The sequence below is a fragment of the Natator depressus genome, chromosome 6 (assembly GCF_965152275.1).
Source record: "Natator depressus isolate rNatDep1 chromosome 6, rNatDep2.hap1, whole genome shotgun sequence".
Lineage (NCBI taxonomy): Eukaryota > Metazoa > Chordata > Testudines > Cheloniidae > Natator > Natator depressus.
The window spans coordinates 5360633-5504811 of record NC_134239.1 but is presented as its reverse complement, the minus strand read 5'-3'; the positions used below and the strand labels follow the sequence as shown (position 1 = coordinate 5504811).

General features: G+C 44.3%; 6 protein-coding genes and 4 pseudogenes across 7 annotated transcripts; all 10 read left to right on the top strand.

The window, feature by feature from the left end:
* Positions 1 to 6576: 6576 nt before the first annotated feature.
* LOC141988510 (olfactory receptor 5AR1-like) lies at positions 6577 to 7521 on the top strand. The gene has a single exon (XM_074954307.1). The coding sequence runs from the start codon at positions 6583 to 6585 to the stop codon at positions 7519 to 7521; it is 939 nt and encodes a 312-aa protein (XP_074810408.1). The 5' UTR covers positions 6577 to 6582.
* Positions 7522 to 22124: 14603 nt separating this feature from the next.
* Positions 22125 to 23063, top strand: LOC141989883 (olfactory receptor 5G9-like; annotated as a pseudogene).
* A 21280-nt stretch (positions 23064 to 44343) lies between these two features.
* LOC141989165 (olfactory receptor 5W2-like) lies at positions 44344 to 48509 on the top strand. The gene is made up of 2 exons (XM_074955556.1): positions 44344 to 44352; positions 47562 to 48509. The coding sequence occupies exon 2, from the start codon at positions 47562 to 47564 to the stop codon at positions 48507 to 48509; it is 948 nt and encodes a 315-aa protein (XP_074811657.1). The 5' UTR covers positions 44344 to 44352.
* Positions 48510 to 69781: 21272 nt separating this feature from the next.
* LOC141989161 (olfactory receptor 5W2-like) lies at positions 69782 to 70720 on the top strand (annotated as a pseudogene).
* Positions 70721 to 77287: 6567 nt separating this feature from the next.
* On the top strand, positions 77288 to 78235 carry LOC141989156 (olfactory receptor 5W2-like; annotated as a pseudogene).
* Positions 78236 to 84975: 6740 nt separating this feature from the next.
* On the top strand, positions 84976 to 85914 carry LOC141989882 (olfactory receptor 5W2-like). The gene has a single exon (XM_074956806.1). The coding sequence runs from the start codon at positions 84976 to 84978 to the stop codon at positions 85912 to 85914; it is 939 nt and encodes a 312-aa protein (XP_074812907.1).
* Positions 85915 to 95888: 9974 nt separating this feature from the next.
* On the top strand, positions 95889 to 96827 carry LOC141989153 (olfactory receptor 5AR1-like; annotated as a pseudogene).
* A 9881-nt stretch (positions 96828 to 106708) lies between these two features.
* On the top strand, positions 106709 to 107647 carry LOC141989881 (olfactory receptor 5W2-like). The gene has a single exon (XM_074956805.1). The coding sequence runs from the start codon at positions 106709 to 106711 to the stop codon at positions 107645 to 107647; it is 939 nt and encodes a 312-aa protein (XP_074812906.1).
* Positions 107648 to 112126: 4479 nt separating this feature from the next.
* Positions 112127 to 114709, top strand: LOC141989880 (olfactory receptor 5W2-like). 2 transcript variants are annotated; one of them, XM_074956804.1, is made up of 2 exons: positions 112127 to 112144; positions 113771 to 114709. In XM_074956804.1, exon 2 carries the CDS (start codon positions 113771 to 113773, stop codon positions 114707 to 114709), a length of 939 nt encoding a protein of 312 aa, XP_074812905.1. In that variant the 5' UTR covers positions 112127 to 112144. The 2 variants fall into 2 exon arrangements, with proteins under 2 accessions (XP_074812905.1, XP_074812904.1); XM_074956803.1 differs by lacking the exon at positions 112127 to 112144.
* Positions 114710 to 131930: 17221 nt separating this feature from the next.
* On the top strand, positions 131931 to 132872 carry LOC141989879 (olfactory receptor 8U3-like). Its single transcript, XM_074956801.1, has one exon. The coding sequence runs from the start codon at positions 131934 to 131936 to the stop codon at positions 132870 to 132872; it is 939 nt and encodes a 312-aa protein (XP_074812902.1). The 5' UTR covers positions 131931 to 131933.
* Positions 132873 to 144179: the final 11307 nt, after the last annotated feature.

Sequence of the window (144179 nt, the reverse complement as noted above, 5' to 3'; positions counted from 1 at the left end):
CCGCCACTTCCTACTGTGGCTGCATTGCGACCGGCACCTAAATATTCCCCCTGTATACAAGGATTGTTTTGGGACAAAGTTATTAGGAGTAATTGTAACACATTTCTGAATAGTCTCAGGTCAGTCCAAATGGTATTGGTTTTGACAATAAATTAGTAGTCCAGAAGAAATTCACCCATTTCTAGACACCTTTGTGTCCCAACGCTGGGAAATTATTTGTTGGTCACCTCTCCAAATGTCTCTTTAAGTAAAGTGGAATACAAAACTGAGTTGACTGCATCATATAAAAAAGACCTCACAGGAGAGACAGCAATCCAGACCAGCTGATGCTCTGGCCCTCTGTTTTCCATTTCCACAAGGAAAGACACAGCAACAACTTTCATTGCATGTGCTGTGCACACCTGTTGTCCTGGGAGCAAAGATCGTCCAGGGAGTAAATCTCAACATCATCACAGCCAAATTTAACCTCTGCCACCCAAGGAAGCAGTTCCAGAGGTGTAAAGGGTAATGTTGGTGTGGTTATCAAAGAGGGAAAGATTCAACTCTATGTCTAATTTTAGGGTTCTGAGCAAGTACTGCTTCTGTCCTTCTCAACTCATTGTAAGTGAAGGGAAGAAAAACAAAAAGGTACCACCAAGTCAAGGGCAAACAAGTGAGTTTCAGAGCATTTCAGCCTTTAACTGAAATGACAATGAGCCATTCATGGGCGAGGAAGGAAGGAATTATCCTGAGAGGAGAAATGTCAACTTTTCTGAACATATTTACTTATCAGGAGAAGGAAAGAGCTTTACCAAGGGAGGGAGAAGAGTGACAGGAAAAGGAGAAAAAATGTCTTTAATAGGAAGGGGGAAAACTCCCCCATCGATTCAGGAAATGTCTATACTAAGGCCATTACATTGATTCAGCTATTGTGTGCATCAGTGTCATAGTGTAGATGCTTTCCACATTGATGGAAGGGTTTTTCCATCGAGGTAGTTAATCCAGGTCTCCGAGAGGCAGTAGCTAAGTCAATGGAAGAATTATACTGAGGGTTGGTACAAGCTAACTGCCTCGCACAGGGTGTGAAAAGTTTCCCCGCCCTGTGTGACGGAGCTCTGTTGATCTAATTTTTAAGTATAAACCAGGGCTCAGAGAAGCTAAAGATGGAAAAGACCAGTTGGGAAATCTAGTCCTGCCTCCTTGCCAGGCAGCAGAATCCCCTTTGGTTCTTTTTGGTCAGGCTTGCTGAAAATATTGCAGCTGTCCCAGCTTCCCAGTAGAGATTATTCTGCATTTTGATTGAGCTCAGTGTCAGGCTCTGTGTATGTAGTGGGCACTGTGTGTCTGTGTGTTTTGTGTGTAGTGGGTACTGTGTGTGTTTGGTGTGCAGTGGGCACTATGTGTGTGTATGTGTTTGGTGTGCATTGGGCACTATGTGTGTGCATGTGGTGGGGGGCACAGTGGAGCTGAATGTCAAGTGGAGGCAGGTGTGTGTCCCTTGGCATGCCAGTGCTCAGGCTGATGTCTGCCCTCCTCCCAGTGCAGGGCTCTTTGTGAGATCATAGAATAATAGGACTGGAAGGGACCTCGAGAGGTCATCCAGCCCCCTCCCCTGCACTCATGGCATTTCTAAGTATTATCTAGACCATCCATGACAGGTGTTTGTCTAAAATGGTCTTAAAAGTCTCCAGTGATGGAGATTCCACAACCTTCCTGGGCACATGATTCCAGTACTCCAGTATTCCACCCTCACTGCTGGGTTTTCTTTTCTATTGTCCTCCCTAAACCACCCTTGCTGGAAGTGAAATCCATCGTTTCTTGTTCTATCCTTCCCATCCTCCCCCATTGTTTTGCAGTTTTATTCCGAAACTCTGTGTGACGGGTTAGATGAGAGAAACCCCTTTAGAACTGCCTCCACAGATGCCGAGACTACCCCGATCCTGTTTTCCCTGCCAGCTTAGAACTTAAGTACCTTATCTTGTTTGAGCCACACATGCTTTCCTGTTGCAAACACAGAGCCACGTCTGAACCACATCCCCCACAAGCTGCAGGCTTCACTGAAACCAGCTTAAGAAGTGTTCCTGTCTCTAACACTCAGATACCCAACTCCCAATGGGGTCCAAGCCCAAAGAAATATATTTTACTCTCTATAAAGCTTATACAGTGTAAACTCACAAATTGTTTGCCCTCTATTACACTGATAAAGAGATATGCACAACAGTATGCCCCCCCCCCAGGTATTAATACGTACTCTGGGTTAATTAATGAGTAAAAGGTGATTTTATTAAATACAGAAAGTAGAATTTAAGTGGTTCCAAGTAATAACAGACAGAACAAAGTGAATTACCAAACAAAACAAAATAAAACACGCAAGTCTTAGCCTAATACACTAAAAACTAAATGCAGGTAAATCTCACCCTCAGAGATGTTCCAATAAGTCTCTTTTACAGAGTAGACTTCCTCCTAGTCTGGGTCCAGTAATCACTCACACCCTTGTAGTTACTGTCCTTTGCTCCAGTTTCTTTCAGGCATCTCCTTGGGGTGGAGGGGCTATCTTTTGTGCCAGATGAAGAAAAAATGGAGGGGTTTCCCCAGGGGGTTATATACTCTCTCTCTTGTGGGTGGAAACCCCATCCCCTCTCCTATGCAGAATCCAGCTCCAAGATGGAGTTTTGGAGTCACATGGGAAAGTCACATGTCCATGCATGACTCAGTTCCTTACAGGCCGATGCCACGTTCCCAGAAAAACTCAGATGTGGATTGGTGTCTCTCAAAGTTCATTTTTAACATAAGTGTTTCTTGATTGTGCACTTACAGAGAATACTCTTTTCTCAAGAAGCTGACCAACTGCTTCACTGAGGCTACTTAAAATCAAATAAGTACACAACCAATATTCATAACTTTGAATACAAAATTGATACATGCATGGAAATAGGGTGAATATATCCAGTAGATCATAACCTTTGAAGAGATATGTTACATGGCATATCTCGCATAAAACATATTCCAGTTATGTCATATTTACATTCATGAGCATATTTCTATAAAGCATTATGGGATACATCTTCACACTCTGTTGCACGGACTATAACTTATGGGAAATAAATAAAACTAACAAAAGAATTCGGAGGGAACTGCCCTGCTTGGAGATATTTTTTAGCAGGATCTGCAGAGATGGTGCAGAGATCTGTGTTAAACACTAGTTTGGGGAAAATCCTCCTTCTTGAAGCCTGCCCTGACATTGACATTTTCAGTGAGGACTGCCTCAGGCACCTCCGGGTCACAGGAGGCAGAGAAGCCAGGAGGAGGAGTTATGAGTTCCTAGAGGAAGTAGGGCATAGTGTTTCCTGGGCACCGACCTGGAGTGACAGACTTGGGAGTTTCTGAACTCAGAGATTGCTGGCTGTTGGTTGTTTCTACAAGTGTTCAGGGAAACAGGACTTTGTGTCCATTCTTTATAACCCCTCCCCCACCGATTATACCAAAGAATTTAGCTGACTTGTATCATCAATCTTTCCTCCTAATATAATGAACCCTGCAATACCTCACAGGTTGACACCTCTTAGGAGAAGGGGGCACCAACATGCCCTGGAGCACTGATAATACCAGCCAAGCCTGCACACCCATGGGGGATAATTTCTGCTTCCATAGTAAAGAAGGGAAGAGTCAACACTGGGTCTGCCAGGGATCTCCTTGAGGGGAGGTGATGACCATAATGGCCTTGTGCATCTGCAGCTATGGATGGGCCCATCCCTTGGGGGACCTCACCCTTTCATGTCAATTGAATACTATTGTCAGTCAGCACCACACCTCTAGTGTTACTTTCATATTTTCTAGGTTGGTGGCTGTGACATACCAGGGTCCAACTCCTACTAATCAGCAGCTGTGTCAGAGCTGCCTGCAACCTTGCAATGCCTTGCCGAAGTGGCTTCCACCTGGGATACTCACAAACAACCATCTCACATGCAAATCGCACCCTGAGCATGTGTGTGTAACTGCAGCCGGCCCAGGAAGCGTTGGGTTACACTCAGGCTCTCACCACCCTTAGTTATACTGCAGGGAGACCCCAACACACTCCCCACTCTTCGATTTCCCTCCAGATATGTACGTCCTGTGCTGCCCAGTCCTCTCCTGGACAATACAAGTTACATTGTCCATTATTTCTTTGATAGCACTAACATGCCTGCAACTTAGCTTCTCAGACACTTCTGTTTAAACACACTGAGATAGATAAAATGATGAAACAAAGTTTATTGATTACAAAGATTTTCAATGAGTGGAAATAAGGAGGCATAGAAGTCAGAGATGGTTTCAAGAAAAATAAAGCTAGAATGCAACTTGTGCCTAAATTAATAAATGATGTGAAATTCAAAGCAAAAGTTTCCTAACCACATGCTTCCAGCAGTCTTACTGACCCAACATCTTAGGTCAGGACCCATCCCCCAGTCCAATGGCTGCTTCCTTTATCCCTTCAGATGTAGTGAATCAATGGGCAGAGAGAGAGTGAGAGACAGTGAGAGAGAGCACAGTGTTTTGGGACGTCTGCCCCTTCTTTTTAGAGTACTAGTCCCCCTTTGAGAAACATTTCCACCTGGTTACTAGAAGACAAAATGTCTATGTAGAAGGATGTTCCCTGCTGCCTTTCCCTCACCTCTTTAGATACAAAATTAGGTAGAACACACATTTCTTTGTTTAAGATAGAGCAGTTTGCCAGCCTCAGTTTGGAACATGTATTAATAACACAATACAGTGTAATCTTATAACTTCACATACATTATCAACAATATTGTACTAATATTTACGATGACAGCATGACTATTTCTAGTTGACTCATTTATTTATTTATCACATTACAACTGAGCTCTGTGTGCAGATAATTTACTTGCAAGAGGGATAATTTTGTGAACTGCAGAAGTCCACAGCATGCTGTGTCCTCCCCTGATCTCCTCTGGTCATGATGTTGTCTCCATCAAGCAAAATGAGTGAACCTACCTTTTCTACTTTGGGGAGTAAACTAGCAAGGGAAGGACATAGGATACCATGGTGATTGGCATCCTATAAACAGCTAGATAATCTGGAGTGCTCTTAAACATTTTACAGGTTTTACACTCCACCTACTGGGGCCAGGAAAAGGTTACTCTGAAACCAGGAATGGCTCTGAAGATATCAGGTATGGCAGCAAAGAATTAGTATGTTCCACCTGTATCAAACTTTCTGGTCCTTTGATTCCAAATTTCTTGCTAAGGCTAGTTGAAATTTTTTCTTGAAAAGTGTTTTTGATGGGAAATTGGATTTTCCATTCAACTCTTTTTTCCATTAAATTATCTTTTCCCTGGAAATGATCAGCTTTCCATCAAAAAAGCAAAACTGCTCTCCTCCCTAAACCATGGCTGTGGAACTCTGGTGATGTTCTAGGGCAGTTCAGCAAGAGGAGAGGCCATCATGCATCATGGGAGATGTAGTCCAGCCTTGGGATCCTGGCCCATGGAAGAGATTGATGGTGTGTGGTATCTGAGGCACCCACGTCGTATTTCCGAGCTGAAATATTATGTTTTTAGAGAAAAGATTTTGGTCTCCCCGCACCCCCCCCCAAAAAAAAACCACAACGCTTTGTGCATCAGCTCTACGCAGTACCCAGCTTGCACTGAAAACAGCAGGATGAAATATACCCCAAACCTCATACTCTGTGACTCTGGTAGAAATTGCATCATTGAATTACACAGTAAGAAAGAGTAGGTCAAATTAATCCCCAGGGCACCAATTACACCGAGGGTGGCTTTGGTTCACTGAATGCATTAATTAGGTGTTGTGTCTCTCTGAGCTCAGGTATTCCCAGGGGCTTCAGGAATCATATCCCATAGATCACACATCTCAGTATAAAACTTCCTGAATGCTCCAAACTGGCAGTTTCTATCAATGGGGAAACACCACCATCTCTCTCTCTCTCTCTTCTCAGCAGGTACGTGCTATTGTCCTGAATTACAGTCACACGCACGCACGCAGACACCACGGGGATCAACAGGTATTGAATTCCAGACCTCCAGCACTTAAAGCCTCAGCTCCAACTCCTACCCCTTCAGCTAAAGGAGCGACCTCCTGGGTTGGAAAAAATAGGCACTTACCTAGTCACTGAAGCCAGGGCTTCCCATGATGTCTCTGGGTTTTCATACAGGCTCCAGTAAATGCCAAACAGCTTAATCAGCACAGTGAGCAACTTTACCACAGAGTGTGGAAAGATTGACATTCCTTTACTCTCACCCCTTCTTTAGTTAAGGAATAATCCCTTCAGACTGATTCTCGCACAGCACAGTCACAAGTTACTCTTTTCTGTTTGGATTAGTGAACAGGAGTGTTTGTGTGTGGGGCATGATTAACCTCCCTGTCATTGTATTTGCACAGCATGTGCATTTTATCGAACACCTGGAATGACCAGCTGTGAACATCTGGCTCTGTGGACTAAGCCCTTCCCGGAGTGGGTACTGATGTAAATTAAGAAACTGATCTCCATTTATCTTCTCTTACCTCATTACAGAGAAGGGACAGGTTTTCTGCGCCATCCACCTGCCCACATCTCTGTAGCTGCCTGATCTCTGTGCAGAGGAGATGGAAGAGGGAAATCACTCGGAGGTGACTGAATTCATTCTCTCAGGACTCACAGATTGTTCAGAGCTGCAGGTCCCCCTGTTTGTGGTGTTCCTACTGATTTATGGTATCACCCTGCTGGGGAATGGGGGGATGATCTTGTTAATTACAATTGACCCCCGACTCCACACCCCCATGTACTTTTTCCTCAGGAATTTGTCTTTCTGTGACCTCTGCTATTCCTCGATAATTTCCCCTAAGATGCTGCTTAATTTCTTAGCCGAGAGGAAAAGTATTTCTTACACTGCCTGCGCTGTGCAAATGTATTTCTCTGTTGTTTTTGGAGATGTTGAGTGCCTCCTGCTGGCTGTGATGGCATATGACCGTTATGTGGCCATCTGTAATCCGCTGCTCTATACGGTCACCATGTCCAGGAAGCTTTGTAAACAGCTTGTGGCTGGTGTGTACACTGTGGGGTTGGTGGATTCAATGATACACACATGTTGTACATTTAAGCTGTCATTCTGCAGCTCCAACATCATCAATCATTTCTTCTGTGACATCCCCCCGCTGTTAGTGCTCTCCTGCTCTGACACCCGCATCAATGAGATTGTGACGTTTGCCTTCATATGCTGTATTGTGGTGAGTAGCCTTGTGACAATCGTCCTCTCTTATGTCTATATCACTTCCACCATCCTGCAGATCCACTCTGCTAAGGGCCGGCACAAAGCCTTCTCCACCTGCACTTTCCACTTAACCGCTGTTGCCCTTTATTTTGGCACCCTCCTCTTCATGCACTTACGTCCCACCTCCAGCTATTCCATGGACACAGACAAAATGGCCTCAGTGTTTTACACGCTGGTGATCCCCATGTTGAACCCCCTCATCTACAGCCTGAGGAACACAGAGGTAAAGGATGCCTTGAGGAAAGCAATGAATAAATTCCTAACAAATTCTTGAATCTGATTAACTCTGTATTGGTTTAATTGTGGGGAGTGGAAACAGGTGAATTCAATTCCCAACCCATTGCAATGTAATTCGCAAAGCCCGTGGTAGTATTGTTCATTATTGTAGTGTTATTACTATTAATTTGTTTGTATTTCAAGAAGGTCTGCAGGCCCCAACGGAGATCAGTGGACAAAACACGGGAAGAATCACAGGTCCAGAAAGAGAGAATGATTCTGTAGGTTGGTGGCTTAGGGGCATTCACCTAGAGGGTGAGATGCTCAACTTTATGTCTCTGTTCCAATGGTTATTTAATTAGTTATGCACAGTAGAACAACTTTGAAAGGTTTGGTCATAGAGACCCTCATTGGGACTGTCACCTTATGTGCTGAATTTACCTCTGATCCTGTTTTCCCGCCAGCCTGGGCCTACACAACCCTGCCTTATTGAGCCAGACATGCTAGCCTGCTGCAACACAGACCAAGGTCTGGGCCACACCCCCAAATCTGCAGATCTAGACTGAAACTAGCTCAGCGGGTTACCCGTTTCCGGCATGGAGACGCCTAGTTCCCATGGTATCTAATCCCCAAACAAATCCGTTTTACTCTGTATAAAGCTTATACAGGGTAAAATGATAAATGTTTGCCCTCTATATCACTGCAAGAGAGATATGCACCGCTGTTTGCCCCCTCCCCGGTAACAAATACTTACACTGAGTTTATAAATAAACAAAAGTGATTTTATTAAGTATAAAAAGTCGGATTAAAGTGGGTTTAAGTCATAACAGATAGAATAAAAGAAATCACAAAGTAAAATAAGCAAGGCTACTCTTAATAAACTCAGAAATCAGTTACAAATGTTAACTTCTCACCCAAGTTGTTACTTCAGGTAAAATCCTTCTCAGGTCAGATGCCTTTTCTGACGAGGGTCTCGCCTATTCTCACCCACCCCTGTGGTTACAGTCCTTTTGTTTCCAGGTGCTTGCAGGTATCTCTGTGGGGTCGGGAGGCCGTCTCTTAAGCCAGCTGAAGACACTCATTGTTTGCCTTCCACACTTAGATAGAACATCCCTAAGGCAGAAAACCTTTGTTTCAAATTCTAACCCACTCAGGAAAAGTACCAGCTTCAAGATGGATTTCAGTATCAGGTGACATGGTGACATGATGTTGCACCGCATAAAGCTTTATGGAAATATGCTTATGAATGTAAATATGACATGACTGGAATATATTTTATGCTACATCTGCCATGTAACATATCTCTGCAAAGGTTCTGAATACGGAATACATTCCTCCTATTTGTATGCATGTATCATTTTTGTATTCAAAGTTATGAATATTGGCTATGTACTTTTCTAATTTGAAATAGCCTTAGTGAAGCAGTTGGTCAGCTTCCTGGGAAAAGATTATTCTCAGTAAGTGCCCAGTCAAGAAACACTTAAACCAACAATGAACATGGAGACACCAATCCACATCTGAACTTTCCCAGGAATATGGTTTGGCTGGTAAGGAACTGAAACATGCATGGACATGTGACTTGCCCACGTGACTCCAAAACTCCATCTTGGAGCTGAAATTCTACACAGAGTGGGGGAGGTGTGTCCACCCACAAGAGAAAGTCTATTTAAACCCTTGGGGGACCCTCCATTTTGTCTTCAGCTGGCTCAAGACATATCCTGTGGGGGTGAAGAGGCTACCTGAAAGAAACTAGGACAAAGGTCAGTAACTACAGGGGGTGTGAGTGATTGCTGAGCCCAGACTAGAAGGAGACTAGTCCGTAAAAGAAAGCTTACTGGAATACCTCTGAGGGTGAGGTTTTATCTGTATTCAGTTTTCTTACTGTATTAGGCAAAGACTTGCATGTTCTATTTTATTTTGTTTGGTAATTCACTTTGTCCTGTCTGTTACTGCTTGGAACCACTTAAATCCTACTTTCTGTATTGAATAAATTCACTTTTTACTTATTATTTAACCCAGAGTATGTATTAATACCGGGGGGGGTGTGTGGAAAACAGCTGTGCATATCTCTCAATCAGTGTTTTTGAGGGCAAACAATTTATGAGTTTACCCTGTATAAGCTTTATACAGGGTAAAATGGATTTACTTGGGGTTTAGACCCCACTGGGATTTGGGCAACTGAGTGTTAGAGACAAGAAAACTTCTTAAGCTGCTTTCAGTTAAGCCTGCAGTTTGGGGGACATGGTTCAGACCTGGGTCTGTGTTTGTATCCAGCAAGTGTGTCTGAAACAACCAGGCAGGGTTCTGGAGTCCGAAACTTGCAGGGAAGACAGGGGCAGAAGTAGACTTGGCACATCAGTTGGCAGCCCCAAGGGGTTTCTGTTATCCAACCCATCAAATTCTTCCTGGTTTGACCCACACATACACAGGAAGACTTGCAGGTAAACAGAGCCATCCACAGTCTATTGATTCTCAAGCACCTTTAATGACTTCCACTTAATGTGTCTAAATCAGTAATACAAGTTTATATCTTATTCTCTAAACTCAGAAATAGAAATAATCCACGTAAACAAATAGGATGAACACACTTAGTAGATTATAAGCTTTATAATGATATGTTACATGGAGCACTTAGCATAAAGCATATTCCTGTGATGTCACATTAATAAGCATATTTTCATAAAGCATATGCAGTGCAATGTCACACAGAGCTTTGCCCAGCCCTGGACAGAAGGGGGAATTGAACCTGGATCTCCCACCTCAGAGATGAACACCCCAGCTATTGGGCTAAAAATTACAAAGGGAAGGACCACCACTGCCTCTTACAGTGGCTGTCTTGCATCCGGCACCTAAACCGTCCCCCCGCACACAAGCATTGTTTTTGGCAAAGCTATTAGGAGTATTTGTGACACATTTGTGAAGAGTTTCAGGTCAATCCAAACAGTATTGTTTTTGACAATAAATGATTAGTCCAGAAGAAATTCACCCATTTCTACACACATTTGTGTCCCAATGCTGGGAAATTACTGAAAGAGACATTTGGAGAGGTGACCACCAAATAAAGTGGAATACATTTACCTCAGTTTTGTATCATATTAAAAAGATCTCACGGGAGAGACAGCGATCCAGGCCAGCTGATGTTCTGTCCCTCTGTGTTCCATTTCAAGAAGGAAAGACATTGCAACAACATTAATTCCATTTGCTGTGCACACCTGTTGTCCTGGGAGCAAAGATGCTCCAGGGGGTAAATCTCAAAGTCATCAAATCCAAATTTAACCTCTGCCACCCAAGGAAGCAGCGACAGATGTATTAAGGGTAATATTGGTGTGGATAGCAAGCAGGGAAAGATTCATCTCTAAATATGATTTCTGGGTTCTGAGCAGGTACTGCTTCCGTCCTTCTCAACTCATTGAAAGTGAAGTGAGGAAAAACAAAGAGGTACCACCAAGTCATGGGCAAACAAGTCAGTTTCAGAGCACTTCAGCCTTTAATTGAAATGACAGTGAGCCATTCATAGAATCATAGAATATCAGGGTTAGAAGGGACCTCAGGAGGTCATCTAGTAGAACCCCCTGCTCAAAGTAGTACCAATCCCCAACTAAATCATCCCAGCCAGGGCTTTGTCAAGCCTGACCTTAAAAACTTCTAAGGAAGGAGATTCCACCACCTCCCTAGGTAACACATTCCAGTGTTTCACCACCCTCCTAGTGAAAACATTTTCCCTAATATCCAACCTAAACCTCCCCCACTGCAACTTGAGACCATTACTCCTTGTTCTGTCATCTGCTACCACTGAGAACAGTGTAGAGCCATCCTCTTTGGAACCCCCTTTCAGGTAGTTGAAAGCAGCTATCAAATCCCCCCTCATTCTTCTCTTCCGCAGACTAAACAATCCCAGTTCCCTCAGCCTATCCTCATAAGTCATGTGTTCCAGACCCCTAATCATTTTTGTTGCCCTCCGCTGGATGCTTTCCAATTTTTCCACATCCTTCTTGTAGTGTGGCGCCCAAAACTGGACACAGTACTCCAGATGAGGCCTCACCAATGTCAAATAGAGGGGAACAATCACGTCCCTCGATTGCTGGCAATGCCCCTACTTATACATCCCAAAATGCCATTGGCCTTCTTGGCAACAAGGGCACACTGTTGACTCATATCCAGCTTCTCGTCCACTGTAATCCCTAGGTCCTTTTCTGCAGAACTGCTGCCTAGCCACTCGGTCCCTAGTCTGTAGCAGTGCATGGGATTCTTCAGTCCTAAGTGCAGGACTCTGCACTTGTCCTTGTTGAACCTCATCAGATTTATTTTGGCCCAATCCTCCAATTTGTCTAGGGCCCTCTGTATCCTATCCCTACCCTCCAGCATATCTACCTCTCCTCCCACTTTAGTGTCATCTGCAAACTTGCTGAGGGTGCAATCCACACCACCCTCCAGATCATTTATGAAGATATTGAACAAAACCGGCCCCAGGACTGACTCTTGGGGCACTCCACTTGATACCGGCTGCCAGCTAGACATGGAGCCATTGATCACTACCCGTTGAGCCCGACAATCTAGCCAACTTTCTATCCACCTTATAGTCCATTCATCCAGCCCATACTTCTTTAACTTGCTGGCAAGAATACTGTGGGAGACTGTGTCAAAAGCTTTGCTAAAGTCAAGGAACAACACATCCACCACTTTCCCCTCATCCACAGAGCCAGTTATCTCATCATAGAGGGCAATTAGATTAGTCAGGCATGATTTGTCCTTGGTGAATCCATGCTGACTGTTCCTGATCACTTTCCTCTCCTCTAAGTGTTTCAGAATTGATTCCTTGAGGACCTGCTCCATGGTTTTTCCAGGGACTGAGGTGAGGCTGACTGGCCTGTAGTTCCCTGGATCCTCCTTCTTCCCTTTTTAAAAGATAGGCGCTACTTTAGCTTCTTTTAATCTTCAATCTTACTTAGGGTATGTCTCCACTATGGAATTAGGTCGAATTTATAGAAGTCGTTCTTTTAGAAATCGGTTTTATATATTCAAGTGTGTGTGTCCCCACAGAAAATGCTCTAAGTGCCTTAAGTGCATTAACTCAGCAGAGTGCTTCCACAGTACCGAGGCTAGAGTCGACTTCCAGAGCGTTGCACTGTGGGTGGCTATCCCACAGTTCCCGCAGTCTCCGCTGCCCATTGGAATTCTGGGTTGAGATCCCAATGCCTGATGGGGCTAAAACATTGTTGCGGGTGGTTCTGGGTACATATCGGCAGGCCCCCGTTCCCTCCCTCCCTCCGTGAAAGCAAGGGCAGACAATCGTTTCGTGCCTTTTTTCCTGAGTTACCTGTGCAGACACCATACCACAGCAAGCATGGAGCCCGCTCAGGTAACCGTCACCCTATGTCTCCTGGGTGCTGGCAGACGTGCATTGCTACACAGCAGCATCAACCCCTTGCCTTGTGGCAGCAGACGGTACAGTACGACTGGTAGCCGTCATCGTCATGTCCGAGGTGCTCCTGGCCACGTCGGCCAGGAGCGCCTGGGCAGACATGGGCGCAGGGACTAAATTTGGAGTGACTTGACCAGGTCATTCTCTTTAGTCCTGCAGTCAGTCCTATTGCACCGTCTTATGGTGAGCAGGCAGGCAATACGGATTGCTAGCAGTCCTATTGCATCATCTTCTGCCGGGCAGCCATGAGATGTGGATGGCATGCAGTCCTTCTGCACCGTCTGCTGCCAGCTAAAGGTGTAAAAGATAGATGGAGTGGATCAAAACAAGAAATAGACCAGATTTGTTTTATACTCATTTGCTTCCCCTCCCCGCCCCGTCTAGGGGACTCATTCCTCTAGGTCACACTGCAGTCACTCATAGAGAAGGTGCAGTGAGGTAAATCTAGCCATGTATCAATCAGAGGCCAGACTAACCTCCTTGTTCCAATAAGAACAATAACTTAGGTGCACCATTTGTTATTGGAACCCTCCGTGAAGTCCTGCCTGAAATACTCCTTGATGTAAAGCCACCTCCTTTGTTTATTTTAGCTCCCTGAAGCCAAACCTGTAAGCCGTGTCGTCAGTCGCCCCTCCCTCCATCAGAGCAACGGCAGACAATCGTTCCGTGCCTTTTTTCTGGGCGGACGCCATACCAAGGCAAGCATGGAGGCCGCTCAGATCACTTTGGCAATTAGGAGCACATTAAACACCACACACATTATCCAGCAGTATATGCAGCACCAGAACCTGGCAGAGCGATACCGGGCGAGGAGGCGACGTCAGCGCAGTCACGTGAGTGATCAGGACATGGACACAGATTTCTCTGAAAGCATGGGGCCTCCCAATGCATGCATCATGGTGCTAATGAGGCAGGTTCATGCTGTGGAACGCCGATTCTGGGCTCGGGAAACAAGCACAGACTGGTGGGACCGCATAGTGTTGCAGGTCTGGGACGATTCCCAGTGGCTGTGAAATTTTCGCATGCATAAGGGCACTTTGTGACTTGCTTTCCCCTGCCCTGAAGCGCATGAATACCAAGATGAGAGCAGCCCTCACAGTTGAGAAGCGAGTGGCGATAGCCCTGTGGAAGCTTGCAATGCCAGACAGCTACCGGTCAGTTGGGAATCAATTTGGAGTGGACAAATCTACTGTGGGGGTTGCTGTGATGCAAGTAGCCCATGCAATCAAAGATCTGCTGATATCAAGGGTAGTGACCCTGGGAAATGTGCAGGTCATAGTGGATGGCTTTGCTGCAAGGGGATTCCCTAACTGTGGTGGGGCCATAGACGGAACCCATATCCCTATCTTGGCACCGGAGCACCAAGCCGGCGAGTACATAAACCGCAAGGGGGTACTTTTCAATAGTGCTGCAAGCTCTGGTGGATCACAAGGGACATTTCACCAACATCAACGTGGGATGGCCGGGAAAGGTACATGACGCTCGCATCTTCAGGAACTCTGGTCTGTTTCAAAAGCTGCAGGAAGGGACTTTATTCCCAGACCAGAAAATAACTGTTGGGGATGTTGAAATGCCTATATGTATCCTTGGGGACCCAGCCTACCCCTTAATGCCATGGCTCATGAAGCCGTACACAGGCAGCCCGGACAGTAGTCAGGAGCTGTTCAACTACAGGCTGAGCAAGTGCAGAATGGTGGTAGAATGTGCATTTGGACGTTTAAAGGCGCGCTGGCGCAGTTTACTGACTCGCTTAGACCTCAGCGAAACCAATATTCCCACTGTTATTACTGCTTGCTGTGTGCGCCACAATATCTGTGAGAGTAAGGGGGAGATGTTTATGGCGGGGTGGGAGTTTGATGCAAATCGCCTGGCTGCTGATTACGCGCAGCCAGACACCAGGGTGGTTAGAAGAGCACAGGAGGGCGCGGTATGCATCAGAGAAGCTTTGAAAACCAGTTTCATGACTGGCCAGGCTACGGTGTGAAAGTTCTGTTTGTTTCTCCTTGATGAAACCCCCCGCCCCTTGGTTCACTCTACTTCCCTGTAAGATAACCACCCTCCCCTCCTCCCTTCGATCATTGCTTGCAGAGGCAATAAAGTCATTGTTGCTTCACATTCATGCATTCTTTATTCATTCATCACTCAAATAGGGGGATAACTACCAAGGTAGCCCAGGAGGGGTGGTGGAGGAGGGAAGGAAAATGCCACACAGCACTTTAAAAGTTTACAACTTTAAAATTTATTTAATGCCAGCCTTCTTTTTTGGGGGCAATCCTCTGTGGCGGAGTGGCTGGTTGGCCGGTGGCCCCCCCCACCGCGTTCTTGGGCATCTGGGTGTGGAGGCTATGGAACTTGGGGAGGAGGGCGGTTGGTTACACAGGGGCTGTAGTGGCAGTCTGTGCTCCAGCTGCCTTTGCTGCAGCTCAACCATACACTGGAGCATACTGGCTTGGTCCTCCAGCAGCCTCAGCATTGAATCCTGCCTCCTCTCATCACACTGCCGCCACATTGGAGCTTCAGCCCTGTCTTCAGCCCGCCACTTACTCTCTTCAGCCCACCACCTCTCCTCCCAGTCATTTTGTGCTTTCCTTCACTCTGACATTATTTGCCTCCACGCATTCGTCTGTGCTCTGTCAGTGTGGGAGGACAGCAAGAGCTCTGAGAACATTTCATCACGAGTGCGCTGTTTTTTTTCTTTCTAATCTTCACTAGCCTCTGGGAAGGAGAAGATCCTGTGATCATTGAAACACATGCAGCTGGTGAAGAAAAAAAAAGGGACAACGGTATTTAAAAAGACACATTTTATAAAACAGTGGCTACACTCTTTCAGGGTAAACCTTGCTGTTAACATTACAAACATAGCACATGTGCTTTCGTTACAAGGTCGCATTTTGCCTCCCCCCACCGCGTGGCTACCCCCTCAATCTTCCCCCCTCCCCGTGGCTAACAGTGGGGAACATTTCTGTTCAGCCACAGGCAAACAGCCCAGCAGGAACGGGCTCCTCTGAGTGTCCCCTGAAGAAAAGCACCCTATTTCAACCAGGTGACCATGAATGATATCTCACTCTCCTGAGGATAACACAGAGAGATAAAGAACGGATGTTGTTTGAACGCCAGCAAACATACACTGCAATGCTTTGTTCTACAATGATTCCCGAGTACGTGTTACTGGCCTGGAGTGGTAAAGTGTCCTACCATGAAGGACGCAATAAGGCTGCCCTCCCCAGAAACCTTTTGCAAAGGCTTTGGGAGTACATCCAGGAGAGCCATGAATGCCAGGGCAAAGTAATCCTTTCACATGGTTGCTTTTAAACCATGTATAGTATTTTAAAAGGTACACTCACCGGAGGTCCCTTCTCCGCCTGCTGGGTCCAGGAGGCAGCCTTGGGTGGGTTCGGGGGGTACTGGCTCCAGGTCCAGGGTGAGAAACAGTTCCTGGCTGTTGGGAAAAGAGGTTACTCTGCTTGCTTGCTGTGAGCTATCTACAACCTCCTCATCATCATCATCTTCTTCGTCCCCAAAACCTGCTTCCGTGTTGCCTCCATCTCCATTGAAGGAGTCAAACAACATGGCTGGGGTAGTGGTGGCTGAACCCCCTAAAATGACATGCAGCTTATCATAGAAGCGGCATGTTTGGGGCTCTGACCTGGAGCGGCCATTTGCCTCTCTGGTTTTCTGGTAGGCTTGCCTCAGCTCCTCAAGTTTCACGTGGCACTGCTTCGGGTCCCTGTTATGGCCTCTGTCCTTCATGCCCTGGGAGATTTTGACAAAGGTTTTGGCATTTCGAAAACTGGAACGGAGTTCTGATAGCACGGATTCCTCTCCCCATACAGCGATCAGATCCCATACCTCCCGTTCGGTCCATGCTGGAGCTCTTTTGCGATTCTGGGACTCCATCATGGTCACCTCTGCTGATGAGCTCGGCATGGTCACCTGCAGCTTGCCACGCTGGCTAAACAGGAAATGAGATTCAAAAGTTCGCAGTTCTGTTCCTGTCTACCTGGCCAGTGCATCTGAGTTGAGAGTGCTGTCCAGAGCGGTCACAATGGAGCACTCTGGGATAGCTCCCGGAGGCCAATACCATCGAATTGTGTCCACAGTACCCCAAATTCGACAAGACAAGGCCGATTTAAGAGCTAATCCACTTGTCAGGGGTGGAGTAAGGAAATCGATTTTAAGAGCCCTTTAAGTCGAAATAAAGGGCTTCATCGTGTGGACGGGTGCAGGTTTACATCGATTTAACGCTGCTAAATTCGACCTAAAGTCCTAGTGTAGACCAGGGCTTATTTTTCTGTCCCTATTTCCCTTACCCGAAATAAGCAATTCGAAAATACCGAACTAGTAACCTCTTTGTCTGTTCTCCACCCACCACACCCAAACCTCACATAAAATCACTACCATTGTCTCAAAGCAATCAGCTGTGCACAGACCCTGCTCAACTACACCACTGTGACAGATTGGGTCACAGAAAACCCTTTGGGACTGCCACCCGATGTGCTGAGTCTCCCTCTGAACCTGTTTTCCCTGCAAGCTTGGGACTTCAGTATCTTACCTTGTTGAAGCCAGATACACTTGCCAGCTGCAAACACAGATCCAAGTCTGAACCACATCCCCCACAAGCTGTATGCTTAAGTGAAAACAGCTAAAGTAGTGCTTCTGTCTCCAGCACTCAGATACCCAGCTCCCAATGGTGTCCAAGCCCCAAATAGATCCATTTTACTCTGTATAAAGCTATTCAGGGTAAACTCACAAACTGTTTGCCCTTTATAACACTGATTGAGAGATACACACAGCTGTTTGTCCCCTCCCGCCCCGCCCCCCCCCCCAGCCGGAACTAATACATATTCTGGGTTAATTGATACGTAAAACTTGATTTTATTAAATACAAAAAGTACCATTTACATGGTTCAAAGTAATAACAGACAGAAGGAAATGAATTACCAAACAAAATAAAATAAAACACTAAGTCTACACCTAATACAGTAAAAAAACTAAATGCAGGTAAATCTCACACTCAAAGATGTTGCAATAAGCCTGTTTTACAGACAAGACTTCCTCCTAGTCTGAGTCCAGCAATCACTCACACCCCTGTAGTTACTGTCCTTTGTTCTAGTTTCTTTCAGGCATCTCCTTGGGGTGGAGGGGCTGTCTTTTGTGCAAGCTGAAGACAAAATGGAGGGGTTTCCCCAGGGGCTTATATAGTCTCTCTTGTGGGTGGAAACCCCTTCCCCTCTCCTATGCAGAATCCTGCTCCAAGATGGAGTTTTGGAGTCACATGGGCAAGTCACATGTCCATGCATGACTCAGTTCCTTACAGGACGACGCCACATTCCCACGAAAGCTCACATGTGGATTGGCATCTCTCAAAGATCATTGTTAGCTTAAGTGTTTCTTGATTGTGCACTTACGGAGCATAGTCTTTTCTCAGTAAGCTGACCAACTGCTTTACTGAGGCTACTTAAAATCAAAGAAGTACAAAGCCAATATTCATAACTTTGAATACAAAATGATACATGCATGCAAATAGGATGAATATATTCTGTAGATCATAACCTTTGCAGAGATATGTTACATGGCATATCTAGCATAAAACATATTCCAGTTGTGTCATGTTTACATGCAGAAGCATATTTCTATAAAGCATTATGAGGTGCAAAGTCACACTCTGTTTCACAAACTATAAATTATAAGAAATAAATAAAATTAACAAAAGAATTGGGAGGGAGCTGGCCTGCTCGAAGATATTTTGTAGGAGCATCTGCAGACATGCTGCAGAGATCTTGAATGTTAACCACCAATTTGGGGAATATCCTCCTTTTTGCATCCTGCCCTGACATTGGCATTTTCAATGAGGACTGTCCAACGGACCTCCGGGTCACAGGAGGCACAGAAATGAGGAGAAGGATTATGAGCATCACTCCTAGAGGAAGTAGGGGCATAGTGATTCCTGGGCACAGACCTAGAGCGACAGAGTTGGGAGTCTCTGAATACAGAGATTGCTGGCTGTTGGTTGTTTCTACTGGTGTTCAGAGAAGGAGGACTTTGCGTCCATTCTTTGTAACCCCTCCCCCATGGATTATACAAAAGAATATAGCTGACTTGGATCATCAATTTTTCCTCCTAATGCAATCAACCCTGCAATGCCTCACGGGTTGGCACCATTTAGGAGAAGGAGGCACCAACATGCCCCAGAGCACAGATAATACCAACCAAGCCTGCACACCCATGGGCGATAATTTCTGCTTCCAGAGTGAAGAAGGGAAGAGTCATCACTGGGCCTGACATGGATCTCCTTGGCGGGAGGTGATGACGACAATGGTCTTGTACATCTGCAGCCACGGATCAGTGCATGGGCCCATCCCTGTGGTGACTTCACCCTTTCCCGTCAATCGAACATTCCTGTCAGTCAGCACCACACTGGGATATTTACTAGGTTGGTGGCTTTGGCATACCAGGGTCCAACCCAGACTAATCAGCAGCTGTGGCACACCTGCCTGCAACCTTGCAATGACTTGCTGAATTGTCTTCTACCTGGGCCACTCACAAACAACCATCTAGCATGCAAATCACACCCTGAGCATGTGTCTGTAACTACAGCCTGGCCAGGAATAGTTGGGTTACACTCAGGCTCTCACCACCCTTGGTTATACTGCAGGGGGACCCCAACACACTCCACAGTCTTCGATTTCCCTCCAGAAATTTACATCTTGTGCTGCCCAGTCCTCTCCTGGACAATATAAGCTATACTGTATATTATTTCTTTAATAGCACTAACATGCATGCCACTTAGTTTTTCAGGCACTTCTATTTAAATACACTGGATTAGATAAAACAATAAAACAAAGTTTATTGACTACAAAGATAGATTTTAAGTGAGTACAAAGAAGGAGTAATAGAAGTCAGAGATGGTTACAAGAAAAATTAAGCTGGAATGCAACTTGTGCCTTCATTAACAAATGATGTGAAATTCAAAGCAAAAGTTTCCTCACCACATGCTTTCAGCAGTCTTACTGACCAAACTTCTTAGCTCTGGACCCCTCCCCCAATTAAATCACTGCTTCCTTTTTCCCTTCAGAAGCAGTGAATCAATGGACAGAGAGAGAGAGAGAGAGAGATTGGTGCCTTGGGATGTCTGCCCCTTCTTTTTGTAGTCCTATCCCTCCTTTGAGAAACATTTCCACCTGGTTTCCAGACGACAAAACGTCTTTGTAGAAGGATGTTCCCTGCTGCTTTTCCCTCACCTTTTTTGGGCTTTCTTTGTTTCCCTTCCTGCTTAATGACTCTGATTACTGTTAAGACACAAAATTAACCAGCACACACATTTCTTTGTTTAAGACAGAATAGTTTGTCAGCCTCCTTTTGGAACATGTATTCATACCATGATACAGTGTAATCTTATAACTTCACAAACATTATAAAATATATTAATATTTGCGATGAGAGCATGACTATTTCTGGTTGACACATAGATTTACTTAGCATCTTACAGCTGAGCTCTCTGTGCAGATAATATGCGTACAAGCGGGATAGTTTTGTAAACTGCAGAAGTCCGTAGCATGCTGTGGCATCCCCCAGAACTCCTCTGGTCATCATGTGGTCTCCATCAAGCAAAATGACTGAACCCTTCATACTTTGGGGAGTAACCTAGCAAGGGAAGGACATGGGATATCATGGTGATTAGCATGCCATTCGTAGCTCAATAATCTGGAGTACTCTTACATGTCTTACAGGTTTACATTCCAGCTACTGGGCCCAGGACAAGGAAGTTACTCTGGAACCAGGAATAACTGAGAAGATACCAGCTACAGCCGGAAACAATTAGTATGTTTCACCTGTATCTAACTTTCTGGTCCTTTGATTCCAAATTTGTTGCTAAGGCTGGTTGAAAATTTTTCTTGACAAGTTTTTTTGATGGGAAATTGGACTTTATGTTTTACTATTTTTTCCAAGAAATTATGTTTCCCCTGGAAATTATAAGCTCTCCATCAAAAGTCCTCCATTGCTGTGGGACTCTGGTGATGTTCCAGGGCACTTCAGCAAGGGGAGAGACCATCATGCATCATGGGGGATGTAGTCCAACCTGGGAGCCTTACCCGTCGAAGAGTAGTAGGGAGTGTAGTAAGGTGGTGTGTAGTATCTGAGGAACCCCCATGGTACTTCCGAGTCGAAATATCAAGTTTTTACCTAAAAGATTTTGGTCTCAAAAAAAAAATTGTGGATCAGGTCTTCGGAGTATCTAGCTTGCACTGAAAGCAGCAGGATGAAATATGCCCCTAACCTCATACTCTGTAACTCTGATAGAAATTGCATCATTTAATAACACTGTAAGAAAGAGTAGGTCAAATTAATCCCCAGGGCACCAATTACACCGAGGGTGGCTTTGCTTCACTGAATGCATTAATTAGGTGTTGTGTCTCTCTGAACTCAGGTATTCCCAGTGGCTACAGGAATCATATCCCATAGATCACACATCTCAGTATAAAACTTCCCGAAGGCTCCGAACTGGCAGTTTCTATCAATGGGGAAACAGCACCACATCTCTCTTTCTCTTCTCAGCAGGTAGGTGTTATTGTGCTGAATTACAGTCAGACACAAACGCAGACACCACAGGGATCAGCAGGTATTGAATTCCAGACCTCCAGCACCAAAAGCCTCAGCCCCAACTCCTACCCCTTCAGCTAAAGGAGCGACCTCCTGGGTTGGAAAAAATAGGCGATTACCTAGTCACTGAAGCCAGGGCTTCCCATGATGTCTCTGGGTTTTTGTACAGGTTCCAGTAAATGCCAAAAAGCTTAATTAGCACAGTGAGCAACTTTACCTCAAACAGACATGCCAAGCCACAGAGCTCCCCTTGCCCAGAGAGAGTGGAAAGATTGACACTCATTTCCTCTCACCCCTTCTTTAGCTAAGGAATAATCCCTTCAGACTGATTCTCTCCCAGCAGAGTCACAAGTCACAGTTTTCTATTTGGAGTAGTGAACTGGCGTGTTTATGTGGGGGGCATGATTAACCTGCGTGTCATTGTATTTGCACAGCATGTGCATTTTATCGAACACCTGGAATGACCAGTTGTGAACATCTGGCTCTGTGGACTAAGCCCGTCCCGGAGTGGGTACTGATGTCCATTGAGAAACTGATCTCCATTTATCTTCACTTACTTCATTGCAGAGAAGAGACAGGTTTTCCGCACCATCCACCTGCTCACATCTCTGCAGCAGCCTGATCTCTGTTCAGAGGAGATGGAAGAGGGAAATCACTCGGAGGTGACTGAATTCATTCTCTCAGGACTGACAGATCGTCCGGAGCTGCAGGTCCCCCTATTTGGGTTGTTCCTACTGATTTATGGTGTCACCCTGGTGGGGAACGGGGGGATAATCTTGTTAATCACAATTGATCCCTGACTCCACACCCCCATGTACTTTTTCCTCAGGAATTTGTCTTTCTGTGACCTCTGCTTTTCCTTGATAATTTCCCCTAAGATGCTGCTTAATTTCTTAGCCGAGAGGAAAAGTATTTCCTACACTGCCTGCGCTGTGCAAATGTATCTCTCTATCGTTTTTGGAGATGTTGAGTGCCTCTTGCTGGCTGTGATGGCGTATGACCGTTATGTGGCCATCTGTAACCCGCTGCTCTATACGGTCACCATGTCCAGGCAGCTTTGTAAACAGCTGGTGGCTGGGGTGTACGCTGTGGGGGTGGTGGATTCAATGATATACACATGTTGTACATTTCGGCTGTCATTCTGCAGCTCCAACATCATCAATCATTTCTTCTGTGACGTCCTCCCACTGTTGGCGCTCTCCTGTTCTGAAACCCGCATCAATGAGATTGTGATGTTTTCTTTCATGAGCTGCATTACAGGGAGCAGCTTTGTGACTGTCCTCCTCTCCTATGTCTATATCATCTCCGCCATCCTACAGATCCGCTCTCCCGAGGGCCGGCACAAAGCCTTCTCCACCTGCACTTTCCACTTGACCTCTGTGGTCCTGTCTTTTGGCACCCTCTTCTTCACGTATTTAAGTCCCACCTCCAGCAAGTCCATGGACAGAGACAAAGTGACCTCAGTGTTTTACACTCTGGTGATCCCTATGTTGAACCCCCTCATCTACAGCCTGAGGAACACGGAGGTGAAGGACGCCCTGAGGAAAGCAATGAATAAACTGCTAACCAATTCTTGAATCTGTTTAAGTCTGTATTGGTTTAGTGGTTGGGAGTGGAAACAGGTGAATTCAATTCCCAGCCCATTACAAAGTAATTTCGCAGAGCCCGTGGGAGTATTGTTCTCTATTGTATTGTTATTATTATTAATTTTTTTTGTATTCTGACAAGGTCTGCAGGTCCCAACTGAGATCAGTGGACAAAACATGGGAACCATCATAGGGTCAGAGAGAGAGAGAATGATTTTATGAGCTCGTGGTTATGGGCATTCACTTAGAGGGTGACATATTCAAGTTCACGTCTCAGGACATTGGGTGGCAGTTCCAAAGGGGTTTCTGTGGCCCAACCCATTACACAGAGTTCAGGAATAAAATTAGGAATAAAAAAGTATGTGTGTGGTCGGAGATAGGTAGTTTAGGTTGGACATTTTTCAAAACATCTCAACAGTGAGGGTGGCTGTGCACTGGAATAACTTGCCTAGGAAGGTTGTGGAATCTCCACCACTGGAGATTTTTAAGAGCCGGTTACACAAACACCTGCCAGGGATGGTAGATAATACTCAGTTGTGCTGTGAGTGCAGGGAAGTGGAGTAGATGACCTCTTGAGGTCCCTTACAGTCCTGTGGTTCTATGATCGCATAAGGAGCCCTGCACTGGGAGGAAGGGGGACACCAGCCTGAGCACTGGGCAGGGCAAGGGACACAGACCCACCAACACTTGATATTCAGCTCCACTGTACCCCCCAACACATGCACACACAGAGTGCCTAATGCACACCAAATGCACACACACACAGAAGGCGCAGTACACACTCACACAATGCCCACTACAACACACACAGAACCAACTGCACACGAACACACACACACAGCCCAACACTGAGCTCAATCAGTACGCAGAATAATCTCTACTGGGAGCTGGGACAGCTGCAATATTTCCAACTTGTCTGAACAAAGAGAACCGAAGGGGATTCTGCTGCCCTGGCAGGGAGATAGGACTAGATTTCCCAACTGCTCTTTTCCATCAACAGCTTTTCTGAGGCCTGGTTTAGGCTTAAAAAATAGATCAACAGAGCTCTGTCACACAAGGAGGGGAAATTTTCACACCCTGTGCAAGGTAGTTAGCTAGTGCTGACCCTTAGTATCATTCTTCCATTGACCTAGCTACTGCCTCTCGGGGAAGTGGATTAACTACATCGAAGGAAAACACTTCCATAAATGTGGAAAGCATGTGCACTATGACACTGATGCACACCATAGCTGAGTCAATGTAATGGCTTTAGTATTGGCATTCTCTGAATCAATCGGGGTTGTTTCCCACTTCCAATTAAAGCAAATTTTCTCTCCTTTTCCATCATTTCAATTATAGTTTGAAATGTTCTGAAACTGATTTGTTTGCCCATGACTTGGTGGTACCTCTTTGTTCTTCCTCCCTTCACTGACAATGAGTTAAGAGGGACGGAAGCAGTACCTGCTCAGAACCCTAAAATCAGACATAGAGTCAAATCTTTCCCTGTTTGCTAGCCACACCAGAGTAACCCTTAATACCTCTGGAGCTGCTTCCTTGGCCAGAAGAGGTTAAATTTGGCTTTTCTGACTTTGGGATTTGCTCCCTGGAGCATCTTTGCTCCCAGGACAACAGGTATGCACAGCAAATGGAATTAATGTTGTTGCCGTGTATTTCCTTGTGGAAATGGAACACAGACGGCCAGAGAATCAGCTGGTCTGTATCGCTGTCTCTCCCTTGTGGTCATTTTAGCATGATACAAAACTGAGGTGACTATATTCCACTTTATTTGTTGGTCACCTCTCCAAATGTCTCTTTAAGTAATTTCCCAGTGTTGGGAAGCAAAGGTGTCTAGAAATGAGTGAATTTCTTCTGGACTCATGATTTATTGTCAAAAACAATAAAGTTCGGATTGACATGAAACTCTTCACAAATGTGTTACAGATACACCAAATAGCTTTGTCCCAAAACAATGTGTGTGTGCTGGGGGAGGATTTAGATGCCGGTCACAACACAGCCGCTGCAGGAGGCGGTGGTGGTCCTTCCCTTTGGAATTTTTAGCCCAATAGTTGGGGGTGTTCACTTGTGAGATGGGAGATCCAGGTTCAATTCCGCCTTCTGCCCTGTGCTTGGCAAAGCTCTGTGTGACATTGCACTCCATATGCTTTCTGAAAATATCCTTCTGAATAAGACATAACCGGAATATACTTTATATTCAGTGCCCCTTGTAACATATCGTTATAAATCTTATCATCGACGAAGCGTGTTCATCCTATTTGTTTACATGGATTTTTTTTTTATGTCTGGAATTAGGAGAATAAGATATAAACTTGTATTACTGATTTAGACATATTAAGTGGAAGCCTTTAAAGGTGCTTCAGAATCAATGAACTGTGAATGGCTTTATTTACCTGCAAGCCTTCCTGTATAGGTGTGGGAGAAACCAGGAAGAATGGCGATTGGGGTCTTATAGTGACATGTGACCATGTCACCAGATACTGAGCTCCATCTTGAAGCTGGTACTTTTCCTGAAGGGAGTGGAATTCGAAGCAAAGTTTTCCCACCTTGGGGAAGTTCTATATAAAGTGGGGAAGCAAACAATGAGTGTCTTCAGATGGCTTAAGGTGTCCCCACAGTGATACCTACAAGCACCTGGAAACACAAGGACTGTAACCACAGGGCTGGGTGAGAACAGGCTGGATCCAGGTCAGAAAATGCAGCTGGTCTGAGAAGGATTTTACCTGAAATAACAACTGGGGTGAAAAGTTAACATTTGTAACTGATTTCTGAGTGTATTAAGCTTAGCCTTGCATGTTTTACTTTTTGATTTACTTTGTTCTATCTGTTACAACTTAAAATCACTTAAATCCTAACTTTATACTTAATAAAATCACTTTTGTTGATTTATAAACTCAGTGTGAGTAATTGTTACCTTGGGGGGCAAATAGCTGTGCGTATCTTTCTTGAAGTGATATAGGGGGTGAACATGTATCATTTTACCCTGCAGAAGCTTTATACAGAGTAAAATGGATTTGTTTGGGGTTTTGATCTCATTGGGAGCTCGGTATCTGCATGCTGGAGACAGGTATCCTACTGAGCTTGTTTTAATCTAGATCTGTAGCTTTGGGGGGTAACCCAGACCTGGGGTCTGTGTTGTAGCAGACTGGCTTGTCTGGCTCAAGAAGGCAGGGTTCTGGAGTCCAAGGATGGCAGGGAAAACCAGCTCACGGGTAATTTCAGCACATCAGCTGACAGTCCCAAAGGGGGTCTCTGTGACACACCATGCATTTGGGTTTCCTGCATTTCCAAAAAACATCCCAGCCCCTTGGGTGATGTGCTATTCCAGTCTGGGTTTCTCTCAATCTCTCCTTTCAAAGTTTTTCTACTGTGGATAACTAATTAAATAATCATTATACAGCTTTATACAGAGTAAAATGGATTTATTTGGGGTTTAGAACCCTTTGGAAGCTGGGTGTCTGCGTGCTAGAGACAGGTATCCTGCTGAGCTGGTTTCAGTCTAGATCTGCAGTTTTGGGGGTGTGGCCCAGATCCTTGGTCTGTGTTGCAGCAGGCTAGCATGTCTGGCTCAACAAGGCAGGGTTCTGGAGGCCCAGGCTGGCAGGGAAATCAGCACACCAGATGACAGGAGGGAGGGAGGTGGGTTGCATGCTTGGAGATACTTTGTTTCAGCAGCTGCAGAGATCTTAAGTGTTAACCACCAGTGACTAACACATGCAGTGAAATACAGTCACCTCTGTTTCGTATTATATTCAAAAGGCCTCACAGGAAGAGACAGTGATCGAGACCATCTGATTCTCTCACCCTCTGAGTTCCATTTCCACAAGGAAAGACTCAGGAACAACATTAATTGTATGTGCTGTGCACACTTGTTATCCTGGGAGCAAATCTCAAAGTCAACCCAGGAAGCAGCTCCCTAGGTACTAAGGGAAATGTTGGTGTGGTCAGCAAACAGGGAAAGATTCAACTCTGATTTTACGGTTCTGATTTTAGGGTTCTGAGCAGGTACTGCTTCTGTCCTCAACTCATTGTCCGTGAAGGAAGGGAAAACAAAGAGGTACCACCAAATCATGGGCAAACAAGTCAGTTTCAGTGCATTTCAGCCTTTAATTGAAATGACAGTGAGCCATTCATGGGAGGGAAAGGAAGGAATTATTCTGAGAGGAGAAATTTCAACTTTTGTGAACATATTTACCTATCAAAAGAAGGAAAGAGCTTTACAAGGGAGGGAGAAGAGTGATTGGAAAAGGAGAGAAAAATAGCTTTACGAGGAAAGAGGAAAACTCCCCCATCAATTCAGGTAATGTCTATACTAAGGCCATTACATTGACTCAGCTATGCTGTGCAACAGTGATGTAGTGTAGATGCTTTCCACATTCTTGAATCTGTTTAACTCAGTACTGGTTTAGTGATGGGGAGTGGAAACAGGTGAATTCAATTCCCATCCCATTATAAAGTAATTTTGCAGAGCCCGTGGGAGTATTGTTCTTTATTATATTGTTATTACTATGAATTTGTTTATATTCCAACGAGGCCTGCAGGCCCCAACTAAAATCAGGGCTTTATTCGGCTATTACCCCATCAAAATTCCAGGAGGCACCTGTTTCAGATGTGTGAATATTTGTGACGTGCTTCAAAACCATAGAGGTATTTGTACTGGGGAGGAAGAGGGGGCGTCTAATCTATCTTCTTTTGCTTTGTAGTGGGTTTGGTTTTTGTTATGCAGTTGCAAGATTGAAGTGTGTGGTTTCCATGGTGGAACCAAAGGGAGTTTTGCACACCCTCCTGATATTCTGCAGCCCCCTATGTTCTCTGTGGGGTTGTTGTAGATTGTTGCCTGGTTTGTATCCATTCATGTGGAGGAGAAAGGTGATTTCCATCAAAATGGCCTTTATTTTAAGTTAAGGGAGCAACAAAACAAGTAAGAACAAGGGTAACATATCCAAAAGAGAACACGGTGTGTGTGCATCCACTCTGAGAATCTGCACTGAACTGAATACAAAATAATGTGGAAAGGGTGAGTTTTCTCTAGTACATAAATTAAACAGAAAGAAAAAGTCATTTCAGACATTAAATGTTTATACCACATCAGCAGGTTAGCTATGAGGTCGTACTCTTCGTTCTGCGGGTAAGTCCTATGGACTCTGAAGAATAGGGATTCTGGGAATTGTACAGCTCGGGTTGCGGAGAATGAGAAATGGCTAGAGCTGGGCCAATAGCAGATTTTTGAATTCATGGGTGGTTACAAAACCATGGGTGGTTACAAAAAATGGAAAAACAAATTCAGTTCAACCTGATCCAAATCTGAAAATTCCTTAAATGTTTGGCAAATTCAAAACACTGACAGAAATGTCCTGTGGGGTCGAAGGAACTATTTAGCATGACCAGAAATGGAACATTTCCTTTCCTTCCTGGATACTTTTTTACATAAATGCAAAGACAATGTATGGCCACACTGACAAAATGAATGGAAAGGGAAGAGACAGTAATGGTGCTGCTTCTCTTGTAGACTGTAACCCAGTGATTAGATCACTCCCGTGGGAAGTGGGAGATCCCGGTCAATCCCCCCTCTGTCTGATGGGGAGAAGCAATTTGAAAGTGGGTCTCCCATATTTCTGGACAGTGTCCTGGGAATTGGGTTTTGTTCTGTCCTGCATCATTCTCAGGACAGGTCTACTCTAATGCTGTAAATTGATCTCAGTTATGCTACTTCAAGTTGACTAAGTTAGTCTGACTTACAGCGGTGTCCACACGGTGCTATGTCAACCAGAGAGTTATGTAACTGAAGTAGTGTAACACAGATCATCCAACAGCGTTAGTGTAGAACAGCCCTGAGGAAGATCCATGATGGAACATCCTCTCTGAGGGAGGTGGAATACAGACCTCATCAGGTGAGCGCTCTCCCATTGACTAAGCATGTCTTCCCCAGACCTGCTCAATCAAGACCATTTCATCTCTTGCAGTAGTCCCAATTGAGCCAGTAGTGTAGATATGGGCTCAGTCTCTCCTGTTGAAGCTGTTGCATGCTGGATAAAAAACGGGAAGAATCACAGGGCCAGAAAGAGAGAATGACTCTACAGGCAAGTGATTCTGAGCACCGACATGCTCAACTTCTTTAATTAGTTTTCCACCCTAGAACAACTTTGAAAGGAGAGATTGAGAGCAATCCATACTGGAATAGCACATCACTCAAGGGCTGGGATGCTTTCCGGAAATACAGGAAAACCAAGTGCACATCTTTGCCCAGCACTGGACAGAAGGGGGAATCTCCCACCTCACACCTGACCACCCTACCTATTGAGCTAAAAATTACAAAGAGAGGGAGCATCACCACCTCCTACCGGTGGCTGCTTTGCGACTGGCACCTAAATCCTCCTCCCCCACACACATTGTTTTGGGACAAGGCTATTACGAGACTTTGTAACACATTTGTGAATAGTTTCAGGTCAACCCCAATGGCATTGTTTTTTACAATAAATTATTAATACATTTAATAGTGAAAAGTGCAAGGTCATGCATTTAGGGAATAATAACAGGAATTTTTGTTACAAACTGGGGACACATCACCTGGAAGTAACAGAGGAGGAGAAGGATCTCTTAGTATTCGTTGATCACAGGATGACTATGAGCCGCCAATGTGATATGGCCGTGAAAAAAAGCAAATGCGGTCTTGGGATGCATCAGGCGAGGTATTTCCAGTAGAGATAAGTAGGTGTTGGTACCATTATACAAGGCACTGGTGAGACCTCCTCTGGAATACTGTGTGAAGTTTTGGTCTCCTATGTTTAAGAAAGATGAATTCAAACTTGAACAGGTACAGAAAAGGGCTACTAGGATGATCTGAGGAATGGAAAACTTGTCTTATGAAAGGAGACTCAAGGAGCTCAGCCTGTTTAGCCTAACCAAAAGAAAGCCGAGGGGAGATATGATTGCTCTCTATAACTATATCAGAGGTATAAATACCATGGAGGGAGAAGAATTATTTTAGCTCACTGCCAATGTAGACACAAGAACAAATGGATATCAACTGGCCAGCAGGAAGTTTAGACTTGAAATTAGATGGAGGTTTCTAACCATCAGAGGAGTGAAGTTCTGGAACAGCCTTCTAAGGGAAGCAGTGGGGGCAAAAGACATATCTGGCTTCAAGACTAAGCTTGATAAGTTTATGGAAGGGAAGATATGATGGGATAGCCTAACACTGGCAATCAATTGTTCTTCAACTTTTAGCGGGAGATATGCCCAATGGCCTGTGATGGGATGTTAGATGGTGTGGGATCTGAGTTTCTACAGAGAATTCTTTCCAGGGTGCCTGGCTGGTGAGTCTTGCCCACGTGCTCAGGGTTTAGCTGATCACCATATTTGGGGTCGGGAAGGAATTTTCCTCCAGGGCAGATTGTCAGAGGCTCTGGGGGTTTTTCGCCTTCCTCTGTAGCATGGGGCATGGGTCACTTGCTGAAGGATTCTCTGCACCTCGAAGTCTTTTAACCATGATATGAGGACTTCAGTAGTTCAGAGAGAGGTTAGAGGTTTCTTACAGGAGTGGGTGGGTGAGATTCTGTGGCCTGCGTTGTACAGGAGGTCAGAGTAGAGAACGATAATGGTCCCTTCTGACCTTAAAGTCTATGTTTCTATGATTAGTCCGGAAGAAATTCACCCATTTCTAGATACTTTTCTGTCCCAAAGCTGGTAAATTACTTACAGAGACTTTTGGAGAGGTGACCAACACATGAAGTGGAATACAGTCACCTCAGTTTCGTATCATATTCAAAAGACCTCATGGGAGAGAGAGCCATCCAGACCAGCTGATGCTCTGGCTCTGTGTGTTCCATTTCACAAGGAAGGCAACAGCATTAATTGCATGTGCGGTGCACACCTGTAGTCCTGGGAGCAAAGATGCTCCAGGGAGCAAATCTCAAAGTCATCCCAGTAAGCAGCTCCAGAGGTATTAAGGATAACTTTGGTGTGGTTAGCAAACAGAGAAAAGTTCGAATCTTCATCTGATTTTTACAGTTCTGAGAAGGTATAGCTTCCATCCTCAACTCATTGCAAGTGAAAGGAGGGGAAAAAAAGAGATACCACCAAGTCATGGGCAAACAAGTCAGTTTCAGAGCATTTTGGCCTTTAATTCAAATTACAGTCCACCATTTATGGGAAGGGAAGTAAGGCAATGAAATATTCGGCAAAATCACTGTACTCATCCTACTGCCAACATACTGCTTCCATTTGGGTATTTCTGGGGAAGTGGGGCAGCTCCTGGAGGGTTTTGTCTCTTCCGCTCCACAACAGCCAGTTCATGCTTCTGGGCCTCAATCTGGGCCTGTATTTCTCTGTCTCTTAACCCCAGGACTCATTGTAAGTGGCTTCCTCAGCTTCCAGAGTCCTTCTGTGCGAAGTTGCCTCAGCTTCTTTGATCTTCAATTGAAACTCCCGGTCCTTTGCCTTCTCTTCTGTTTCCAGACTGGCCAGCTCTAGTTCAGCAGCTGCCTCACTGGTCATCATTTTCCTGCTTTCTTATGCTGCGCCACACCCCTCTGCAGTTCAATGAAACTGAGATTCACTCAGATCAGGGGCTTCTTAGTCAACAGAGACTTTCCCAGTACCCAGTTTTCAGCCTTTCTGGGCACTTTGCAACTTGTGCAGTTCTCGCTTCCTCTGATTTTCGCTCATTCTTATTTTGCTTATTTTTCCTTCCCTATTTCCCTTACCTGAAATAAGGAAACAGAAAATAACAAATTTGTTACCACTTTGTCTGTTCTTCACCCACCACATCCAAAATTCACTTAAAATCACAACCAATGTCTCAAAGCAATCAGCTCTGCACAGATCCTGCTCCACAGGAGCTTAGATACTCTCTCTCTTGTGGGTGGAAACCCCTTCACCCAGAAGAGAGAAGGGGTACGTCACACTCTGTTTGCAAGATGTCCCACTCTCTCTCACTCTGCCTCCCCATTGATTTACTGCATTGGAAGGGATAAAGGAAGCACTTTGAACATGTATTAATAACATGATACAGTGCTATCTTATAACGCCACATACATGATCAAAAATATTGTATTAATATTTGTGATGAGAGGATGACTATTTCTAGTTGACTCACGGATTTATTTAACATCTTAAAGCTGAGCTCTGTGTGCAGATAGCAGGCATGCAAGAGGGATAGTTTTGTGAACTGCAGAAGTCTGGAGCATACTGAGCTCCTCTGGTCACCGTGTGGTCTCCATCAGGCAAAAAAGAGTGAATCTATCTTTCCTATTTTGGGAAGTAAGCTAACAAGGGAAGGACACAGGATACCATGGTGATTGGCATTTCATAAATAGCTCAATAATCTGGAGTACTCTTACAAGTCTTACAGGTTTTATATTCCACATGTTGGGGCCAGGACAAGGAGGTTATTCTGAAACCAGGAATGGCTGTGAAGATATCAGCTATGGCTGCGACTAATTAGTACGTTTCACCTGTATCTAACTTTCTGGTCCTTTGATTCCAAATTTGTTACTAAAGCTGGTTGAAAATTTCTATTGAGAAGTTTTTTGTATGGGAAATTGGATTTTCAATTCAACTATTTTTTCCATGAAATTATTTTTTCCCCTGGAAATTATCAGCTTCCCATCAAAAAAGCCAAAATTCCCTTCTCCCTAAACCATGGCTGTGGGACCCTGGTGATGTTCCAGGGCAGTTCAGCAAGAGGAGAGACCATTCTGCATCATGGGGGATGTAGTCCAGCCTTGGAGCCTGGCCCATGGAAGAGATTGGTGGTGTGTGGTATCTGAGGCACCCACGTGGTATTTCCGAGTCGAAATATTAAGCTTTTAGTGAAAAGATTTTGGTCTCCATAAAAAAAAACAAAACCCTTTGTGGATCAGCTCTATGCATTCCCCAGCTTGCACTGAAAACAGCAGGATGAAATATACCCTTCACCCCATATTCTGTAACTCTGGTAGAAATTGCGTCATTTAATAACACAGTAAGAAAGAGTAGGTCGAATTAATCCCCAGGGCACCAATTACACTGAGGGTGGCTTTGGTTCACTGAATGCATTAATTAGGTGTTGTGTCTCTCTGAGCTCAGGTATTCCCAGGGGCTTCAGGAATCATATCCCATAGATCACACATCTCAGTATAAAACTTCCTGAATGCTCCAAACTGGCAGTTTCTATCAATGGGGAAACAGCACCATCTCTCTCTCTCTCTCTTCTCAGCAGGTACGTGCTATTGTCCAGAATTACAGTCACACACACACACGCAGACACCATGGGGATCAGCAGGTATAGAATTCCAGACCTCCAGCACCGAAAGCCTCAGCGCCAGCTCCGACCCCTTCAACTAAAGGAGTGACCTCCTTGGTTGGAAAAAAATAGGCAATTAGCTAGTCTCTGAAGCCAGGACTTCCCATTCTGTCTCTGGGTTTTCATACAGGCTCCAGTAAATGCCAAAAACCTTAATTAACACAGTGAGCAACTTTACCCCAAAAGGAGATGCCAAGCCACAGAGCTCCCCTTGCCCAAAGAGGGTGGAAAATTTGACACTCCTTTCCTCTCACCCCTTCTTTAGATAAGGAATCATCTCTTCAGACTGATTCGCTCACAGCAGAGTCACAAATCACTGTTTTCTGTCTGGATTAGTGAACAGGAGTGTTTGTGTTGGGGGCATGATTAACTCTGAGGTAAAATGGTGATTCTGCTTTCCCCCAACCCTGTACCCCTCTGCCACTGGTTTATGTTTAATTCCAGCTTGCAATGGCTCAAAAGAGTCTGCAAACTCACCAAATCTACCCATTGCATCCACCTTTTTGTCCCACAAATACTGTTTTACATCATCACTGCACGGATTCAGGAATTGTTCCTGAGTAACCAAATCACACATTTCTTCCAAGCTTCTAATGCCTTTTCCCCTCACCCACTTATCCAACACATCTGTCATTTCATTTACATAAGCCATATTACTCAATCCAGATCCACGCTTAAGACTCCTGAATTTAACCCTGTAGGTGTCAGGTGTAAACTGGTCACTAGTTACGTGCCATTGTTCTCAGCCACCCCAGGACTGACTGAATGGGAATACCACTCCATTGACACAGGTAATGTTCATCCAATTAAAGTCCAACTTTACCGGGTGTCTCCTCAAGCTAAAACTGCTATAGAACGGGAGATCCAGGATATGTTACAGATGGGTGTAATCCGCCCCTCTGGAAGTGCATGGGCATCTCTAGTGGTTCTAGTTGCCAAACCAGATGGGGAGATACGTTTTTGCATGGATTACCGTAAGCTAAATGCTGTAACTTGCCCAGACAACGATCCAATGCCACGCACAGACGAACTATTAGAGAAACTGGGATGGGCCCAGTTCATCTCTACCTTGGACTTAACCAAGGGGTACTGGCAGGTAGTGCTAGATGAATAAGCCAAGAAAAGATCAGCCTTCATCACCCATTAAGGCTGTATGAATTTAATGTGCTCCCTCTCAGGCTGTGAAATGCACCCGCCACCTTCCAAAGACTTGTAGATGGTCTCCTAGCAGGATTGGGAGAATATACAGTCACCCACCTTGACGATGTGGCCATATTTTCAGACTCCTGGGCAGAACACCTGGAACATCTACAAAAAGACTTTGAGCGCATAAGGGAGGCAGGACTAACTGTTAAGGCTAAGAAGTGTCAAATAGGCCTAAACAGAGTGACTTACCTTGGACACCAGTTGGGTCAAGGAACTATCAACCCCCTACAGGCCAAAGTGGCTGCTATCCAAAAGTAGCCTGTCCCAAAGTCAAAGAAACAGGTCCAATCCTTCTTAGGCTTGCCCGGATATTACAAGTGATTTGTACCGCCATACAGCCAAATCACCACCCCACTGACAGACCTAACCAAAAAGAAACAGCCAAATGCCATTCAGTGGACCGAAGAGTGTCAGAAGGCCTTTAACCAGCTTAAAGCGACACTCATGTCTGACCTTGTGCTAAGGGCCCCAGACTTGACAAACCGTTCCTAGTAACCACAGATGCATCCGAGCGTGCCGTGGGAGCAGTTTTAAGGCAGGAAGGACTGGATCAAGAATTCCATCCTGCAGTGTTTCTCAGCAAGAATTTGTCTGAGAGGGAAAGCCACTGGTCAGTCAGTGAAAAAGAATGTTACGCCATTGTCTACGCCCTGGAAAATCTACGCCCATACATTTGGGGACGGCGTTTCCACCTGCAAACCCGACCATGCTGCACTACAGTGGCTTCATACCACCACGGGAAATAACAAAAACTTCTTCGGTGGAGTTTAGCTCTCCAAGACTTTGATTTCGACATTCAAGACATCTCAGGAGCTTCTAACAAAGTGGCTGATGTACTCTCCCATGAAAGTTTCCCAGAATCAACTGGTTAAAATCGTCCTTGAGATGTGGAAAATATTGTTAGTCTTTATACACTTGGTAGTATATTTAGAAGGGCATGAGTCTTCTTAATTCTGTTTTCTCCTAGAGCTCCAGGAAGAAATCACAGCCAGTGTTTCACCCTATCTTGTGATTTTGGGGGGTGTGTCATAAATATAAAGGGAAGGGTAAACACCTTCCTGTATACAGAACTATAAAATCCCTCCTGGCCAGAGGCAAAACCCCTTCACCTGTAAAAGGTTAAGAAGCTAAGATAACTTTGCTGGCACCTGACCAAAATGACCAATGAGGAGACAAGATACTTTCAAAGCTGGAGGGGTGGGGGGAACAAAGGGTCTGTCTGTCTGTGTGTTGCTTTTGCCGGGACCAGGTCAGGAATGCTCTTCAGAACTTCTGTTAAGTTAGTAAGTAATCTAGCTAGAAATGCGTTCGATTTCCTTTTGGTAAATGGCTGGTAAAATAGGTTGTGCTGAATGGAATGTATATTCCTGTCTTTATGTCGTTTTGTAACTTAAGGTTTAGCCTAGAGGGATTCTCTGTGTTTTGAATCTGATTCCCCTGTAAGGTATTTACCATCCTGATTTTACAGAGGTGATTCTTTTACTTTTTCTTTCATTAAAATTCTTCTTTTAAGAACCGGATTGCTTTTTCATTGTTCTTAAGATCCAAGGGTTTAGGTCTGTGTTCACCTATGCAAATTGGTGAGGATTTTTATCAAGCTTTCCCCAGGAAAGGGGGCGTAGGGTTTTGGGGGAAAATGTCTCCAAGTGGGCTATTTCCCTGTTCTTTGTTTAACACGCTTGGTGGTGGCAGCACAGGGTTCAAGGACAAGGCAAAGTTTGTACATTGAGGAAGTTTTTAACCTAAGCTGGTAAGAATAAGTTTAGGGGTCTTTCATGCAGGTCCCCACATCTGTACCCTAGAGTTCAGAGTGGGGAAGGAACTGTGACAGCCCCTCGACAGGATTATGTGTTTGGATCCCATGTAGGGGCCCAGGACCGTGTTTCTTTCTTTTCAAATGCCGCACAGAACAGTTCACGCATGCAGAGACCCAAGTCAAAAATGAGGACTCAGTTGTAACGATGTTTAAGCAGATGCTTAAGTCTCAACAACAGGATATCCAGAAACTCCAAGCCCATGTGAATGAACTAATAATGGAAAGCCAAGGTCCGGCACCATCAAACCATCCAGGGGTCTCCGTTAACTCCTTCCATCTCTCTGGTGGACAGCCTCCAGAGAAATAGTAGGAAAATCTGTAGATTATTTGTCTGCATACTCTAAAAATTACTCAGCATAATGCCAATCGGCCCCAAGCATTGTCATAGTTCCTTTAGGCAGGGATGCAAGCGGGAGACCCACAGTATCTACAGTGGAAGGGGGCCGCCACAGAAATTTTATTATAGATCCTGGGGCAGCAATTACTATTTTCCATGTTAAGGATCCTAGATCCTTGTCTCTGTCATCAGGATGTACAAAAACACTTGCAACTTTTGCAAGTAATCAGGTTGTTACCACACTTTCTATACCCATTGCAGTACAGATAGGTCACCTAAGAAAAGTTCATACCTTTGCATTGATGAAATTAGAACCCTATTGGAAACTGATTTCCTATACAAACAGAAATGTGTTCTTGATTTGGGTAACCAATTGTTGTGTCTTACTGTAGAACAGGCAAAGGACGACCCACCAGTAATCATATCTGAGTGTGGCATGATATCTCCAGTGGAGGACTCTGAACCTGAGGGGTATGATTTAAACAAAATAGTGGCTAACCGTGCAGACCAACGTGAGTTACAGGTATTACTTTGCAAGCATGCAGATGCCTTTGCTAAATACAAACTTGATTGTGGATGTATGGCAGTCACCACTGTTGTGGAAGGAGGAGATATATCAGCCCAAAGACAAAGTCCTTACCCAGAACAGGCAAACTCATATATAGAAAAGACCATCAAGTCTTTACTAACACAGGGAGTACTATGTAAGTGCACTTCCACTGCCAATTCCCCATTTGGCACACGAAGAAACCAAATTGGCATCTCACAATTAAATTATAGACGCCTGAACCAGGTCACACCCACTTGTGCCCCTACAGTGGCCAAGATGCAAATTTAATCAAGTCCGTTAATCCAGAAGCTAAGTGGTTTACTGTTCTTGACATCAGTAACAGCTTTGGACATTATCATTGGCCCACATTTTACAGCACCGTTTTGCATTTAGTTTCCAAGGAGTCCAATATTCCTGGACACATTTACCCCAGGGATATAAAATTCTTCAGCTTTATTCCATGAGCAATGAGGCAGGTACTGTGGCAATTTTCTAAACCAGCTGTTTTATTTCAATATGTAGATAACCTGTGTTTAGCAACACAGACCAAAAAGGAGTGTCTAGAAAGACATAACGAGCTCCTACAGATCCTATAGGAAGCAGGGCTAAACTGCAATCCGGCCAAGGCACAGCTAATGGCAATCGTGTCTCTTTCTTGGGTCTCACCCTGAGAAAATGGGGTAGAACCCCAGCACAACAGAAAGTAGATGCAATCCAGACATTGCCTTTACCACAGGACCCTTTAAAATCCTTTTTGCGTTTCACTGGGTACCACAGGGATTTGCTTCCATTGCAGGATCCTTGTAACAACTATTTAAAAAAAGGGATCCGATGGAAATGGACTGAGCAACAGCCGGAAGCAGTATCCCAGCTGCAGCAAGGCATTGTCAAGGCTCCGGTGTTGATCACTCCAAATCCTGAGATACCCTATCATCTGGAGGTAGCGGTGAGTGTTAATGCGTTAGCGACTGTGGCTTCACAAGGGAGACATGGGAAAATCAGACCTGTGGCCTATGCCTCACGTTTAATGTCATCAATTGAACTTAAGTATGACAATTGTGAAAAGTACCTATTGGCAACCAGTCGGTGCATACAACACTTTTCTTTTTCTAATTGGCTTCCGTCCAATCATATTACAGTCATCGAACACTCCCCTTCGGTTCTTACTGTCTAATGGGGTAAAAGATGGGCAAGTCTCAGATGCTCGCCTAGCCCACTGGGCATTATTGCTGCAAGAAAAAAAAATTGCAGTAAAACCTATTAGGACACCATCTTTGTTACCAACTGCCCTACTGTACCAAGGGGAGCCACTTGTGTGTCCCGATCTTGATCAATTTGATCTAAGGGGGAGGAAAAACAAAAGCTTTTCCAACCATTGATCCAGAAAACAAATTCTGTAAATAGGTATCACTTCTTTGTTAACGGTTCTAGTTAGTACCATCAAGGTAAACCTCATTACGGATTATAAAGAAATACAAAAATTGGATAAAAACATGGTGAAAGTAATCCTAAAGCTTTCCAAAACAAGAAGAAAAGGGTCACTAACAGTAGATACTTTGTACAAAAGAAATGCACCATTAAAATCTCAGGTGTACGAAGGTCCTTGGATGGCTTTGCAGATTGACTTTGTAGGTCCTTTGCAAAGGACCCAAAGAGGGAACCAATACCTATTAATGGTCGATCCTTTTTCAAAGTGGGAAGAAGCATTTCCTCTTAAGGCCAATACTGCAAAAGCCACCACCAAGTTCCCAATAATGCAAGTCTTCTCTCGATGGGAGATCCCTCCAGAGGTAGAATCAGACCAGGGATCACATTTCACTAAACAGTTCTTTAGGGACTGTCTTAAGTTAATGGAAGTCCTGCAGAGACTACACATCCCATACAGACCACAGTCATCTGGGATGGTGGAACAAAGCAATCAGACTATAAAAGTGATGTTGAGGAAACTGGTTAATGCAAATGGACTTAACTTGAACACTCTCATGCCTCTAATTTTAATGGCATTGAGAGCGACACCTGTTGCATCTTCTGACAAAACACTTTGAAGTGATGACAGGCGGAACAATGCAATTACATTTAATTTGGCAAACAAGTGGCACTCAATCAGAGGGAATAAAAATGGATACCTACCTGCAGAATCTGCAAAAACATTTAAATCAAATCCACTTGCAGGTAGCAGCTAAACTGGGAAAAGCCAAACGTAAGGCAAAGGCTTACTTTGACAAAACCAAAGAGAGACTACTAGGAAGGTTAAAAACCAAGTAATGTTGTTGTTGTATAAATCACCAGAACATGGGTTGTGTAACCGATGGATCGGACCCTTCTGAATCATCGATAAACTCAGTTCAGCGGTGTATAAGATTAGAATGACAGGAGGCAAGAGTAATAGAAACAGAATGTATCATACTAATCAGTTAAAGTTGTATAGATCATCCAGGTTGCAGGAGCAATTTCCTCCTCAGATCTTAAGTGAACAGCATCCGATGGAATCGTGACACCTGGAGTCCAGCTGATTGCAACCATAAAATGGACATTGATATTTCTGATTTACTACACCCTTATCATTGCTCTAAGGGTAAGACTGAGCCAAAATCACAAATTTGGGACTGAACTGTTACAACCCTATGAAACCAGATGACACAGTCGTGCTCAATTGCCTGAGCACGTGAAACAGGACATACCAACACAAAAGGAATGGACTATTATACTCAACCCAGGACTTATCCACAGGAAAAGCAATTTACTGTTTATAATAAGTATGACATAACCCAACTGTTTAATGAGACCCAACGTAAAAGTAATCAGCTGATCCCTTTAAAACAATGATCAGCACAGGGATCAACATTTTAAAAAGGGAGATTATATGCGCTGCATATGGGGAATACGTAGTAAATGTAATCACTGATGCATTATGATCCTTAAGATTGGGAAAGGTTCCTGACTTAATTAAAAATAAGCAACTATTCAGTTGGTACTGTCCCAAATGTTTTCAAAAGATGGAAAAGGAACAATCCACATGTTTGGATTCATGCCAGCATTTATCAGTAAGTGCTATGAGAAAAATGGGATCTGTGACACCTCACTCCAACCGAGACAGTTGTTTTCTTTCTAAAGATTGTATAATGGCACAATCTTTGTATGTCTCATTCACAGACTCATTACCAGTTTGACCCAGACAAGGATGTGTACAGGCAACTGGTTGCTGTCCATTCTATAGGTCCCCTTGAAGATGACATCTATAGGGAATGCATTAATGCACCTCCCCTGGTGGTCTATCACACTCCAACTCGTACTGAGGCTCTTTTTAGAGCAACATCTGTGGCACTTTCTAAGTCTATCTGTAGATGTAACATGTCTGAAACAGACAGTGTTCTGTGTGGACTGCAGGGAGAGAAAGTATGGAATTCATCATTGTCATGCCTGGTGAGGCTGACCAAGTGGAACATTTTGATAGAGAGGGTGATCTATGCTGGAAATAACCAATTTTGCATGGTTACCAACCAAAAGAGGTACCATTATGGACCTTTGGAGTGTCCTGTCAGAGAACCAAATTTTTGTTTCACTCCAAAGCAACCTACTTTGATAGGAAATTAAGTTATTTCCCCATTCCCACTTTTGAAAACATTACTATTATTCAATCCAACCCAGCTTACCATCTTTATGAAAATGGCGTTGAAACTGTCCCCATAAATACTTAGCCACCTACATCCTACCTGTGTGATGGGGTGCATTGGTGCAAACCACCCCGTCAAAGGGGTGTGTGTAGCCTATAGGACTAACCTGTTTGCTTGCATGTGTGTGTGTATATATATGTCTTTTCTTATAGTTTAAATATTTGCTTTATTGTAATAGGTTTATAAATTTACATTAAAGTAAGTTTGGCTGTAATGCAAGAGACCTACAGGCCATATCCTGTATGCTAAGCTAAGGTAAGTTAACACATCTATATTAAGACCTTTTACCCAGAAAAGTAAAGTGGACCTTCATCTTGTTACCTAAATAGATAAGTACCCACGCTTATGTCTATGACCTTTTATCTAGACCAATAGACAATGGAGAATGGCATAGTGGGTTTTTCAATGTTGTATCCACAAACTTAACAGGTACACCACAAGGAAACGTATGTGCGTATGTACGTGTTATCAATACGCAAAAACATACTAGCTTATGGAGTAAGCGTACCCTAAGATTTTGTGGGTGAGGAATGAACTTTGAGCATAGGAGGAAGGATTTCCAGCACTTGTTCCCTATAAAAGAGGTGACCCACTTCGCTAGAGCACACCACTCCGCTCTATCATTCTCACTTACTCTATCTTACTTTCACTCACTCTTTCTATTTTATTTTATCTATTCTATCTATCTACTATGACTACTACTATTAGAAGGCTATACTTGTTCTTCTTAAACTTTCAGTTTCAAGGGAACTAGACTAAGCTTGGTTTCCTCAAGCTTTTATTCTTAGTTTTGTTTATTAGGTTTTGATTTTAAGTTTAAGTTAGTCAAGTAAACCCTAAGTTAGCTCTTAGCATTACTTTCTTCTAAGCACTGCATCCCTCACTCAAGAATTGAGAAACCTGAACTGCAAGGCTGGTCCTGTGTCTCTTCCCATTAGGCCAAAGCTCTGTTGCATATAATACTGTATTAGCATATGTATCTTTTGAATAGCAGTAATGCAATTGTAACTTTGTAACTCTGGGTATTTTACCATTTACTTACTATTCTTGATTTTAATTAAAGGTCTTTAAGGCTATATCTGTCTGAGTGTGAGCTTCCTGTCATACCCCCAAGGGTCCTTGTAAATTCTGTGCAGCCTGATTCAGGACAAGAACTTTTATCTTCTGATCAAAAAGATTGGAGAGCCTAAACCCCATACTATTAATAATAATAATTAATTATTAATTATTATTATTATTGTTAATGAAATGAACTTAAAATTGATAAATTAAATTAATATTATGAGCTAACACCCTAAATCAGGTAACAGTCTGCAACTTGTGCAGTTCTAGCTTCTTCTCATCTTCACTCTTACTTATTTCGCTTATTTTTCTGTCACTATTTCCCTTATCCGAAATAAGCAAACAGAAGATAAGAAACCAGTAAGCACTTTGTCTGTTCCCCAGCCACCACACTGAAAACTCACTTAAAATCATTACCAGTGTCTCAAAGCAATCAGCTGTGCACAGATACTGCTCAACTACGCCAGTGTGATGTGTCAGGTCACAGAAACCCCTTTAGGTCTGCCACCCAATTTCCTGAGACTCCCTTTGAGCCTGTTTTCCCTGCCAGCTTGGGACTTCAGGACCTTACCTGGTTTGAGCCAGACACGCTTGCCTGCTGCAAACACAGATCCAAGTCTGAACCACGTCCCCCACAAGATGCAGGCTTCACTGAAAACAGCAAAGAAGTGCTCCTGTCTCCAGCACTCAGATACCCCACTCCCAGTGGGGTCCAAACCCCAAATAAATCTGTATAACCCTGTATAAAGCTTATAGAGGGTAAACTCAGAAATTGTTCGCCCTCTGTAACACTGATGGAGAGATATGCACAGCTGTTTGACCCCCGCTATTAATACATACTCTGGGTTACTTAATTAGTAAAAAGTGATTTTATTAAATACAGAAGTAGGATTTAAGTGGTTCCAGGTAATAACAGACAGAACAAAGTGAATTACCATACAAAATAAAATAAAACACGCAAGTCAAAGCGTAATACAGTAAAAACTAAATGCAGGTAAATCTCACCCTCGGAGATGTTCCAATAAGCCACTTTTACAAACTAGACTTCCTCCTAGTCTGGGTCCAGCAATCACTCACACCCCTTTTATATAGTCTCTCTCTTGTGGTTGGAAACCCCTTCCCCTCTCCTATGCAGAATCTAGCTCCAAGATGGAGTTTTGGAGTCACAAAGGCCGACACCACATTCCCAGGAAAGCTCAGATGTGGACTGGTGTCTCTCAAAGTTCATTGTCAGCTTAATGACAGGTTTCAGAGTAGCAGCCATGTTAGTCTGTATTCACAAAAAGAAAAGGAGTACTTGTGGCACCTTAGAGACGAATAAATTTATTTGAGCATAAGCTTTCATGAGCTACAGCTCACTTCATCGGAAGTCCACTGAATGCATCCGATGAAGTGACATGTAGTTCATGAAAGCTTATGCTCTAATAAATTTGTTAGTCTCTAAGGTGCCACAAGTACTCTTTTTCTTATTGTCAGCTTAAGTGTTTCTTGATTGGGCGCTTACTGAGAATAGTCTTTTCTCAAGAAGCTGACCAACTGCTTCACTGAGGCTACTTAAAATCAAACAAGTACACAGCCAATATTCAAAACTCTGAATACAAAAATGATACATGCATGCAAATAGGATGAATATATCCAGTAGAACATAACCTTTGCAGAGATATGTTACATGGCATATCTACCATAAAACTTATTCCAGTTATGTCATATTTATATTCATAAGCATATTTCGGTAAAGCATTATGGGGTGCAAGGTCATACTCTGTTTCATGGACTATAAATTATAGGAAATAAATAAAATTAACAAAAGAATTGGGAGGGAGCTGGCCTGCTCGGAGATAATTTGCAGCAGCATCTGTAGAGATGCTGCAGAGATCTTCAATATTAACCACCAGTTTGGGGAATATCCTCCTTTTTGCACCCTGCCCTGACTTTGGCATTTTCAATGAGGACTGTCCCAAGGAGTCACAGGAGGCAGAGAAGCCAGGAGGAGGAATTACGAGCATGACTCCTAGAGGAAGTAGGTGCATAGGTTTTCCTGGGCACAGACCTGGAGTGACAGACTTGGGAGTTTCTGAATACAGAGATTACTGTCTGTTGGTTATTTCTACTGGTGTTCAGGGAAGCAGGACGTCATGTACATTCTTTGAAACCCCTCCCCCACGGATTATACCAAAGAATGTAGCTGATTTGTATAATCAATTTTTCCTCCTAATACAATCAATCCTGCAATGCCTCACAGGTTGGCACCACCGAAGAGAGGGGGGCACCAATATGTCCTGGAGCACTGATAATACCAGCCAAGCCTGCACACCCGTGGGGGATAATTTCTGCTACCATAGTGAAGAAGAGAAGAGTCATCACTGGGCCTGCCTTGGATCTCCTTGGGCGGAGATGATGACCACAATGTCCTTGTGCATCTGCAGCCATGGATCCATGCATGGGCCCACCCCTGTGGTGACCTCACCCTTTCATGCCAATCCAACGCTACTGTCAGTCAGCACCACACTTTTGGTGTTACTAGGATATTTTCTAGGTTGGTGGCTGTGACATACCAGGGTCCAACCCAGACTAATCAGCAGCCGTGTCACATCTGCCCGCAACCTTGGAATGCCTTAATGAAGTGGCTTCCACCTGGGCCACTCAAAAATAATTGTCCAGAATGAAAATCACACCCTGAGCATGTGTGTGTAACTGCAGCCTGGCCAGGAATAGTTGGCTTACACTCAGGCTCTCACCACCCTTGGTTATACTGCAGGATGATTCCAAAACACTCCCCAGTCTTTGATTTCCCTCCAGAAATGTATGTCCTGTGCTGCCCAGTCCTCTCCTGGACAATACCAGCTACATTATACATCATTTCTTTAATAGCACTAATATGCCTGCAACTTAGTTTCTCAGACACTTCTATGCTTCCTAATTTGTTCTCACTTAAAATCTATCTTTGTAGTCAATAAACATTCTTTTATTGTTTTATCTAATCCAGTGTATTTAAATAGAAATCAGACATGGTTACAAGAAAAATAAAGCTAGAATGCAACTTGTGCCTAAGTTAACAAATGATGTGAAACTCAAAGCAAAAGTTTCCTTACCACATGCTTTCAGCAGTCTTACTAACCAAACTTCTTAGGTCAGGACCCCTCCCCCAGTCCCAGGGCTGCTTCCTTTATCCTGTCAGATGCATCAATGGGCAGGCAGAGAGAGAGAGAGAGAGCGCGCGCGATGGCTTGGGCTGTCTGCCCCTACTTTTTATAGTCCTATCTGCTCTTTGAGAAACTTTTCCACCTGGTTACCAAAAGAAAAAATGTCTATGTAGAAGGATGGCCCCTGCTGCTTTTTCCTCACCTCTTCCTCTTTCTTTTGTTTCCCTTCCTGCTTGATGACTCTGGTTACTGTTTAGCTACAAAATGAACCAACACACATATTTCTTTGTTTAAGACAGACCAGTTTGCCAGCCTCCGTTTGGAACATGTATTAATAACATGATACAGTGTAATCTTATAACTTCTCATACGTTATCAAAAATGTATTAATATTTGTGATGAGAGCATGACTATTTCTAGTTGACTCATAGATTTATTTAGCATCTTAAAGCTGAGCTCTGTGTGCAGATAATATGCAAGCAATAGGGATAGTTTGTGAACTGCAGAAGTCCGAAACGTCATAATTCCAGAGCTCCTCTGGTCATCATGTGGTCTCCATCAAGTAAAATGAGTGAACCTATCTTTCCTACCTTTGGGAAGTAACCTAGCAAGGGAAGGACATAGGATACCTTGGATGATTCTCACTCTATAAATAGCTAGATAATCTGGAGTACTTTTACATGTCTTACAGGTTTTACATTCCACTTATTGGGGTGAGGACAATGAGGTGATTCTGAAACCACGAATGACTGAGAAGACATTAGCTACAGCTGCCAAAAATAAGTACGTGTCACCTGTATCTAACTTTCTGTTCCTCTGATTCTGAATTTGTTGCTAAGGCTGGTTGAAAATTTTTCTTCACAAGTGATTTTGATGGGAAATTGGATTTTCCAGTCAACTATTTTTTCCATGACATTATCTTTTCCCTGGAAATTATAAGATTTCCATCAACATTCCAAACTCCCCTCCTCCCTAAACGATTGCTGTGGGACTCTGGTGATGTTCCAGGGAAGTTCAGCAAGAGGAGAGACCATCATGCATCATGAGGGATGTAGTGCAGCCTGGGAGCCCGGCCCATGTAAGATATTGGTTGTGTGTGGTACTGGATGCACACCCAGGGTATTTCCAAGCCAAAATATTTTTAGCAAAAAGATTTAGGTCTCCACAAACAAGCCCCCTTTTAGTATCAGCTCTATGAGATACCTGGTATGCACTGAAAACAACAGAATGAAATATACCCCTAACCTCATACTCTGTAACTCTGGTAGAAATTGCATCATTTAATAGCATAATAAGAAAGAGTGGGACAAATTAATCCCCAGGGCATGAATTACACAGAATGTGTCTTTGGTTCACTGAACGCTTTAATTAGGTATTATGGTTCTCTGAGCTCAGGTATTCCCAGTTGCTTCAGGAATCATGTCCCACAGATCACACATCTCAGTATAAAACTTCCCAAATGCTCCAAACTAGCAGTTTCTGTCAATGGGGAAATGCCACCACATCTCTCTCTCTCTCTCTCTCTCCTCAGCAGGTAGGTGCTATTGTCCTGAATTACAGTAACACACACACAGAGACACCATGGGGATCAGCAGGTATTAAATTCAAGACCTCCAGCACTAAAAGCCTCAGCCCCAACTCCGACCCCTTCAGCTAAAGGAGCAACCTCCTTAGTTGGAAAAAATAGGCAATTACCTAGTCACTGAAGCCAGGGCTTCCCATTCTGTCTCTGGGTTTCATACAGGCTCAAGCAAATGTCCAAAAGCTTAATTAGCACAGTAAGCAACTTTACCGCAAACGGATTTGCCAGGCAAGAGATCTCCCCTTGCCCAAAGAGGGTGGAAAGACTGACACTCCTTTACTCTCATCCCTTCTTTAGCTAAGGAATAATCCCTTCAGAGTAAAAGAAAAGGAGGACTTGTGGTACCTTAGAGATTAACACATTTATTTGAGCATAACCTTTTGTAAGCTACAGCTCACTTCATCACTTCACTGTAGCTCACGAAAACTTAAGTTCAAATAAATTTGTGAGTCTCTACGGTGCCACAAGTACTCCTTTTCTTTTTGCAGATACACACTAACATGGCTGCTACTCTGGATCCCTTCAGACTGATTCTCTCACAGCAGAATCACAAGTCACCGTTTTCTGTTCAGATTAGTGAACAGGAGTGTTTGTGTGGGGGGCATGATTAACCTGTGCGTCATTGTATTTGAACAGTGTCTGCATTTTATAGAACACCTGGAATTACAAGCTGTGAACATCTGGCTCTGTGGACTAAGCCCTTCCTGGAGCAGGTACTTATGTCCATTAAGAAGCTGATCTCCATTTATCTTCATTTATTTCATTACAGAAAGGGAGCAGGTTTTCTGCACCATACACCTGCCCTCATCTCTGTAGCTGCCTGATCTCTGTTCAGAGGAGATGGAAAAGGGAAATCTCTCGGAGGCGACTGAGTTCATTCTCTCAGGACTTACAGATCGTCCGGAGCTTCAGGTCCCCCTGTTTGGGGTGTTCCTACTGATTTATGGCATCACCCTGCTGGGGAATGGGGGAATGATTTTGTTAATCACAATGGATCCCCGACTCCACACCCCCATGTACTTTTTCCTCAGGAATTTGTCTTTCTGTGACCTCTGCTTTTCTTCGATAATTTCCCCTAAGATGTTGCTGAATTTCTTAGCTGAGAGGAGAAGCATTTCTTTCACTGCCTGCGCTCTGCAATTGTTTCTCTGTATCATTTTTGCAGATGTTCAGTGCCTCTTGCTGGCTGTGATGGCGTATGACCGTTATGTGGCCATCTGTAACCCGCTGCTCTATACAGTCACCATGTCCAGGCAGCTTTGTAAACAACTGGTGGCTGGAGCGTACACTGTGGGGGTGGTGGATTCAATGATACACACATGTTTTACATTTCGGCTGTCATTCTGCAGCTCCAACATCATCAATCATTTCTTCTGTGACATCCCCCGGCTGCTTGCGCTCTCCTGTTCTGACACCCGCATCAATGAGATTATGACATTTGCTTTCATGAGCTGCATTGTAGTGACTAGCTTTGTGACTGTCCTCCTCTCCTATGTCTACATCATCTCCACCATCCTACAGATCCATTCTTCCAAGAGCCAGAGCAAAACCTTCTCCACCTGCTCTTTCCATTTAACTTCTGTGGTCCTGTTTTATGGCACCCAACTCTTCATGTATTTACGTCCCCCCTCCAGCTATCCCATGGACAGAGACAGAGTGGCCTCAGTGTTTTACACGCTGGTGATCCCCATGTTGAACCCCCTCATCTACAGCCTGAGGAACACGGAGGTGAAGGACGCCCTGAGGAGAGCAATGAATAAACTCCTAACTCTTCTTGAATCTGTTTAACTCTATACCTGTTTAGTGGAAGCTTGGTGAATTCAATTCTCAGCCAAATGTAATTTAATTTTGCAGAGCCCATGGTAGTATTGTTCATTATTGTACTGTTATTGTTACTAATTTGTTTATATTCCAAGAAGGTCTGCAGACCCCAACTGAAATCAGTGGACAAAACAGAGGAAGACTCACAGGGCAGATCTAGACTTAAACCAGCTCAGAAGGATGCATGTCTCCAGCACGCAGACATCAAGCTCCCAATGGGCTCTAATCCCCAAACGAATCCATTTTACTCTGTATAAAGGTTATACAGGGTAAAATGATAAATGTTTGCCCTCTATATCACTGCCAGCGAGATATGTACAGCTGTTTGCCCCCCAGGTAACAATTACTTGCACTGAATTTATAAATAAACAAAAGTGATTTATTAATTATAAAAAGTAGGATTTAAGGTGTTTTAAGAAATGACAGAGATAACAAAATAAGTGACAAAGCAAAAGAAAACAGAACATGCAAGGCTAAGCTTAATTACACTCAGAAATCAGTTACAAATGTTGACTTCTTATCCCAGTTGTTACTTGAGGTAAAATCCTTCTCAGGTCAGATGCCCTTTCTGAGCTGGGTCCAGCCTGTTCTCACCCACTCCTGTGGTAACAGTCCTTTTGTTTCCAGGTGTTTGCAGTTACCTCCGTGGGGTGGGGAGGCCATGACTTAAGCCAGCTGAAGACATTCGTTGTTTGCTTCCCTTAGGCAACTTCCATAAGGCAGGAAATCTTTTTTAGAATTCCACCCCATCTGGAAACGTACCAGCTTCAAGATGGATTTCAGTATCAGGGGACATGGTCACCTGTCACTGTAAGACCCCAGTCTCAATTCTTCTTGGGTTGTCCCACAGGTACACAGGAAGGCTTGCAGGTAAACAGAGCCATTTACAGTTCATTGATTTTGAAGCACCTTTAATGGCCTGCACTTAAAATATCTACATCAGTAATACAAGTTTATACCTTATTCTCCTAACTCCGGACATAGAAATAATACATGTAAAGAAATAGGATGAACATACTTAGTAGATTATAAGCTTTATAATGACTTGTTACATGGGGCACTTAACATAAAGCATTTTCCAGTTATGTCTTATTCAGAAACATATTTTCATAAAGCATATGGACTTCAATGTTACACATGGCTTTGCCCAGCACTGGACAGAAGAGGGAATTGAACCTTAATCTCCCACCTCACAGGTGACAACCCCCACTAAGTGAGAGACAAACAAATCAGTTTCAGAGCATTTCAGCCTTTAATTGAAATGACAGTGAGCCATTCATGGGAGGGGAAGTAAAGAATTATCCTTAGAGGAGAAATTTCAATGTTTCTGAACATATTTACCTATCAAAAGAAGGAAAGAGCTTTACCAAGGGAAGGAGAAGAGTAACTGGAAGAGGAGAGAAAAATAGCTTTGATAGAAAGGGGGAAACTCCCCCATCGATTCAGAGAATGTCTATACTAAAGCCATTACTTGACTTAGAAATGGTGTGCAGCAGCGCCAGAGCGTAGATGCTTTCCACATTCATGGAAGGGTTTTCCTTCAATATAGTTAATCTTCGTCTCCGAGAGGCAGTAGCTCGGTCAATGAAAGAATTACACTGAGGGTCAGTACAAGCTAACAGCCTTGCACAGAGTGTGAAAAGTTTCCCCACCCTGAGTGACTGAGCTCTGTTGATCTAATCTTTAAGCATAAACCAGGCCTCAGAGAAGCTGCCTATGAAAAAGGCCAGTTGGGAAATCTAGTCCTATCTCCCTGCCAGAGCAGCAGAAACCCCTTTGGTTCTTTTTGTTCAGGCTAGTTGGAAATATTCCAGCTGTGCCAGCTTCTCAGTAGACATTATTCTGCAATCTGATCAAGCTCAGAGTCAGGCTGTCTGTGTGTGTGTGTTTGGTGTGCATCAGGAACTAGGTGTGTGTATTTGCTGGGGGGTACAGTGGAGCTGAATGTCAAGTGTAGAAAGGTGTGTGTCCCTTGCCCTGCCCACGGCTCAGTTTAAGAAGTGCTCCTGTCTCTAACACTCAGATGCCCAGTTCCCAATGGGGTCCAAACCCCACTTCAATGTGCTTAACTCTGTATAAAGCTTATACAGGGTAAACTCATAATTTGTTCACCCTCTATAACACTGATAGAGAGATATGCACAGCTATATGCCCCCCCTCAGATATTAATACATACTTTGGGTTAATTAATAAGTATAAAGTGTTTTTATTAAATACAGAAAGTAGGATTTGAGTGCTTCCAAGTAATAACACAGAGAACAAAGTAAATTACCAAATAAAATAAAAGACACAAGTCTAAGCCTAACACAGTAAATGGAGGTAAATCTCACCCTCTCTTGATCCAGCTGAAGACAAAATGGAGAGGTTTCCCCAGGGGCTTAGATAGTCTCTCTCTTGGGGGTGGAAACCCCTTCCCCTCGCCTATGCAGAATCCAGCTCCAAGATTGAGTTTTGGAGTCACAAGGGCAAATCACATGTCCATGCATGACTCAGTTCCTTACAGGATGACGACACATTCCCAGGAAAGCTCACATTGTTAGCTTAAGTGTTTCTCGATTGGGCACTTACTGAAAATAGTCTTTTCTCAAGAAGCTGACCAACTGCTTCACTGAGGCTACTTAAAATCAAACAAGTACTTAACCAGTATTCACAACTTCGAAAACAAACTGTTACATGCATGGAAATAGGATGAATATATCCAGTAGATCATAACCTTTGCAGAGATATGTGACATGGCACATCTAGCATAAACCACATTCCACTTATGTCATATTTACACTCAAAAGCATATTTCTAGAAAGCATTATGGGGTGCAACATCACACCTTCCTCCTGAACTTACTACCAGAGACTTGGACACTGTCCATGGTCGAGGCAGTACATGTAAAATCCCTCTTCGTTTCTGTTCACACCCCCTTTTAGTACCTTTAAACCGTATGATGTCATTAATTGGTATTCTAGCAGGGTTTGGAGTTCTTGGTCCCCGGATGACTGAAAACAAGTTGGGGTGTAGTATTGCTAATTGAAGGCAGACAGCAATATCTGTTAAAGTGGAGGTGTCTTGGCATTTAGCTACCAATGCCATGAGGCAGTGTGCCTCAGTTTCCCCTTCCACACAGCAGCGTAGGCCTGTTATGCTTTTGCTGCTATGCCAAGCTTCCAGCCTGTTTTCAGGTATAAGGCAAAAAGCAACATTCTTGTGTAACTGTCTTGTCATCATCCCTAGCATGAAAAAAAGTTTTTTCCACAAAACAGGTGTGTCTCACATCTTTTAAGTGTTTACCACGAGTATTATCTCCTTTCTCTTGACCCATAGATGAAATAGCAAAAGACACAAGATTAAAAGGAAATCTTTGACGGACAGGCTTTTTCACACAATTTAACCTGTTTAGTGTCTATTGCATTTCCCAATTGCTTTGTGTACCCTGGTAGGTGTTCTGATGCAGATTCTTCTGCCTCTTTTGATAAGGCTTTTAATTCAGGCATGTGTTTGAGGCTTTGGCAAGGAAAGGGGCACTGCAACCATGCCTGCCCTCGGCCGCTCCCTCTTGTGAAGCTTTCCAAATGCAGAGATTTTCTCCCACCAGCCTTGAAGAGAGAGTGTTATTTTTATAAGGATATCAGGAATAACATTCTTTAATGGAATGCTTTGGATCGGTAAGATCCCCTCAATTACCAAGAGGTCAGCTGGGTGGGTGCTCCCCTCCAGTAGATCTGACCCACAGTCTTCCCTTAAAACCTGATTCACAGGAGGCGGTCTGACATTTTAAATGCAGATTTTTCACCCTCCTCCTGGGAAAAAGCCTCCCGACAAAAGGTGGGCAGACCCTCCAGTCTCCCCTCACCTTCCATCTGGACATCTCTCCTCTGGGTCAGACATTCCTGTGTGCCCCAAAAGGGAAGGTGACCCTGGTCCAGCAGTGGGCTCACAGCTACCAGCTAGGACAGACCCTTCCCTGGCCAGCAAAATCCCCCTCTTTCCCTCAGGTTGAGCTTGCTTCCAGCTACAGAGTCCCTGGGGTCTGTTCCCACCACAGCGGTTACCAGGACCCCCACTTCCATCTTTGGGGTACATGTTTCTGTGCACTCCAGAACAGGGCCTGTCCCCTGATGACCTTAAATTTCCTGGCAGTCAGGAGCTGGGACGGCCTCCTTATAACAGGTGGAACATTCCCCTCAAGCAGGCAGATGATCACAGGACAGGAGCTGGCTTTTTCCAACTCCTCCCACAGGGACTTGCCTTGAGCCCCGGAGCTACAGGAACTGGTTACAGCCATTCCTGCCCTGAAGGCTGCAAGCTTCACTGCTACAGAGGAATTTAAGAGACTCTCTCCTTTTCCCCCACTAGCCCATGTGACTTCACACACACCCCCCACCCTGGGGCTTTGAGCACAAGATTCCTTCTCGCTGTTAACCAAGCCTGGGGCAGATTCTGCCACATCAAAGAAATCATTCCCCCATCGAAACGGTGCAAAATTGTGTGCCACTGTGGCAACAGTCAGCTCAGCCTGCACATCACCAGTTTCCATGTGTGCCTTAGCTGAAGGGGCAAGGACTTTGTAACCTCCCACCAGTTCTAATGCTGCCATTTCCCCTGGCAACAAATCCTTCTCCTGGATCAGGTCCCTCCTGACCACAGAAATCTCTGCACCTGTGTCCCTCAATCCCAGGAGAACTTTCCCATTCAGTTTAACAGCATGCATGTGCTCACTGCTTGGTTGTATAGAAGGCCCCTTTACAAATCCTGTGTGGAAAGAGGCAGCAGCCTGGCTCTGAGAAGCAGCAGGTTCATGTGTTACCTGCTGCCTGTTCCCACTCAGCAAAGGACATTTATTCCTCAGGTGCTCAGTGGACTTACAAACCTAGCAACTCTTGGGCTCCTCTGCGCATACAGGAGACTTGGGATGAGTAACAGGGGAATGGGGAGGTAAACGCTCAGCCTCCTCTTTCCCTGGGGTAAAATGGTGATTCTGCTTCCCCCAACCCTTGCCCCTCTGCCCCTGGTTTCTGTTTAATGGCCGCTTGCGACGGCTCAAAAGAGTCTGCAAACTCAGCCAATCCACCCACTGCATCCACCTTTTTGTCCCACAAATGCTGTTTTACAGCATCACTGCACATATTCAGGAATTGTTCCTGAGTAACCAAATCACACATTTCTTCCAAGCTTGTAATGCCTTTTCCCCTCACCCACTTATCCAACACATCTCTCATTTCATTTACATAAGCCACATTACTCTATCCAGATCCCCGCTTAAGACTCCTGAATTTAAACCTGTAGGTTTCAGGTGTAATCTGAAACTGTTTCAAAACCAGTTTCTTAAATTTACCATAGTTTGAAGCGCCATCAATAGGAATCTTACTGAATACATCCAGAGCTCTTTCAGTCAATTTTGCTACCAACGTGGTTATTTGTTGATTGTCAGGAATTGTGTACAGGGTGCACAAAGCTGATGAAATATTCAGCAATATCACTGGACTCATCATACCGCAGACATTGTTGCTCCCATTTGTGTATTTTGGGGAAGTGGGGCCAGCTGCTGGGCGCTTTTGTCTCTTCCACCCCATAACAGCCCATTCAGACTTCTGGGCCTCAATCTGGTCCTTAACTCAATCTGGCTCTTAACTCCAGGGCTCATTTGTCCCTGGCTGCCTCTGCTTCCATAGCCCTTTTGTGGGCAGCTGCTTCCCTGGCTGCCTCTGCCTCTTTGAGCTTCAATTGAAACTTCAGGTCCTTTGCCTTCTCTTCTGCTTCCAGTCTGGCCAGCTCTACTTTAGCAACTGCCTCACTGGCGGTCATTTTCCTGCTTTCTTGTACTGAGCCACACGCCCTCTGCAGTTCACTGAAGCTGAGATTCACTCAGGGGCTTCTTAGGTAACAGAGACTTTCCCAGTGCCCAGTGTTCAGCCTTTTTGGGCAGTCCACAACTTCTGCAGTTCTAGCTTCTTTTGATCTTCACTCTTACTTATTTTGCTTATTTTTCCGTCCCTATTTCCCTTACCCAAAATAAGCAATCAGAAAATAACAAACCAGTAACCACTTTGTCTGTTCTCCACCCACCACACCCAAAACTCACTTAAAATTACTCCTAGTGTCTCTAAGCAATCAGCTGTGCACAGATCCTGCTCGACTACGCCATTGTGATGGGTTGGGTCCCAGAAACCCCTTTGGGATTGCCACGCCATGTGCTGAGTCTCCCTCTGAGCCTGTTTTCCCTGCCAGCTTGGGACTTCAGTACCTTACCTTGTTTGAGCCAGACATACTTGCCTGCTGCAAACCCAGATCCAAGTCTGAACCACATCCCCCACAAGCTGCAGGCTTTAGTGAAAACAGCTAAAGAAGTGCTCCTGTCTCCAGCACTCAGATACCCAGCTCCCAATGGGGTCCAAACACCAAATAAATCCATTTTACTCTCTATAAATTTTATATAGGGTAAACTCATAAACTGTTTACTCTTTGTAACACTGATGGAGAGATACGCACAGCTGTTTGCCCCCTCCCACCCCCCCGTATTAATACATACTCTGGGTTAATTGATAAGTAAAACGTGATTTTATTAAATACAAAAAGTATCATTTAAGTGGTTCAAAGTAATAACAGACAGAACAAAATGAATTACCAAACAAAATAAAATAAAACACATAAGTCTAAACCTAATACAATAAAAAACTAAATGAAGGTAAATCTCACACTCAGAGATGTTGCAATTAGCCTTTTTTTACAGACTAGACTTCCTCCTAATCTGGGTCCAGCAATCACTCACACCCCTGTAGTTACTGTACTTTGTACCATTTTCTTTCAGGCATCTTCTTGGGGTAGAAAGACTACCTTTTGTGCCAGCTGAAGACAAAATGGAGGGGTTTCCCAGGGGCTTATATAGTCTCTCTTGTGGGTGGAAACCTCTTCCCCTCTCCTAAGCAGTATCCAGCTCCAAGATGGAATTTTGCAGTTACATGGGCAAGTCACATGTCTATGCATGACTCAGATTCTGACAGGCCGATGCCACATTCCCAGGAATGCTCAGATGTGGATTGGCATCTCTCAAAGTTCATTGTTAGCTTAAGTGTTTCTTGAATGGGCACTTACAGAGAATAGTCTTTTCTAGGGAAGCTGACGAACTACTTCACTGAGGCTACTTAAAATCAAACAAGTACATAACAGGTATTCAAAACTTTGAGTAAAAAAATGATACATGCATGCAAATAGGATGAATATATCCAGTAGACCATAGCCTTTGCAGAGATGTTAAATGGCCTATCTCGCATAAAACATATACCAGTTATGTCATATTTACAGCCATGAGCATATTTCTATAAAGAATTATGTGGTGCAACATCACATTCTGTTTCATGAAGAATAAGTTTTGGAAATAAATACAGTTAAGAAAAGAATAATCGCGACAGAGGTGGCATGCTCGGAGATGCTTTGTTGCAGCATCTGCAGAGATACTGCGGAGATCTTCAGTGTTAACCACCACTTTGGGTAATATCCTCCTTTTTGCAGAGTGCCCTGACCTTGGCATTTTCAGTGAGGACTGCCTCAGGCACCTCCGGGACACAGGAGGCACAGAAACCAGGAGGAGGAGTTATGAGTTCCTTGAGAAAGTAGGGGGATAGTGTTTCCTGGGCACAGACCTGGAACAACAGACTTGGGAGTTTCTGAATTCAGAGACTGCTGGCTGTTGGTTGTTTCTACTCACGTTCAGGGAAGCAGGACTTTGCGTCCATTCTTTGTAACCCCTCCCCCACGGATTATATCAAAGAATATAGCTGACTTGTATCATCAGTTTTTCCAACTAATATAATCAACCCTGCAATTCCTCACAGGTTGGTGTGACTTACAAGAAGGGGACACCAACATGCCCTGGACCACTGATAATACTAGAAAGCCTGCACACCCGTGCGGGATAATTTCTGCTACCATAGTGAAGAAGGGAAGAGTCATTACTGGGCCTGCCTTGGATCTCCTTGTGGAGAGGTGATGACCACAATTTCCTTGTGCATCTGCAGCCATGGATCAGTGCATGGGCACATCCCTGTGGTGACCTCATCCATTCCTGTCAATTGAACGCTACTGTCAGAAAGCAGCACACCTTTGGTGTTACTGGGATATTTTCTAGGTTGGTGGCTGTGACATACCAGGGTCCAACTCCTAATAATTAGCAGCTGTGTCAGAGCTGCCTGCAACCTTTCAATGCCTTGCCAAAGTGCCTTCCACCTGGCATACTCACAAACAACCATCTCACATGCAAATCACACCCAGAGCATGTGTGTGTAACTGCAGCCTGGCCAGGAATAGTTGGGTTACACTCAGGATCTCACTGCCCTTGGTTATACTGCAGACTGACCCCAACACACTCCCCAGTCTTTGATTTCCCTCCAGAAATGTATGTCCTGTGCTGCCCAGTCCTCTCCTGGACAAAATAAGCTACATTGTCCATTATTTCTTTAATAGCACTAACATGCCTGCAACTTAGTTTCTCAGACACTTCTATTTAAACACACTGGATTAGATAAAACAAAGTTTATTGACTACAAAGATAGATTTTAAGTGAGTGCAAATAAGGAGTCATATAAGTCAGAGATGGTTTCAGGAAGAATAAAGCCAGAATGCAACTTGTGCCTAAGTTAACAAATGATGTGAAATTCAGAGCAAAAGTTTCCTCACCACATGCTCTCAGCAGTCTTACTGACCACACATCTTACTTCGGGACCTATCCCCGAGTCCAATTGCTGCTTCCTTTCTCCCTTCCGATGCAGTGAATCAATGGGCAGAGAGAGAGAGAGAGAGAGAGAGAGAGAGAGAGAGCGGATAGTGCCTTGGGATGTCTGCACCTTCTTTTAAGAGTCCTATTCCCCCTTTGAGAAACTTTTGCACCTGGTTACCAGAAGACAAAGTGTCTATGAAGAAGGATGTTCCCTGCTGCTTTTCCCTCACCTGTTTAGGTACAAAATTAAGTAGAACACACATTTCTTTGTTTAAGACAGAGCAGTTTGCCAGCCTCAGTTTGGAACATGTATTAATAACACAATACATTGTAATCGTATAACTTCACATACATTATAAAAATATTGTTATTTGCGATGAGAGCATGACTATTTTTAGTTGACTATGAATTTATTTAGCATCTTATAGCTGAGCTCTGTGTGCAGATAATATGCATGCAAGATGAACATTTTTATGAACTGCACAAGTCCGTAGCATGCTGTGGCCTCCCCCTCAGTTCCTCTGGTCATCATGTGGTCTCCATCAAGCAAAATGAGTGAACCTATCTTTCCTACTTTGGGGAGTAACCTAGCCAGGGAAGGACATAGGATACCATGGTGATTGACATCCTATAAATAGCTAGATAATCTGGAGTACTCTTACACATCCTATAGGTATTACATTCCACCTACTGGGGCCAGGACAAGGAGGTTACTCTGGAACCAGGAATAACTGAGAAGATATCACCTACACCTGCAACCAATTAGTAGGTGTCAAGGTTCCTTCCCCACTCTGAACTCGAGGGTACAGATGTGGGGACCTGCATGAAAACCTCCTAAGCTTACTTTTACCACCTGAGATTAAAACTTCCCCAAGGTACAAACTATTTTACCTTTTGCCCTTCGACTTTCGCTGCCACAATGAAATGTCTAACTGGGTTTATTTTATTAGGAAAGAGCCCATTTGGAAACGTCTTTCCCCCCAAAATTGTCACCAAAACCTTGCATCCCCCTTCCTGGGGAAGGTTTGGTAAAAATCCTCACCAATCCAAACCTTTGGCTCCTAAGAACAATGAAAAAGCAATCAGGTTCTTAAAAGAAGAATTTTAATAGAAGAAAAAGTAAAAAGAATCACCTCTGTAAAATCAGGATGGTAAATACCTTACAGGGTAATTAGATTCAAAACATGGAGAATCCCTCTAGGCAAAACCTTAAGTTACAAAAAGACACAAAAACAGGAATATCCATTCCATTCAGCACAACTTATTTTCTCAGCCATTTAAAGAAATCAGAATCTAACGTATCTCTAGCTAGATTACTTACTAAGTTCTAAAACTCCATTCCTGTTCTGTCCCCGGCCAAAGCAGCATACAGACAGACACAGACCCTTTGTTTTTCTCCCTCCTGCCAGCTTTTGAAAGTATCTTGTCTCCTCATTGGTCATTTTGGTCAGGTGCCAGCGAGGTTATCCAGCTTCTTAACGCTTTACAGGTGAAAGGGTTTTTCCTCTGGCCAGGAGGGATTTTAAAGGTATTTACCCTTCCCTTTATATTTATGACATGCCCCCCAAATCACAGATGGGGTGAAACGCTGGCTGGGATTTCTTCCTGGAGCTCTAGGAAAAACAGAGTTAATAAGACACATGCACCTCTAAATATACTACCAAGTATATGAAGACTAACAATATTTTCCACATCTCAAGGACGATTTTAACTAGTTGGTTCTGGGAAACTTTAACGGGAGAGTGCATCAGCCACTTTTTTAGAAGCTCCTGAGATGTGTTGGATGTCGAAATCAAAATCTTGGAGAGTTAAACTCCACCGAATTCGTTTTTTGTTATTTCCCGTGGCGGTATGAAGCCACTGTAGAGCAGCATGGTCGGTTTGCAGGTGGAAATGCCATCCCGAAATGTATGGGCGTAGACAATGGCGTAACATTCTTTTTCACTGACTGACCAGTGGCTTTCCCTCTCAGACAAATTCTTGATGAGAAACATTGCAGGATGGAATTCTTGATCCGGTCCTTCCTGCCTTAAAACTGCTCCCACACCAAGCTCGGACGCATCTGTGGTTACTAGGAAAGGTTTGTCAAAGCCTGGGGCCCTTAGTACAGGGTCAGACAAGAGTGTCGCTTTAAGCTGGTTAAAGGCCTTCTGACACTCTTCGGTCCACTGAATGGCATTTGGCTGTTTCTTTTCGGTTAGGTCTGTCAGTGGGGCGGCAATTTGGCTGTATTGCGGTACAAATCGTCTGTAATAACCGGCCAAGCCTAAGAAGGATTGAATCTGTTTCTTTGACTTTGGGACAGGCCACTTTTGGATAGCATCCACTTTGGCCTGTAGGGGGCTGATAGTTCCTTGACCCACCTGGTGTGCAAGGAAGTCACTCTGTTTAGGCCTATTTGACACTTCTTAGCCTTAACAGTTAGTCCTGCCTGCCTTATGTGCTCAAAGACTTTTTGTAGATGTTCCAGGTGTTCTGCCCACAAATCCGAAAATATGGCCACATCATCAAGGAAGGTGACTGCATATTCTCCTAATCCCGCTAGGAGACCATCTACAAGTCTTTGGAAGGTGGCAGGTGCATTTCACAGCCTGAAAGGGAGTACATTAAATTCATATAGCCCGATATGGGTGGTGAAGGCTGACCTTTCCTTGGCAGATTCATCTAGCGGTACCTGCCAGTACCCCTTGGTTAAGTCCAAGGTAGAGATGAACTGGGCCCATCCCCATTTCTCTAATAGTTCATCTGTGCATGGCATTGGATAGTTGTCGGGGCAAGGTACAGCATTTATTTTACAGTAGTCCACGCAGAACCGTATCTCCCCATCTGGTTTGGGAACTAGAACCACTGGAGATGCCCATGCACTGCCAAAGGGGTGGATGCTTTTTTTGCCTCTGTTTTCACTAACAAGGTCAGCTCCCAGACTGCTGCGCTGGGCATCACAAAATGGGGAAGAGATGGCCAGCCCTCTGTGGAGATAGAGGTGGTTAGGGACTATTTAGAAAAGCTGGACGTGCACAAGTCCATGGGGCCGGACGAGTTGCATCCGAGAGTGCTGAAGGAATTGGCAGCTGTGATTGCAGAGCCCTTGGCCATTATCTTTGAAAACTCGTGGCGAATGGGGGAAGTCCCGGATGACTGGAAAAAGGCTAATGTAGTGCCAATCTTTAAAAAAGGGAAGAAGGAGGATCCTGGGAACTACAGGCCAGTCAGCCTCACCTCAGTCCCTGGAAAAATCATGGAGCAGGTCCTCAAAGAACCAATCCTGAAGCACTTACATGAGAGGAAAGTGATCAGGAACAGTCAGCATGGATTCACCAAGGGAAGGTCATGCCTGACTAATCTAATCGCCTTTTATGATGAGATTACTGGTTCTGTGGATGAAGGGAAAGCAGTGGATGTATTGTTTCTTGACTTTAGCAAAGCTTTTGACACGGTCTCCCACAGTATTCTTGTCAGCAAGTTAAGGAAGTATGGGCTGGATGAATGCACTATAAGGTGGGTAGAAAGCTGGCTAGATTGTCGGGCTCAATAGGTAGTGATCAATGGCTCCATGTCTAGTTGGCAGCCGGTGTCAAGTGGAGTGCCCCAGGGGTCGGACCTGGGGCCAGTTTTGTTCAATATCTTCATAAATGATCTGGAGGATGGTGTGGATTGCACTCTCAGCAAATTTGCGGATGATACTAAACTGGGAGGAGTGGTAGATACGCTGGAGGGGAGGGATAGGATACAGAAGGACCTAGACAAATTGGAGGATTGGGCCAAAAGAAATCTGATGAGGTTCAATAAGGATAAGTGCAGGGTCCTACACTTAGGATGGAAGAATCCAATGCACCGCTACAGACTAGGGACCGAATAGCTAGGCAGCAGTTCTGCGGAAAAGGACCTAGGGGTGACAGTGGACGAGAAGCTGGATATGAGTCAGTAGTGTGCCCTTGTTGCCAAGAAGGCCAATGGCATTTTGGGATGTATAAGTAGGGGCATAGCGAGCAGATCGAGGGACGTGATCGTTCCCCTCTATTCGACACTGGTGAGGCCTCATCTGGAGTACTGTGTCCAGTTTTGGGCCCCACACTACAAGAAGGATGTGGATAAATTGGAGAGAGTCCAGCGAAGGGCAACAAAAATGATTAGGGGTCTAGAGCACATGTCTTATGAGGAGAGGCTGAGGGAGCTGGGATTGTTTAGTCTGCAGAAGAGAAGAATGAGGGGGGGATTTGATAGCTGCTTTCAACTACCTGAAAGGGGGTTCCAAAGAGGATGGCTCTAGACTGTTCTCAATGGTAGCAGATGACAGAACGAGCAGTAATGGTCTCAAGTTGCAATGGGGGAGGTTTAGATTGGATATTAGGAAAAACTTTTTCACTAGGAGGGTGGTGAAACACTGGAATGCGTTACCTAGGGAGGTGGTATAATCTCCTTCCTTAGAGGTTTTTAAGGTCAGGCTTGACAAAGCCCTGGCCGGGATGATTTAACTGGGAATTGGTCCTGCTTCGAGCAGGGGGTTGGACTAGATGACCTTCTGGGGTCCCTTCCAACCCTGATATTCTATGATTCTATGATTCTATGATACACCCATCTGTAACATATCCAGGATCTCCCGTTCTATAGCAGTTTTAGCTTGAGGACACACCCGGTAAGGGTGGACTTTAGTTGAGTGAGCATCACCTGTGTCAATGGAGTGGTATGCCTGTTCAGTCAGTCCTGGGGTGGCTGAGAACGTCAGCGCGTAGCTAGAGCACAGCTCCTGGATCTGTTGTCGCTGCATATGCCCAAGGATAATGGAGAGGTTCACCTCTTCCACGCCACCAGCACTTTTCCCTTCATAGTAGACACCTTCAGGCCACTCAGCGTCATCTCCTCCCTGGGCTGTAAACTGACAAACCTTTAATTCTCTGGAATAAAAGGGCTTTAGAGAATTAATATGGTACACCTTAGGCTTTCGGTTGGAGGTGGGGAATGCTATGAGGTAATTAACAGCTCCCAGGAGCTCCTGGACCGTGAATGGCCCTTCCCAAGACGCTTCCATTTTATGGGCCTGGAGCGCCTTTAAGACCATGACCTGGTCCCCTACTTTGAAGGAACACTCTCTGGCATGTTTATCATACCAGGCTTTTTGCTCTTTTTGAGCATCCTGTAGGTTTTCTTTATTAAGGGCTAGAGAGGTTCGGAGGGTAATTTGTGGGTTGGTTACAAAGTCCAGAATCTTAGTTCCTGGAGAAGGTGTAAATCCCTCCCATTTCTGCTTCACCAACTGTAATGGCCCCTTAACCTCACGGCCATATACAAGTTCAAATGGGGAAAACCCTAAACTGGGATGTGGTACAGCTCTGTAGGCAAAGAGCAACTGCTGCAACACTAGGTCCCAATCATTGGAGTGCTCATGTACGAATTTACGTATCATGGCCCCCAAAGTTCCATTAAACTTCTCCACCAGGCCATTTGTTTGATGGTGGTAAGGAGTGGCAACCACGTGATTTACCCCATGAGCTTCCCAAAGGCTTTCCATAGTTCCTGCCAGGAAATCAGTTCCTGCATCTGTGAGGATGTCGGAGGGCCAACCTACCCTGGCAAAAATGTCTGTTAGTGTCTGGCACACACTTTTAGCCCTCGTGTTGCTTAGAGCTACTGCTTCCGGCCCTCGGGGAGCAAAATCCATGAAAGTCAGTATGTACTGCTTTCCTGTGGGTGTCTTTTTCGGAAAAGGACCCAGAATATCCACAGCTACTCACTGGAATGGAACTTCAATGATGGGGAATGGCTGGAGAGGGGCTTTGACCTGGTCTTGGGGTTTTCCCACTTTTTGGCATACCTCACAAGACTGGACATAGGTAGAAACATCCTTGCCCATTCCCTCCCAGTGGAATGACCCCCCCCAAATGGTCTTTGGTTCTGTTCACCCCAGCATGGCTACTACGATGATTGTTGGCTAAGCTCAAGAGCTTGGCCCGGTACTTAGTTGGAACTACCAACTGTCTCTGAGGATGCCAGTCTTCCTAGTGTCCACCAGAAAGAGTTTCCTTATATAAAAGTCCTCTTTCTACAACAAACCTGGATTGATTAGAAAAGCTGAGAGGTGGTGGGTTGCTCTGTGCTGCCGTCCAAGCTCTCTGGAGGCTTTGATCTGCTTTCTGTTTGGTCTGGAACTGTTCCCTTGATTCTGGAGACATCAGTTCCTCATTGGATTGTGGACCTATGCTTGGTCCCTCTGGAAGCGATGTAGGGGATGGGGCTCTTTCCGTTGACTATGAACTGCTCTTCGCTGGTGCACTATGTTGGGGTTCAGGCTCCAGCTGAGCCTCTTGTGTAGGGTTATGGGCTGCTGCCGGTTCAGGTTCGGTGGTGCCCTCTGGTGTTGGGGTTGCAAGTACTGGATTCAGTGCTGGCAATAGGTCTGGTGCTGGTTGTTCCGCTGGTTCTGGTTCTGGGACTGGCTTCATCTGGATCTCTGGGACTGCATCCACTACTGCTGTTACAGACATTGGCCTGGGGTCCGGGTCCATCACCTCTGACCGGGTCCAGGTAGAAGTTTCCGGAACAGAGCTAGGCCTCATGGCTTGTTTAGCCTGTCTGCGGGTGACCATTCCCACCCTCTTGGCTCGCTTCACATGATTGGCCAAGTCTTCCCCCAAGAGCATGGGGATGGGATAATCATCATAGACTGCAAAAGTCCACGCTCCTGACCAGCCCTGGTACTGGACAGGCAACTTGGTTGTAGGCAAATTGAAAGAGTTGGACTTGAAGGGTTGAATTGTCACTTGGATCTCTGGGTTGATTAAATTGGGGTCCACTAAGGAAGCATGGATAGCTGACACTTGTGCTCTGGTCTCCCTCCATGCGCTCACCGTCTTCCCTCCCATACTCACAGTTTCCCTCCGCTCCAAGGTTATATGGGAGGTATCTGGTCCTGAGGACCTCTGGTGTGATTCCAGTGCAATGAACTGTAATCTGTTGGGGTTCTTGGAGCAGTTTGCCTTTACATGCCCCAGCTCGTTACATTTAAAACATTGTCCAGCTGACAGGTCACTGGGGCGAGGTTGGTTGCTGGAGAATGGTGTGGCGGGACCATAAGGTATCTGGAGAGTTCCTTGAGGGGGTAGTTGGGGCCTTGGTTCTGCCCCTGATAGAAGGGTGTGGTCTGAGGTTGTCCCTTCTGGTATCCGCTCCAACTGTGACCAGTTTTTTTCTTCTCTGCCACCTCCACCATTTGGCTCTAATCTCCCCCACCTCGATTACAGTTTTGGGCTTCCCATCTAGGATTTATCTTTCTATTTCCTCAGGAACACCATCTTAGAACTGCTCCATTTGCATTAGGAAGGGCAAATCTTCTGGAGATTTAACACTTGCTCCTGATATCCAAGCATCCCAATGTTTCACAATGTGGTAGGCATGTCGGGTAAATGACATGTCTGGTTTCCACCTGAGGGCTCTGAACTGCCGACGGGAATGCTCGGGTGTTTGCCCCATTCTGACTCTCGCCTTGGTTTTAAAAAGTTCATACTGGTTCATGTGTTCCTTAGGCATTTCAACTGCCACCTCAGCTAAGGGTCCACTGAGCGGGGGCCTCAGCTATACCATGTATTGGTCTGTGGAGATGCTGTACCCAAGGAATCCCCGATTGAAGTTTTCTAAGAAGGCCTCGGTATCATCACCTGCCTTGTAGCTGGGGAACTTTCTGGGATGGGAAGTGGTACCTGGAGAAGGATTGCTAGGGTTTTTTGGTATATTCTGCCTAACCTTTGCCTTCTCCGTCTCCAGTGCATGCTTCCTCTCTTTTTCCTTCTCCTCCAGTTCTTTTTCCCTTGCCTCCATTTCTCTCCTGTGGGCAGCCTCCATTTCTTTTTCTTTGGCCACTTGTGCTTCCATCTCCATCTTTCTGAGTTCTACCCGTGTTTCATGTTCCTTTTGTCTTTCCTCAGCCTCAAATCTGGCTAATTCCAGCTTCTGTTGAACAGTGCAGTCTGTCATCCTAACCTCTCTGTTTTTAACTAACTTTACACCCGAGAGTTAGAAAGAAAACAACCCCCCCCCCAAACTTGGCTTGTAAAATTTTGCTGTGCTGTCCGGATACCTATGTTCTCTGATAGTGATTGTCACCCTACAGAAAAATCCTTAAAAAAATGCCTAACACCTTTGTCTCCAGGTAAATAGGCAGAATCATAGAATCATAGAATATCAGGGTTGGAAGGGACCTCAGGAGGTCATCTACTCCAACCCCTTGCTCAAAGCAGGACCGATCCCCAATTAAATCATCCCAGCCATGGCTTTGTCAAGCCTGACCTTAAAAACTTCTAAAGAAGGAGATTCCACCACCCCCCTAGGTAACCCATTCCAGTGTTTCACCACCCACCTAGTGAAAAAGTTTTTCCTAATATCCAACCTAAATCTCCCCCACTGCAACTTGAGACCATTACTCCTTGTCCTGTCATCCGCTACCACTGAGAATAGTCTAGCTCCATCCTCTCTGGAACCACCTTTCAGGTAGTTGAAAGCAGCTATCAAATCTCCCCTCATTCTTCTCTTCTGTAGACTAAACAATCTCAGTTCCCTCAGCCTCTCCTCAGAACTCATGTGTTCCAGTCCCCTCATCATTTTTGTTGCCCTCCGCGGGACTCTCTCCAATTTTTCCACATCCTTCTTGTAGTGTGGGGCCCAAAACTGGACACAGTACTCCAGATGAGGCCTCACCAATGTCAAATAGAGGGGAACGATCACGTCCCTCGATCTGCTGGCAATGCCCCTACTTATACATCCCAAAATTCCACTGGCCTTCTTGGCTACAAGGGCACACTGTTGACTCATATCCAGCTTCTCGTCCACTGTAACCCCTAGGTCCTTTTCTGCAGAACTGCTGCCTAGTCATTCGGTCCCTAGTCTGTAGCGGTGCATTGGATTCTTCCGTCCTAAGTGCAGAACTCTGCACTTGTCCTTGTTGAACCTCATCAGATTTCTTTTGGCCCAATCCTCCAATTTGTCTAGGTCCCTCTGTATCCTGTCCCTACCCTCCAGCGTATCTACCTCTCCTCCCAGTTTAGTGTCGTCTGCAAATTTGCTGAGGGTGCAATCCACACCATCCTCCAGATCATTAATGAAGATATTGAACAAAACCGGCCCCAGGACCGACCCTTGGGGCACTCCGCTTGATACTGGCTGCCAACTAGACATGGACTCATTGATCACTACCCATTGAGCCCGACAATCTAGCCAATTTTCTACCCACCTTATAGTGCAGAAAACCCCTCAAGTTGCTCTTAGGAATAAAAGAATTTCTTCAGGTCTGTGAAGAGTTATGAATTTCCCTGCAGGAGGTTAACTACCTTGCCTTTAGGTAGAGAAAACTCGAGCTCACAAAAGACAATTCCCTTTTCTCTCTGCTCTGGCCCCCAAACAGAGAAAAAAAAACACTCCAACTGCTTTCAGTTTAAAACCTGCTTTCAGCAGCCCAAAGGAAAAAAAATATTTCCTTTTAAAATCTGTGCTTCTCGTTCAAAAAAATTCTCAAATTGATCTCAAAATGATTTCAAGTTAATCCCACCATCCCTTCTTCCATGAACCTCATCACCATCCCCACAACCTACCCAAATATAGATGATACCCTATATTCAAATGAAACCCAATGTCCAAAACCTTCGCATTTCAGTGTTTTGTGGAAATTTTGCTAGGAGAAATTATTTTTTAAGGTTGAGGAACGTTCATATGAGCGAATGATTGAGTGGAGAACCAATGGGTTGGTGGAAATAAAAGTATATGATATCACTGCAACTGAGCCCCAAAAGTCAGAAATTAAAATTAATGGAGCCCATAGCTGGACAAATATGATGACTATTCCCGGAGTTTGTGGCATAATAGATAAAAAAGGCCCTTACTGTTATTTAATCACCCAACTGGTAAATAATCAAACAAATGCCCCCAAAATTTGTCCTGCTGCTGAAAAAATTATCGTTACTGAAAATGTCCCAGTAACTGATCATTTGACCTGTGCCCTATTGTAATATACTCCGTCCTAGGCCATTGATGTGATGCCTCTCAGCCTTTTTGGGAAGGTGTTTAGCCAACAGATGTGGTCTAATACTTCACAAGGGAGAGATGTGTTAGTGTGTTGGGACACCGATGGACAGTAATTCATGCTACACTAGGGACTGTACAATTTACACTACCCTTAACTACTTTTCAGATTACCTCTATATATCCTAATTGCTCAAAAGGAGCTTCCATTCAGTTGGCACAGCAACAGACCTGGGTTTCCGCTAGAAAGAAAAGGGACTTGGCTGAACACCTATGGGATGGTGCAAATCGCATAGCTGCAATCTGGAATATCCATAAAGGTCAGCAACATGAGGAAAAATTGGGACAGTTGGAAAAAGCCATGGGCCTTATTATTGGAGCACAGCTAGCCCAGGTTCAGGCTGCTGTTGGTGAATTATACCATATATCCGCCCTTAGTTCAATGACCCTAAAGCTGTTAACAGAATTGCTACTAGGTATCACCAATGCTGGAAAAGCATTTCAGTGGGATGTGGCTTGATCGGAGTTCAGAATTTTCTGAATGACCAGCTTAAGGCCATTCAGAAGGATCTTGAACATCAGACATGGCCTACTGCCCTTACAAATACCTCAGGAGTTCCATCTAATCTGTGGCCATGGAGACATACTTGGAGATTTTCTGAATGGAGGTGCAGACGTTCACAGTGCTCCTTCCAAGCATACGGGCCGGTCGGAGGGGTATGGGCTCCCACCAACCGAATCCTGCCGGGTCCATGGGGAGGATGCATGTGGGATTGGATAATTCACTGAGACATTTGGGAACTTGAACTACCTGCTAAGCCCAACCAATTTGTAGTCAGTGCTCCTGGAATAACGCCCGACATTTGGGAAGGGATTGGAAGCCAATGGACACACTGGCCGTTAGAGCCCGACAACTTCAGTGTATACGAAGACTAAAACCAGGAGAAGTTGTCACTGTTCATGACAACATTTGTTGGGAGGGTATGGGAAACAGGACTACCCTGCCAGGACACCTACTTTTCCAAGCTAATAATAGCTGTGTGCATCTTGAAACCACCACTTTGAATGATGTACATTTTAATCTCACCACAGCCACAGGCAATCATATCATTCATTGGCCTGCAGATAAAACTCTACAATTAGCCCTTAGATTCCAGATACCCTTTAACTGGACAGCTTTAGTACCTGACCGATTCCAAAATTTGCTTTCAATCCTACCAGAGTTTCAGAAAATTTCCAAACTACAGGGACAAATTCACATGCTCCAAAATATATAGCAAGCCAAAAAGAATGCCTTTAATACTGCCTATAGAATGTCTACTTTGTGCACCCAGACAAATGTATTGTATTTCATGGCTAAAGCTATACAACAATCCCAACTGCATCATATTATCCCCATGGGAATGCTGTTGCTTTTACTGCTGTTTCGTAGAGGGTTATGTTATTGTTGCTGTAAGAAATGTATTTATCATTGCCTATCTAGCCCTAGACCTGCCAACCTCAGTGCAAGGTAGCAGGTGGCACTAATGATTCTAAATTAAATGTGTGACACAGTTTGAGCAGAAGAACAGGAGGATGAAAAGGAGAAAAATAACAGGCTCATATCTATAAAAGTATAGGCCCAATTAGTGGTGCCAAAAAGGCACAAAAGGGTGGAATGTGAAGGAAAATCCATACCGAGGGTGGCTTTGCCTAACTGAATGCATTAATTAGGTGTTATGGCTCTCTGAGCTCAGGTATTCCCAGTTGCTTCAGGAATTATGTCCCACAGATCACATGTATTAGTATCAAGCTTCCCGAATGCTCCAAATTGTCAATGAGGAAACACCAACACATCTCTCTCTCTCTTCTCAGCAGGTACATGCCATTGTCTTGAATGACAGTCACATACACACACAGACACCACGGGGATCAGCAGGTACTGAATTCCAGACCTCCATCACCAAAAGGCTCAGCCCCAACTCCTACCCCTTCAACTAAAGGAGCGACCTCCTTGGTTGGAAAAAAAACAGGCAATTACATAGTCACTGAAGCCAGGGCTTCCCATGATGTCTCTGGGTTTTCATACAGGCTCAAGTAAATGCCAAAAAGCATAATTAGCAGAGTAAGAAAATTTACCCCAAATGGACATGCCAAGCCAAAGAGCTTCCCTTGCCCAAAGAGGGTAGAAAGATTGACACTCCTTTACTCTCACCTCTTCTTTAGCTAAGGAATAATCCCTTCAGACTGATTCTCTCACAGCGGTTACTGTTTCCTGTTCAGATTAGTGAACAGGAGTGTTTGTGTGTGGGGCATGATTAAACTTCCTGTCATTGTATTTGCACAGCATGTGCATTTCATCGAACACCTGGAACGACCAGCTGTGAACACCTGGCTCTGTGGACTAAGACCTTCCCGGAGCAGGTACTGATCTCCTGTGAGAAACTGATCTCCATTTAGCTTCACTTACTTCATTAGAGAGAAAGGACAGGTTTTCTGCACTATCCACCTGCCCACATCTCTGTAGCTGCCTGATCTCTGTTCAGAGGAGATGGAAAAGGGAAATCACTCAGAGGCGACTGAGTTCATTCTCTCAGGACTGACAGATCGTCCGGAGCTGCAGGTCCCCCTCTTTATGGTGTTCCTACTGATTTATGGTATCACCCTGGTCGGGAATGGGGGGGATGATCTTGTTAATCACAATTGATCCCCGACTCCACACCCCCATGTACTTGTTCCTCAGTAATTTGTCTTTCTGTGACCTCTACTATTCCTCAACAGTTCCCCCTAATATGCTGCTGAATTTCTTAGCCGAGAGGAAAAGCATTTCTTACACAGCCTGTGCTGTGCAAATGTATCTCTTTCTCTCTTTTGCAGATATCGTTTGCCTCTTGCTGGCTGTCATGGCATATGGCCGTTATGTGGCCTTCTGTAACCCACTGCTCTATACAGTCACTATGTCCAGGCAGCTTTGTGAAGAGCTGGTGGCTGTTGTGTACACTGTGGGGGTGGTGGATTCAATGATACACATATTTTGTACATTTCGGCTGTCATTCTGCAGCTCCAACATCATCAGTCATTTCTTCTGTGACATTCCCCAACTGCTGGCGCTCTTCTGATCTGACACCCACATCAATGAGATTGTGATGTTTGCCTTCATTGGCTATATTGTAGTGAGCAGCCTTGTGACTGTCTTCCTCTCCTATTTCTATGTCATCTCTGCCATCCTGCAGATCTGCTCTGCTGAGAGCCAGCAAAAACCTTCTCCATCTGCACTTTCCACTTGACTGCAGTGGTCATATTTTATGGCATCTGACTCCTCATTTATTTACGTCCCACCTCCAGCTATTCCATGGACGTGGACAAAATAGCCTCAGTGTTTTACATTCTGGTGATCCCCATGTTGAACCCCCTCATCTACAGCCTGAGGAACACGGAAGTGAAGGACGCCCTGAGGAAAGTAATGAATAAACTCCCAACCAATTCTTGAATCTATTAACTCAGTACCGATATAGCGAAGGGGAGCAGAAACCGGTGAATTCAATTCCCAGACCATTGCAATGTAATTTCACAGATCCCATGATACTATTGTTCATTGTTGTTATTGTTATTAATTTGTTTGTATTCCAGCAAGGCCTGCAGGCCCCAACTAAGATCAGCGCTTTATTAAGCTATTCTTCCAGGAAAATTCCAGGAGGCACCTGTTTCACATCTCTGAATATATGTGATGTGCTTTGAAAGCACAGATCTATTTGCATTGGGAAAGAAGAGGGAGGCCTTAACTTTATCTCCCTCTGCTTTTTAGAGGGTTTGGTTTTGTTATGCAGTTGCAGGTATAAAGTGTGTGGTTTCCATGGTGGAACCAAAGGGAGTTTTGCACCTTCTACCCTCCTGATCCTCTGCAGCCCTTTATGTCATCTGTGGGGTTGTTGTGTAGATTTTCATCTGGTTTGTATCCATGCATGTGGAGGAGAATGGTGATTTCCATCACAATGGCCTTTATTTTAAGTTAAGGGAGCAACAAAACAAATAAGTACAAGGGTAAAATATACAAAAGAGAAAATAGTGTCTGTGCATCCACTCTGAAAATCTGCACTGAACTGAATACAAAATAATATGGGAAGGGTGAGTTTTCTCTAGTACATAAATTAAACAGAAAGAAAAAGTCATTTCAGACACTAAATGTTTATACCACATCAGCAGGTTAGCTATGAGGTCTTACTCTTAGTTTTGCGGGTAAGTTCTATGGACTCTGAAGAATAGGGATTCTGGGAATTGTACAGCTCGGGTTTCGGAGAGTGAGAAATGGCTAGAGCTGGGCCAATAGCTGTCTTCTGGGTTCATGGGTAGTTACAAAACATTGAGAAACGAATTCAGTTCAATCTGATCCAAATCTCAAAATTCCTTAAATGTTTGGCAAATTGAAAACATTGACAGAAATGTCCTGTGGGTTCGAAGGAACTATTTAGCATGACCAGAAATGGAACATTTCCTTTCCTTCCTGGATACTTTTCAATATAAATGCAAAGAGAATGTAGGGCCACACTGACAAAAGGGATGGGAATGGAAGAGGTGGTAATGGTGCTGCTTCCCTTGTAGACTTTAACCCAGTGATTAGATCACTCCTATGGGATGTGGGATATCCAGGTCAATTCCCCCTCTGGCGAACGGGGAGAAGCAATTTGAAAGTGGGTCTCCCACATTGCCGGACAGTATCCTGGTGACTGGGTTATGTTCTGTCCTGCATCGTTCTCAGGACTGGTCTGCGCTACTGCTGTAAAGTGATCTAAGTTACGCTACTTCAAGTTGACTAAGTTAGTCTAACTTACAGTGGTGTCCACACCGTGCTATGTCAACCAGAGAGTTACATAACTGAAGTATTGGTTTCAGAGTAGCAACCGTGTTAGTCTGTATTCACAAAAAGAAAAGGAGTACTTGTGGCACCTTAGAGACTAACCAATTTATTTGAGCATAAGCTTTTGTGAGCTACAGCTCACTTCATTGGATGCAACTGAAGTAGTGTAACACAGATCATCCAACAGCATTGGAGTAGACCAGCCCTGAAGAATATCCACAATGGAACATTGTACTCCACCTCCCACAGAGACTGACTTCAACAGGTGAGCACTCTCCCATCGATTTAGTTGTCTTCCCCAGACCTGCTCAATCAAGACCATTTCATCTATCACAGTAGTCCCGATTGAGCCAGTTGTGTAGATATGGCCTCAGTCTCTCCTGTTGAAGCTGTTGCATTGCAGATAAAACACAGGAAGAATCACAGGGCCAGAAAGAGAGAATGACTCTATAGACAAGTGGTTTGGGGCACCAACATGCTCAACCTCATGTCTCTGTTCCAATGGTTTTTTAATTTGTTATCCACTGGAGAACAACTTTGAAAGGAGAGATTGAGAGCAACCCATACTGGAATAGTACATCACTCAGGGGATGGGATGCTTTCCAGAAATAAAGGAAAAGAAGTGCACATCATTGTCCAGCACTAGACAGAAGGGGGAATTGAACCTGCATCTCCCACCTCACACCTGAACACCCTACCTATTGAGCTAAAAATTACAAAGAAAGAGAGCACCACCACCTCCTAACGGTGGCTGTTTTGCGACCGGCACCTAAATCCTCCTCCCCCACACACATTGTTTTAGGACAAGTCTTTCAGGAAACTTTGTAACACATTTGTGAATAGTTTCAGGTTGACGCCGTCGTTTTTTTTTTACAATAAATTATTAATAAATTTAATAGTGAAAAGTCCAAGGTCATGCATTTAGGGAATAATAACAAGAATTTTTGTTACAAACTGGGGACACATCACTTGGAAGTAACAGAGGAGGAGAAGGACCTCATAGTATTGGTTCAACAGAGGATGACTATGAGCCGCCAATATGATATGGCTGTGAAAAAAAGCTAATGCTGTCTTGGGATGCATCAGGCGAGGTATTTCCAGCAGAGATAAGGAGATTTTAGTACCATTATACAAGGCACTGGTGAGACCTCATCTGGAATATTGTGTGTAGTTCTGGTCTCCTATGTTTAAAAAAGATGAATTCAAACTTGAACAGGTACAGAGAAGGGCTACTAGGCTGATCTGAGGAATGGAAAACCTGTCTTATGAAAGTAGACTCAACTAGCTTGGCTTGTTTAGCCTAACCAAAAGAAGGCTGAGGGGAGATATGATTGCTCTCTATAAATATATCAGAGGGATAAATACCATGGAGGGAGAAGAATTATTTAAGCTCACTACCAATGTGGACACAAGAGCAAATGGATATAAACTGGCCAGCAGGAAGTTTAGACTTGAAATTAGACTGAGGTTTCTAACCATCAGAGCAGTGAAGTTCTGGAACAGACTTCCAAGGGAAGCAGTGGGGGCAAAAAGACATATCTGTCTTCAAGACAAAGCTTGATAAGTTTATGGAAGGGATGATATGATAGGATAGCCTAACTTTGGCAATCAATTGTTCTTCAACTTTTAGCAGTAGATATGCCCAATAGCCTGTGATGGGATGTGAGATGGGGTGGGATATGAGTTACTACAGAGAATTCTTTCCTGGGTACCTGGCTCATGAGTCTTGCCCACGTGCTCAGGTTTAGCTGATCGCCATATTTGGGGTCAGGAAGGAATTTTCCTCCAGGGCAGATTGTCAGAAGCCCTGCGGGTTTTTCGCCTTTATCTGCAGTGTGGCGCATGGGTCACTTGCTGGAGGATTATCTGCACCTTGAAGTCTTTCAACCATGATTTGAGGACTTCAATACCTCAGACAGAGGTTAGAGGTTTGTTACAGGAGTGGGTGGGTGAGATTCTGTTCCCTGTGTTGTACAGGAGGTCAGAGTAGAGAATGATAATGGTCCCTTCTGATCTTAAAGTCTATGATTCTATGATTCGCCTGGAAGAAATTCACCCATTTCTAGATACTTTTGTGTCCCAAAGCTGGGAAATTACTTGAAGAGTGTTTTGGAGAGGTGAAGTGGAATACAGTCACCTCAGTTAAAGAGCAGGCAGGATGCTGTTTTGAAGCTCATGGGGGAGCAAACTGACATGCTCCACTGTATGGTGGATCTAATGCACGAAAGGCAGCAAGACCACAGACTGCCACTGCAGCCCCTGAATAACCGCCCTCCCTCCTCCCCTCACCCAGATGACCAAGAACATGGGGTGGGGGGAGGCTACGGGGACCCACACAGTCAACCCTAGAGGATTGCACAAGCAGCAGAAAGCTGGCATATCCTAAATTTTGATTTGGTTTCTGGACTTGTCCTTCCCTCTTCCTCCACCCCCCTAACGCAATAACCTCCTCCCCCATCTAGCTTCTGATTTTTAAACAATTGTGACTTATTTCCTTTCATATATATATAGGGGGTGGGTAACTTTAAGAGAAACAAACACAACTCTAACACCGTACCCTGGCCAGTAATGAAACTGGCTTTCAAAGCTTCTCTGATGTGCAGCGCGCCCTGCTGTGCTCTTCTAATCGCCCTGGTGTCTGGCTGTGCAAAACTGGCCACCAGGCGAGTTGCCTCAACCTCCCACCCTGCCCTAAATGTCTCCCCCTTACTCTCACAGATATTGTGGAGCACACAATAAGCAGCAATTACAATTGGAATATTGGTGGTGCTGAGATCTAACGGAGTCAGTAAACTGCACCAGCATGCTTTCAAACGTCCAAACGCACATTCTGCCACCATTCTGCACTTGCTCAGCCTATAGATGAACTGCTCCTTTCTACTGTCTAGGATGCCTGTGTACAGTGTCATCAGCCATGGCATTAAGGGGTAGGCTGGGTCCCCGAGGATAATTATAGGCATTTTGACATCCCCAACAGTAATTTTCTGGTCTGGGAAGTACGTTCCTTCCTGCAGCTCTTCAAACAGACCAGAGTTCCTGAAGATGCAAGTGTCATGCATCTTTCCCGGCCATCCCACGTTGATGTTGGTGAAACATCCCTTGCGATCCACCAGTGCTTGCAGCACCATGGAAATGTACCCCTTGTGGTTTATGTCCTGGCCACCCCAGTGTTCCAGGGACAAGAAAGGGTTATGCGTTCTGTCTCTCGCCCCGCCACAGGGCTATGGCCACTCGCTTCTCAACTGTGAGGGCTGCTCTCATTTTGGTGTCTTTGTGCTCTGTCATAAATATAAAGGGAAGGGTAAACCCCTTTAAAATCCCTCCTGGCCAGAGGAAAAATCCTCTCACCTGTAAAGGGTTAAGAAGCTAAAGGTAACCTCGCTGGCACCTGACCAAAATGACCAAGGAGGAGACAAGATACTTTCAAAAGCTGGGAGGAGGGAAAAAAAACAAAGGTTCTGAGTCTGTCTGTATGCTGCTTTTGCCGGGGACAGAACAGGAATGGAATCTTGGAACTTTTAGTAAGTAATCTAGCTAGGTATGTGTTAGATTATGATTTCTTTAAATGGCTGAGAAAAGAGCTGTGCTGAATAGAATGACTATTCCTGTCTGTGTGTCTTTTTTGTAACTTAAGGTTTTGCCTAGAGGGATTCTCTATGTTTTGAATCTAATTACCTTGTAAGGTATCTACCATCCTGATTTTACAGAGGTGATTCCTTTACTTCTATTAAAAGTCTTCTTGTAAGAAAACTGAATGCTTTTTCATTGTTCTAAGATCCAAGGGTTTGGGTCCGTGGTCACCTATGCAAATTGGTGAGGATTTTTACCTAACCTTCCCCAGGAAGTGGGGTGCAAGGGTTGGGAGGATTTTGGGGTGAAAGACATGTCCAAATTACATTTCCCAGTAAACCCAGATAAAGTTTGGTGGTGGCAGTGGAAATCCAAGGACAAAGGGTAAAATTAATTTGTACCTTGGGGAAGTTTTAACCTAAGTTGGTAAAAGTAAGCTTAGGAGGTTTTCATGCAGGTCCCCACATCTGTACCCTAGAGTTCAGAGTGGGGAAGGAATCTTGACATGCTCAGGGTAGGGGACAGCCAGTCACAAAGTTCCATGAAAGTGGCTCTCTGCATACGAAAGTTTCTCAGCCACTGGGAATCATCCCATACCTGCAACACTATGTGGTCCCACCAGTCTGTGCTTTTTTCCCGGGCCCAGAATCGGCGTTCCATGGTATGAACCTGGTCCAACTCCACCATGATCTCGCAATCGCCACATGCAGTGCTGTCTGTATCCATGTCCTCATCACTATAGTAATTTCGCTGTTCTTGCTTCTTCACCCGGTTTTGCTGGCACTGAACATAATGCTGGATAATGCGCAAGGTATTTACAATGGTCAAAACTGCAGTGGAGATCTGATCAGGCTCCTGGTTATGGCGCCTGCATGGGTAATCCTGGAAAAAGAGCGTGAAACGTAGGAGGGCAGAGTGGCAGCGGAAGCTGTGCTGTTCGGTTCACGGTAGCCGAACAACAGTTGAAAATGGTTGTCTTCTGTAGCTTTCACAGAGGTGAGAGTCCAGGACAGACAACATGGAGAAGCTCAGAAGCGTGGCAATAGCGGGAGAGCAGAGTTGGCGGCGGAAGCTGTGCTGCTCGGTTCACGATGGCCGAGCAGAGTTGGCAGTGGAAACGTTCGCTGAGGAAGAGAAAGAGTAGATTGCAGAGATTACAAAGAAGATGAGAGGAAATGAGAGATGGATTCATAGTAGCAGGAGAGCAGCGGTGCACTGTCTGCTGAAAGGAGTATGGCGTTTGCACGCCAAAAAGGCACAAAACGATTGTCTGACGAAACACCCCAGAAACACCCGCACGGATGTTTTTGCCCCATCATGCACTGGGATAAAAACCCAGAATTCCAATGGGCGGCAAGGACTGTGGAAACTGTGGGATAGCGACCCACAGTGCACCGCTCCAAAGTTTGATGCTAGCCTTGGAACTGTGGACACAATCCGCCGAATTCACATGCTTTAGTGGGGACACAGAAGACCGAATGTATGAAATAGCTTCTGAAAATTCAAATACAATAATTTTAAAATAATTTCATACTGTAGACGTACCATTAGTTCATTACAGAGAAGGGGTGGGTTTTCAGCACCATTCACCTGCCCTTATCTCTGTAGCTGTCTGATCTCTGATCAGAGGTGATGGAAGAGGGAAATCACTCGGAGGCGACTGAGTTCATTCTCTTAGGACTGACAGATCATCCCGAGCTGCAGGTCCCACTGTTTGGGTTGTTCCTACTGATTTATGCTATCACCCTGGTGGGGAATGGAGGGATGATTTTGTAAATCAAGATTGATCCCTGACTCCACACACCCATGTATTTGTTCCTCAGGAATTTGTCATTCTGTAACCTCTGCTATTCCTCAACAATTTCCCCAAAGATGCTGCTGAATTTCTTAGCTGAGACGAAAAGCATTTCTTTCACTGCCTGCACTGTGCAACTGTATCTTTGTATCATTTTTGCAGATGTTCAGTGCCTCTTGCTGGCTATGATGGTGTATGACCATTATGTGGCCATCTGTAACCCACTGCTCTATATGGTCACCATGTCCAGGCACCATTGTAAACAGCTGGTGGCTGGGGTGTACGCTGTGGGGATGGTGGATTCAATGATACACACATGTTTTACATTTCAGCTGTCATTCTGCAGCTCCAACATTATCAATCATTTCTTCTGTGACATCCCCCCGCTGCTCGCGCTCTCCTGTTCTGACATCCGCATCAATGAGATTATGACATTTGCTTTCATGAGCTGCATTACAGTGAGTAGCTTTGTGACTGTCCTCCTCTCCTATGTCTATATCATCTCCACTATCCTGCAGATCCACTCTTCCGAGAGCCGGTGCAAAACCTTCTCCACCTGCTCTTTCCACTTGACTGCTGTGGTCCTGTTTTATGGCACCCAACTCTTCATGTATATATGTCCTCCCTCCAGCTATCACATGGACAGAGACAGAGTGGCCTCAGTGTTTTACACACTGGTGATCCCCATGTTGAACACCCTCATCTCAAGCCTGAGGAACACGGAGGTGAAGGACGCCCTGAGGAGAGCAATGAATAAACTCCTAACCATTCTTGAATCTGTTTAACTCTCTACCTGTTTAGTGATGGGAAGTGGAAGCAGGTGAATTCAATTCTCAGTCAATCGTAATTTAATTTTGCAGAGCTCGTGGTTGTATTGTTCATTGTTGTACTGTTATTACTACTAATTTGTTTATATTCCAAGAAGGTCTGCAGACCCCAACTGAAATCAGTAGACAAAACAGAGGAACACTCACAGGGCCAGAAACAGAGAATGATTTTAAAGTTTCAGAGTAGCATATGTTAGTCTCTATCCTCAAAAAGAAAAGGAGTACTTGTGGCACCTTAGAGACTAACAAATTTATTTGAGCATAAGTTTCTGTGAGCTACAGTGAAGTGAAGAAGTCAGCTGTAGCTCATGAAAGCTTATGATCAAATAAATTTGTTAGTCTCTAAGGTGCCACAAGTACTCTTTTTCTTTTCTTTTTTTTTTATTTTATAAGCTGGTGCTATTTCTGTTCCAAGGGTTATTTAATTAGTTTTACACAGTTGAACAACTTTGAAAGGTGAGAGCAGCCCAGACTGGAATAGCACATCGCTCAGGGGTTGGGATGCTTTCTGGAAATGCAGGAAACCCAAGTCCAGAGTGTGAGACCAGAGTCCAGAGACCCTCATTGGTACTGTCACCTCATGTGCTGAAATTACTTCTGAGTCCATTTTCCCTTCCAGCCTGGGCCTCCAGAACCCTGCATTTTTAAGCCAGACAAGCTAGCCTGCCACAAAACAGACTGAGGGTCTGGGTCACACCCCCAAAACTGCAGATCTACACTGAAACCAGCTCAGAAGGATGCATGTCTCCAGAACGCAGACATCCAGCTCCCAATGGGATCTAAAACCCCCCAAAAATCCATTTTACTCTATATAAACTTTATACAGAGTAAAATGATAAATGTTCGCCCTCTATAAAACTGCAAGAGAGATATGTACAGCTGTTTGCCCCCCAGGTAACAATTACTTGCACTGAATTTATAAATAAACAAAAGTGATTTATTAATTATAAAAAGTAGGATTTAAGGTGTTTTAAGAAATGACAGAGATAACAAAATAAGTGACAAAGCAAAAGAAAACAGAACATGCAAGGCTAAGCTTAATTACACTCAGAAATCAATTACAAATGTTGACTTCTTATCCCAGTTGTTACTTGAGGTAAAATCCTTCTCAGGTCAGATGCCCTTTCTGAGCTGGATCCAGCCTGTTCTCACCCACTCCTGTGGTAACAGTCCTTTTGTTTCCAGGTGTTTGCAGTTACCTCCGTGGGGTGGGGAGGCCATGACTTAAGCCAGCTGAAGATATTCGTTGTTTGCTTCCCTTAGGCAACTTCCATAAGGCAGGAAATCTTTTTTAGAATTCCACCCCATCTGGAAAAGTACCAGCTTCAAGATGGATTTCAGTATCAGGGGACATGGTCACATGTCACTGTAAGACCCCAATCTCCATTCTTCTTGGGTTGTCCCACAGGTACACAGGAAGGCTTGCAGGTAAACAGAGCCATTTACAGTTCAATGATTCTGAAGCACCTTTAATGGCCTCCACTTAAAATGTCTTCATCAGTAATACAAGTTTATACCTTATTCTCCTAACTCCGGACATAGAAATAATCCATGTAAAGAAATAGGATGAACACACTTAGTAGATTATAAGCTTTATAATGACTTGTTACATGGGGCGCTTAGCATAAAGCATTTTCCAGTTATGTCTTATTCAGAAGCATATTTTCATAAAGCATATGGACTTCAATGTTACACATGGCTTTGCCCAGCACTGGACAGAAGAGGGAATTGAACCTTAATCTCCCACCTCACAGGTGACAACCCCAACAAAGTGAGAGGCAAACAAGTCAGTTTCAGAGCATTTCAGCCTTTAATTGAAATGACAGTGAGCGTTCATGGGAGGGGAAGTAAAGAATTATCCTTAGAGGAGAAATTTCAATGTTTCTGGACATATTTACTTAACAAAAGAAGGAAAGAGCTTTACCAAGGGAAGGAGAAGAGTAACTGGAAGAGGAGAGAAAAATAGCTTTGATAGAAAGGGGGAAACTCCCCCATCGATTCAGAGAATGTCTATACTAAATCCATTACTTTACTTAGATATGATGTGCAGCAGCGCCAGAGCGTAGATGCTTTCCACATTCATGGAAGGGTTTTCCTTCAATATAGTTAATCTTCGTCTCCGAGAGGCAGTAGCTCGGTCAATGAAAGAATTACACTGAGGGTCAGTACAAGCTAACAGCCTTGCAGAGAGTGTGAAAAGTTTCTCCACCCTGAGTGACTGAGCTCTGTTGATCTAATCTTTAAGCATAAACCAGGCCTCAGAGAAGCTGCCTATGAAAAAGGCCAGTTGGTAAATCTAGTCCTATCTCCCTGCCAGGGCAGCAGAAACCCTTTGGTTCTTTTTGTTCAGGCTAGTTGGAAATATTCCAGCTGTGCCAGCTTCCCAGTAGACATTATTCTGCAATCTGATCGAGCTCAGTGTCAGGCTGTCTGTGTGTATGTGGTGGGGGGTACAGTGGAGCTGAAAGTCAAGTGAAGAAATGTGTGTGTCCCTTGCCCTGCCCACGGCTCAGTTTAAGAAGTGCTCCTGTCTCTAACACTCAGATGCCCAGTTCCCAATGGAGTCCAAACCCCACTTCAATGTGCTTAACTCTGTATAAAGCTTATACAGGGTAAACTCATAATTTGTTCACCCTGTATAACACTGATAGAGAGATATGTGCAGCTGTATGCCCTCCCCCCCCAGCCCAGGTATTAATACATACTCTGGGTTAATTAATAAGTAAAAAGTGATTTTATTAAATAGAGAAAGTAGGATTTAAGTGGTTCCACCTAATAACACAGAGAACAAAGTAAATTACCAAGCAAAATAAAATAAAAGACGCAAGTCTAAGCCTAATACAGTAAAAATTAAATGGAGGTAAATCTCACCCTCTCTTAATCCAGCTGAACACAAAATGGAGAGGTTTCCCCAGGGGTTTAGATTGTCTCTCTCTTGGGGTTAGAAACCCCTTCTGCTCTCCTATGTAGAATCCAGCTCCAAGATGGAGTTTTGGAGTCACATGGGCAAGTCACATGTTCATGCATGACTCAATTCCTTACAGGACGACGCCACATTCCCAGGAAAGCTCACATGTGGATTGGCGTCTCTCAAAGATCATTGTTAGCTTAAGTGTTTCTTGTTTGGGCAGTCACGGAGAATAGTCTTTTCTGCTTGACTGCTTCACTGAGGCTACTTAAAATCAAAGAAGTACATAGCCAATATTCATAACTTTGAATACAAAATGATACATGCATGCAAATAAGATGAATATATCCAGTAGATCATAACATTTCAAGAGATATGTTACAGGGCATATCTAGCATAAACCATATTCCAGTGGTGTCATGTTTACATGCATAAGCATATTTCTATAAAGCATTATGGGGTACATAGTCACACTCTTTTTCATGGACTATAAATTATAGAAAATAAATAAAATTAATAGAAGAATCAAGAGGGAGCTGGCATGCTCGAAGATATTTTGTAGCAGCATCTGCAGACATGCTGCAGAGATCTTGAATCTTAACCACCAATTTGGGAAATATCCTCCTTTTTGCATCCTGCCCTGACATTGGCATTTTCAATTAGGACTGTCCCACGGACCTCCGGGTCATAGGAGGCACAGAAGCGAGGAGTAGGATTATGACCTTACTCCTAGAGGAAGTAGGGGCATAATGTTTCCTGCGCACAGAGCTAGAGAAACAGAGTTGGGAGTTTCTGAATACAGAGATTGCTAGCTGTTGGTTGTTTCTACTGGTGTTCAGAGAAGGAGGATTTTGCATCCATTCTTTGTAACCCCTCCCCCATGGATTATACAAGAGAATATAGTTGACTTGGATCATCAATTTTTCCTCCTAATACAATCAACCCTGCAATGCCTCACAGGTTGGCACCATTTAGGAGAAGGGGGCACCAACATGCCCCAGAGCACAGATAATACCAGCCAAGCCTGCACACCCATGGGTGATAATTTCTGCTCCCATAGTGAAGAAGGGAAGAGTCATCACTGGGCCTGACATGGATCTCCTTGCGGGGGGGTGATGGTGAAAATGGCCTTGCACATCTGCAGCCACGGATCAGTGCATGGGCCCATCCCTGACCTGACTTCACCCTTTCCCGTCAATCGAACACTTCTGTCAGTCAGCACCACGCCTTTGGTGTTACTGGGATATTTACTAGGTTGGTGGCTGTGGCATACCAGGGTCCAACCCAAACTAATCAGCAGCTGTGTCACACCTGCCTGCAACCTTGCAATGCCTTGCTGAAGTGGCTTCCACCTGGCCACTCACAAACAACCTTCTAGCATGCAAATCACACCCTGAGCATGTGTGTGTAACTGCAGCCTGGCCAGGAATAGTTGTGTTACACTCAGGCTCTCACCACCCTTGGTTATACTGCAGGGTGACCCCAACATATTCCCCAGTCTTTGATTTCCCTCCAGAAATTTACGTCCTGTGATGCCCAGTCCTCTCCTGGACAAAATAAGCTACATTGTCCATTATTTCTTTAATAGCACTAGCATGCATGCCACTTCTATTAAAACACACTGGGTTAGATAAAACAATAAAGCAAAGTTTATTGACTCCAAAGATAGATTTTCAGTGAGTGGAAATAAGGAGGCATAGAAGTCAGAGATGGTTACAAGAAAAATTAAGCTGGAATGCGACTTGTGCCTAAGTTAACAAACGATCAGGTGAGGGATAGCTCAGTGGTTTGAGCATTGGCCTGCTAAAACCCAGGGTTGTGAGTTCAGTCCTTGAGGGGGCATTTAGGGATCTGGGTCAAAAATTGGGGATTCATCCTACTTTGAGCATGGGGTTGGACTAGATGACCTCCTGAGATCACTTCCAACCCTGATATTCTATGATTCTATGATGTGAAATTCAAAGCAAAAGTTTCCTCACCACATGCTTTCAGCAGTCTTACTGAGCAAACCTCTTATCTCAGGACCCCTCCCCCAGTCCAACTGCTGCTTCCTTTTTCCCTTCTTAAGCAGTGAATCAATGGACAGAGAGAGAGAGAGAGAGAGAGAGAGAGAGAGAGAGAGAGATTGGTGCCTTTGGATGTCTACCCCTTCTTTTTATAGTCCTATCCCTTCTTTGAGAAACATTTCCACCTGGTTACTAGAAGACAAAATGTCTTTGCAGAAGGATGTTTCCTGCTGCTTTTTCCTCATCTTTTTGGGCTTTCTTTGTTTCCCTTCCTGCTTGATGACTCTGATTACTGGTAAGATACAAAATTAACCAGCACACACATTTCTTTGTTTAAGACAGAACAGTTTGCCAGCCTCCGTTTGGAACATGTATTAATAACATGATACAGTGTAATCTTATAACTTCACACACATTATAAAAAAATGTATCTAACTTTCTGGTCCTTTTATTCCAAATTTGTTGCTAAGGCTGGTTGAAAATTTTTCTTGAGAATTTTTTTTTTGATGGGAAATTGGATTTTACATGTAACTATTTTTTCCAAGAAATTATCTTTCCCCTGGAAATTAGAAGCTTTCCATCAAAATACCAAATATCCCTCCTCCCTAAGCCATGGCTGTGGGATGTTCCAGGGCAGTTCAGCAAGAGGAGAGACCATCTTGCATCATGGGGAATGTAGTCCAACCTGGGAGCCTTACCCGTCGAAGAGTAGTAGGTTCTGTAGTAAGGTAAAAGATTTTGATCACAAAAAAAAAATGTGGATCAGGTCTTCAGAGTACCTACCTTGCACTGAAAGCAGCAGGATGAAATATGCCCCTAAACTCATACTCTGTAACTCTGGTAGAAATTGCATCATTTAATAGCACTGTAAGAAAGAGTAGGTCAAATTAATCCCCAGGGCACCAATTACACTGAGGGTGGCTTTGGTTCACTGAATGCATTAATTAGGTGTTGTGTCTCTCTGAGATCAGGTATTCCCAGGGGCTTCAGGAATCATGTCCCATCATCTCACATCTCAGTATAAAACTTCCTGATTGCTCCAAATTGGCAGTTTCTGTGGATGAGGAAACACCAACACGTCTCTCTTTCTCTTCTCAGCAGGTACGTGCTATTGTCCGGAATTACAGTCACACACACACACACAGACACCATGGGGATCAGCAGGTATTGAACTCCAGTCCTCCAGCACCAAAAGCCTCAGTCCCAACCCCGACCCCTTCAGCTAAAGGAGCAACCTCCTGGGTTGGAAAAAAATAGGAAATTACCTAGTCACTGAAGCCAGGGCTTCCCATGATGTCTCTGGGTTTCATACAGGCTCCAGTAAATGCCAAAAACCTTAATTAGCACAGTAAGCAACTTTACCCCAAACAGACATGCCAAGCCACTGAGCTCCCCTTGCCCAAAGAGGGTAGAAAGATTGACACTCTTGCACTCTCACCCCTTCTTTAGATAAGGAATAATCTCTCCAGAATGATTCTCTCACAGCAGAGTCACAAGTCACAGTTTTCTGTTCGGATTAGTGAACAGGAGTGTTTGTGTGGGGGGGCATGATTAACATGCATCTCATTGTATTTGCACAGCATTTGCATTTTATCGAACACCTGGAATGACCAGCTGTCAACATCCGGCTCTGTGGACGAAGCCCTTCCCTGAGCAGGTACTGATGTCCATTGAGAAACTGATCTCCTTTTATCTTCACTTACTTCATTACAAAGCAGGGACAGGTTTTCCACACCATCCACATGCCCACATCTTTGTAGCAGCCTGATCTCTGTTCAGAGGAGATGGAAGAGGGAAATCACTCGGAGGTGACTGAGTTCATTCTCTCAGGACTGACAGATCGTCCGGAGCTGCAGGTCCCCCTGTTTGTGGTGTTCCTACTGATTTATGGTATCACCCTGGTGGGGAATGGGGGGATGATCTTGTTAATCACAATTGATCCCCGACTCCACACCCCCATGTACTTTTTCCTCAGGAATTTGTCTTTCTGTGACCTCTGCATTTCCTCGATAATTTCCCCTAAGATGCTGCGGAATTTCTTAGCTGAGACGAAAAGCATTTCTTACACTGCCTGCACTGTGGAAATGCATCTCTCTATCATTTTTGCAGATGTTGAGTGCCTCTTGCTGGCTGTGATGGCGTATGACCGTTATGTGGCCATCTGCAACCCACTGCTCTATACGGTCACCATGTCCAGGCAGCTTTGTAAACAGCTGGTGGCTGGGGTGTACGCTGTGGGGGTGGTGGATTCAATGATATACATGTGTTGTACATTTGGGCTGTCATTCTGCAGTTCCAACATCATCAATCATTTCTTCTGTGACGTCCTCCCACTGTTGGCACTCTCCTGTTCTGACACCCGCATCAATGAGATTGTGGTGTTTGCTTTCATGAGCTGCATTACAGTGAGCAGCTTTGTGACTGTCCTCCTCTCCTATGTCTATATCATCTCCACCATCCTGCAGATCCGCTCTGCCGAGGGCAGGCGCAAAGCCTTCTCCACCTGCTCTTTCCACTTAACCGCTGTGGTCCTGTTTTTTGGCACCTTCCTCTTCATGTATTTACATCCCCCCTCCAGCTATTCAATGGACAGAGACAAAGTGACCTCAGTGTTTTACACACTGGTGATCCCCATGTTGAACCCTCTCATCTACAGCCTGAGGAACACAGAGGTGAAGGATGCCCTGAGGAAAGCAATGAATAAACTCCTAACTAATTCCTGAATCTGTTTAACTCTGTATTGGCTTAATGGTGGAGAGTGGAAACAGGTAAATTCAATTCACAGCCCATTACAAAGTAATTTTGTAGAGTCCGTGGGAGTATTTTTCATTATTATTCTGTTATTAAAATTAATTTGTTTGTATTCCAACAAGGTCTGCAGGCCCCAACTGAGATCAGTTGAGAAAACCTGAGGAAGACTCACAGGTCTAGAAAGAGAGAATGATTTTATAAGCTTGTGGCTACGGGCATCCACCGAGAGGGAGACGTTCAACTTCACATCTCAAGACATTGGGTGGCAGTTGCAAAGGGGTTTCTGTGACCCAAACCATCACACAGTGTTCAGGAATAAAATTGCAAAACAATGTGTGTGTGTGGGGGGGTGGGGTTGAGGGGGCAGGGGGATGACAGCACAAGAACAGAGGGACTTCAATTGCACAAAGGTTAGTTTAGGTTGGACATTAGGAAAAATATCCCAACAGTGAGGGTGGCTAAGCACTGGAATAACTTACCCAGTAAGGTTATGTAATCTCCTCCACAGGAGACTTTTAAGAGCAGGTTAGACAAACACCTCTCAGGGATTGTCTAGTTAATATTCAGTTGTGCTGTGAGTGCAGGGGACTGGACTAGATGACCTTTCAAAGTCCCTTCCAGTCCTATTATTCTATGATCTCACAAGGAGCCCTGCACTGGAGGGAGCGGGGACGCCAGCCAGAGCCCTGGGCAGGGCAAAAAACATGCACCTGTCTCCACTTGACAGTGAGCTCCAATGTACCGTCCACCACATGCACACACATAGTGCCCACTGCACTCCAAACACACACACACAGAGTCCCCAATGCACACCAAATGCACACACACACACAGAAGGCGCACTACACACACACACACAGAATGCCCACTACACAAAACACACACACGGCCCTCTGCACACCAAACATACACACACAGAGACAGAGTGTCCACTACGCACACAGCCTGACACTGAGCTCGATCAGAATGCAGAATAATCTCTACTGGGAATCTGGGACAGCTGCAATATTTCCAACTTGCCTGGCAGGGAGATAGGACTAGATTTCCCAACTGGTCTTTTCCATGGACAGCTTTTTTGAGGCCTGGTTTATGCTGAAAAATAAGATCAACACAGCTCCATCACACAGGGCGGGGAAACTTTTCACACCCTGTGTGAGGCAGTTAGCTTGTATGGCCCTCAGTGTAATTCTTCCCTTGACCTAGCTACTGCCTCTCGGAGAAGTGGATTAACTCCATCGAAGAAAAAACCCTTCCATCAAGGTGGAAAGCATCTACAACTGTGGCACTGCTTCAAATCACAGCTGAGTCAATGTAATGGCCTTAGTATAGAGATTCCCTGAATCGATGGGGCAGTTTTCCCCCTTCCTATTAAAACGATTTTTCTCTCCTTTTCTGTCATTCTTCTCCCTCCCTTGTAAAGCTCTTTCCTTCTTTTGATAGGTAAATATGTTCAGAAATTTTTACTCTCAGCTTAATTCCTTCCTTCCCCTCCCACGAATGTTATTTCAATTAGAGGCTGAAATGCTCTGAAACTGACTTGCTTGCCTATCACTTCATTGTACCTCTTAGTTTTTCCTCCCTTCACTTACAATGAGTTGAGGATGAAAGCAGTACCTGCTCAGATCCCTAAAATCAGAACCGTAAAATCAGAGTCGAATATTTCCCTGTTTGCTCACCACACCAATGTTGCCCTTAATACATATGGAGCTGCTTTCTTGGGTGGCAGAGGTTAAATTTGGCTTTGATGACTTTGAGATTTGCTCCCTCGAGCACCTTTGCTCCCAGGACAACAGGTGTGCACGGCACATGCAATTAATGTTGTTGCCGTGTCTTTCCTTGTGGAAATGGAACACAGAGGGACAGAACATCAGCTGGCCTGGATCACTGTCTCTCCCACAAGGTCATTTTAACATGATACAAAACTGAGGTGACTGTATTCCACTTTATTTGTTGGTCACCTCTTCAAATGTCTCTTTAAGTAATTTCCCAGGGTTGGGACACAAAGGTGTCTAGAAATGAGTGAATTTCTTCTGGATTAATAATTTATTGTCAAAAACAATACCGTTTGGATAGTACTGAAACTATTCACAAATGTGTTACAAATACACCAAATAACTTTGTCCCAAAACAATGTTTGTGTGTGGGGGAGGATTTCGATGCCAGTAACAACCGAGCCACTGTAGGAAGCGGTGGTGGTCCTTCTCTTTGTAATTTTTAGCCCAATAGTTGGGGTGTACACCTGTGAGGTGGGATCCGGGTTCAATTCCCCCTTCTGCCCTGTGCTTGGCAAAGCTCTGTGTGACATTGCACTCCATATGCTTTATGAAAATATGTTTCTGAATAAGACATAACAAATATACTTTATGCTAAGTGCCCCTGTAACATATCATTATAAATCTTATAATCTACTAAGTGTGTTCATCCTATTTGTTTATATGGATTATTTTTATGTCTGGAATTAGGAGAATAAGGCATAAATTTGTATTACTGATTTAGACATATTAAGTGGAAGCCTTTAAAGGTGCTTCAGAATCAATGAACTGTAAATGGCTCTGTTTACCTGCAAGTCTTCCTGTGTACGTGTGGGAGAAACCAGGAAGAACGGAGATTGGGGTCTTACAGTGACATGTGACCATGTCACCAGATACTGAGCTCCATCTTGAAGCTGGTACTTTTCCTGAGGGGGTTGGAATTTGAAACAAAGGTTTCCCACCTTGTGGAGGTGCTCTATAAAGTGGGGAAGCAAATGAGTGTCTTCATCTCGCTTAAGAGACAGCCTCCCCACCCCACAGAGATACACACAAGCACCTGGAAACATAAGTACTGTAACCACAGGGGTGGGTGAGAACAGGCTGGACCTAGGTCAGAAAAGGCATCTGACCTGAGAAGGATTTTACCTCAAGTAATAACTGGGGTGAGAAGTTAAAAATTGTAACTCATTTCTGAGTGTATTAAGCTTAGCCTTGCACATTTTCCTTTGTGATTTACTTTTTTTTATCTGTTATGACTTAAAATCACTTAAATCCTACTTTTTATACTTAATAAAATCACTTTTGGTTATTTATAAACACAGTGTGATTAATTGTTACCTTGGGGGGCAAACGGCTGTGCATATCTTTCTTGAAGTGATATGGGGGCAAACATGTATCATTTTACCCTGTATAAGCTTTATGCAGAGTAAAAAGGATTTATTTGTAGTTTATATCCCTTTGGGAGCTGGGTGTCTTCGTGCTGGAGACAGGTATCCTGCTGAATTGCTTTCAGTCTAGATTAGTATATATCTGCAGCTTTGTGGGCGTGACTCAGGCTCTGGGTCTGTGTTGCAACAGGCTAGCATGTATGGCTCAAAAAGGCAGGGTTCTGGAGGCCCAGGCTGGGAGGGAAAACAGCACATCAGATGACAGGAGGGAGTGAGGGGGGTGACATGCTTGGAGATACTTTGTTGCAGAATCTTCATTGTTAACCACCAGTGACCAACAAATGAAGGGGAAAACAGACACCTCAGATTTGTGTTATATTCAGAGGCCTTTCGAGAGCTGAGACTCTGGCCCCTCTGTGTTCCATTTCCACAAGGAAAGACACAGCAACAATATGAATAGCATATGCTGTGCACACCTGCTGTCCTGGGAGCAAAGATGCTCGAGCGAGGAAATCTCAAAGTCATCCCAGGAAGCAGATCGAGAGGTATTAAGGGTAACTTTTGTGTGGATCGCAAACAGGGAAAGATTCAACTCTTGATTTGATATTTCTGATTTTAGGGTTCTGAGCAGGTACTGCTTCCATCCTCAACTCATTGTAAGTGAAGGGAGGAAAAACTAAGAGGTACAATGAAGTGATAGGCAAGCAAGTCAGTTTCAGAGCATTTCAGCCTCTAATTGAAATAACATTCATGGGAGGGAAAGGAAGGAACTAAGCTGAGAGTAAAAATTTCTGAACATATTTACCTATCAAAAGAAGGAAAGAGCTTTACAAGGGAGGGAGAAGAATGACGGAAAAGGAGAGAAAAATCGCTTTAATAGGAAGGGGGAAAACCCCGCAGTTGATTCAGGGAATGTCTATACGAAGGCCATTACATTGACTCAGCTGTGATTTGCAGCAGCACCACAGTGTAGGTGCTTTCCACGTTGATGGACGGGTTTTTCCTTCAGTGTGGTTAATCCACTTCTCCGAGAGGCAGTAGCTTGGTCAATGGAAGAATTACACTGAGGCCATACAAGCTAACTGCCTCACACGGGTTATGAAAAGTTTCCCCGCCCTGTGTGATGGAGCTCTATTAATCTAAATTTTAAGCATAAACCATGCCTCAGAGAAGCTGCCAATCAAAAAGAACAGTTGGGAAATCTAGCTACTACCTACCTGAGCAAGTTATTCCACTGCTTAGCCATCCTCAATGTTGGGATGTTTTTCCTAATGTCCAACGTAAACCACCCTTGCTGCAATTGAAGTCCATCGGTTCTTGTACTATTCTTCCCCTACTCCCACGTTGTTTTGCAATTTTATTCTTAAACACTCTGTGACGGGCTGTGTCTCACAAACCTCTTTGGGACAGCCACCTGATGTGCCTAGACTACCTCTGAGCCTGTTTTCCCTTCCAGCTTAGGACTTCAGTACCTTACCTTGTATGAGCCAGGCACGATTGCCTGCTGCAAATACAGATCCAAGTCTGAACCACGTCCCGCACAAGCTGCAGGCTTAACTGAAAACAGCTTAAGAAGTGCTCCTGTCTCCAGGACTCAGATGACCAGCTCCCAATGGGGTCCAAACCCCAATAAATTGGTTTAACCCTCTATTACATTTATAAAAGGTATACTCATAAATTGTTCGCCCTCTGTAAAACTGATAGAAAGATATGCACAGCTGTTTGACCCCCATTATTAATACATACTCTGGGTTACTTAATTAGTAAAAAGTGATTTTATTAAATACAGAGGTAGTATTTAAGTGGTTCCAGGTAATAACAGACAGAACAAAGTGAATTACCAAACAAAATAAAATAAAACATGTAAGTCTAAGCCTAATACAGTAAAAAATTAATGGAGGTAAATCTCACCCTCAGAGATGTTCCATTAAGCCTCTTTTACTGACTAGACTTCCTCCTAGTCTGGGTTCTGCAATCACTCACACCCCTGTAGTTACTGTCCTTTGTTCCAGTTTCTTTCAGGCATCTCTGTGGGGTGGAGGGGCTATATTTTGTGCAAGCTGAAGACAAAATGGAGGGGTTTCCCCATGGGCTTATATATTTTATGTTTTGTGGTTGGAAACTCCTTCTCCTCTACGATGTAGAATCCAGCTCCAAAATGGAGTTTTGGAGTCACATGGGCAAGTCACCTGTCCATGCATGACTCAGTTCCTTAGAAGACGACGCCACATTCCCAGGAAAGCTCACATGTGGATTGGCGTCTCTCAAAGATCATTGTTAGCTTAAGTGTTTCTTGAAGGTGCACTTACAGAGAATAGTCTTTTCTCAAGTAGCTGACCAACTGCTTCACTGAGGCTACTTAAAATCAAGGAAGAACGTAGCCAATATTCATAACTTTGAATACAAACATGATACATGAATGCAAAGAGCATGAATATATACAGTAGAGCATAGCCTTTGCAGAGATATGTAACAAGGCACATCTGGCATAAAACATATTCCAGTTACGTCATATTTACACTCATAAGCATATTTCTATAAAGTGTTATGGGGTGCAACGTCACACTCTGTTTCATGGACTATAACTTACAGGAAGTATATAAAACTAAAAAAAGAATCATGAGGGAGCTGGCCTGCTCGGAGATATTTTGTGGAAGCATCTGCAGAGATGCTGCAGAGATCTTGAGTGTTAACCACCAGTTTTGGGAATATCCTCCTTCTTGGAGCCTGCCCTGACCTTGGCATTTTAGTGAGGACTGCCCCACGCACCTCCAGGTCACAGGAGGCACAGAAGCCAGGAGGAGGAGTTGTAAGTTCCTAGAGGAAGTAGGGGCATTGTGTTTCCTGGGTACAAACCTGGAGTGACAGACTTGGGAGTTTCTGAATACAGAGATTGCTGGCTGTTGGTTGTTTCTACTGGTGTTCACAGAAGGAGGACTTTTTGTCCATTCTTTGTAACCCCTTCCCCATGGATTACACAAAAGAATATAGCTGACTTGGATCATCAATTTTGCTCCTAAAACAATCAACCCTGCAATGCCTCACAGGTGGGCACCACCTTGGAGAAGGGGGCACCAACATGCCCTGGAGCACTGATAATACCAGCCAAGCCTTGACACCGATGGGGCATAATTTCTGCTCCCATAGTGAAGAAGGGAAGAGTCATCACTGGGCCTGCCAGGGATCTCCTTGGAGGTAGGGGATGACCACAATTTCCTTGTGAATCTGCAGCCATGGATCAGTGCATGGGCCCATCCCTGTGGTAACCTCACCCTTTCATGTCAATCAAACACTCAGGTCAGTCAGCATCACACCTTTGGTGTTACAGGGATATTTTCTGGGTTGGTGGCTGTGACATACCAGGGTCCAACCCAGACTAATCAGCAGCTGTGGCACACCTGCCTGCAACCTTGCAATGCCTTGCTGAAGTGGCTTCCACCTGGCCACTCACAAACAACCATCTAGCATGCAAATCACATCCTGAGCATGTGTGTGTAACTGCAGCCTGCACAGGAATAGTTGTGTTACACTCAGGCTCTCACCACCCTTGGTTATACTGAAGGGTGACCCCAACACACTCCCCAGTCTTTGATTTCCCTCCCGAAATGTATGTCATGTGCTGTCCAAATCTCTCCTGGAGAATACAAGTTACATTGTCCATTATTTCTTTATCAGCACTGATATGCATGGAACTCTCAGACATTTCTATTTAAACACACTGGATTGGATAAAAAAAATAAAACAAAGTTTATTGAGTGAGTGCAAATGAGAAGGCATATAATTCAGACATGGATACAAGAAAAATAAAGCCAGAATGCAACTTCTGCCTAAGTTAATAAATGATGTGAAATTCAAAAAGGAAGTTTCCTCACCACATGCTCTCAGCAGTCTTACTTACCAAACGTCTTAGGTTAGGACCCCTCCCCCAGTCCAATGGCTGCTTCCTTTCTCCCTTCAGATGCAGTGAATAAATGGGCAGAGAGAGAGGGGGCAGGGGGAGGGTGGGAGGAGAAGAGCGAGAGAGCAAGAGCAGTGCCTTGTGATATCTGCCCCTTCTTTTTATAGTTTTACCACCCTTTGAGAAACATTTCCACCTGTTTCCTGGAAGAGAAAAAGTCTATATAGAAGTATGTTCCCTTCTGCTTTTTCCTCAACTTTTTGGGCTACCTTTGTTTCCCTTGCTGCTTAATGACTCTGGTTACAGTTTAGATACAATATTAAGCAGAGCACACATTTCTTTGTTTAAGAGAGACCAGTTTGCCAGCCTCAGTTTGGAACATGTATGAATAACATGATGCAGTGTAATCTTATATCTTCACATACATTGTCCATTATTTCTTTAATAACACTAACATGCATGCAACTTAATTTCTCAGACACTTCTATTTAAACACACTGGATTAGATAAAATAAAAAAAAACAAACTTTATTGACTACAAAGGTAGATTTTAAGTGAGTGCAAATAAGGAGGCATAGAAGTCAGACATGGTTTCAAGAAAAATAAAGCTAGAATGCAACTTGTGCCTAAATTAACAAATGATGTGAAATTCAAAGCAAAACTTTCCTCACGACATGTTTTCAGCAGTCTTACTGACCAAACATCTGAGGTCAGGAGCCTTCCCCAAGTCCATTGGCTGCTTCCTTTATCCCATCAGATCCAGTGATTCAATGGGCAGAGAGAGAGAGAGAGAGAGAGAGCACAGTGCCTTGCGATGTCTGCCCCTTCTTTTTAGAGTCATATTCCACCTTTGAGAAACATTTCTACCTGGTTACCAGAAGACAAAATGTCTATGTAGAAGGATGTTCCTTGCTGCTTTTTCCTCAGCTGTTTATATACAAAATTAAGTAGAACACAAGTTTCTTTGTTTAAGACAGAGCAGTTTGCCAGCCTCCGTTTGGAACATGTATTAATAACATGATACTGTGTGATGTTATAACTTCACATACGTTGTCAAAAATGTATTAATATTTACAATGACAGCATTACTATTTTTCGTTGACTCATAGATTTATTTAACATCTTAAAGCTGAGCTCTGTGTGCAGATAATATGCATACAAGTGGGATAGTTTTGAGAACTGCAGAAGTCTGGAGCATGCTGTGGCCTCCCCCTGAGCTCCTCTGGTCATCATGTGGTCTCCATCAAGCAAAATGAGTGAACCCACCTTTCCTACTTTGGGGAGTAACCTAGCAAGGGAAGGACATAGGATACCATGGTGATTAGCATCCTATAAATAGCTTGCTAATCTGGAGTACTCTTACACATCTTACATGTTTTACATTCCAGCTACTGGGCCCAGGACAAGGAAGTTACTCTGGAACCAGGAATAACTGAGAAGATACCATCTACACCTTCAAACAGTTAGTACGTTTCACCTGTATCTAACCTTCTGTTCCTTTGATTCCAAATTTGTTGCTAAGCCTGTTTGAAAATTTTTTTTGAAAAGTTTTTTTGGTGGGAAATTGGATTTTCAATTTAACTATTTTTTCCAAGAAATTATCTTTTCCCCAGAAATTATAAGCTTTCCCTCAAAATACCAAACTCCCCTCCTCCCTAAACCATGGCTGTGGGACTCTGATGATGTTCCAGGGCAGTTCAGCAAGAAGAGAGACCATCATGAATCATGGGGGATGTAGTCCAGCCTGGGAGCTTGGCCCATGGAAGAGATTGGTGGTGTGTGGTATCTAAGGCACCCCCATGGTATTTCCGAGCTGAAATGTTAAGTTTTAGCAAAAAGATTTTGGTCTCCAGAAAAAAAAAGAAACCCTTGTGGATCAGCTCTATAGAGTACTTGGCTTGCACTGAAAACAGCAGGATGAAATATACCAATAATGTCATACTCTGTAACTCTGGTAGAAATTGCATCATTTAAGAACACAGTAAGAAAGAGGAGGTTGAAGTAATCCCCAGGGCACCAATTATACTGAGGGTGGCTTTGGTTCACTGAATGCATCAATTAGGTTTTATGGCTTCCTGAGCTCAGTTATTCCCAGTTGCTTCAGGAATCATGTCCCACAGATCACAAATGACAGTATAAAGCTTCCCGAATGCTCCAAACTGGCAGTTTCTGTCGATGGGGAAACACCAACACATCTCTCTTTCTCTTCTTAGCAGGTACTTGCTATTGTCCTGAATTACAGTCAAACACGCACACACCCAGACAGCATGGTGATCAGCAGGTATTAAATTCAAGACCTCCAGCACTAAAAGCCACAGTCCCAACTCCTACCCCTTCAGCTAAAGGAGCGACATTCTCTATTGGAAAAAAGTAAGCAATTACATAGTCACTGAAGCCAGGGCTTTCCATTATGTCTCTGGGTTTTCATACAGGCTCAAGTAAATGCCAAAAAGCTTAATGAGCACAGTAAGTAAATTTATCCCAAACTGACATGCCAAGCCATAGAGCTCCATAGAGCCCAAAGAGGGTAGAAAGATTGAGACTCCTTCACTCTCATCCCTTCTTCCGCTAACAAATAATCTCTTCAGACTGAGACGATTTTCACCCTGATTCTCTCACAACAGAGTCACAAGTCACTGTTTTCTGTTCGCGTTAGTGAACAGCAGTGTTTGCATGAGGGGCATAACCTGCGTGTCATTGCACAGTATCTGCATTTTATCGAACACCTGGAATGACCAGCTGTGAACATCTGGCTCTGTGGACGAAGCCCTTTCCGGAGCGGGTACTGATGTCCATTGAGAAACTGATCTCCATTTATCTTCACTTACTTCATTTCAGAGAAGAAGCATGTTTTCCACACCATTCACCTGCCCACATCTCTGTAGCAGCCTGAACTCTGTTAAGAGGAGATGGAAAAGGGAAATCACTCGGAGGTGACTGAGTTCATTCTCTCAGGATTGACAGATCGTCCGGAGATGCAGGTTCCCCTGCTTGGGGTGTTCCTACTGATTTATGGTATCACCCTTCTGGGCAATGTGGGGATGATCATGTTAATCACGATTGACCCCCGACTCCACACCCCCATGTACTTTTTCCTCAGGAATTTGTCTGTCTGTGACCTCTGGCTTTCCTCGACAATTTCCCCTAAAATGCTGCGGAATTTCTTAGCTGAGAGGAAAAGCATTTCTTACACTGCCTGCGCTGTGCAAATGTCTCTCTCTATCGCTTTTGCACATTCTGAGGGTTTATTGCTGACTGTGATGGTGTATGACCGTTATGTGGCCATCTGTAATCCACTGCTCTATACGGTCACCATGTCCAGGCAGCTTTGTAAAGAGCTGGTGGCTGGGGTGTATGCTGTGGGCGTTGGTGGATTCAATGATACCCACATGTGTTACATTTCGGCTGTCATTCTGCAGCTCCAACATCATCAATCATTTCTTCTGTGAGATCCCCCGCTGCTGGCGCTCTCTTGTTCTGACACCCGCATCAATGAGATTGTGATATTTGCTTTCACGATGTGCATTGCAGTGAGCAAATTTGTGACCATCCTCCTCTCCTATGTCTATATCATCTCCACCGTCTTTAAGATCCGCTCTGCCGAGGGCTGGCACAAAGTCTTCTCCACCTGCTCTTTCCACTTGACTGTGGTGGTCCTGAATTTTGGCACTGTCTTCTTTAAGTATTTACGTCCCACCTCCAGCTATTCCATGGACAGAGACAAAGTGGCCTCAGTGTTTTACACGCTGGTGATCCCCATGTTGAACCCCCTCATCTACAGCCTGAGGAACACGGAGGTGAAGGACGCCCTGAGGAGAGCAATGAATAAACTCCTAACCAATTATTGAACCTGTTTAACTCTGTACTGGTTTAGTGATGGGGAGTGGAAACAAGTGAATTCAATTTACAATTGTAATGTAATTTTGCAGAACCATATTGTTATTATTATTAATTGGTTTGTATTCCAATGGGGCCTTCAGGCCCCAACTAAAAACAGGACTTTATTTGCCTATTACCCCATCAAAATTCCAGGAGGCACCTGTTTCAGATGTGTGAATATTTGCATCGTGCTTCGAAAGCATCGAGGTATTTATATTGGGGAAGAAGAGGGGGGCGTCTAATCTATCTCCTTTTGCTTTGTAGTGGCTTTGGTTTTGGTTTGCAGTTGCAAGTATGAAGTGTGTGGTTTCCATGGCTGAACGAAAGGGAGTTTTGCACCCCCTCCTGATATTCTGCAGCTCTTTATTTCCTCTGTGTGGTTGTTGTAGATATTGTCGCCTGGTTTGTATCCATTCATGTGGAGGAGAAAGGTGATTTCCATCAAAATGGCCTTTATTTTAAGTTAAGGGAGCAACAAAACAAATAAGTACAAGGGTAACATATCCGAAAGAACAAAAGGAGGACTTGTGGCACCTTAGAGACTAACCAATTTATCTGAGTAATTGTGGCACCTTAGTCTCTAAGGTGCCACAAGTCCTCCTTTTCTTTTTGCGAATACAGACTAACACGGCTGCTCCTTTGAAACATATCCGAAAGAGAACATGGTGTGTGTACGTCCACTGTGAGAATCTGCAGTGAACTGAATACAAAATAATATGGAAAGGGTGAGTTTTCTCGAGCACATAAATTAAACAGAAAGAAAAAGTCGTATCAGACACTAAATGTTTATACCACATCAGCAGGTTCGCTATGAGGTCTTACTCTTAGTTCTGCGGGTAAATCCTATGGACTCTGAAGAATAGGGATTCTGGGAATTGTACAGCTCAGGTTACAGAGAGTGAGAAATGGAAAGAGCTGGGCCAACAGCAGATTTTTTAGTTCATGGGGCGTTACAAAAAATGGAAAAACAAATTCAGTTCAACCTGAACCAAATCTAAAAATTCCTTAAATGTTTGGCAAATTGAAAACATTGACAGAAATGTCCTGTGGGGGTCGAAGGAACTATTTATATGACCAGAAATGGAACATTTCCTTTCCTTCCTGGATACTTTTTTATGTAAATGCAAAGACAATGTAGGGCCACACTGACAAAAGGGATGGGAATGGAAGAGGCACTAATGGTGCTGCTTCCCTTGTAGACTTTAAATGAGTGATTAGATCACTCCCGTGGGAAGTGGGAGATCCCGGTCAATCCCCCCTTTGTCTGATGGGGAGAAGCAATTTGAAAGTGGGTCTCCCAAATTGCCGGACATTATCCTGGTGACTTGGCTATGTTCTGTCCTGCATTGCTCTCAGGACTGGTCTACGCTACTGGTGTAAATTGATCTAAGTTATGCTACTTCAAGTTGACTAAGTTAGTCTGACTTAAAGTGGTGTCCACACCATGCTACGTCAACCGGAGAGTTACGTAACAGAAGCAGTGGAACACAGATCATCCGACAGGGTAGCGTAGATCAGCCCTCCCATTGACTTAGCATGTCTTCCCCAGACCTGCTCAATCAACACCATTTTGTCTATCGCAGTAGTACCGATCAAGCCAGTTGTGTAGATATGGCCTCAGTCTCTCCTGTTGAAGCTGTTGCATTGTGGATAAAACACGGGAAGAATCACAGGGCCAGAAAGAGATAATGACTCTACAGACAAGTGGCTCGGGGCACCGACATGCTCAACTTCATGTCTCTGTTCCAAAGGTTTTTTAATTAGTTTTCCACCCTAGAACAACTTTGAAAGGAGAGATTGAGAGCAACCCATACTGGAATAGCACATCACTTAAGGGCTGGGATGCCTTCTGGAAATACAAGAAACTCAAGTGCACATCTTTGCCCAGCACTGGACAGAAGGGGGAATTGAACCTGGATCTCCCACCTCACACGTGAACACCCTACCTTTTGAGCTAAAAATTACAAAGAGAGGGAGCATCACCACCTCCTACCGGTGGCCGCTCTGAGACCAGCACCTAAATCCTCCTCCTCCACTCACTTTTTTTTGGGACAGGTTATTTGGAGACTTTGTAACACATATGTGAATAGTTTCAGGTTAACCCCAATGGCATTTTTTTTACAATAAATTATTCATAAATTTAATAGTGAAAAGTGCAAGGGATTAATAACAAGAATTTTTGTTATAAACTGGGTACACATCATTTGGAAGTAACAGAGGAGGACAAGGATCTCATAGTATTGGTTGATTGCAGGATGACTATGAGCCACCAATGTGATATGGCCATGAAAAAAAGCTAATGGGGTCTTGGGATGCAACAGGCGAGGTATTTCCAGTAGAGGTAAGGAGGTGTTGGTACCATTATACAAGATACTGGTGAGACCTCACCTGCAATACTGTGTGCAGTTCTGGTCTCCTATGTTTAAGAAGGATGAATTCAAATGGGAACAGGAACAGAGAAGGGCTACTAGGATGATCCAAGGAATGGAAAACCTGTCTTATGAAAGGAGACTCAAGGAGCTTGGCTTGTTTAGTCTAAACAAAAGAAGGCTGAGGGGAGATATGATTGCTCTCTATAAATATATCAGAGGGCTATATACCGCAGAGGGAGAAGAATTATTTAAGTTCACTACCAATGTGGACACAAGAACAAATAGATAAAAACTGGCCATCAGGAAGTTTAGGCTTGAAATTAGACGAAGGTTTCTAACCATCAAAGGAGTGAAGTTCTGGAATAACCTTCTAAGGGAAGCAGTGGGAACAAAAGACATATCTGGCTTCAAGACTAAACTTGATAAGTTTATGCAAGGGATGACATGATGGGATAGCCTAATTTTGTCAATTAATTGATCTTCAACTATTAACGGTATAAATGCCCAATGGTTGTGATGGAATATTAGATGGGGTGGGATCTGAATTACTACAGAGAATTCTTTCATTGGTGTCTGGCTGGTGACTCTTGCCCACATGCTCAGAGTTCAGCTGATTACCATATTTGGGGTCAGGAAGGAATTTTCCTCCAGGGCAGATTGACAAAGGCCCTGAGGGTTTTTTGCCTTCCTCTGCAGCATGGAGGAAGCACTTGCTGGAGGATTCTCTGCACCTCGAAGTCTTTCAACCATGATTTGAGGATTTCAATAGCTCAAACATAGGTTAGAGGTTTGTTACAGGAGTGGGTGGGTGAGATTCTGTGACCTGCGTTGTGCAGGATGTAAGACAAGACGATCATAATGACCCTTTCTGACCTTAAAGTCTGTAATTCTATGATCAGTCTGGCAGAAATTCATTCATTTCTAGATACTTCGGTTTCCCAACGCTGGAAAATTGCTTAAAGAGACTTTTGGAGAGGTGACCAACACATTACGTGGAATACAGTTGCCTCAGTTTCGTATCATGTTCAAAAGCCCTCACAGGAGAGAGAGCCATCCAGACCAGCTGATGCTCTGGCCCTCTGCGTTCCATTTCACAAGGAAGGCAACACCATTAATTGCATGTGATGTGCACACCTGTCGTCCTGGGAGCAAAGATGCTCCAGGGAGCAAATGTCAATGTCATCCCAGAAAGCAGCTGCAGAGTTATTAAGGGTAATGTTTGTACGGTTAGCAAACAGGGAAAAGTTCAACTCTTCAACTGATTTTTACGGATCTGAGAAGGTATGGCTTTTGCCCCAAACTCATCTTAAGTGAAAGGAGGAAAAACAAATAGATACCACCAAGACATGGATAAATAAGTCAGTTTTCAGGCATTTTGGCCTTTAATTGAAATGACATTCTTGGGAGGGGAAGGAAGGAATTATCCTGAGAGGAGAAATTGCAACTTTTCTGAACATATTTACCTATCAAAAGAAGGAAAGAGCTTTATCAAGGGAGGGAGAAGAATAATGGAAAAGGAGAGAAAAATAGCTTTAATAGGGAGGGAGTAAAATCACCCATTGATTCAGGGAATGTCTATACTAAAGCCATTACATTTACTCAGCTATGATATGCAGCAGCGCCATAGTGTAGATGCTTTCCACATTGATGGAAGGGTTTTCCTTCAATGTAGTTAATCTACGTCTCCGAGAGGAAGTAGCTTGGTCAATGAAAGAATTACACTGAGGGTCTGTGCAAGCTAACTGCCTCTCACAGGGTGTGAAAAATTTCCCCGCCCTGTGTGATGGAGCTCTGTTGATCTAATTTTCAAGCATAAACCAGGCCTCAAAAAAGCTGCCGATGGAAAAGACCAGCTGGGAAATCTAGTCCTATCTCCCTGCCAGGGCAGCAGAATCCCCTTTGGTTCTTTTTGTTCAAGCTATTTGGAAATATTCGAGCTGTCCCGGTTTACCAGTAGAGATTATTCTGCATTCTGACTGAGCTCAGTGTAGGGCTGTGTTTGTGTAGTGGGCACTCTGTCTTTTTGTGTGTGTGTTTTGTGTGTAGTGGGCACTGTGTGTGTGTGCATGAAGTGGGCATTTTGTGTATTTGTGTGTTTGGTGTGCAGTGGACACTACGTGTTTGTGTATGTGTTTGGTGTGCATTGGGCACTATGTGTGTGCATGTGGTGGGGGGCACAGTGGAGCTGAATATCAAGTGGAGGCAGGTGTGTGTCCCTTGGCATGCCCACTGCTCAGGCTGGTGTCCCCCCTCCTCTCAGGGCAGGGCTCTTTGCGAGATCATAGAATAATAGGACTGGAAGGGACCTTGAGAGGTCATCTATTCCAGTCCCCTGCACTCATGGCAGTTCTAAGTATTATCTAGATAATCCCTGACAGGTGTTTGTCTAAAATGCTCTTAAAAGTCTCCAGTGGTGGAGATTCCACAACCTTCCTGGGAAAGTTATTCCAGTACTTAGCCACCCTCACTGCTGGGTTTCCTTTCCTATTGTCCACCCTAAACTGCACTTTCTGCAATTGAAGTTCATTGGTTCTTTTCCTATCCTTCCCATCCTCCCCCATTGTTTTGCAATTTAATTCCTAAACTCTGTGAGATGGGCTGGGTCACAGAAACCCCTTAGGGATTGCCTCCGGGTGTGTCTAGACTACCCGAGAGCCTGTTTTCCCTGCCAGCTTGGGACTTAAGTACCTTATCGTGTCTGAGCCACACACACTTTCCTGCTGCAAACACAGAGCCAAGTCTGAACCACATCCCCCACTAGCCGCAGGCTTAACTGAAAACAGCTTAAGAAGTGTTCCTGTCTCTAACACTCAGATGTCCAGCTCCCATGCCACATTCCCAGGAAAGCTCAGTTGTGGATTGGCATCTTTCAAAGTTCATTGTTAGCTTAAGTTAGCTTTCTTGAATGGGCACTTACAGAGAATAGACTTTTCTTAAGAAGCTGACCAACTGCTTCACTGAGGCTACTTAAAATCAAATAAGTACATAGCCAATATTTGTAACTTCTAATACAAAATTGATACATGCAAGGAAATAGGATGAATATATCCAGTAGATGATAGCCTTTGCAGAGATATGTTACATGGCCTATCTAGCATAAACCACATTCCAGTTATGTCATATTTACACTCATAAGCATATTTCTGTAAAGGATTATGGGGTGCAACGTCACACTCCGTTTCACGGACTATAACTTATGGGAAATAAAGAAAACTAACAAAAGAATTGGGAGGGCGCTGGCCTGCTTGGAGATATTTTGTAGCAGCATCTGCAGAGATCTTGAGTGTTAACCACCAGTTCGGGGAATATCCTCCTTTTTGTAGCCTGCCCTGATCTTAGCATTTTCAATGAGGACTGTCCCAGGCACCTCCGGGTCACAGGAGGCAGAGAAGCCAGGAGGAGGAATTATGAGTTCCTAGAGGAAGTAGGGGAATAGTGTTTCCTGGGCACAGACCTGGAGTGACAGACTTGGGAGTTTCTGAATACAGAGATTGTTGGCTGTTGGTTGTTTCTAGTGGTGTTCAGGGAAGCAGGACGTTGTGTACATTCTTTGTAACCCCTTGCCCACGGATTATACCAAAGAATATAGCTGACTTGTATCATCAATCTTTCCTCCAAATACAATCAACCCTGTAATGTCTCACAGGTTGGCACCACTTAGGAGAAGGGGGCACCAACATGCCCTGGAGCACTGATAATAGCAGCCAAGCCTTGAGACCCGTGGGGGATAATTTCTGGTCCCATATTGATGAAGGGAAGAGTCATCACTGGGCCTGCCAAGGATCTCCTTGGGGGTAGGTCATGACCACAATTGGCTTGTGCATCTGCAACCATGGTTGGGCCCATCCCTTGGGGAACCTCACCCTTTCATGTCAATCAAACACTCAGGTCAGTCACCAACACACCTTTGGTGTTACTGAGATATTTTCTAGGTTGGTGGCTGTGACATACCTGGGTCCAACTCAGACTATTCCACAGCTGTGTCACACCTGCCTACAACCTTGCCAACCCTTCATAAAGTGGTTTCCACCTGGCCACTCACAAAAAACTGTCTCACATGCAAATCACACCCTGAGCATGTGTGTGTAACTGCAGCCTGCACAGGAATAGCCTGCACAGTTGGGTGACACTCAGGCTCTCACCACCCTTGGTTATACTGCAGGGTAACCCCAACACACTCCCCAGTCTTCGATTTCCCTCCCGAAATGTATGTCCTGTGCTGCCCAGTCCTCTCCTGGACAATACAAGCTACATTGTTCACTATTTCTTGAATAACACTAACATATGTGGAACTTAGTTTCTCAGACACTTCTATTTAAACACACTGGATTAGATAAAATAAAAAAAAACACAAATTTTATTGATGACAAAGAGATTTTAAGTGAGTGCAAATAAGGAGGCATAGAAATCAGACATAGTTTCAAGAAAAATAAAGCTAGAATGCAACTTGTGCCTAAATTAACAAATGATGTGAAATTCAAAGCAAAACTTTCCTCACCACATGCTTTCAGCAGTCTTACTGAGAAAACATCTGAGGTCAGGACCCTTCCCCCAGTCCAATGGCTGCTTCCTTTATCCCATCAGATCCAGTGAATCAATGGGCAGAGAGAGAGAGAGAGAGTGCGATTGGTGCCTTGCGATGTCTGCCCCCTCTTTTTATAGTCCTATCCTCACTTTGAGAAACATTTCCACCTGGTTAAGACAAGACAAAATGTCTTTGTAGAAGGATGTTCCCTGCTACTTTTTCCTTACCTTTCTTGGGCTTTCTTTGTTTCCCTTCCTCCTTGACAACTCTGATTTCTGTTTAGATACAAAATTAATCAGAGCACACATTTCTTTGTTCAAGAGGGACCAGTTTGCCAGCCTGCATTTGGAACATGTATGAATAACATCATACAGTGTCATAACTTCACATATATTATAAAAAGTATTATTAATATTTGCGATGAGCATATGGCTATTTCTAGTTGACTCGCAGATTTATTTAGCATCTTAGAGCTGAGCTCTGTGTGCAGATAATATACATACAAGTGGGATAGTTTTGTGACATTTTTATGAACTGCACAAGTCCATAGCATGCTGTGGCCTCCCCCTGAACTCCTTTGGTCATCATGTGGTCTCCATCAAGCAAAATGAGTGAACCTATGTTTCCTACTTTGGGGAGTAACCAAGCAAGGGAAGGACATAGTATAGCATGCCAATCACCATGGTAGCAATAGCTAGATAATCTGGAGTACAGTTACATGTCTTACAGGTTTTACATTCCACCTACTGAGGCCAGGAAAATAAGGTGATTCTGGAACCAGGAATAACTGAGAAGATATCAGCTACAGCCAGAAAAAATTAGTATGTTTCACCTGTATCAAGTTTCCTTCCTCTCTCTGAACTCTAAGGTACAGATGTGGGGACCTGCATGAAAACCTCCTCAGCTTACTTTTACGAGCTTAGGTTAAAACTTCCCCAAGGTACAAACTATTTTACCCTTGGACTTCCACTGCCACCACCAAACTTTATCTGGGTTCCTGAGAAAACGTAGTTTCGACACATCTTTCACCCCAAAATCCTCCCAACCCTTGCACCCCACTTCCTGGGGAAGGTTTGGTAAAAATCCTCACCAATTTGCATACGTGACCACAGACCCAAACCCTTGGATCTTAGGACAATGAAAAAGCATACAGCTTCCTTACAAGAAAACTTTTAATAGAAGTAAAAAAGAATCACCTCTGTAAAATCAGGATGGTGAATACCTTACAGGGTAATTAGATTCAAAGCATAGAGAATCCCTCTAGGCAAAACCTTAAGTTACAAAAAAGACACACAGACAGGAATAGTCATTCTATTCAGCACAGCTATTTTCTCAGCCATTTAAAAGAATCATAATCTAACACATACCTAGCTAGATTACTTACTAAATTCTAAGACTGCATTCCTGTTCTGTCCCCAGCAAAAGCATCATACAGACAGACACAGACCCTTTGTTTTTCTCCCTCCTCCCAGCTTTTGAAAGTATCTTGTCTCCTCATTGGAACATTTGGTCAGGTGCCAGCGAGGTTACCTTTAGCTTCTTAACCCTTTACAGGTGAGAGGATTTTTCCTCTGGCCAGGAGGGATTTTAAAGGGGTTTACCCTTCCCTTTATATTTATGACAACCTGTATCTAACTTCTCGTTCTTTTATTCCCAATTTGTTGCTAAGGCTGGTTGATCATTTTTCTTGAGAAGTTTTTTTAATAGGAAATTGGATTTTCCATTTAACTATCTTTTCCAAGAAATTATCTTTTCCCTGGAAATTATAAGCTTTCCATCAAAATACCAAAAATCCCTCCTCCCAAAACCATGGCTGTGGGACTCTGGTGATGTTCCAGGGCAGTTCAGCAAGAGGAGAAACCATCATGCGTCATGGGGGATATAGTCTAGCCTGTGAATCTGGTCCATGGAAGAGATTGGTGGTGTGTGGTATCTGAGGAACCCCCATGGTACTTTTGAGTCAAACTATTAAGTTTTTAGCTAAAAGATTTTGGTCTCCACAGACAAATCCCCGTTGTGGATCAGCTCTACACAGTACTTCGCTTGCACTGAAAGCAGCTGGATGAAATATACCAATAATGTCATACTCTGTAACTCTGGTAGAAATTGCACCATTTAATAACACAGTAGGAAAGAGTGGGACAAATTAATCCCCAGAGCACCAATTAACCGAGGGTAGCTTTGGTTCACTGAATGTATTAATTAGGTGTTGTGTCTCTCTGAGCTCAGGTATTCCCAGTTGCTTCAGGAATCATGTCCCATCGATCACACATCTCAGTATAAAATTTCCCAAATGCTCCTAATTGGCAGTTTCTTTCGATGAGAAAACACCCATGCATCTCTTTCTCTCTTCTCAGCAGGTACGTGCTATTGTCTGGAATTAGAGTCACACACACACACACAAACATACACAGAGAGACACCATGGGGATCAGCAGGTATTGAATTCCAGACCTCCAGCACCAAAAGCCTCAGCCCCATCTCCAACCCCTTCAGAAAAAGGAGCGACCTGCTGGGTTGGAAAAATAGGCAATTACATAATCACTGAAGCCAGGGCTTCCCATTATATCTCTGGGTTTTCATACAGGCTCAAGTATATGCCAAAAAGCTTAATTAGCACAGTGAGGAACTTTACCACAGAGTGTGGAAAGATTGGCATTCCTTTACTTTCACCCCTTGTTTAGCTGAGGAATAATCTCTTCAGACTGATTCTCTCACAGCACAGTCACAAGTTACTCTTTTCTGTTCGGATTAGTGAACAGGAGTGTTTGTGTGGGGGCATGATTAACCTGCTTGTCATTGTATTTGCACAGCATGTGCATTTTATCGAACACCTGGAATGACCAGCTGTGAACATCTGGCTCTGTGGATTAAGCCCGTCCTGGAGCGGGTACTGATGTCCATGAGGAAACTGATCTCCATTTCTGTAGCTGCCTGATCTCTGTTCAGAGGTGATGGAAGAGGGAAAACACTCGGAGGCGACTGAGTTCATTCTCTCAGGACTGACAGATCGTCCGGAGCTGCAGGTCTCGCTGTTTGTGGTGTTCCAACTGATTTATGGTATCACCCTGCTGGGGAATGGGGGGATGATCTTGTTAATCACAATTGATCCCCAACTCCACACCCCCATGTACTTTTTCCTCAGGAATTTGTCTTTCTGTGACCTCTGCCTTTCCTCAATAATTTCCCCTAAGATGCTGCTGAATTTCTTTGCCGAGAGGAAAAGCATTTCTTACACTGCCTGTACTGTGCAAATGCATCTCTCTATCATTTTTGGAGATGTTGAGTGCCTCTTGCTGGCTGTGATGGCGTATGACTGTTATGTGGCCATCTGTAACCCGCTGCTCTATACGGTCACCATGTCCAGGCAGCTTTGTAAACAGCTGGTGGCTGGGCTGTACGTTGTGGGGGTGGTGGTTTCAATGATATACATGTGTTTTACATTTCGGGTGTCATTCTGCAGCTCCAACATCATCAATCATTTCTTCTGTAACGTCCTCCCACTGTTGGTGCTCTCCTGTTCTGAAACCTGCATCAATGAGATTGTGGTGTTTGCTTTCATGAGCTGCATTACAGTGAGCAGCTTTCTGACTGTCATCCTCTCCTATGTCTATATCATCTCCACCATCCTGCAGATACGCTCTTCCAAGGGTCGGCACAAAGCCTTCTCCACCTGCACTTTCCACTTGACCTCTGTGGTCCTGTCTTTTGGCACTCTCTTCTTCATGTACTTACGTCCCACCTCCAGCTATTCCATGGACAGAGACAAAGTGACCTCAGTGTTTTACACGGTGGTGATCCCCATGTTGAACCCCCTCATCTGCAGCCTGAGGAACAGAGAGGTGAAGGATGCCCTGAGGAAAGCAATGAATAAACTCCTAACAATTTCTTGAATCTGTTTAACTCTGTATTGGTTTAGTGGTGGGGAGTGAAAATAGGTGAATTCAATTCCCAGCCCATTACAAAGTAATTTTGCAGAGCCCATGGGAGTATTGTTCTTTATTGTATTGTTATTTTTATTAATTTTTTTGTATTCCAACAAGGTCTGCAGGCCCCAGGGGAGATCAGTGGACAAAACATGGGAATTATCACAGGGTCAGAGAGAGAGAATGATTTTATAAGCTGGTGACTACGGGGTATCCACTGAGGGGGTGATATGTTCAACTTCACATCTCAGGACTTGGGGTGGCAGTTCCAAAGGGGTTTCTGTGACCCAACCTGTTACACAGAGTTTTTGGAATACAGTTAGGAATAAAATTGCAAAAGAATGTGTGTGTGTGTGTGTGTGGGCGGAGGGCGGAGGAGGATACCACAGGAACCCATGCACTTCAATTTCATCAAGGGTGGTTTAGGTTGGACATTAAGAAAAATATCCCAACAGTGAGGGTGGCTAAGCACTGGAATAACTTTCATAGGAAGTTTGTGGAATCTCCACCATTAGAAATTTTTAGAGAAACACCTGTCAGGGATGGTCTAGATAATACTCAGTTCCACTGTGAGTGCAGGTAAGTGGAGTAGATGACCTCTTGAGGTCTCTTCGAGTCCGATGATTCTGTCATCGCACAGGAAGCCCTGCATTGGGCGGAGGGGGGACGCCAGCCTGAGCACTGGGCAGGGCAAGGGACACACACCTGCCAAAACTTGATATGCACACTGATATACCACATGCACACTGTCATAAATATAAAGGGAAGGGTAAACCCCTTTAAAATCCCTCCTGGCCAGAGAAAACAAATCTTCTCACCTGTAAAGGTTAAGAAGCTAAAGGTAACCTCGCTGGCACCTGACCAAAATGACCAATGAGGAGACAAGATACTTTCAAAAGCTGGGAGGAGGGAGAGAAACAAAGGGTCTGTGTCTGTCGGTGTGCTGCTTTTGCCGGGGATAGAACAGGAATGGAGTCTTAGAACTTTTAGTAAGTAATCTAGCTAGGTATGTGTTAGATTATGATTTCTTTAAATGGCTGAGAAAAGAACTGTGCTGAATAGAATGACTATTTCCGTCTGTGTGTCTTTTTTGTAACTTAAGGTTTTGCCTAGAGGGATTCTCTATGTTTTGAATCTAATTACCCTGTAAGGTATCTACCATCCTGATTTTACAGAGGTGATTCCTTTACTTCTATTTACTTCTATTTCTATTAACAGTCTTCTTGTAAGAAAACGGAATGCTTTTTCATTGTTCTCAGATGCAAGGGTTTGGGTCTGTGGTCACGTATGCAAATTGGTGAGGATTTTTACCAAACCTTCCCCAGGAAGTGGGGTGCAAGGGTTGGGAGGATTTGTGGGGGAAAGATGGGTCCAACTCCGTTTTTCAGGAACCCAGATAAAGTTTGGCGGTGGCAGTGGAAATCCAAGGGCAAAGGGTAAAATAATTTGTATCTTGGGGAAGTTTTAACCTAAGCTGGTAAAAGTAAGCTTAGGAGGTTTTCATGCAGGTCCCCACATCTGTACCCTAGAGTTCAGAGTGGGGAAGGAACCTTGACAACTCCCTACCTTTCCTGTTGTCCCTAGCCCTGCTACTGTCCTTTCCTACAAAGCACCGGTGGTGAGGGGTTGTTACTGCCTCAAATAAGGGAAAGTTGTCTTATGTCCGGCCATAAAGATTTAAGGTTATTGTTAAATAAGGTGCATCTAGATATGAGAAATAAATGTGTGTATAAATAAATAAAAGTGGGGTTAGTCAAAAAGCCCACCTTCTTTGCTAAATTGGTAGTGAAACAATGCCTGTGCCCATGGAAAGAAATAATGCAACAAGAAAGAAAAAAAGTATTGGGCCCAGACAAGCAGGCAACCGCAGTAGGGGAAGTTAAAAGAAAGAAAGTGAGAGGTTAACTCTGTAGTTACTGGGGGAAATTAAGCAGTGAAACTTTGTACAAATGTTAAAAGAAGGTGTTATAAAAAGAAAATCCTTGGTTTCTTTGCAGCCATTCCTTTGAAGAAAGGGCACATTTCTCGGGAAGAATTTCTGTGAATAATCCAGTCAAACTATGAACAAGTTAGGCAAATTAGGAAAAAAACACTCCCGGTGTGTGTAGTCTTTGTTTTATAAGTTTAAGATAAATTGGTGTTGTTTTAAAATTGTAAAACCAAAAAAAATACTTTTGCCAGACAAAAGAAACTAGTGTTGTTTAATTTTGGTATTTAGCATTTAATCCTTAAGGTGACTCAATGCTTTACAAGATTTAAAATGTTTTTAAATAAAGACCAAAGTTGTGGCTGCAGCAGGACAGTCAAAGCCAGAAAAATGGAAAAAGATTTTAAATCTGTTTTGATAACAAATAGCAGATAAAAGCTGTTGTCAGCGTCCCACACTAAGTCTTAAGGTGGCTCTGTGTAATCAACAGTCACTTTGCCAAAGGGAAACCAAAATGGGTTGTGTTTTCCTTTTCAAATCAATGTGTGTTTAAAAGCAAAAGTTAAACATTAGAAGTTAATTGTGTCCTTTTGAGACAAAGTCTCTAAGCAGCTGATAACATTGAATCCAAAAGCAAGCTGAGATGGGGTGCAATGTCACACTCTGTTGCACAGACTATAAATGAGAGGAAATAAATAAAATTAACAAAAGAATTGGGATGGAGCTGGCCTGCTCAGAGATATTTTGTAGCAGCATCTGCAGAGATGCTGCAGATATCTTGAGTGTTAAAAACCAGTCTGGGGAATATCCTCCTTTTTGAAGCCTGCCCTGACCTTGGCATTTTCACTGATGACTGCCCCAAGCACCTCGGGGTGACAGGAGGCAGAGAATCCAGGAGGATGCGTTATGAGCTTGACTCCTAGAGGAAGTCGGGGCATAGAGTTTCCTGGGCAGAGACCTGGAATGACAGACTTCTGAGTTTCTGAATACAGAGAAGGGGGTACCACTTAGGAGAAGGGCGTACCAACATGCCATGAAGCACTGATAATACCAGCCAAGCCTGCACACCTGTTTGGGATCATTTCTGCTACCACAGTGAAGAAGGGAAGAGTCATCACTGGGCCTGCCAGGGATCTCCTTCCGGGGAGGTGATGACCACAATTTCCTTGTGCATCTGCAGCCATGGATCAGTGCATGGGCCCATCCCTGTGGTGATCTCACCCTTTCATGTCAATCAAACACTACTGTCAGTCAGCACCACACCCTTGGTGTTACTGGGATATTTTCTAGGTTGGTGACATACCAGTGTCCAACCCAGACTAATCAGCAGCTGTGTCACACCTGCCTACAACCTTGCAAAACCTTGATAAAGTGGTTTCCACCTGGGCCACTCACAAACAACCATCTAGCATGCTAATCACACCCTGAGCGTGTGTGAGTTTAACTGCAGCCTGGCCAGGAATTGTTGGGTTACACTCAGGCTCTCACCACCCTTGATTATACTACAGGGGGACCCCAACACACTCCCCAGTCTTAGATATTCCTCCAGAAATGTATGATCTGTGCTTCCCAGTACTCTTCTGGACAACACAAGTTATAGTATACAGTATTTCTTTCGCAACACTAAGATACATGCAACTTAGTTTCTCAGACACTTCTATTTAAACACACTGGACTAGATAAAACAATAAAAGAAAGTTTATTGGCCACAAAGATAGATTTTAAGTGACTACAAATAGGGAGGTATAGAAGTCAGACATGGTTACAACATAAAACTAGAATGTGACTTGTGCCCAAGTTAACAAATGATGTGAAATTCAAAGTGAAACTTTCCTCACCACATGCTTTCATCAGTCTTACTGACCAAACTTCTTCGGTCAGGAACCTTCCCCCAGTCCAATGGCTGCTTCCTTTATCCCTTCAGATGTAGTGAATAAATGGGCAGGCATAGAAACAGAGAGAGAGAGCAGTGCCTTGGGATGTCTGCCACGTCTTTTTATAGTCCTTTCCCCCCTTTGAGAAACATTTCCACCTAGTTACTGGAAGAAAAATTGTCTATGTAGAAGGATGTTCCCTACTTCTTTTTCCTCACCTCTTTGGGCATCCTTTGTTTCCCTTCCTGCTTGAATACTCTGGTTACTGTTTAGATACAAAGTTAAGCAGAGAACACATTTCTTTGTTCAAGACAGACCAGTTTGCAAGACAACGCAAGACACCTCTCTCTCACTCTGCCTCCCCATTGATTCAATGCATCGGAAGGGATAAAGGAAGCACTTTGGAACATGTATTAATAATATGATGCAGTGCTATCCTATAACGCCACATACATTATCAAAAATATTGTATTAATGTTTGCGATGAGAGATGACTATTTCTAGCTGACTCATAGATTTATTTAACATCTTAAAGATGCACTCCATGTGCAGATAATGCGCAAGCAAGAGGGATAGTTTTGTGAACTGCAGAAATCTGGAGCACACTGTGGTCTCGTCCTGAGCTCCTCTGGTCACCGTGTGGTCTTCATCAGGCAAAAAAGAGTGAATCTATCTTTCCTATTTTGGGAAGTAACCTAGCAAGGGAAGGACATAGGATACCATGGTGATTGGCATGCCATAAATAGCTCAATAATCTGGAGTACTCTTACGTGTCTTACAGGTTTTACATTCCACCTGTTGGGGCCAGGACAATGAGGTGATTCTGAAACCAGGAATAACTGAGAGGATAACAGCTACACCTGCAAACAATTAGTACATTTCACCTGTATCTAACTTACTGTTCCTTTGACACCAAACTTTTTGCTAAGGCTGGTTGAAAATTTTTCTTGAGACATTTTTTTGATGGGAAATTGGATTTTCCATTTAACTATTTTTTTCAAAGAAATTATCTTTTTCCCAGAAATTATAAGTGTTCCATCAAAATACCAAACTCCCCTGCTCCCTAAACCATGGCTATGGGTCTCTTGTGATGCTCCAGGGCAGTTCAACAAGAGGCGAGACCATCATGCATCATGGGGGATGTAGCCCAGCCTGGGAGCCTAGCCAAGGAACATATTGGTGGTGTGTGGTATCGGATGCACCCCCATGGTATTTCTGAGCCGAAATATTCAGTTTTTAGCAAAAAGATTTCGGTCTCCACAAACAACCTTTGTGTATCAGCTCTATGCAGTAACCGGCTTGCACTGAAAGCAGCAGGATGAAATATACCCCTAACTGCATACTGTGTGATTCTGGTAGAAATTGCATCATTTAATAACACAGGAGGAAGGAGTGGGCCAAATTAATCCCCAGGGCATGAATTACACCGAATGTGGCTTTGGTTCACTGAATGTGATAATTAGGTGTTATGGCTCTCTGAGCTCAGGTATTCCCAGTTGCTTCAGGAATCATGTCCCATAGATCACACATCTCAGTATAAACCTTCCCGAATTCTCCAAATTGGCAGTTTCTTTCGATGAGGAAACACCAGCACATCTCTCTCTCTCTCATCTCAGCAGGTACGTGCTATTGTCCTGTATAACAGTCACACACACACGCAGGATCAGCAGGTATTGAATTCCAGACCTCCAGCACTAAAAGCCTCAGCCCCAACTCCGACCCCTTCAGCTAAAGGAGCGACCTCCTGGGTTGGAAAAAATAGGTGATTACCTAGTCACTGAAGCCAGGGCTTCCCATGATGTCTCTGGGTTTTCAGACAGGCTACAGTAAATGCCAAACAGCTTAATTAGCACAGTGAGCAACTTTACCCGAAATGGACATGCCAAGGCACAGAGCTCCCCTTGCCCAAAGAGGGTGGAAAGATTGACACTCCTTTACTCTCACCCCTTCTTTAGATAAGGAATAATCCCTTAAGACTGATTTTCTCACAGCAGAGTCACAAGTCACTGTTTTCTGTTCAGATTAGTGAACAGGAGTGTTTGTGTGGCGGGGCATGATAAACCTGCATATCATTGTGTTTGCACAGCGTGTGCATTTCATCGAACACCTGGAATGACCAGCTGTGAACATCCGGCTCTGTGGTCTTAGCCCTTCCCGGAGTGGATACTGATGCCCATTAAGAAACTGATCTCCATTTAGCTTCACTTACTTCATTATAGAGAAGGGACAGGTTTTCACACCATTCACCTGCCCACATCTTTGTAGCTGCCTGATCTCTATTTGGAGGAGATGGAAGAGGGAAATCACTCGGAGGTGACTGAGTTCATTCTTTCAGGACTGACAGATCGTCCGGAGCTGCAGGTTCCCCTGTTTGGGGTGTTCCTACTGATTTATGGTATCACCCTGGTGGGGAATGGGGGGATGATCTTGTTAATCACAATTGATCCCCGACTCCACACCCCCATGTACTTTTTCCTCAGTAATTTGTCTTTCTGTGACCTCTGCATTTCCTTGATAATTTCCCCTAAGATGCTGCTGAATTTCTTAGCCGAGAGAAAAAGCATTTCTTACACTGCCTGTACTGTGCAAATGCATCTCTCTATCATTTTTGCAGATGTTGAGTGCCTCTTGCTGGCTGTGATGGCGTATGACCGTTATGTGGCCATCTGTAACCCGCTGCTCTATACGGTCACCATGTCCAGGCAGCTTTGTAAACAGCTGGTGGCTGGGGTGTACGCTGTGGGGGTGGTGGATTCAATGATATACATGTGTTGTACATTTGGGCTGTCATTCTGCAGCTCCAACATCATCAATCATTTCTTCTGTGACATCCTCCCACTGTTGGTGCTCTCCTGTTCCGACACCCGCATCAATGAGATTGTGACGTTTGCTTTCATGAGCTGCATTACAGTGAGCAGCTTTGTGACTGTCCTCCTCTCCTATGTCTATATCATCTCCACCATCCTAAAGATCCGCTCAGCCGAGGGCCGGCGCAAAGTCTTCTCCACCTGCAGTTTCCACTTGACCTCTGTGGTCCTGTTTTTTGGCACCCTCCTCTTCATGTATTTACGTCCCACCTCCAGCTATTCCATGGACAGAGACAAAGTGGCCTCCGTGTTTTACACGGTGGTGATCCCCATGTTGAACCCCCTCATCTACAGCCTGAGGAACAAGGAGGTGAAGGACGCCCTGAGGAAAGCAATGAAAAAACTCCTAACCATTTCTTAATTCTGTTTAACTGTGTATTGGTTTAGTGATGGGGAGTGGAAACAGGTGAATTCCATTCCCAGCCCATTGCAATGTAATTTCGCAGAGCTCATGGTAGTATTGCCCATTATTGTATTATTATCATTACTTATTTGTTGATATTCCAACAAGTTCTGCAGGCCCCAGCTGAGATCAGTGGACAAAACTTGAGGAAGACTCACAGGTCCAGAAAGAGAGAATGATTTTATAAGCTGATGGCTAGGGGCATCCACCTAGAGGGTGAGATGTTCAACTTCACGTCTCAGGACATCAGGTTGCAGTTCCAAAGGGGTTTCTGTGACTCAACCCGTCACACAGAGTTTAGGAATAACATTGCAAAACAATGTGTGTGTGTGTGGGCGAGGGGGGCGGGGGGCGGGAGGACAGCACAAGAACTGATGGACTTTAATTGCACCAAGGGCGATTTAGGTTGGACATTAGGAAAAACATCGCAACAGTGAGGGTGGCTAAGCACTGGTATAACTTTCCCAGTAAGGTTGTGGAATTGCCACCATTGGAGACTTTTAAGAGCAGGTTCGAGAAACACCTGTCAGGGATGGTCTGGATAATACTCAGTTGTGCTGTGAGTGCAGGGGAGTGGAATAGATGACCTCTCGAGCTCCCTTCAAATCCAATTATTCTATGATCTCACAAGGAGCCCTGTACTGGGAGGAAGGGGGACGCCAGCCTGAGCACTGGGCAGGGCAAAGGACACAAACCTGCCTGCACTTCATATTCAGCTCCACTGCACCCCCCACCACATGCACAAACAGAGTGCCCACTACACACACACAGCCTGACACTGAGCTCAATCAGAATGCAGAATAATCTCTACTGGGAAGCTGGGACAGCTGCAATATTTCCAACTCGCCTGAACAAAAAGAACCGAAGGGGATTCTGCTGCCCTGGCTGGGAGATAGGACTAGATTTCCTAACTGGTCTTTTACATCAACAGCTTTTCTGAGGCCTGGTTTAGGCTTAAAAAATAAATCAACAGAGCTCCATCACACAGTGTGGGGAAACCACCTAGGGAGGTGGTAGAATCTCCTTCCTTAGAAGTTTTTAAGGTCAGGCTTGACAAAGCCATGGCTGGGATGATTTAATTGGGGATTGGTCCTGCTTTGAGCAGGGGGTTGGACTAGATGACCTCCTGAGGTCCCTTCCAACCCTGATATTCTATGATTCTATGATTCTATGAAGCTTTTCACACCCTGTGCGAGGCAGTTAGCTTGTACTGACCCTCAGTTTAATTTTTCCATTGACCTAGCTACTGCCTCTCAGAGACGTGGATTAACTACATCGAAGGAAAAACCCTTCCATCAGTGTGGAAAGCATCTACACTACGGCATTGCTGCACACCATAGCTGAGTCAATGAAATGGCTTTAGTATAGACATTCCCTGAATTGATGGGGGAGTTTTCCCCCTTCCTCTTCAAGCTATTTTTCTCTCCTTTTCCATTAGTCTTCTCCCTCCCTTGTAAAGCTGTTGAGGATGGAAGCAGTACCAGCTCAGATCCCTAAAATCAGACATCGAGTCAAATCTTTCCCTGTTTGCTAACCACACCAACGTTACCCTTAATACCTCTGCAGCTGCTTCCTTGGGCGGCAGAGGTTAAAAATGGCTTTGATGATTTGAGATTTGCTCCCTGGAGCATCTTTTCTCCTAGGACAACAGGTGTCCACAGCGTATGCAATTAATGTTGTTGCCGTGTCTTTCCTTGTGGAAATGGAACACAGACGGCCAGAAAATAAGCTGACCTGGATTGCTGTTTCTCCTGTGAGGTCATTTTAACACAATACAAAATGGAGGTGACTGTACTCCGCTTAATTTGTTGGTCATCTCTCCAAATGTCTCTTTAAGTAATTTTCCACCATTGGTGTCTCAAAATGAATGAATTTCTTCTGGACTAGTCATTTATTGTCAAAAACAAATACTTTTTTAATTGACCTGAAACTATTAACAAATGTGTTTCAAATACTCCGAAAAGCTTTGTCCCAAAATAATGTGTCTGTGAGAAGGGAGGATTTTGATACCGGTAGCAACATAGCCACTGTAGGAGGCGGTGGTGGTCCTTGCCTTTGTAATTTTTAGCCCAATAGTTGGGGTGTTCACCTGTGAGGTGGGAAATCCGGGTTCAATTCCCCTTCTGTCCAGTGCTGGGCAAAGCTATGTGTGACATTGAAATCCTTGTGCTTTATGAAAATATGCTTCTGAATATAACATCATTGGAATATGCTTTATGCTAAGTGCCCCATGTAACATATCATTATAAAGATTATAATCTACTAAGTGTGTTCATCCTATTTGTTTACATGGATTATATTTATGTCTGGAAGTAGGAGAATAAGATATTAACTTGTATTACTGATGTAGACATATTAAGTGGAGGCCATTAAAGGTGCTTCAGAATCAATGAACTGTGAATGGCTTTGTTTAGCTGAAAGCCTTCCTGTGTACATGTGGGAGAAACCAGGAAGAACAGAGATTGGGATCTTACAGTGACATGTGACCTTGCCACCAGATACTGAGCTCCATCTTGAAGCTGGTACTTGTTCTGTGTGGGGTGGAATTCCAAACAAATTTTTCCCACCTTGGGTATGTTCTATATAAAGTGGGGAAGTAAACAATGAGTGTCTTCAGCTGGCTGAAGAGACAGCCTGCCCACCCCACAGAGATACCCACAAGCACCTGGAAACATAAGGACTGTAACCACAGGGGTGGGTGAGAACAGGCTGGACCCAGGTCAGAATAGGCATCTGATCTGAGAAGGATATTATCTGGAGTGAGAAGTTAACTTTTGTAACTGATTTCTGAGTGTATTAATCTTAGCCTTGCGTGTTTTACTTTGTTCTATCTGTTACGACTTAAAACCACTTAAATCCTACTTTTTATACTTAATAAAATCCCTTTTGTTTATTTATAAACTCAGTGTGAGTAATTGTTACCTTGGGAGGGAAAACAGCTGTGCATATCTTTCTTGCAGTGATATAGGGGGCGAACATGTACCATTTTACCCTGTATATGTTTTATACAGAGTAAAATGGATTTATTTGGGGTTTAGATCCCTTTGGGAGCTGGGTGTCTGCATGCTGGAGACAGGTATCCTGCTGAGCTGTTTTCAGTCTAGATCTGCAGTTTTGGATGTGTGGCCCAGACCCATGGTCTGGGTTGCAGCTGGCTAGCATGTCTGGCTCAACAAGGCTGAGTTCTGGAGGCCCAGGCTGGCCGGGAAAACAGCACATGAGATGACAGGAGGGAGGGAGGGGGGGTGGCATGCTTGGAGATACTTTGTTGCAGCATCTGCAGAGATCTTCAGTGTTAACCACAGGTGACCAACAAATAAAGTGGAACACAGTCACCTCAGTTTCATATTATATTCAAAAGGCCTAACGGGAGAGACAGTGATCGAGACCAACTGATTCTCTGGCCCTCTGTCTTCCATTTCAACAAGGAAAGAGACAACAACAATATTAATTGCATGTGCTGTGCACACCTGTTGTCCTGGGAGGAAAGATGATCCAGGGAGCAAATCTCCAAGTCATCCCAGGAAGCAGCTCCATAATTATTAAGGGTAACGTTGGTGTGATTAGCAAAGAGGGAAAGATTCAACTCTGATATTACGGTTCTGATTTTAGGGTTCTGAGCAGGCGCTGCTTCCGTCCTCAACTCATTGTTAGTGAAGGGAGGGAAAAGAAAAAGGTACCATCAAGTCATGGGCAAACAAATCAGTTTCAGAACATTTCGGCTCTTAATTGAAATGGCAGTGAGCCATTCATAGGAGGGGAAGGAAGGAACTATCCTGAGAGGAGCAATTTCAACTTTTCTGAACATATTTACCTTTCAAAAAAAGGAAAAAGCTTTACCAAGGGAGGGAAAAGAATGATGGAAAAGGAGAGAGGAATAGCTTTAATAGGAAGGGGGAAACTCCCCCATCGATTCAGGGAATGTCTATACTACGGCCATTACATTGTCTCAGCTATGGTGTGCAGCAGCGCCGTAGTGTAAATGCTTTCCACATTGATGGAAGCGGTTTTCCTTCAATTTAGTTAATCCACGTCTCCGAGAGGCAATAGCTCAGTCAATGGAAGAATTACACTGAGGGTCAGTACAAGCTAACTGCCTCGCACAAGGTGTGAAAAGTTTCCCCGCCCTATGTGACGGAGCTCTGTTGATCTAATTTTTAAACATAAACCAGGCCTTAGAGAAGCTGCTGATCAAAAAGCACAGTTGATAAATCTAGTCCTATCTCCCTGACAGGTTTTTATCAAACCTCCTCCAATGGTGGAGATTCCACAACCTTCCTGGTCAAGTTATTCCAGTGCTTAGCCACGCTCAATGTTGGGATGTTTTTCCTATTGTCGAACGTAAACAGCCCTTGCTGCAAATGAAGTCCATCGGTTCTTGTCCTATCCTTCCCCTACTCCCGCATTGTTTTGCAATTTCATTCTTAAACTCTGTGTGACGGGTTGCGTCTCAGAAACCCCTTTGGGACTGCCTCCGGATGTGCCTAGACTACCTCTGAGCCTGTTTTCCCTGCCAGCTTGGGACTTCAGTACCTTACCTTGTATGAGCCAGGCACGACTGCCTGCTCCAAACACAGATCCAAGTCTCAGCCAGGACCCGCACAAGCTGCAGGCTTAACTGAAAAGTGCTCCTGTCTCCAGTATTCAGATGTCCAGCTCCAAATGGGGTACAAACCCCAATAAATCTGTTTAACCCTGTATATCGTTTATACAGGGCAAACTCATAAATTGTTCACTCTCTGTAACACTGTTTGCGCCTGAGCCCCCGGGTGACACTTAATAAGTAAAACGTGATTTTATTAAATACAAAAAGTAGGATTTAAGTGGTTCCAAGTAATAACAGACAGAACAAAGTGAATTACCAAACAAAATAAAATAAAATATGTAAGCCTGAGCCTAATACAGTAAATACCAAATGCAGGTAAATCTCACCCTCAGAAATGTTCCAATAAGCCTCTTTTGCTGACTAGACTTCCTTCTAATCTGCATCCAGAAATCACTCACACCCCTTTAGTTACTGTCCTTTGTTCCAGTTTCTTTCAGGCAACTCCGTGGGGTGGAGGAGCTATATTTTGTGCCAGCTGAATGCAAAATGGAGGGGTTTCCCCAGGGGCTTAGACAGTCTCTCTCTTGGGGGTGGAAACCCCTTCCCCTCTCCTATGGAGAATCCAGCTCCAAGATGGAGTTTTGGAGTCACATGGGCAAGTCACATGTCCATGCATGACTCAGTTCCTTACAGAACGACGCCACATTCCCAGGAAAGTTCAGATGTGGATTGGTGTCTCTCAAAGTTTATTAGCTTACGTGTTTCTTGATTGGGCACTAAAAGATAATAGTCTTTTCTCAAGAAGCCTACCAACAGCTTCACTGAGGCAACTTAAAATCAAACAAGTACACAGCCAATATTCATAAGTTGGAATACAGAAATGATACATGCATAGAAAGGGGATGAATATATCCAGTAGATCGTAACCTTTAAAGAGATATGTTACATGACATATCTCGCATAAAACATATTCCAGTTATGTCATATTTACATGCATAAGCATATTTCTATAAAGAATTATGGGATGCAGTGGCACACTCTGTTTCATGGACTATAAATTATAGGAAATAAAGAAAATTAACAAAAGAATCATGAGGGAGCTGGCCTGCTCGGAGATATTCTGTAGAAGCATCTGCAGAGATGTTGCAGAGATCTTCAGTGTTAATGACCAGTTTGGGGAATATTCTCCTTTTTGCACCCTGCCCTGACTTTGGAATTTTCAGTGAGGACAGTCCCGGGCAACTCTGGGTCACAGAAAGCAGAGAAGCCAGGAGGAGGAGTTGTGAGCATGACTCCTAGAGGAAGTAGGGGCACAGTGTTTCGTGGGCACAGACCTGGAGTGACAGATTTGGGAGTTTCTGAATACAGAGATTGCTGGCTGTTGGTTATTTCCACTTGTGTTAAGGGAAGCAGGAGGTTGTGTCCATTCTTTGAAACCACTCCCCCACGGATTATACCAAAGAATATAGCTAACTTGGGTCATCAATTTTTCCTCCTAATACAATCAACCCTACAATGCCTCACAGGTTGGCACCACCTAGGAGAAGGGGGAACCAACATTCCCTGGTGCACTGATAATGCCAGCCAAGCCTGCACACCCGTGGGGGATAACTTCTGCTATCATAGTGAAGAAGAGAAGAGTCATCACTGGATCAGTGCATGGGCCCATCCCTGTGGGGACCTCACCCTTTCATGTCAATCGAACACTACTGTCAGTCAGCTCCACACCTGTGGTGTTACAGGGATATTTTCTAGGTTGGTGGCTGTGACATACCAGGGTCCAACCCAGAGTAATCAGCAGCTGTGTCACACCTGCCTGCAACCTTGCAATGCCTTGCTGAAGTGGCTTCCACCTGGGCCACTCACAAACAACTGTCAAGCGTGCAACTCACACCCTGAACATGTGTATGTAACTGCAGACTGGCCAGAAATAGTTGGGTGACACTCAGGCTCTCACCACCATTGGTTGTACTTCAGGGGGACCCCAACATGCTCCCCAGTCTTTGGTTTCCCTCCGGAAATGTATGTCCTGTGCTGCCCAGTCCTCTCCTGGTCACTACAAGTTACTTTGCCCATTATTTATTTATTAGCACTCACATGCCTGCAACTTAGCTTCGCAGACACTTCTATTGAAATTCACTGGATTAGATAAAACAACAAAAGAAAGTTTATTGACTGCAAAGATAGATTTTCAGTGAGTACAAATTAGGAGTCATAGAAGTCAGACATGGTTACAAGAAAAATAAAACTAGAATGCAACTTGTGCCTAAGTTAACAAATGATGTGAAATTTAAAGCAAAAGTTTCCTCACCACATGCTTTCAGCAGTCTTACTGACCAAACTTCTTAGGTCAGGACCCATCCCCCAGTCCAATGGCTGCTTCCTTTATCCCTTCAGATGCAGTGAATCAATGGGAGCAAGAGAGAGAGAGAGAGAGAGCGAGAGCGATGGCTTGGGTTGTCTGCCCCTACTTTTTATAGTCCTATCCTCACTTTGAGAAATATTTCCACCTGGTTACCAGAAGACAAAATGTCTATGTAGAAGGATGTTCCCTGCTGCTTTTTCCTCACCTTTTTGGGCTTCCTTTGTTTCCCTTCTTGCTTGATGACTCTGGTTACTGTTTAGATACAAAAATATGCAGAGCACACATTTCTTTAAGACAGACCAGTTTGCCAACCTCCATTTGGAATATGTATTAATAACATGATACAGTGTAATCTTATAACTTTGCATACATTATAAAAAATGTTAATATTTGTGATGAGAGCATGATTATTTCTAGTTGACTCATAGATTTATTTAGCATCTTAAAGCTGATCTCTGTGTGCAGATAATATGCATACAAGAGGGATAGTTTTGTGAACTGCAGAAGTCCGTAGCATGCTGTGGTCTCCTCCTGAGCTCCTTTGGTCATCATGTGGTCTCCATCAAGCAAAATGAGTGAACCTATCTTTCCTACCTTTGGGAGTAACCTAGCAAGGGAAGGACATAGGATATCATTGTGTCACGGAGTCCCCGGGCAATGCTCTGGAACTGCTCCCTAGGGAAGCCAGTCGGGACTCTGGGGAAGTCTCTTCTCTGTGAGCAGACTGTCTTCAGGGTGAGAAGCTCACACGGCTTCAACCTTCCTGGGTCTGACCTTGGAGCATTCAGCATCCTCTGCCCCTCCGTATGTTTCCCACAGCAAGTCCGCCCAGGTGGGGTCCTGGGGAGGCCAGAGGGTCCTGTACCCCAACTTCACAGTCAGACGTGACTCTCAGCCAGCCAGTAAAACAGAGGTTTATTTGACGAAAGGAACATGGTCAAAAACAGAGCTTGTAGGTAGAGAGAACAGGACCCCTCAGCCTGTTCCATTTTGGGGGGCAGTGAGCCAGACAACCCCGTCTGCACCTCACTCCACGTCCCCAGCCAGCCCCAAACTGACTCACACTCCAGTCCCTCGTCACCGGATTCCTTTCTTCTCCAACCTTTTAGCTATCACCTTACAGGGGGAAGGGCCCAGGCCATCAGTTGCCAGGAGACAGAGTGTCGGCCATTTATGTACACTGGCCCTTTGCTCTGCAACAATTACACTCCCTTATCTCACCACCTAGAGACTTAAGAAATGCCTAGGGGAAACTGAGGCACCCCTTCAGTATTCAGAGGAAACATTAACAACAGTCCCAGTTCATCACACATGGTGATTGGCATGCTATAAATAGCTAGATAATCTGGAGTACTCTTACATCTCTTACAGGTTTTACATTCCACCTATTGGGGCCAGGACAATGAGGTGATTCTGAAACCATGAATGACTGAGAAGATATCAGCTACAGCTGCAAAAAATAAGTACGTTTCACCTGTATCTAACTTTCTGTTCCTTTGATTCCAAATTTGTTGCTGAGGCTGGTTGAAAATTTTTCTTCACAAGTGTTTTTGATGGGAAATTGGATTTTCCATTCAACTCTTTTTTCCATGAAATTATCTTTTCCGTGGAAATTATAAGCTTTCCATCAAAATATGTCAAGGTTCCTTCCCCACTCTGAACTCTAGGGTACAGATGTGGGGACCTGCATGAAAAAACCCCCTAAGCTTATTTTTACCAGCTTAGGTTTAAACTTCCCCAAGGTACAAACTATTTTACCTTTTGCCCTTGGAATTTCCACTGCCACCACCAAACTTTAACTGCGTTTACTGGGAAACGTAGTTTGGACACGTCTTTCCCCCCAAAATCCTCCCAAGCCTTGCACCCCACTTCCTGGGGAACGTTAGGTAAAAATCCTCACCAATTTGCATAGGTGACCACAGACCCAAACCCTTGGATCTTAGAACAATGAAAAAAGCATTCAGTTTTCTTACAAGAAGACTTTTAATAGAAGTAAAGGAATCACCTCTGTAAAATCAGGATGGTAGATACCTTACAGGGTAATTAGATTCAAAACATAGAGAATCCCTCTAGGCAAAACCTTAAGTTACAAAAAAGACACACAGACAGGAATAGTCATTCTATTCAGCACAGCTATTTTCTCAGCCATTTAAAGGAATCATAATCTAACACATACCTAGCTAGATTACTTACTAAAAGTTCTAAGACTCCATTCCTGTTCTGTCCCCGGCAAAAGCAGCATACAGACAGCCACAGACCCTTTGTTTTTTCCCCCTCCTCCCAGCTTTTGAAAGTATCTTGTCTCCTCCTTGGTCATTTTGGTGAGGTGCCAGCGAGGTTACCTTTAGCTTCTTAACCCTTTACAGGTGAGAGGATTTTTCCACTGGCCAGGAGGGATTTTAAAGGGGTTTACCCTTCCCTTTATATTTATGACACGCTCCCCAAATCTCAGCTAGGGTGAAACGCTGGCTGGGATTTCTTCCTGAGCTCTAGGAAAAACAGAGTTAATAAGACACATGCACCTCTAAATATACTGCCAAGTACATAAAGACTAACAATATTTTCCACATCTCAAGGATGATTTTAACCAGTTGATTCTGGGAAACTTTCACGGGAGAGTGCATCAGCCACTTTGTTAGAAGCTCCTGAGATGTGTTGGATGTCAAAATCAAAATCTTGGAGAGCTAAACTCCACCGAATAAGTTTTTTGTTATTTCCCATGGCGGTATGAAGCCACTGTAGCGCAGCATGGTCAGTTTGCAGATGGAAACGCCGTCCCCAAACATATGGGTGTAGCTTTTCCAGGGCATAGACAATGGCGTAACATTCTTTTTCACTGACTGACCAGTTGCTTTCCCTCTCAGACAGTTTTTTGCTGAGAAACACTACAGGGTGGAATTCTTGATCAGGTCCTTTCTGCATTAAAACTGCTCCCACACCACGCTCGGACGCATCTGTGGTTACTAGGAACGGTTTGTCAAAGTCTGGGGCCTTTAGTACAGGGTCAGAAATGAATGTCACTTTAAGCTGGTTAAAGGCCTTCTGACACTTTTCGGTCCACTGAACGGCATTTGGCTGTTTCTTTTTGGTTAGGTCTGTCAGTGGGGCAGCGATTTGGCTGTATTGCGGTACAAATCGTCTGTAATAACCGGCCAAGCCTAAGAAGGATTGAACCTGTTTCTTTGACTTTGGGACAGGCCACTTTTGGATAGCATCCACTTTGGCCTGTAGGGGGCTGATAGTTCCTTGACTTACCTGGTGCCCAAGGTAAGTCACTCTGTTTAGGTCTATTTGACACTTCTTAGCCTTAACAGTTAGTCCTGCCTCCCTTATGCGCTCAAGGACTTTTTGTAGATGTTCCAGGTGTTCTGCCCAGGAATCCGAAAATATGGCCACATCGTCAAGATAGGCGACTGCATATTCTCCTAATCCCGCTAGGAGACCATCTACAAGTCTTTGGAAGGTGGCGGGTGCATTTCGCAGCCTGAAAGGGAGTACATTAAATTCATTCAGCCCGAGATGTGTGGTGAACGCTGACCTTTCCTTGGTGGATTCATCTAGCGGTACTTGCCAGTACCCCTTGGTTAAGGTTGGACTTTAATTGGGTGAGCATTACCTGTGTCAGTGGAGTGGTATGCCCGTTCAGTAAGTCCTGGGGTCGCTGAGAACATTGGCGCATAGCTAGTGCACAGCTCCTGGATCTGCTGTCTCTGCATATGCCCAAGGGTCATGGAGAGATTCACCTCTTCCACACCACCAGCACTTTTCCCTTCCTAGTAGACACCTTCAGGCCACTCAGCGTCATCTCCTCCTGGGGCTGTAAACTGACAAACCTTTAATTCTCTGGAATAAAAGGGCTTTAGAGAATTAATATGGTACACCTTAGGCTTTCGGTTGGAGGTGGGGAATGCTATGAGATAATTAACAGCTCCCAGGCGCTCCTGGATGGTGAATGGCCCTTCCCATGATGCTTCCATTTTATGGGCCTGGAGCTCCTTCAAGACCATGACCTGGTCCCCTACTTTGAAGGAACGCTCTCTGGCATGCTTATCATACCAGGCTTTTTGCTCTTTTTGAGCATCCTGCAAGTTTTCTTTAGCAAGGGCTAAAGAGGTTCGGAGGGTGTTTTGTAGGTTGGTTACAAAGTCCAGAATGTTAGTTCCTGGAGAAGGTGTAAATCCCTCCCATTGCTGCTTCACCAACTGTAATGGCCCCTTAACCTCACAGACATATACAAGTTCAAATGGGGAAAACCCTAAACTGGGATGTGGTACAGCTCTGTAGGCAAAGAGCAACTGCTGCAACACTAGGTCCCAATCATTGGAGTGCTCATTTACGAATTTACGTATCATGGCCCCCAAAGTTCCATTAAACTTCTCCACCATGCCATTTGTTTGGTGGTGGTAAGGAGTGGCAACCAAGTGATTTACCCCATGATCTTCCCAGAGGTTTTCCATAGTTCCTGCCAGGAAATTAGTCCTTGCATCTGTGAGGATGTCGGAGGGCCAACCTACCCTGGCAAAAATGTCTGCTAGTGCCTGGCACACACTTTTAGCCCTGGTGTTGCTTAGAGCTACTGCTTCCGGCCATCGGGTGGCAAAATCCATGAAAGTCAGTATGTACTGCTTTCCTCTGGGTGTCTTTTTCGGAAAAGGACCCAGAATATCCACAGCTACTCTCTGAAATGGAACTTCAATGATGGGGAGTGGCTGGAGAGGGGCTTTGACCTGGTCTTGGGGTTTTCCCACTCTTTGGCATACGTCACAAGACCGGACATAGGTAGAACCATCCTTGCCCATTCCCTCCCAGTGGAATGACCCCCCCAAACGGTCTTTGGTCCTGTTCACCTCAGCATGGCCACTAGGATGATCATGGGCTAAGCTCAAGAGCTTGGCCCAGTATTTAGTTGGAACTACCAACTGTCTCTGAGGATGCCAGTCTTCCTGGTGTCCACCAGAAAGAGTTTCCTTGTATAAAAGTCCTCTTTCTACAACAAACCTGGATCGATTAGAAGAGCTGAGAGGTGGTGAGTTGCTCCGTGCTGGCGCCCAAGCTCTCTGGAGGCTTTCATCTGCTTCCTGTTCGGTCTGGAACTGTTCCCTTGATGCTGGAGACATCAGTTCCTCATTGGATTGTGGACCTATGCTTGGTCCCTCTGGAAGCGATGTAGGGGATGGGGCTGTTTCCATTGACTGTGAACTGCTCTCCGCTGGGACACTCTGTTGGGGTTCAGGCTCTGGCTGAGCCTCTTGTGTAGGATTATGGGCTGCTGCCGGTTCAGGTTCGGTGGGGCCCTCTGGTGTTGAGGTTGCAAGTACTGGATTCAGTGCTGGTAATGGGTCTGGTGCTATTTGTTCCACTGGTTCCGGTTCTGGGACTGGTTCTATCTGGGTCTCTGGGACTGGATCCACTACTGCTGTTGCAGACATTGGCCTGGGGTCCGGGTCCATCACCTCTGACCGGTTCCTGATAGAAGTTTCCGGAACAGAGCTAGGTGTCACGGCTTTTTTAGCCTCGCTGTGGGTGACCATTCTCACCCTCTTGGCCCACTTCACATGATTGGCCAAGTCTTCCCCCAACAGCATGGGGATGGGATAATCATCATAGACTGCAAAAGTCCACGTTCCTGACCAGCCCTGGTACTGGACAGGCAACTTGGCTGTAGGCAGATCGAAAGAGTTGGACTTGAAGGGTTGAATCGTCACTGGGATCTCTGGGTTGATTAAATTGGGGTCCACTAAGGAAGTATGGATAGCTGACACTTGTGCTCCGGTGTCCCTCCACGCGGTGACCTTCTTCCCGCCCACACTCACAGTTTCCCTCCGCTCCAAGTGTATCTGGGAGGTATCTGGTCCTGCGGACCTCTGGTGTGATTCCGGTGCAATGAACTGTAATCTGTTGGGGTTCTTGGGGCAGTTGGCCTTTACATGCCCCAGCTTGTTACATTTAAAACATCATCCAGCTGACGGGTCACTGGGGTGAGGTGGGTTGCTGGAGAATGGGGTGGTGGGACGATAAGGTGTCCGGAGGATTCTTTGGGAGGTAGGTGGGTCCTTGGGCAGCCCCCGGTAATAGGGTGTGGTCTGGGGTTGTCCCTTCTGGTCTCCACTCCAACTGCAACCAGTTTTCTTCTTCTCTGCCACCTCTACCCATCTGGCTCCAATCTCTCCTGCCTCAATTACAGTTTTGGGCTTCCCATCTAGGATGTATCTTTCTATTTCCTCAAGAACAACCTCTAAGAATTGTTCCATTTGCTTTAGGAAGGGCAACTCTTCTGGAGATTCAACACTTGCTCCTGATATCCAGTCATCCCACAATGTGGTAGGCATGTCGGGTAAATGACACGTCTGGTTTCCACCTTAGGGCTATGAACCTCTGACGAGAATGCTTGGGTGTTATCTCCATTCTGACTCTCGCCTTGGATTTAAACAGTTCATACATGTTCATGTGTTCTTTAGGCATTTCAGCCACCACCTCAGCTAAGGGTCCACTGAGCTGTAGCCTCAGCTCTACCATGTATTGGTCGGTAGAGATGCTGTACCCAAGGCAGGCCCTTTCAAAGTTTTCTAAGAAGGCCTCCGTATCATCGCCTGTGTTGTAGGTGGGGAACTTTCTGGGATGGGAAGTGGTACCTGGAGAAGGATTGCTAGGGTTTGTTGGTATATTCTGCTGAGCCTTTATCTTCTCCATCTCCTCCACATGCTTCCTCTCTTTTTCCTTCTCCTCCAGTTCTTTGTCCCTTGCCTCCATTTCTTTGTCCCTTGCTTCCATTTCTTTGTCCCTTGCTTCCATAGCTCTCCTGTGAGCAGCCGCTTGGTGTTGTTCTGCCTCTTTCGCTGCCTCCCTTTCTTTGTCCTTTGCCTCCATTTGTTTGTCCCTTGCCTCCATCTCTTTGTCCTTTGCCTCCATTGCTCTCCTGTGAGCAGCTTCTAGAGCTTTTTCGGCTTCTTTCATTGTCTCCAGTTTGGCTAACTCCAATTTGTGTAGTGCCTTGGTGTCTGTCATCTTTACCTCTCTGTTTTTAACTAGCTTTACACCCGAGGGTTAGAAATAAAACAAACAAAACTTGGCTTGTAAAATTTTGCTGTGCTGTAATAGGATACCTATTCTCCGATAATGATTGTCAGCCTACAGAAAAAGACAATTCCCTTTGTGTCTGCTCTGGTCCCAAATCAAAGCAAAAAACCTCCAACTACTTGGAAACCTGCTTACCAGCAGCCCAAAGGAAAAAAAATCCTTTTCAAACCTGTGCTCCTTGTAAAAAAAAAAAAATCAAAATCCAAAAAGAAAACCCTTGCTACTTTTGTCTCCAGGGAAATGGGTAGAACACCCACCCCCCCATTTACTTTTAGGGGAAAAAAACCCTCTGGTTTGCGAAGACTGTGAATTTCCCTGCAGGAGTTAATTACTCTGCCTCCAGGCAAAGAAAACCTGCAATTCACAAATATAATCCCCTTTTGTCTCCGCTCTGGCCCCAAAGCAGAGAAAAAACTAGCTGCTTTCAGTTGGACCTCCTTTCCAGCAGTCCAAAGGAAAAAAAATCCTTTTTAAAATCTGTTTTTTCTGGTTCAAAAAATCTCAAATTGATCTCAAAAGGATTTCAGGTTAATCCCACCACTCTGCCACCATGTCAAGGTTCCTTCCCCACTCTGAACTCTAGGGTACAGATGTGGGGACCTGCATGAAAACCTCCAAAACTTACTTTCACCAGCTTAGGTTAAAACTTCCCCAAGGTACAAATTAATTTTACCTTTTGCCCTTGGAATTTCCACTGCCACCACCAAACTTTAACTGGGTTTACTGAGAAACGTAGTTTGGACACGTCTTTCCCCCCAAAATCCTCCCAAGCCTTGCACCCCACTTCCTGGGGAACGTTTGGTAAAAATCCTCACCAATTTGCATAGGTGACCACAGACCCAAACCCTTGGATCTTAGAACAATGAAAAAAGCATTCAGTTTTCTTACAAGAAGACTTTTAATAGAAGTAAAGGAATCACCTCTGTAAAATCAGGATGGTAGATACCTTACAGGGTAATTAGATTCAAAACATAGAGAATCCCTCTAGGCAAAACCTTAAGTTACAAAAAAGACACACAGACAGGAATAATCATTCTATTCAGCACAGTTCTTTTCTCAGCCATTTAAAGAAATTATAATCTAACAGATACCTAGCTAGATTACTTACTAAAAGTTCTAAGACTCCATTCCTGTTCTGTCCCCTGTTCTGTCCCCTGTTAAGAAGTGTCCCCGGCAAAAGCAGCATACAGACAGCCACAGACCCTTTGTTTTTTCCCCCTCCTCCCAGCTTTTGAAAGTATCTTGTCTCCTCCTTGGTCATTTTGGTCAGGTGCCAGCGAGGTTACCTTTAGTTTCTTAACCCTTTACAGGTGAGAGGATTTTTCCTCTGGCCAGGAGGGATTTTAAAGGGGTTTACGCTTCCCCTTATATTTGTGACAGCTTGATAAAAATCCTCACCAATTTGCATAGGTGAACACAGACCCAAACCCTTGGATCTTAAGAACAAGGAAAAAGCAATCAGGTTCTTACAAGAAGAATTTTAATTGAAGAAAAAGTAAAAGAATCACCTCTGTAAAATCAGGATGGTAAATACCTTACAGGGTAATCAGATTCAAAAACATAGAGAATCCCTCGAAGCAAAACCTTAAGTTACAAAAAGACACAAAAACAGGAATATCCATTCCATTCAGCACAACTTATTTTATCAGCCATTTAAACAAAACAGAATCTAACGCATATCTAACTAGATTGCTTATTAACCCTTTACAGGAGTTCTGACCTGCATTCCTGCTCTGGTCCCAGCAAAGGCAACGCACAGACAGAGAGAGCCCTTTGTTTCCCCCGCCCCGCTCCAGATTTGAAAGTATCTTGTCTCCTCATTGGTCATTTTGGTCACGTGTCAGCGAGGTTACCTTTTTTCTTCTTAACCCTTTACAGGTGGAAGGGTTTTTCCTCTGGCCAGGAAGGATTTAAATGTGGTTAGCCTTCCCTTTATATTTATGAGAATACCAAACTCCCCTCCTCCCTAAACCGTAGCTCTGGTATTGTTCCAGGGATGTCCAGCAGGAGTAGAGACCATCATCCATCATGGGGAATGTAATCCAGCCTGGGAACCTGGCCCATGGAAGAGATTGGTGGTGTGCAGCATCTGAGGAACGCCCGTGGTATTTCCGAGCCGAAATATTATGTTTTTTGCAAAAAAAAATTGGTCTCCACAAAAAACAACAACAACCCTTTGTGGATCAGCTCTACACAGTACCCAGCTTGCACTGAAAACATCAGGATGAATTATACCCCTAACCTCATACTCTGTAACTCTGGTAGAAATTGCATCATTTAATAACACAGGAGGAAAGAGTGGGACAAATTAATCCGCAGGGTATGAATTACACCAAGGGTGGCTTTGGTTCACTGAATGCCTTAATTAGCTTTTATAGCTATTTGAGCTCAGTTATTCCCAGTTGCTTCAGGAATCATGTCCCATAGATCACAAATCTCACTATAAAACTTCCCTAGTGCTCCAAATGTGCAGTTTCTGTCAATGGGGAAACAGCACCACATCTCTCTCTCTCTTCTCAGCAGGTACGTGCTATTATCCTGTATTACACGCACACACCATGGTGGTCGGCAGGTATTAAAGTCCAGACCTCCAACACTAAAAGCCTTAGTCCCAACTCCGACCCCTTCAACTAAAGAATTGACCTCTTTGGTTGGAAAAAATAGGCAATTACATAGTCACTGAAGCCAGGGTTTCCCTTTATGTGGCTGGGTTTTCGTACAGGCTAAAGTAAATGCCAAAAAGCTTAATTAGTACGGTAAGCAACTTTACCCCAAACCGACATGCCAAGCAACAGAGCTCCCCTTGCCCAAAGAGGGTGGAAAGATTGACACTCCTTTACTCTCACCCCTTCTTTAGCTAAGGAATCATCTCTTCAGACTGATTCTCTCACAGCAGAGTCACAAGTCACTGGTTTTTTTATTGGGATTAGTGAACAGGAGTGTTTATGTGGGGGGGCATGATTAAGCTGGGTGTGATTGTATTTGCACAGCATGTGCATTTTATTGAACACCTGGAATGACCAGCTGTCAATATCTGGCTCTGTAGACTAAGCCCTTCCCTGAGCAGCTACTGATGTCCATTGAGAAACTGATCTCCATTTATCTTCACTTACTTCATTACAGAGAACGGACAGGTTTTCCTCACCATCCACCTGCCCACATCTCTGTAGCTGCCTGATCTCTGTTTGGAGGAGATGGAAGAGGGAAATCACTCAGAGGTGACTGAGTTCATTCTCTCAGGACTGACAGATCGTCCGGAGCTGCAGGTCCCCCTGTTTGGGGTGTTCCTACTGATTTGTGGTATTACCCTGCTGGGGAATGGGGGGATGATCTTGTTAATTACAATTGATCCCCGACTCCACACCCCCATGTACTTTTTCCTCAGTAATTTGTCTTTCTGTGACCTCTGCGTTTCTTTGATAATTTCCCCAAAGATGCTGCTGAATTTCTTTGCCGAAAGGAAAAGCATTTCTTACACTGCCTGTGCTGTGCAAATGTATCTCTCTATCGTTTTTGGAGATGTTGAGTGCCTCTTGCTAGCTGTGATGGCATTTGACCGTTATGTGGCCATCTGTAACCCTCTGTTCTATACGGTCACCATATCCAGGCAGATTTGTAAACAGCTTGTGGCTGGGGTGTACGCTGTGGGGTTGGTGGATTCAATAATATACACGTGTTTTACATTTCGGCTGTCATTCTGCAGCTCCAACATCATCAATCATTTCTTCTGTGACGACCCTGCGCTGCTGGTGCTCTCCTGTTCTGACACCCACATCAATGAGATTATGATGTTTGCTTTCGTGAGTTGTATTACAGGGAGCAGCTTTGTGATTGTCCTCCTCTCCTATGTCTATATCATCTCCACCATCCTGCAGATCCGCTCTGCCGAGGGCCGGCAAAAAGCTTTCTCCACCTGCTCTTTCCACTTGACATCTGTGGTCTTATTTTTTGGCACCCTCTTCTTCATGTATTTACGTCCCACCTCCAGCTATTCCATGGACAGAGACAAAGTGACCTCAGTGTTTTACACACTGGTGATCCCCATGTTGAACCCCCTCATCTACAGCCTGAGGAACACAGAGGTGAAGGACGCCCTGAGGAAAGCAATGAATAAACTCCTAACCAATTCTTGAATCTGTTTAACTCTGTATTGGTTGAGTTGTGGGGAGTGGAAATTCAATTCCCATCCCATTACAAAGTAATTTCGCAGAGCCCTTGGGAGTATTGTTCTTTATTATATTGTTATTATTATTAATTTGGTTTTATTCCAACAAGGTCTCCAGGCCCCAACTGAGATCAGTGGACAAAACAGGGGAAGCATCAGAGGGCCAGAGACAGAGAATGATTCTATTAGCTGGTGGCTAAGGGGACCACTTAGTGGGTGAGATTCTCAACTTCACGTCTCTCTTCCAATGGTTATTTAATTAGTTATCTACAGTAGAACAAATTTGAAAGGAGAGATTGAGAGCAACCCAGACTGGAACAGCTCATTGCTCAAGGGCTGTGATGTTTTTTGGAAAAGCAGGAAACCCAAGTGCATAGTATGCTGGGTTCAGTCACCGAGACCCTCATTGGGACTGTCACCTGATATGCTGAAATATCCTCTGAGCCCATTTTCCCTGTCAGCCTGGGCCTCCAGAACCCTGCCTTCTTGAGCCAGACACACTAGCCTGCTGCAACACAGACCCAGGGTCTCGGTCACACCCCGAAAACTGCAGATCTAGACTGAAACCAGCTCCCAGTGGAATCTAAACCCCAAATAAATCCATTTTACTCTGTCTAAAGCTTATACAGGGTAAAAAGACAAATATTCACCCATAGAGTGATATGCACAGCTGTTTCCCCCCAGCAAACAATTACTTACACTGGGTTTATAAATAATTAAAAGTGATTTTATTAAGTATAAAAAGTAGGATTTAAGTGGTTTTAAGTGGTAACAGACAGAACAATGTAAATCACAATGCAAAATAAAAAAAAAACACAGAAGGCTAAACTTAATACACTCAGAAATCAGTTACAAATGTTAACTTCTCACCCCAGTTGTTACTTCAGATAAAATCCTTCTCATGTCAGATGCCTTTTCTGACCTGGGTCCAAACTGGCCTCACCCACCCCTGTGGTTACAGTCCTTTGTTTCCAGGTGCTTGCAGGTATCTCTGTGGGGTGGGGAGGCCGTCTTTTAAGCCAGATGAAGACACTCATTGTTTGCTTCCCCACTTTATATAGAACATCCCTAAGGTGGAAAACCTTTGTTTGGAATTCCACACCCCTCAGGAAAAGTACCAGCTTCAAGATGGATTTCGGTATCAGGTGGCATGGTCACATGTCACTCTAAGACCCCAGTATCCATTCTTCCTGGTTTGTCCCACACATACACAGGAAGGCTTACGGGAAAACAGAGCCATTCACAGTTCATTAATTCTGAACCACCTTTAATAGCCTCCACTTAATTGTCTGCATTAGTAATACAAGTTTATATCTTATTTTCCTAACTCCAGAGATAGAAATAATCCATGTAAACAAATAGGATGAACACACTTAGTAGATTATAATCTTTATAATGATATGTTACATGGGGCACTTAGCATAAAGCATATTCCAGTTATGTCATATTAATATGCATATTTTCATAAAGCATATGGAGTGCAATGTCACACAGAGCTTTGCCCAGCCCTGGACAGAAGGGGGAATTGAACCCAGATCTCCGATCTCAAAGGTGAACACCCCAACTATTGGGCTAAAAATTACAAAGGCAAGGACCACCACCCCCTCCTACAGTGGCTGTGTTGCCACCGGCACCTAAATCCTCCCCCCGCACACACATTGTTTTGGGACAAAGCTATTAGGCGTATTTGTAACGCATTTGTGAATAGTTTCAGGTCAATCCAAAACGGTATTGTTTTTGACAATAAATGATTAGTCCAGAAGAAATTCACTCATTTCGAGACACCTTTGCATCCCAATGGTGGGAAATTACTTAAAGAGACATTTGGAGAGATGACCAACAAATAAAGTGGAATACAGTCACCTCCATTTTGTATCATGTTAAAATGACCTCATGGGAGAGACAGCAATCCAGATCAGGTGATGCTCTGGCCTTCTGTGTTCCATTTCCACAAGGAAAGACACGGCAACAACATTAATTGTATGTTCTGTGCACACCTGTTGTCCTGGGAGCAAAGATGCTCCAGGGAGCAAATCTCAAAGTCAGCAAAGCCAAATTTAACCTCTGCCACCGAAGGAAGCAGCTCCAGACGTATTCAGGGAAATATTTGACTCTATGTCTGATTTTAGGGTTCTGAGCAGGTACTGCTTTCATCCTCAACTCATTGTAAGTGAAGGGAGGAAAAATAAAGTGGTTCCACCAAGTCATGGGCAAACAAGTCAGTTTCAAAGCACTTCAGGCTTTAATTGAAATGACAGTGAGCCATTCATGGGAGGGGAAGGAAGGAATTATCCTGAGAGGAGAAATTTCAACTTTTGTGAACATATTTACCTATCAAAAGAAGGAAAGAGCTTTACCAAGGGATGGAGAAAAGTGACTAGAAAAAGAGAGAGAAATAACTTTAATAGGAAGGGGGAAACTCCCCCCATTGATTCAGGGAATGTGTATACTAAGGCCATTACATTGACTCAGCTATGGTGTGCAGCAGTGCCATAGTGTAGATGCTTTCCACATTGTCGGAAGGTTTTTTCCATCAATGTAGTTAATCCATGTCCCCAAGTGGCAATGTCTAGGTCAATGGAAGAATTACACTGAGGGTCAGTACTAGCTAACTGCCTCAAACATGATATGAAAAGTTTCTCAGTCCTGTGCGACAGAGCTCGGTTGATCTCATTTTTAAGGATAAACCAGGCCTCAAGGAAGCTGCCGATGGAAGAGACCAGTTGGGAAATCTAGTCCTATTTCCCTGCCAGGGCAGCAGAATCTCCTTCGGTTCTTTTTGTTCAGGTTAGTTGGAAATATTCCAGCTGTCCCAGTTTCCCAGTAGAGATTATTCTCCATTCTGATCAAGCTCAGTGTCAGGCTATGTGTGTAGAGTGGGTACTCTGTCTATGTGTGTGTTTGGCATGCAGCGGGCACTATGTGTGTGTGTGAGATGGGGGCTATAGTGGAGCTGAAAGTCAAGCGTAGGCAGGTGTGTGTGTCCCTTGCCCTGCCCAGTGCTCAGGCTGACATCCCCCTGGTGCAGGGCCCTTTTGTGTGATCATAGAATCGTAGGACTGGAGGGGAGTTTGAGGGATCAACTAGTCCAGTCCCCTGCACTCATGACAAGACTAAGTATTTTCTAGACCAGGGGCGGTCAAGCTTTTTGGTCTGAGGGCCACTTCGGTTTTCCAAAATTGTATGGAGGGCCGGTTAGGGGAGGCTGTCTCTCTCCTAACAGCCAGATATGTCCTGGCCCACACCTCCTATCAGACCCCCCCCGCTTCTCACCCCCTTACGGCTCCCCCGGGACTCCTGCCCCATCCACCACCCCCTGCTCCCTGTCCCCTGACCACCCCCGGACCCTCCACTGCTGCCTGCCCCCTGCCACCCCATCCAACCCCCCCCCCCATTCCTGACTGCACCACCCGGGACCCCTGCCCCATCCAACCCCTCTGTTCCTCACCCTCTGACCGCGCCAACCCCTATCCACACCCTGAACCCTGGCCACACCCACGAAATCCCCTACCCTCTATCCAACACCCCCTGCCCTCTTACCGCACTGCCTGGAGCACCGCCCAGAGCACCGGGTCAGGCCGCGGCTCTTCAACTGTGCTGCCCGGCTGCCCAGAGCATTGCGCCGGCAGTGCGCTGAGGCTGTGGGGGAGGGGAAACATCATGGGAGGGGCCGGGAACTAGCCTCCTGGGCCAGGAGCTCAGGGGCCTGGCAGGAGGGTCCTGCCGGCTGGATGTGGCCCACGGGCCATAGTTTGCCCACCTCTGAACTAGACCATCCCTGACAGGTGTTTGTCTAACCTGCTCTTAAAAGTCTCCAATGATGGAGATTCCACAACCTCTCTAGGCAATTTATTCCAGTGCCTAACCACCCTGACAGTTAGGAAGCTTTTCCTAATGTCCAACCTAAACCTCCCTTGCTGCAATTGAAACCCATTGCTCCTTCTCCTATTCCTAAACTCTGTTTCACGGATGATAAGATGTAGGAAATAAATAAAAATAGCAAAAGAATCAGGAGAGGGCTGGCACGCTTGGGGATATTTTGTCGCAGCATCTGCAGAGAAGAATGACGTTTTTCGCTTCAGCATCACACCGAAAGACCCCTCAGTTATCAATTGTCTGGTCTTATTTAACACTTTATGTTTTGAACTTCCACATGCTGTAACTCTAGATACTTTACATCATTAAATAATACAAGCCCGTAAAAGAGAGACATGAGAAATGACTGAAAGCAATGTTGGTGAGACTGAAGTCCCGATGCAAAGCGACTGAGGGAAAGTAAAAAGGTATAATTAGAGTGGGAAAAGGTCTGATTTAAGAGGAGACTTGACGAAAAGGGGAGAACTGAGTGGTTCAGGGATACTTTGTGTTGGGCCAGATTTTTCACTGCCCATACAACTACCCCACCCCAACACAAGTACATGGGCCTATTGTCAGAAGAACATATGTCTTTTATTTTTGATACTTAACCTATCAAGAAGTATGAAACCTGAAATACACAACTAAGGGGGAGAGGGTTTTCATCCCACCTTCTTTGTTTTTCACAGGCCCCCTCACCCCACCCCATCCCACTACAACTCAAACAAAAGTTCCTCCTTAGCTCAGAAGACAGCCCAATGGACTGCTGAAGTGTTCATTTCTCCCTAAACTGTTGACTAAGACAGTGTTTGCCCAATTTTTGTATCAAAGAGGATGGGCAGCTCAAGAAGGCCTGTTGATTAAAGAAGGAAACCCCTAAAAGTCCCTTGAAACAGGCTTTGCCAACACCCAAAATCAAGCAGCTAATGAAGGGAGGTTATATGGGCCAAGTTGTGGGGACTGAAGAAACAAACGTACCATTGACACAACTGGTGTTTGAGACAGAGGAACCAGGCCCCTTAAACATAAGGCTTTTTATACATGAGAAGACAACCTGGTGCCCATTGCTTCTTTAAAGGGTGTGTGGCTAGGGGCAATCTGGTGTCTTGGATGTTGTCGGTCAAGGGTTCTCAAGCTTTTTCTTTCTGAGCGCCTCCCCCCCGCACACACACACATGATCCCTGGCCCACCTGTGCCACAACAACTGTTTTTCTGCATATAAAAGACATGGCTGGCGTTCGGGGGGTAGCAAGCAGGGCAATTGCCCGAGGCTCCACACCACGGGGGGCCCTGTGAACCTAAGTTGTTCAGGCTTCAGCTTCAGCCCTGGGTGGGGGGCTTTGGGGTTCTGAGCTTCAGCTCCTTGTGGTGGTTTTTCAGCTTTCTGCCCTGTGCCCCAGCCAGTCTAATGCCCACCCTGCATGGCGGACCTCCTGAAACCCGCTTGCGGCCCCTCAGGGAGCCCTGGACCCCTGGTTGAGGAGCATGGCACTATAGCTTTGATGGCTGTGCTCTGACAGGCTTTGCACAATGAGCAGAATATCTGTGTGTTGATCTGATTGTGTGACACAGGCCCCCTGACAGAGCGGACCACATAAAACACGTTCTTCCCGCTGCCAATCTTCAACTGACATGTTATTTACAACACCCTCCCCCCCCCCTTTATTTTATTTTGACCTTCATGGTTTTGTTCCCTCTGCACATTCTAGCTTTCAGGGTCTTTTTTACAAACAGTTCTTTTTTTCTAAACATGGTTTTGAAATTTGCTGAAGGAAGAAGATGTTAAATATTTCCCAAAAGGTCTGATTGTTTCATCTGACCCCCGATCTTTTGGTTCCTCTGCCTCTGGCACTTTGTGCACCTTCTCTGCCCCTTGAGCTATTCCGTGTCCCCCCTCCTTTGCTGCCCACTGCCTTTGTCCTCCAAAGAATCTAGGGGTGGAAAGCTGCAGAGCATACTTGGTCTCTGTGGGACAAAATAACACCAGGTGAGATGCCAATCTGTTGTTCGTGGAAGGTAGGACAGTGCTACACATCTGGGGTTTTGGTGTGTTGACCCCCTTATTTCAGCCCCTCCATCCCCCACCCCATCATTCTTCCCCCATCAGCTTATCCCCTCCTTAGTTAAGTACATAAGAAGAGCCACACTGGGTATCCTGTCTTCCGACAATGGCCAGTGCCAGGTGCTTCAGAGGGAATGAACAGAACAAGTCAATTATGGAGTGATTAGTTCCCTGTCACCCAATCCCAGCTTTTGGTAGTTAGAGGCTTAGGATACCCAGAGCAGGGGGTAAACGCCATTGAAGGACCTATCCTCCATCAACTTAGCTCATTCTTTTTTTTCAACCTAGTTACAGTTTTGGTCTTCACAACATCCCCTGGCAACAAGTTCCAAAGGCTGACTCTGCACTGTGTGAAGAAGTCTTTCCTTTTGTTTGTTTTCAACCTGCTTTCTATTCATTTCAGAGAGGGAGGGGAGAGGCGCTGCGATGATGTACCTCCCCCCTTGCTGACAGGAGAAGAGGGGGAAGGTGCAGAGGGCCATCTTGTTCCCATTACTCAAAGGAGGAGAGGGATAGGAGCAGAGGAATGGTCCTGACCCTGTTGCTCACAGGAAGGGGGGGGCAGGAGGATCAGGTGGGGTAGTTAAGCTGACCTAAGTCCTCATGCAGATAACGTTAGAACAATGGAAGACTTCTTCCATCGACCTAGCTACCATCTCTCAGGGAGGTGTATTAACTATACTGATGGGAGAGTCCCTCCCATTGGTGTACGTAGCATCTACACTGAAGTGCAGCAGCAGTACCAGTGTAGTGTTTCAAGTGTAGACAAGCCCTAAGTTTCCACTAGCAAAATCATCTAGGTGCCTAAAATTCTGCCACTAGGCATGTGCACAGCTTCCTCAGTCCCCAGATGGCTAAGCAACTCAGCGCCAAACCACCACTGCCTGTAAGGCTGGCCGTAGACCTACCCCTCTTTGAAGGATGGGTAAACTCAAAAATACTGTTACCCAGGCTTGTCAGATCCCACAGCATTGGTAATTTAACTGTTTCACTCCAGATGGTGTCAGGAATAAATCCATGGGAACACAGCGTTCTGGCTGATGAAAAATTAAGACAAGCAAGTGTGGTCTTATCTAAAATGACAATTGATTATACATTAAGCACACACAGGCAGAAGAAATAAGTTTAGAACATCCCAGATATAGTTACCAACAGTCTAAGATGGTTTCAAATAATCACCAGCTGGACTTCCAGGGGCCCACTTTCCATCCAGCTGGTGGGGAGTTTAGATGTCATCTCCTTCCCAAAGAAAAGCTCCCTCAGACTGCTCCAAGATATTTACTTTTATCTAGTCTTTTATAGCTAACTCTAACAAAGAGCATAATCTATAGTGACTCCTAGTAGGGCAGCATAATAACCTCTACTGAGTCACCAATTCTCCTAATTTCAACAAACTACTCATTATCTCAAAACGTTTCTAGTGTTTCTAGCCATAACAACAATATGTCAGGGTCCCCTAAAACTAAGTTCGCTATCCACTCTCCTCCATAACTTTGTGCCCCATCCTGCCATTCTAAATAACAAACGGAAAGTATGCAGCTGTCCGACCTTGTCTCACAAAGGCCTATTATTCCTAGTGATGTGATGCTTGGTTTTCAGCCGGCAGCAGCTGCACATACAAAATGGTGGACTGCAGTAACGTCAGGTTCTGGGGTACATACAGAAATGTCAAATTCCAGGGCAACAATACTAGTTAACACTTTATCCTACATTAGGGTGACCAGATGTCCTGATTTTACAGGGACAGTCCCGATTTGCGGGGCTTTTTCTTATATAGGCACCTATTACTCCCCACCCCCATCCTGATTTTTTATACTTGCTATCTCGTCACCCTATCCCACATAAGAGCAGTCATTTCTACTGACCACAGTTGCATCCAGATTTTCAGCCAACTTCTTCATTAGGGCACAGAAACACACACTTCCGCAAAACTTTCCCTTTGCAGGATCAATACTCAGAAAGAATTTGTCTCTGTAATTTCTATGATCCAATTTTTTTCTGAGGACAGAGGACTGTTGCCTACATACAGTGAAAGTTTTTCATAAGCCAGATGAACACCATCATCCTTCTTTAATTTATTCAAATCCACCACAAATGGTATGACCAAAGAGATTGAAGTGTTCTCTGACTGGTTTTCTAGCCATCACCTTCAGCCCCCAACTAAAACCTCTCCAACGCATCATCAATGATGTACAACCTATCCTGAAGGACGACCCATCACTCTCACAGATCTTGGGAGACAGGCCAGTCCTTGCTTACAGACAGCCCCCCAACCTGAAGCAAATACTCACCAGCAACCACACACCAAAAACACTAACCCAGGAACCTATCCGTGCAACAAAGCCCATTGCCAACTGTGTCCCATATCTATTCAGGGGACATCATCATAGGGCCTAATCACATCAGCCACACTATCAGAGGCTCACTCACCTGCGCATCTACCAATGTGATATATGCCATCATGTACCAGCAATGCCCCTCTGCCATGTACATTGGCCAAACTGGACAGTCTCTATGTAAAAGAATAAATGGACACAAATCAGATGTGAAGAGTTATAACATTCAAAAACTGGTTGGAGAACACCTCAGTCTCTTTGGTCACTCAATTACAGACCTAAAAGTGGCAATTCTTCAACAAAAAAACTTCAAAAACAGACTCCAACAACAGACTGCTGAATTGGAATTAATTTTCAAACTGGATACAATTAACTTAGGCTTGAATAAAGACTGGGAGTGGATGTGTCATTACAGATAGTAAAACTATTCCCCCCCACCCACTGTTCCTCACACATTCTTGTCAACTGCTGGAAATGGCCCACCTTGATTATCACTACAAAAGGTCCCCCACTACCCCCCCCCCCACTGCTCTCCTGCTGGTAATAGCTCACCTTACCTGATCACTCTTGTTACAGCGTGTATGGTAACACCCACTGATTCATGTTCTCTGTGTATATAAAATCTCCCCACTGTATTTTCCACTACATGCATCCGTTGAAGTGAGCTGTAGCTCATGAAAGCTTATGCTCAAATAAATTTGTTAGTCTCTAAGGTGCCACAAGTACTCCTTTTTTGGGGGGTAAAAATGGATCATGGCTCTCAGTGTTTATTGTCTCTCACTAATATCTAAACCAAGTATGCTCAGATCATATCTCACTGCTAACCTGGGAGTTTTTTCTCTTTCTGCAAACTTCACCTGCTCTCTGAGAGTCAAATGGGGCATTGCCCGCTTCATGCATCATCATCACTAGCCAAACTGGGCCCTCAGTGACACCTCTCCAGTCACAGCACCTTCAGTTGGTTTGCACAGATGTAATTGATTGGACCTGAAGAAATGATTTTACTGATGATGCATAACATTGGAAAGTGTCCAGCTCCTTCTCTCTCAGCTACTTCAGTTCTCCAGAGCTAACAGAAATAATCAGCAGTAAAAACTGATTTCTGTCACTGAAGATAGAAGACGTGACTGTAATGCAGACAGGGAGGAGGTCTGTGGTGTAGGCAGGTGACATTTTTACACAGTCAGTTTTCAGAGATTGCCTGTGCTTGGCATGAGTGCGGAAAGGATACACCCCAGAGAGTTTATAGGCATATTGTTCCTGGCCTTTACATGGATAGACAGGGTAAGAATGGCACAGCTGAGGAGGTTTTATGGGAGGGGGCGGAGTTGACAAGGAGGAGGCGGGGCATTCTTTTGGCATATCTTTTTGCTACTTAGGCTTCAAAAATTAAAATATTCAAAATAAAAACCAGATCTTTTTCTGGGTTCCAGTAGCTCAAGAAAGAATAGACTGACACCTTCTAAACATGTAAATCTCTATTTTCATGCCCAGGATACATTTTTAAAGAGAATAATGAGCAAATACGAGAAGTTACTAACATCTGTGTAAGCTGTGTTGCCTACTGCCATGGTTTTATTGCCTGCCTCATGATGTCTGATGCTTTCTTAAAGCTCCAGTGCCTGGAGTCAGGTGAATCTCACCTTTCATTTAAAGACAATTAATTGTCTAGAGCTTGTGAATACAAAGAAAAACTTGTAAACATGACCTATGTGCCCCCCAAAGGCTCAAAAACCTGAAGGCCAACAAAAAGAACCCAACTATTTGTATTTCTTCCTTAAACTTATGAGTTTGGGGGACCTGTGTCATGATTTTTGAATGTTTGTGGTTGGCAATACTGAAGTCACCTGACATGGAACATACGCAGAGATTGATTCAGGATCTACAGCATTAGGGACCAGATTCAATGCTTATTGAAGTCAAAGGTAAAGCTCCCATTTCCTTTGGCTGTGTAGGAGTAGGTCCTAAAAGCAGGAGCATCTACATTTTGAGCTCAAATATTAAGCCCTCTTTTTTGGCCTCTGCTGTAGATTTATTAATTTATTATGTGGACTAACCACAAAGTGTGTGTGTGGGGGGGCGGAAGACCTACTATGTGGCTTGATGAAGATTGGCTCTGGTGTTTGCAGGAAGAATGTCCTGATGTGAGCAGAATTTGGAAGGAAATTTTTCTCTCTCTCTGACTCATTCTTGGCAGAGAAAAGTTTGCCATTAGAGGTGGCAGACATTTTTAAAGATGAAAAGCTTTTTTAGTCAAAAATAGCCATTTTATATTCCTAAAATGAGAATTTTCACAACAAATGTGTCTGCTTTCAAAATGTCCCATGCCATCTTTTTTCATTGTTGCTTGCCAATATTTTTTGTTTAAGTATTTCTCTGGTTTCTTTCCCCCCCTTCCTCTCACTCCCTTTGGAACGGAAAAAGCTAAAAGAAAAATACCTTGCCAAACTTTTAAAATGAGTGTGTATTGAAACCTACAAACCAAAACTTTGAAATTTTGAATCAAATTGTTTTACATTTCTGTTTTTACCAGATATAGTTCCAACATGCCTGATTCTGGGCCACTGAGCTTGTGCTGTCACGAACAACTTGCAATATGAGGTGCTGAGTCAAACTCCACTGAAGTAAATAGGAATCTATCCACTGACTTCAGTGGGCTTTGGATCAGGGCCTTATGATGCAAAGGTCTACAAGACTATACAAGCTGCAAGGCAATGGAAAATCAGTCACACAGAGAGGGATGGGTGATGGGATGGATCACTTCATGATTACCTGTTCTGTTCATTCCCACTGAAGAACCTGGCATTGGCCACTGTCAGAAGACAAGATACTGGGCTACATGGACCACTGGTCTTACCCAATATGGTCGTTCTTCTGTTTCTTCTGTTCTCATGGGATTTTGCAGGAAGAAGCGTCAGAGGTGAGCCTTTTTGGCCCGGAAAACTGAAGAACGTTCATTCAAAACATTCTGGACAGGTTTAAAACAAAATGTCATTCACTCTTTTTCAAAAAGAGAAGATTT

Bases quoted from the DNA above. Each gene is read 5' to 3' on its own strand.
- LOC141988510 (XM_074954307.1), top strand. From the start codon at position 6,583: ATGGAAGAGGGAAATCACTCGGAGGTGACTGAATTCATTCTCTCAGGA.
- LOC141989165 (XM_074955556.1), top strand. From the start codon at position 47,562: ATGGAAAAGGGAAATCTCTCGGAGGCGACTGAGTTCATTCTCTCAGGA.
- LOC141989882 (XM_074956806.1), top strand. From the start codon at position 84,976: ATGGAAGAGGGAAATCACTCGGAGGTGACTGAGTTCATTCTCTCAGGA.
- LOC141989881 (XM_074956805.1), top strand. From the start codon at position 106,709: ATGGAAGAGGGAAAACACTCGGAGGCGACTGAGTTCATTCTCTCAGGA.
- LOC141989880 (XM_074956804.1), top strand. From the start codon at position 113,771: ATGGAAGAGGGAAATCACTCGGAGGTGACTGAGTTCATTCTTTCAGGA.
- LOC141989879 (XM_074956801.1), top strand. From the start codon at position 131,934: ATGGAAGAGGGAAATCACTCAGAGGTGACTGAGTTCATTCTCTCAGGA.